Consider the following 120,437-nt stretch of genomic DNA (forward strand, 5'->3'; position numbering starts at 1 on the left):
AAAATAAAATAGGATTGCATTAATTTAGTAAATACATTGCGATGACTGTTTTTGTAGTATTTGGCATGACTAAATATTTTTAAATTTCACATGAAATTAATTCTAGTAGAATCAAAGCCTATACCACTTCAGTCACGGTGACGACTATAATACGGTAATTTTAAATTTTTGTTTTATATAATATTATTTTTCAATTCAATAATACTATTAATCATTTCAATAATATTATTATTGAAAAAAAAAATCAAAACCATTATTATAAGTAAGCATCTCTCTTTCTATAAGTAATAATGGTTTTGATAAGGGGAGCTAAAGATGTATTCACGGCAGGCGCCGTTTAGCTTAGGGCCGGCCCTAATAGATACATTACAACATCGTAAAATACCCATTGAAGTTCCTGACCAAATACGATCAGAAATTTCAAAAACTTTTGCTTTAATTTACTTTTTAATTTTTAATTTATTTTAGTTTTAATTTATCTTATGGTACGCAAAGCTTTTCAGCCTTTACGAGCTGTAGGCCACTGCACACAGCAATTAACAGATAAATAAATCTTAGGGTATTTTATTTAGTCATGAATGAATGTAAATCTTGGCAGTGAAAATTTACCCACCTCCCGATATCCGATAGGCAGATAGACTCGATGTCGATGACAATGCATTCTACCAACTTTTGGTGGCAATCACGCATGCACTCTCGGAAATATATGCATTTATCTTAAAATTGATGATATCACAGCCATATCCAATAGGGATTTCACTCAGAGTCCAGTCCCTGGGGAGGAAGGTGCAATCCTCAAAGAAACTAATTATTATTTTTGTAGTGTTTAAAATAAATTTTAAAATAGATGTATCATAGTACAAAAACTTTATCAAACCTTATTGTTTTTTAATGTTTTAGAAGGCATTTAAAAAAAGATGTATCATGGTACAAATATTTGTTTTTTCCTTGTTGTTTTTTTCTAGTATGCATTTAGTGAAGGATAAATGAAAAATATCATCGTCAGAAAAGATGTTGTTGTATTTTGAGCATATTCTTCTGAGAATGGAATCAGATTGGAAAGTAGGTTAGGTACTTAATAACATAGACATTGATTTATAATAAAATATTTAGGTAGCTTAGAAAGTAATGTTTATTTAATTAATGATCTTCTAACAAATGTATTTATCAATAGACAACGACAAATTGATGATTTTAGGAGAACTTTCCATAACTGCAACCCTCTATACTTAAGGGTAAGCTTTAAAATATTCATAAAGTGCTCGTTCATAGATGGCACTAATTTAATTTAATAATTTTTACTAATTTAATTTATTTTAGGAAAACACACCTTTTGCAAGTTATGCTTCAAAATATTATGATAAATTGATTGTTTGATTCTGTACGTACGGTTTATGAATACAAATAAATAGTTTTGTCTGTAAGTGATCTCAATTCTTTCAAGAAAGCATACAAATACGATGTCGGATTTTATATATGGAGTCGTAAACAAACAATTCATCTTAGTCAATATTTTCAGTAAAAAGCTTGTAAAAATTGTTTTTTCCTAAAATAATTGAATAATTTAAAGTTTTCCCTTGATAGTTAGGTTTGCGGTTCATGATGTAGATAAGTAATTATTTTTAGATGTGTGCCATGTTAATAGAGATTTAGTAATGGAATGTTTGTGGAATCAGACTTTGGGTTTCTTGGGGGCGCAGTAACTTCTGAGCGTATAGTAGTCGCAGATATTGTGGCAGCACTCATCCACCACGCCTCGGGTCTGGCGCTGGAAGCGGAGGTGGGAGTCGTCCCTCTGCAGCAGCGAGTTGTCATCCTGGCGGGAGAGGAACAGCCACAAGAGGGGGGAATGTGGCAGCTGCTCTTGGTCATAAGCGTCTTCCTGGAGCTCGTTGTCATTCCTTTTGTCAAACTGCACGTTGTAAGACCCATCGCAGACCAGCGCCAGGGCGTCCGCCAGATACTTGCCACACAGTCTGCCACCCCGCTTCTCCTGCAAAATCTCTTGGGACTGCACCACGCAGGCAGACAAGCACACTAAAGTAGTAAGCCACAGGAAGATCATCTGGAATAAAAAATTAACTTTTAGTTATTCAGATTAGACCCATCTGCAGAAGTGTCCCTTTCCAGGAAAATTAAGAAATTCCAAATTAACGGATTTTTAAATCAGTAGAATGTAATTCAAATTGATTTTTACAAATAATTAAGTGGAACCGAGATTCGAATATCTTCCTATAGGTTCGAATCTTAGATAAACAAATTCCAATGATCAACAAAATGTTTTGATTTGAAGGGATTCATTTGGATCAACTAACTTTGAATAAATAGTGTTTGGTGATCGAAGTCTTAAAGAGAAGTGATTTCTGTTGTTGGTCAGCATCCCTTTATATAGTTGGCGTCCCACTTTAAAGAAATTATTTTTGTAATGTCTAATCAGAATATATTATATTATGGAAGACAAAGGCGTAATACCGACAAGATATAAATAGATTCGTTTTTGGATTATAATTCTCAGACAAGAGGTCGACAGAAAATATTTCTAAAAATAATCCTAATTAATGCAGATATATCAGGAAGTAGATATATGACGAGATTAACATGAAGTGCTACGAAAACAAAAGGAGAATACTAAAAAAAGCAGAAAAAATGCGATTATCGATTTATACGAGGGAAGATGGAGGATTGGTGCAGAACACTTGAAATGCCAATAGTGTAAAATGCCAATCACCCTCCGTACACCGGATATTTTCGTAATCACTCATTATTAATTTCATTATTTTATTTTCCGTTTCTTTTTATTTATCAATCTAAACCTCATTGTCTAACATTAAAATGAATTTGAACTCAAGTGATTTAAAAGATTACCTTCAAATTACAGCATAACATTAGACGATTATTAAAAAAAAAATAAATGGAGCACCATTACTACAAGAACCGAAATGACAATTGGCGGCTATTTGGCACCATTAACCCTACATCAATGCTTCAGGCTAATTTGTTCGCTTTTGGGAACATATGATCTAAAAGGAATCGTTGTATCTCTCTTACTGATGTGGTAAGATAAGTGATCTAAACGGTGTTAGACAGAGAAAATACTACGCTTTATATTCAAATCTAGATGTTAATCACAGTAGAATTAAATGTGTACCTTTATGAAACCACTTTACGAGACCGTAATTTGAGAAAAAGCTTATTTTTACGCACTTTACATACTTTGGAGTTTTATTATATTTTACAGCTAAAAAGCGTTCTCCACAGTAAAAATAAGTCGTATGAGGATTTCCTACAAATAAATAGAGTAGGTATCATGGCTTTTGACATTAAGAATTATAACATTTGATATGGAATTTTACGATTCGCTTTTTCACGGATAAGTGAAAAAACGAAAAGTTAGAAAATCAAGAGTTTTTTTTGTATACTAGGAGTACTGGGAGGTTCAAAATACCATAAAATCTATGCAAGTGCGATGTGCTACCAGTAATCTCATGGTTGATTATTTTTTAATTCTTTAAATATTCCCATGAACGGGTGCAATCATCCTGTACAAAACTTCCCGTTTCCGAGCCAAGCCTCGACACCCTGTGCTTGTGTATGATCTACGTCCAGCAGTGATGAATTACCGATACGTTCTAATACTTCCACACTTTCAGGTCCCCTGCTGTCTTTCACTTAGAATACTGCAGAAATAAACTTTTTAAATAAAGCTTAAACCATCGACATCCAAATTGATAGACTTGCCCTTACATGAAAACTGGGTATCATTTCGAAGAGCTGAAGGCGAACCACGTGACCATACTTTTGGCACCTAGAGGGTTAGGGTAGAAAAGCGCACGTTGAAATAATCAGATGCGCAGAAAAGCAAAGTTGGCCAAGTAAGGCAAAGGCTTGCAGCACTGCATTGGGGGACTTCCGTGCTCGTCGGCGTGGCGCACGGAAGGTCTGTTTACGCATTTAAAAAAAATTGTATATTTTAAATTTAAGTAATTGATTTAAACGAAACAAACGGCAAACGCACGCAATTGATAAATAAACATGGCAAATCTATGTAGTTGCGGATTCGTCATAAACGAAGTTCTGGCTTTCATTCAACAAAAGGTTGAAGTGATGGATGACATTAGTCTAACCCAAGTGTGTGATATGTTTACGGAACAAGATATCGACTACGCAAGAACTCTACTTACGAGTATTCTGGGCCAACCTTCAGGCCCCTCGACGAGGAGAATCGGTGAGGGAAAAAAGAATAGGTCAATCACTGATTTGATAAAATGCATGAGAGAAACTGACGGCAAATTTCTGCCAAAATTTGTTATTTTAGACATCAATAAACTTCCACCAGTAACGTTTGATCATATAGATGTAACTGCTTTGTTAAAAGATATAATAATGTTGAAGAACGACATGCGTAATCTAAACCTGAATGCATTGAACGATAACTTCGATGTTACAAAAATTCGACAAAACTGCAAGATTTTAAAACAACATATTCATTGAAAATAAACAGTGATGATACAACGACATCTGTTGACAATGCGACAAAGTTAAAGCCCACCTGTAGCAAACTAAATCATCAGGCGAACATCAAGCAAACGATGCCATCTACCGATAACGTCTCAAACAATGTTAAATAAAACGAGCCAACCCAAAAAAACAATGTGTGGAATAAATCTCACAGAGGGACAAGTATACTGGATAAAACCGATCCGATGACAGCAAATAAGGCGCTAAGTGTCCATCATCAGGGCAGATGTGATTACGCATCTGCCCTGATGTGTTGGCCGAAACGTTGGCTTAAGAAGAAGGTAGCGCAACACAGCATAATACCCCAAAAACAAATCACTATAATTTATTTTATTTGTTTACAGATAATTACTCCGTAACTAGAATTTAAAAAAATAGGTTATACCACCAGAACTGCAAAGCAAAAGATATGGCGATGAGCATGCAAAATTTTATTCTGCTCGAAATTTGTGAATAATTTCTCACATTTAAATTAATAGACGAGTCAATCAGGGTCAATATAGTACTTTTGGCCATGAAAATCTCAAATCATACCAAATAAAATAAATATTTTATTTTTTTACAGAAAATAATAACAGTCTGTAATATCTGTTAGTAGTTTCTCATGCCTTCCGTTGATATGCTTGTTGTAACTCTAGGTGACCACATAACTCCATCGAAGCCACAGTTAAGTTAGACTCTCAGAAGCTGGTCGAACTATACAGGGCCCGCAGATTATCAGTATTACAATGAAAGATGATCCGAGGAACTCCGATCGGGAAACACGCCAAACGCGCGCCCAACATATGTACACGGTTGACCTTTGTCACATGAGAACGGGTCGTTGGGTTCTGGAGTTCAACAGCTCGGCTGTGGAAAGATTTGCCGTCCTCTGTGTTTCCTCCCTCCTACAATAAGGGTCTCTTCAAGACCCATTCACTCTTTCCTCTCCTCAAAAAGACCCTCCATACATCATCCTCAAAGATGACATAAGCCCGGAGGTAAATTATTTTCCTTTGAGCCTCCTGTGTGGAGATAATGAAAAAAACTTTGCTTAGTCTTAGCTAGGTACCTACATAATACTTTAACGGCAGATAATTCATGATAGTGGAAGTTATTTTTATGTTTTGATAAGCGCCCTTGAGGTGATAATTTACGAAGATATGCGTCATAAAAAGTGATTTGAATAAGTTGGTGGGTGGATTAACTGGGCCGGTTAGAAATGTAATGAGATGCACAATAATTAGTAAATCAGAAGATAACTGCCCACGCAAAGCAAACAATGGGTGAGATTTTCATTGGAAAATTACATAGTCCATTATATTTTCTCTGAATAAGGTTCTGACCATAAAAGGTGGCGTAAACACTGGCAAAGGCATCACTTATCTTTTGGATTTCGAGCACTACAGTCTACACTCCATTCAAGGTAAAACACTTACCATATACCATGGGATTGAAAGGATTCCATCATTAGGAATGAGGGGGAAATTTTCTTCGTCGTCTCAGTTTTTTTGCAATGGAATACTTTTTAAAAATTATTAACTAGAAAAGTTTTTTTTCAAGTTTTGATGCAATTTTGGAACTGTTATTCAAATAAAAAATACAGTGTATGCAGCAAAAAAATCCCACAAAGGCAGAGCCTGAGCGTGGCTAATGCAGTAGTTATTATAAATTATAACATTTCTATGGTGTTTGAAGAGAAAAGTTGGTGACAAAAGAAAAGAGGAAGTTTTAAACAACATATTTAAATATGGTACCTACCAATGTTTTGGAAAGAACAAGTATTTTAATTACAAAAGTATATAAATATTATGCAATCGACAACTAAAACGAGGACATGAATGTTGCACATTGCTCAAACATACCTGCCTACCATAAGAATTGTGTGTACCTAAATAATTCGCTTTATTAGGAACATGTTGAAAACACATTTATTTGAGATATTTAAATGTAAATTGTTTGTAGTGTATTTAAATGCAGATTGTTTGTAGTGTATTCAAACGCAGATTGTTTTTAGTGTATTTTGTTTTTACTTTTATTTTATTTGTTGTAATAACTAATGAGTAAAACCTATTGATTAATTACAACATATCAATGGTAAAACCTAAATTGTAATATTTAATTATTGAAGACAATATTAGGGATTCCTAGACGAAAATTTGAAACAGAATCTTATATGGTCTTCAATAATTAAATATTTTCTTTGTGTTTTTTCATGAAGAATAAAGGTGTTAATTCTGCTTTATGGGGTGGGTAAAGGGGATGGGGTGGTTTTTAGAAATCTCACAGATTCGCAGACAGTTACCTTCCTCTTGTTTTGAAGGTCAAGTAGTGTGGAAAATTTCGTCAATCTTAGAATAAAATTGTAGATTTGCATAAAAAACAAACCCACACACCTACGAGTACAAACACTTTTCTTGTTAATAATTATGTAGCTAGACCAGCTGAAGTCAGATGTATACAGTAATTATCCTGTTATTTGAAATGTCAATTGTGCAAAATATCATCAAGAAGAATCAGAATTCCGTCGGTGGAGGGTGGCCTTTTGAAATCTCATGTAGATAGTGACTTATGTCTTGTTTTAAAGGTCAGGTGTTCTAAATTTCACCATGAAACTGTGTAAATGTATTTATTACCATCGGCCAACAATAATACTTATTACTCATAAACAAGACTTTCAGTTTTAGGCTGTCTACATATTATAACTACCTAATATTATCATTCCAGATGAACTTCCTGTGGCTTACTACTTTAGTGTGCTTGTCTGCCTGCGTGGTGCAGTCCCAAGAGATGCAGAAGAAGACGCGGGGGCGCAGACTGTGCGGTAACTACTTGGCGGAAGAACTGTCGTGGGTCTGTGATGGGTCCTACAACGTCCAATTCGGCAAGAGAGACGGCAATGAACTTCAACAAGAACCTCATGACTTTGAACAGCTACCATCTTCCTCCCTCTTGTGGCCGTTCCTCACCCCCCAGGCTGCCAATTCGCTGCTGCAGAGGGACGACTATCCCCGCCGCTTCCGGCGCCAGACCCGCGGCGTGGTGGACGAGTGCTGCTACAAGAGCTGCGACTATTACACGCTCAGGAGTTACTGCGCCCCCAAGAAATCCAAAGTCTAATTCCACACCTTCAACCTTCAAATGAAACATATTTTTCGTTCAATAAAACTTTGTCTAAAGCCTAGGTTATTGATTCACAAATTTAATACATGAAACTACCTAAAAAATATGAAATAAACATTATTTTATAACATATTTAAACCGTTGCATTAACTAACACCTAACTTTGGAATTTTTTTGTTAGTTTACTTTGATCATTTAAAAAAATCACCTTTACCCACCTACTATGTTGATTAATATAATATAATAACATAACGAATACCACCAAAGTGAGACCCGTCTCATTTCTCTATACGATGCGGAAAATGGACACTTACACAAAATCTAAATCAAAGAAAATACCCGTTTTTATGAAGCCAACGTCAACTGTGAACGGGTGTTCCACTCGTGTCCGTTGAGTTTCGCGCTCGTGCACTGGTGCAAAGGGGATCAATGCGGCTAGCTCCTTAGTACAGGCTCCATTGTAATACCCGTAGAACTGATGCAGAATGCCCAGATTGCGTCTGTTCATTAGAGATGGCAAGCGGCCTGATAATTATTGTAAGTGGATCGATAATATAGGGACTCGAATATACCCTTAACTCAAATGATGTTGAAAAGGTGCAAAAAAGTTTATGTGATACTTTGGGACTTTACATGCGAGCGTTTGGGTACTACCATCTGACTTTCTCGTCGGAATGCTAGGACTAGATCGTCTAGACCAGGGGCTTCCAAACTTAATTATTTCATGCCTCCTTTCTAAAAAATATCTCCGCGTCCCCACTACACAGATAATTTTCGGTTGAGATCAGGTTAGAAAAACTGTTCAATAACATGAATGTTATATTTTTTGCTTATTAGTTACACAAAAAAAAACTATTTAGTAATGTAATACCTACTTAAATATATCAATTTGAAATTAATTCTAGTAGAATCATGTCAGTTTTGTACACCTACCAAAGGAAAATTTAGGTTTTTTTTATACAAATGGTGTATAAAAAATGATTCTTAATTTTATTTGTGCAATAAAAATCCACTTAAAGGCCGGGAATACATGTCCAATTTTTCTTTTTGATTGTATGATCAGACTATCGGATCGGACGAACCAAATTCACGTCCGATTCTCGTGTCTGATTTTTTGTGGTCTCAGTCGTTTTCGATCTGTTTAGCGAAACACTACAATCGTCATAAATTGTAACCGGAGGCTAAATGTCTTTATTTATTTACGAACCAAGTCCATTATTTCCATATCGTTGTTCTCCTTTAAACTTTTCCTTACATAAAATTTACCATAGACATAACTTCCCTTTTGAACTTTGATCATTATACACTATTCAAGGTGAGTTGAATAAGAGCCCTCGATAACACGATATTAGAAGATATAAAATATAATATAACATTTCTATAATACTATAATACTCGTATATTATTATTATAGGATTTCTATAAATTATTTAAATAAGGTCCATGTATATTATTTGTGGCTATTATTTGTGCAAAATCATTATCAAAGCGTATACCATTTCAGTCAAGGTAATGAACAAAATCATTTACAAAGCGTATACCATTTTAGTCACAGTAATGAACAAAATCATTTACAAAGTATATACCATTTTAGTCAAGTTGAAAACTATAATATTTCTTCCTTATTTCTACAGAGTAGATTTTTTGTTGGTGTAAAATAATAAAATTTAGCTAATTTTTAGAGCGCCGTTTTCGTGAAAAATGACTTCAAGGGCGTTGTATAAATAACTATTTCCGTCACGGTGACTACCTCAATGGAGAAGAAGACTATGATAGAGTAGTATTAAGTATTACTTTTTTGGTATATTTATTAATATTTTCATACAATTTATATTTATATAAAGTATGAAAATATATATAATTATTAAAGTATGAAAATATATATAATTTATTATGTTGATTTATAAACAAATTATATAAAGTATGAAAATATATATAATTTATTATGTTGATTTATAAACAAATTCTGGTGTGCATAATAATAATAATTTTCAAAAATCTGTTAGCGAAAAAATAAGAAAATACACAGATTTAGGAAATGAAATAAAAAGAATTTGGCATTCTCAGACTATAAAAATATTACCATTCGTTATTTCGGCTACTGGCATTATACCTAGCTCTCTAATTAAAAATTTAGGAGTATTAGATCTATCAAAAAATGTATATATAAAGATGCAAAAGTCGGTCATTTTGAATACATGTAGGATAACGAAAGATTTTTTAAATATTTATGTTGAGGGATCAGTAGGATTTATAGGCCCTGTTAGAAATTCTACCGAGCCGAACCCTCTGATATGAAAATATCTGGAGTCGGTGAATTATTTTCCCATTTGATCTCTGGTGAGTTGACGTGTTGTTCTTGTATTGTTTGTATTTATTTTGCTTATATAATGCACTTACATAATGTTGATTGACTAGATGATCATTTGTGGAAAAGTGTGTGGAAGGGTTAAGTTTTTCCTTTGGGGAAGATTTAACCCGGACAACAAAATCGGAAGTTTAAAAAAAAAAACAAAAGTAGAATTGCATTTGTTTGTGAACAATCTTTTACAATACCTACACCATTTTAGTCACGGTGACGACTAACGATTAAAAAAGAGTATATTTTATTTATTTTTTATTGTTTTTGTGTTTGATTCGTAGAACTCCATTAATTTTTTTTTAAATTTAATTAAAATCAAATTTAATAATTTAATTATTAAGTTCTGCAAAAATTTTTTGGTTTTTGTTTCGGCTTACAACAATGAACTTAAACCCTAGCTTATAAAAAAGAAAGGGCCTTAGATTAAATTTACTTGAACAATTAGAAATTAATAAAAGAACCAATGACCCTAATATAACATTAATTAATAAAGTAAGGAAAATTATTTATTCCCCGCTTCTAAGTATGTTCACAAAACCTAAACAATATAACTCATATAAATAAATTAATAACTGCTACATCATTATTAAAAAATTAAGATAACTTTAATGTGGGGAAAACAGACTTCAAAATACCCGCACAGAATATAAAATCTATTGTCACAATTATTTTATCATTAAATCGGTTTAACCGGTAATTAATAATTATAAATTTTAGGGGGTAAAATAGAATCATATGAATAAGTCGTCTAAACGTGGCTAAAACCACAGTTTGAAAATGACCTTGAAAGCCGAAACAGCTGTAACAATAAAAAAAACCAAAAAATACTTGCAAAACTTAATAATTGTATTATTAAATTTGATTTTAAGTACTTTTAAGTTTTTTAATTTTATATATACAATAACATTATTATTCAATTAATATTTAAAAAAGCTGTTTATTTATAAAGAAGTTCTGCTGTGTAATAGTAATGATAGGGTAGCTTTAATTTGTAGTAAACCATTTACAAAGCCTACCAATTCAATCACGGTGACTACTGTAAAGGTACATACATCATCTTAACATACCTAATCTAAACAAAATGATAATGGATAAACGAAAGAAAGGAAAGAAAAACAACCCAACGACAGTGAAAATGAGACAAATAAGTAATAATCTTAAGCACAGCCAGTGGCGTGCATTGCTCTATGACGAAAGCTGGGCTGTGTATAGATTTCATGTTCCGGTATAAACAATGCACGCATTATTTGAAAATATCCATTTTGTAATCATCTTCAGAAGATTGTTGTGGACAACTGAATAAATGGGCGTAGAAGTTCCTAACCAAATTCATGGATCAGAATTTTCAAAAACTTTTCCTTTAATATCCTTTTTAATTTCTTTTCGTTTTAATTTATCTTTTCCTTGTTGTTTTGTTGTAGTATGCATTTAGTAAAGGATAAATGAAAAATACCATCGTCTGAAAAGATGTTGTTGTATTTTGAGCATATTCTTCTGAGAATGGAATCAGATTGGAAAGTAGGTTGGGTACTTAATAACATAGACATTGATTTATAATAAAATATTTAGGTAGCTAAAGTAATGTTTATTTAATTAATGATCTTCTAACAAATGTATTTATCAATAGACAACGACAAATTGATGATTTTAGGAGAACTTTCCATAACTGCAACCCTCTATACTTAAGGGTAAGCTTTAAAATATTCATAAAGTGCTCGTTCGTAGATGGCACTAATTTAATTTAATAATTTTTACTAATTTAATTTATTTTAGGAAAACACACCTTTTGCAAGTTATGCTTCAAAATATTATGATGAATTGATTGTTTGATTCTGTACGTACGGTTTATGAATACAAATAAATAGTTTTGTCTGTAAGTGATCTCAATTCTTTCAAGAAAGCATACAAATACGATGTCGGATTTTATATATGGAGTCGTAAACAAACAATTCATCTTAGTCAATATTTTCAGTAAAAAGCTTGTAAAAATTGTTTTTTCCTAAAATAATTGAATAATTTAAAGTTTTCCCTTGATAGTTAGGTTTGCGGTTCATGATGTAGATAAGTAATTATTTTTAGATGTGTGCCATGTTAATAGAGATTTAGTAATGGAATGTTTGTGGAATCAGACTTTGGGTTTCTTGGGGGCGCAGTAACTTCTGAGCGTATAGTAGTCGCAGATATTGTGGCAGCACTCATCCACCACGCCTCGGGTCTGGCGCTGGAAGCGGAGGTGGGAGTCGTCCCTCTGCAGCAGCGAGTTGTCATCCTGGCGGGAGAGGAACAGCCACAAGAGGGGGGAATGTGGCAGCTGCTCTTGGTGATAAGCGTCTTCCTGGAGCTCGTTGTCATTCCTTTTGTCAAACTGCACGTTGTAAGACCCATCGCAGACCAGCGCCAGGGCGTCCGCCAGATACTTGCCACACAGTCTGCCACCCCGCTTCTCCTGCAAAATATCTTGGGACTGCACAACGCAGGCAGACAAGCACACTAAAGTAGTAAGCCACAGGAAGTTCATCTGGAATAAAAAATAAACTTTCAGTTATTCAGATTAGACCCATCAGCAGAAGTGTCCCTTTCCAGGAAAATTAAAAAATTCCAAATTAGTGGATTTTTAAACCAGTAGATACATAACTGCATTTTTATAACTGACAAATTGATTTCTACAAATAATTAAGTGGAACCGAGATTCGAATATCTTCCTATAGGTTCGAACCTTAGATAAACAAATTCCAATGATCAACAAAATGTTTTGATTTGAAGGGATTCATTTGGATCAACTAACTTTGAATAAATAGTGTTTGGTGATCGAAGTCTTAAAGAGAAGTGATTTCTGTTGTTGGTCAGCATCCCTTTATATAGTTGGCGTCCCACTTTAAAGAAATTATTTTTGTAATGTCTAATCAGAATATATTATATTATGGAAGACAAAGGCGTAATACCGACAAGATATAAATAGATTCGTTTTTGGATTATAATTCTCAGACGAGAGGTCGACCGAAAATATTTCTAAAAATAATCCTAATTAATGCAGATATATCAGGAAGTAGATATATGACGAGATTAACATGAAGTGCTACGAAAACAAAAGGAGAATACTAAAAAAAGCAGAAAAAATGCGATTATCGATTTATACGAGGGAAGATGGAGGATTGGTGCAGAACACTTGAAATGCCAATAGTGTAAAATGCCAATCTCCCTCCGTACACCGGATATTTTCGTAATCACTCATTATTAATTTCATTATTTTATTTTCCGTTTCTTTTTATTTATCAATCTAAACCTCATTGTCTAACATTAAAATGAATTTGAACTCAAATGATTTAAAAGATTACCTTCAAATTACAGCATAACATTAGACGATTATTAAAAAAAAATTAAATGGAGCACCATTACTACAAGAACCGAAATGACAATTGGCGGCTATTTTGCACCATTAACCCTACATCAATGCTTCAGGCTAATTTGTTCGCTTTTGGGAACATATGATCTAAAAGGAATCGTTGTATCTCTCTTACTGATGTGGTAATAAGTGATCTAAACGGCGTTAGACAGAGAAAATACTACGCTTTATATTCAAATCTAGATGTTAATCACAGTAGAATTAAATGTGTACCTTTATGAAACCACTTTACGAGACCGTAATTTGAGAAAAAGCTTATTTTTACGCACTTTACATACTATGGAGTTTTATTATATTTTACAGCTAAAAAGCGTTCTCCACAGTAAAAATAAGTCATATGAGGATTTCCTACAAATAAATAGAGTAGGTATCATGGCTTTTGACATTAAGAATTATAACATTTGATATGGAATTTTACGATTCGCTTTTTCACGGATAAGTGAAAAAACGAAAAGTTAGAAAATCAAGAGTTTTTTTTGTATACTAGGATTACTGGGAGGTTCAAAATACCATAAAATCTATGCAAGTGCGGTGAGCTACCAGTAATCTCATGGTTGATTATTTTTTAATTCTTTAAATATTCCCATGAACGGGTGCAATCATCCTGTACAAAACTTCCCGTTTCCGAGCGAAGCCTCGACTCCCTGTGCTTGTGTATGATCTACGTCCAGCAGTGATAAATTACCGACACGTTCTAATACTTCCACACTTTCAGGTCCCCTGCTGTCTTTCACTTAGAATACTGCACCAATAAACTTTTTAAATAAAGCTCAAACCATCGACATCCAAATTGATAGACTTGCCCTAACATGAAAACTGGGTATCATTTCGAAGAGCTGAAGGCGAACCACGTGACCATACTTTTGGCAAGTAGAGGGTTAGGGTAGAAAAGCGCACGTTGAAATAATCAGATGCGCAGAAAAGTAAAGTTGGCCAAGTAAGGCAAAAGGCTTGCAGCACTGCATTGGGGGTCTTCCGTGCTCGTCGGCGTGGCGCACGGAAGGTCTGTTTACGTATTTAAAAAAAAATGTATATTTTAAAATTAAGTAATTGATTTAAACGAAACAAACGGCAAACGCACGCAATTGATAAATAAACATGGCAAATCTATGTAGTTGCGGATTCGTCATAAACGAAGTTCTGGCTTTCATTCAACAAAAGGTTGAAGTGATGTATGACATTAGTCTAACCCAAGTGTGTGATATGTTTACCGAACAAGATATCGACTACGCAAGAACTCTACTTACGAGTATTCTGGGCCAACTTCCAGGCCCCTCGGCGGGGAGAATCTGTGAGGGAAAAAAGAAAAGGTCAATCACTGAGTTGATTAAATGCATGAGAGAAACTGACGGCAAACTTCTGCCAAAATTTGTTGTTTTAGACATTAATATACTTCCACCAGTAACGTTTGATCATATAGATGTAACTGCTTTGTTAAAAGATATAATAATGTTGAAGAACGACATGCGTAATCTAAACCTGAATGCATTGAACGATAACTTCGCAACTTGCGAAGATGTTACAAAAATTCGAAAAAACTGCAAGATTTTAAAACAACATATTCATTGAAAATACAACGACATCTGTTGACAATGCGACAAAGTTAAAGCCCACCTGTAGCAAACTAAATCATCAGGCGAACATCAAGCAAACGATGCCATCTACCGATAACGTCTCAAACAATGTTAAATCAAACGAGCCAACCCAAAAAAACAATGTGTGGAATAAATCTCACAGAGGGACAAGTATACTGGATAGACTCCAAAAGATACTTTTCAACGCATTTTGCACTTCGTTGTACACGTCAGTAATGTGGGTGGATTACATTGCATCCCAATGGCATAAGCTAAAAGTCGCTTACAATAATGCTTATCGCCAACTATTCCGCCTACCGAGATACTGCAGCGCCACGGAAATGTTCCTGGAGGGACGAGTACACTCTTTCAGAGCGCTTCTCCGCCATCACACGGGAAGCTTATGGCGCGAACTACACCAATCAAGTAACAAAATCATCACTGCCATGGTTGCCTGGATGGAGTCCCCTCTGATGGCCCTCTGGAGACGGGAGATTTGCAAATATTCTCCATAAACGGCTGTTTACACTCATTTTTGTGTTTATATTTTATCTTTTTTCACTTAAATTGCGTTTTTTAGTGCCTGTCGGGATCACCTATGTATATTATTTTAAATATGGAATGTATTACATTGCACTACCCCTGCATACATTCTGGAATAAATTCTTATTATTATTATTAAACGAACAGCCTGGAGTAGTGACGCTAAAATTGTGTGCGGTGATGGGTAAATTATAACACATTTCAGTGGGAAACACGCCAAACGCGCGCCCAACATATCGTCGCTGTGAAATCAAACCGGCATATCTGCAAAATGCTAGTTTTTCACCAGAGCGCTTTAAAGATTTCGCATATGATATTTTCCTTTTAACGTCCGTTTGGTTCACCTCAAAGCCACCTTATGAATGAATAAAATTTAGACGAATACTGCTTATTGAAGTAGTAGTTGCAAATAAATCGAAAATTGCTTATATTAAGAGAAATATGCAGATATGCCAGTATGGCTTTAAAATCAGTGTAATATTTGCTTATGTGTCAAAGTGGCTTCTTCTTTTGGAACCTGTTTTAGGTATAAAAAAAAAAGTGGGTGTGTCAAGCCTACGCAAGACAGAAGTGAAACTTCTAGTTTCAGCTGATGCTTGGCGTGGCGCAGTTCGCTGGTGTCTGAGAGAGAGGAAAGAAGAGAAGAGAGAGAACGTTCGTGAGCGGCTCCCCCACCTCAACAAGGTTTCACTTCAAAAATGCCACAGCCGAGAATCGAACCTCGCTTAACTGATTGAAAGCCAACCACGCTGAGCACCAACTGTAAGCAAAGCCGCATAAATTGATTATATTATGTAGGTTCTGAAAATATGAGAGCTTGTTATGTTTTATAATGTTACCTACATCACACCCAAAATATAATATATTTTTAAAAATAATGTACAATGTACAGAAATAGAATCCCACACAAGATCGCGTAGTGCGCTCTAGCGAACGGATATTTTATCAGAGGGAGATAGTTTTAATTTTTTTTTCTGTAAATTATTACATATTATCAAAATAAATAAATTAATTAAATAAATGTAATACAATTATCATAATATACGGATTAGATAATAATTTTAATCCAACACAATAACGCAAAGCGCGCTCTAGCGGAGTAATGTTTTATCACAGTGAGATAAGTGTTTTTATTATTTTGCAATATTATTTTCTTTTAAAAAATGTTCTGACCTACTAAAAAATAAGATATTGAATGAAAAAGGCGTTAAAAACAAAAAAATAATGTGCGATGGCCGAGAATCGAACTCGGATCAACTGCTTGGAAGGCAACTATGCTGACCATTACACCACCAACGCCAGTTGTCGGGATGAGCTAAGAAGCATTTATATGTTACTTCAAAACTTTGACTAGATCAAATGAACTTTAATCGGTGGTGGGGGTACCCGCATTTTCGTTTCGGTCATGAGTCGGTTTTACTCCGGTCCTCGAAATTGCATGACGCGCGTAAAGAAGTTTCACTTCAAAAAAGATAATGTTGTCAATGAAAAAATAATTTATTGCTTCACAATTTTTTTATAAACAATTAACATAAAACTGCTCTTCCCTTTGCTGGTAACTTCAAAGTTTCCCAGACGTTTATGGAAATCTGAATAAATTGACGGTATTATCCCGGCGGTAACTAACTTTAGAATACCATTTTTCTTCTTCTCATCAATGGTCTCTTGGAATAAGCTTGCATCAGAACAGGATTCACGCTCCCATTGCCCCGTTTATTCATTTTCTTCGCCTCCTCCCAGGCATGTGATCCGTAGGATGTTTTTTAAGTAAAAGTTGCCGTCGTCTTTAATTACTTTAAACATTCGAATGTCCAAAATGGGTAAAATTACCTGGGGGTCCTTCAGAGCTTTTATATCAAAAAGTCCTCATGAACCAGGTAAGGCTTGCCACTTTTCTTTGCCGTTTTCATGGCCATGGCGTATTGGGAAGGTAAGTATATCGGTCCGCTTCGGAGTGCTCTTCAATGGTTGAGTGAGCCGAATCCACCTTGTTTTGGGTGTGGCCCTTTACTAAATTTGTGAGTGATAGATTTTATGTCTTTTACTGTTGTAACAGCATATTTGTACATTGCCATCATAAAGTTATTTTTTGTTGTCCACAACAATTATCGTTGTAAAAGACAACGTCTATTGGAGAGTCAGCTTTGTCATTGAAATGTTGCAGTCATTTCAGCACACAGCTCCCAATCTCAATAACGCTTCTTTTTCCCTGTGTTGGTTCGCTCTTCCACGGGTTTTAGACTCGTATTCCTCACCGGAGTTTCGCATCTTTCAGTTTGCTAAAGTTTTTTTTATTAAATTTGCCTATTTTAATTTATTTTTTTAACCGGGAGAAATTTTACCCGGGTCAGACATTTTGGCATATATGCCGGTTTGTTTTAGTTGTGGCTGCTATAAACGCTTCAATAAGTCATACAATAAGTCATATCTGGGTAATAATAAAAATGTACTATTGTGAGATAATTCAGTTTTACTTACATGATGGACGCATTTCCCCCTTGAAAGTTTTGAAGCAACTGGCGTATTGCGGAATAGGTCTGTCTTCTGATAAAAAAAGTGGCGATTCCCGCGTAAATGCATACCGGCCCAACGCCATCTGACAGATTTTTATTCAACTATACGACATTCCAGTTCGACATAAAAATAGAAGGGAAAAAAAGAAATTTTTTGACACCAATAACTCAAAAGCTCCATTTTTGCACATATGCCGGTTTGATTTAACAGCGACGATATGTAAACGGTTGACCTTTGTCACATGAGAACGGCTCTTTGGGTTCTTGAGTTCAACAGCTCGGCTGTGGAAAGATTTGCCGACCTCTGTGTTTCCTCCCTCCTAGAAAAAGGGTCTCTTAAAGACCCTTGTTCACCCTCTCCTCAAAAAGACCCTCCACACAGCATCCCCAAAGATGACATAAGACCGGAGATAAATTATTTTACTCAGAGCCTCCTGTGTGGAGATAATGAAAAAAAACTTTGCTTAGTCTTAGCTAGGTACCGACATAATATTTTAAAGGCAGATAATTCATGATAATGTAAGTTATTTTTAAGTTTTGATAAGCGCCCTCGAGGTGATAATTTACGAAAATATGCGTCATAAAAAATGATTTTAATAAGTTGGTGGGAGGATTAACTGGGCCGGTTAGAAATGTAATGAGATGCACATTAATTAGTAAATCAGAAGATAACTGCCCACCCAAAGCAAACAATGGGTGAGATTTTCATTGGAAAATTACATAGTACTTTATATTTTCTCTGAATAAGGTTCTGACCATAAAAGGGGACGTTAACACTGGCAAAGGCATCACTTATCTTTTGGATTTCGAGAACTACAGTCTACACTCCATTCAAGGTAAGCTGATCTCATCAGACCCAAAGAAATATTTTAACTTTATAACCACACTTTCCATATACCATGGGATTGCAAGGATTCCATCATTAGGAATTAGGGGGAAATTTATTTCGTCGTCTCAGTTTTTTTGCAATGGAATACTTTTTAAAATTTATTAACTAGAAAAGTTTTTTTTTAAAGTTTTGATGCAATTTTTGAACTGTTATTCAAATAAAAAATACAGTGTATGCAGCAAAAATCCCACAAAGGCGGAGCCTGGGCGTGGATATTGCAGTAGTTATTATAAATTTTAACATTTCTATGGTTTAATAATAAATCATAGAATTAAGTTGTACATTTTCTACAAGATAAAATATACAAATTAAGTTACATAAAAAAAGGATGTTGGAAGAGAAAATTTGGTGACAAAAGTAAAGAGGAAGTTTTAAACTACATATACCACCTACCATGTTTTCGAAAGAAGAAATATTGTAATTATAAGAGTATATAAATATTACGCAATCGAATACTTAAACAAGGACATGAATGTTGCCAATTGCTTAAACACACCTACCTACCATAATAATGGTGAGTACCTAAATAATTTTCTTTATTAGGAACATGTGGGTAACACATTTATTTGAGATATTTATACGCAGATTGTTTGTAGTGTATTTTTATTTATTTTTTATTTGGTACAATATTTTTTACATTTCAAAGTTTTCCACTAATGTTGGCTTGCCCGTGCTGAGGCCTTGATTTTATAATATGAAAATATAATCTCATAATACATTTAAAGAGAAAATAATACATTTAAAATATAATCTTGTGTGTTTGTGAGTGATGTGTGTTTACATTGGTTTTGTGTTTTACGTGTAGGTTTTATTTTTATTTTATGCTATGAAATTTTGGTAATATTGTCTTTTTTGTTCTTTAATCCATTTTGTAATTTTGTGTGTGAATTTATTTTAATTTTCCTCAATTTTAATTTCAAGTTTAACACTGTTGAAAGCTTTTATAGCATGGTATTGGTAGTGTCTTTGTCCAAAGCTTGAATTTAAAATTAAATTTAAATTTAAACGAAGATTGTTTGTAGTGTATTTAAGGGGGGGCTAGGGTTATAATTTTTTTTGCATTTTTTTATTTTTTTTTTAAATAAATGCTATGTTAAGAATATTGTATTCAAATTTCAAGTTGATTGGAGCAAAATTGACGAAGTTACGAGTATTTTTATACCTGTCGGATTTTAATCCCTACCCGACCATACGTATAAGCCAAGCAGAGCAGGAAGATGAGAAACAAACTAAGGAAGGCAGGATTCGTCGTAGACAGGAGCAAAAAGGTGCTTTAGACATCATGGATGATAGCAACATCCTTTATGGACCTGGCATTGATGATTCAGTGTGAGGTAAGCCGATAAAAGTTGCTTATAAACGTTTAATACCAGATTTTTTAGTGTTCAAAACTTTATAGCGTTTTTCCCACAACTCACGTTTTCAAAGTCGGTGACCGTCATAACTTCAAAACTACTGCACCGATCCTTTTGAAATTTTGAAAACTATTTCTGTACATAATTTACGAGGTAACGCTGGAGAGTTTTTTTCAAATTTGTAAATAATTATTATTTTACAATAACAAATTAGCCGATTTTTTTCACTAAAAATAGCGTTTTTCACTTCAAAGTGTTCCAGAAAAGTGAAAAATTAAAATTTCGAAAAACCCTCCCAGCGTTACCTGGGAAAAACTATTATCTAACGAATGAACTTTGATTTTTTGATTTCAGATGACCCAGCACCGAGTTATGAGGGGCGCCGCCATTCTACTTTTTTTTAGACACGTCCGAATAATTGCTGCCATTGCCGTGTTTTTTAATATTTCTCCGTGAAAATTTTATACAACATTCTTAAAATGTCATACTTCACTGTCCTATTAGATTTAATAAAGAAATTTTAACTGTGTTGTCTTAAAAAATTCACAAAAAAATGCCTTTTTTCGTACGAATTAACCCTAGCCCCCCCTTAAACGTCGATTGTTTTAGTGTATTTAAACGAATATTGTTTGTGGTGTATTTAAACGCAGATTGTTTTTATTTTGTTTGTTGGAATAACTTAATGAGTAAAACCTATTGACTAATTACAACATATCAATGGTAAAACCTAAATTTGTGCTATATTTAATTATTGAAGACAATGTTAGGGATTCCTAGACGACAATTCGATACAGAATTTTATATGGTCTTCAATAATTAAATATATTGTTTGTGTTTCTTTATGAAAATCGCTAACTAAATTATTCTGCTTTATGGGGTGGGTAAAGGGGATGGGATTGTTTTTAGAAATCTCATAGATTCGTAGACAGTTATCTTCCTCTTGTTTTGAAGGTCAAGTAGTGTGGAAAATTTCGTCAATCTTAGAATAAAACTGTAGATTTGCATAAAAAACAAACCCACACACCTACGAGTACATACACTTTTCTTGTTAATAATTTTGTAGCTAGACCAGCTGAAGTCTCCGACGTTGACAGGACTTTCCGCAGATTTTTTAAATCAGATGTATACAGTAATTATCCTGTTATTTGAAGTGTCAAGTGTGCAAAATATCATCAAGAAGAATCCGAATTCCGTAGGTGGAGGGTGGCCTTTTGAAATCTCATGTAGATAGTGACCATTATTTTGTTTTGAAGGTCAGGTGTGCATAATTTCACCACGAAACTGGGTAAATGTATTTATTACCAACAATATGGCCACCAATAATACTAATTACTCATAAACAAGACTTCCAGTTTTAAGCTGTCCACATATTATAAATTATAACTACCTAATATTATGATTCCAGATGAACTTCCTGTGGCTTACTACTTTAGTGTGCTTGTCTGCCTGCGTTGTGCAGTCCCAAGCGATGCAGAAGGAGAAGCGGGGGCGCAGACTGTGCGGTAACCACCTAGCGGAAGCCTTGTCGTTGGTTTGCGATGGATCCTACAACGTCCAGTTCGGCAAGAGAGACGGCAATGAGCTTCAACAAGATGCTCATGACTTCGAACAACTACCATCTTCCTCCCTCTTGTGGCCGTTCCTCAACCCCCAGGCTGCCAATTCGCTGCTGCAGAGGGACGACTATCACCGCCGCTTCCGGCGCCAGACCCGCGGGGTGGTGGATGAGTGCTGCTACAAGAGCTGCGACTATTACACGCTCAGGAGTTACTGCGCCCCCAAGAAATCCAAAGTCTAATTCCACACCTTCAACCTTCAATAAATCATATTTTTCGTTCAATAAAACTTTGTTTAAAGCCTAGGTTAAATAGATTTACAAATTTAATACATGAGACTACCTAAAAAATATGAAATAAACATTATTTTATAACATATTTAAACCGTTGCATTAACTAACACCTAACTTTGGAATTTTTTTGTTAGTTTAATTTGATCATTTAAAAAAATCACCTTTACCCACCTACTATGTTAATATAATATAATAACATAACGAATACCACCAAAGTGAGACCCGTCTCATTTCTCTATACGATGCGGAAAATGGACACTTACACAAAATCTAAATCAAAGAAAATACCCGTTTTTATGAAGCCAACGTCAACTGGGAACGGGTGTTCCACTCGTGTCCGTCGAGTTTCGCGCACGTGCACTGGTGCACAGGGGATCAATGCGGCTAGCTCCTTAGTACAGGCTCCATTGTAATACCCGTAGAACAGATGCAGAATGCCCAGATTGCTTCTGTGTATTAGAGATGGCAAGCGGCCTGATAATTGCAAGTGGATCGATAATATAGGGACTCGAATATACCCTTAAATCAAATGATGTAGAAAAGGTGCAAAAAAGTTTATATGATACTTTGTACTAGGTACCATCTGTTGTATCCATCTGATATTCTCGCCGGAATGCTAGGACTAGATCGTCGAGACCAGGGTCTTCCAAACATAATTATTTCATTATTATTTTTTTGGTAAACTAATGTTTTTAAGACAAGATTTTTTATGCATAGCACAAAGAGTAACAATTATTTTACAAGCAATAATTACTCGCCTGAAACACTCATCCACATTGAAAAATCTCCTGATAAAAGATACATGACGCCAACGGGACTCGAACCCATCACTTTCTCATATAAAATAAAGTTGGTTGTTTTCAGGTGAAAAAAATGTAACAAGCAGTATTTGTTGAATGAAACACTAGTATATATTGAATAATTTCGCGGGTAAGAGATAAGCCGCCATAGCTCAGTGGTCAGAGCTGTCGACCGGAAATCGAAGGGACACGGGTTCGAGTCCCGTTGGCGTCATGTATCTTTTATCAGGAGATTTTTCCATGTGGATGAGTGTTTCAGGCGAATAATTATTGCTTGTAAAATAATTAATAATTATTTCACGCCTCCTTTCTAAAAAAAAATCTCCCCGTCCCCATTACACAGATAATTTTATGTTGAGATCAGGTTAGAAAAACTGTTCAATAACATTGATGTTATAATTATTGCTTATTAGTTACACAAACAAAACTACTTAGTAATGTAATACCTACTTAAATATATCGATGTGAAATTAATTCTAGTAGAATCGTGTCAGTTTTGTGCACCTATCAAAGAAAATTAACGTATTTTTATACATATGGTGTATAAAAATGTTTCTAAATTTTATTTTATATGAAAATCCACTTAAAGGCCGGGAATACACGTCCGATTTTTCATTTTGATTATATGAACAGACTATCGGATCGGACGAACCAAATTCACGTCCGATTCTCGTGTTTAGTTTTTTGTGGTCTCAGTCGTTTTCGATCCGTTTAGCGAAACACTACAATCGGCATAAATTGTAATCGGATGCTCAATGTCTTTATTTATTTACAAACTTTCTCCTGAACCAAGTCCATTATTTCCATTTTGTTGTACTCCTCTAAACTTTTCCTTACATTAAATTTACCACAGGCATAACTTCCCTTTTGAACTTTGATCATTATAGACCACAGAAATATGAATATTAATAGACGAGAAGTTAAGGGCGAGGGGTTAAATCAAGAGTTGCGGGACGCAGAGAAGAAAGCTGACTGTGATTCGTCAATAAATCAATCTGACAGTAAATAGGCATCTCGCATTATGATATCACCATTTAGTTCTTAAAAGTAAAATCTGCTTTTGAATGAATAGACATTTTTACATGGGAGCGCAAATTACTCTCAACGTTATGAACAAATTTTCACAAATTCAAAGTCAAAATTCGGCAAAAAAAAATTCTTCTATATTCAGAGTCGAATATTTTGTTTCCTTATTGAGTCAAGACACTTTTACAAATGTTCATAATTTACTTACCCCAGTAAACAGCGACAAGCACACTTGACAATGGCCACATTCGAACAATGATCTAGGGTTGTCACAACCGCTCTGTTCCTATTAATAATAAAATAATGTAATTAGCACTTTTAATTAAAATTAATTTACGCGAATTATTTCAAACATTATTTAATCACAATAATATGTAGCATTTACATTATTATTTGCTCCTTGTTTTTGTAGATACTCTCAGTATCGCCCCAACTACTTGAAATGGCTTTAGGCGTGTTCAGTGACCAGATTTACATAGCTAGGTACTTCTCACCACCACATAGCCAGGTGTGGGGTATTATTTGGGAGTATTTTGTCGATGAAGGTGCTTTTTATTTATTTTTTGTTTATAATATTTGCATAAACATTTTTTTAGGTACATTTAAGCATCATAATATGTCTGCAAAACATTAGTAAAACAGTATTATATACACCGACATAATAACAGTATTCTCAGACTATGCATAATATTATAAAAAAATATACGAGTTATACATATAAACATATACGGACAATGGAATAAATCAAAAGAAAAAGACAAAAGGGTTATAATTAAAGTATATTTGTGAGAACAGCATCCAATAAACAACTTACAGGGGTTTAAATAATGTACAAAAATTATAGCACAGTTTAAGAGAAAACAACATGTACAATAGTTATATTATCGATGCTAAATAAATAATAATAGCTGAATAAAAATGTATTTTAAAGATGAACCAACATAAAAAGAAGGTATTAATCTGTTGACTGTGATGACGCCCGTGATCGTGAGAAACATTACACGCCGAAAAATCATAGATATGAAGGTCTCCGTAGTCGAGGGGTAACGCTCTCAACTAGCAAGCGGGAGGTTTCGGGTTCGAAACCCAGCGTGCAAATAGATATGAAGGTCTCCGTAGTCGAGGGGTAACGCTCTCAACTAGCAAGCGGGAGGTTTCGGGTTCGAAACCCAGCGTGCAAATAATTTTTTTATTTGATTAATTTGAGTTATTTCACGATTTACTAATTAAAAATAATTTAAAGGATGTTTGCGGCACGTTCTAAAGTGGAAGATAATATATTCCAACGCCGTCAAAGAAGCTGCGTATATCAAATAAAAAATATTTTCTAAAGAAATATTTAGCGCAAGCGATTCTGGCCTTATTATTCATACAGTTCCTTTGTAAACACGGGTTAAAATTGCTTTAAAAAAATTCTTCGATTTTAGTTTGGAGGACTCCGGAGTCTCTAATACGATAAACGATAATTAAAACAGAACATACATTGTCTAGTGAGGCGGATAACTTACTAACATTAACTAAAAAAAATATAATTCAATAAACGCCCCGGTTGCCGGCAATTAAATTAATTAATATATATTTTTTCATATAGAATAGGTGCTGAAATTTCCAATTTTATGTCCGGGTTAAATCTTCCCCATAGGAAAAACTAAACCCTTTCACACACTTTTCCACAAATTATCATCTAGTCAATCAACATTATGCAAGTGCATTATATAAGCTAAATAAATACAAAACAATACTAGAACAACACGTCAACTCACGAGAGATCAAATGGGAAAATAATTCACCGACTCCAGATATTTTCATATCAGAGGGTTCGGCTTGGTAGAACTCTATTATTTGTTATTATTTCTAATACACCTATGTGTAAATGGTAAATTAATCTTTTACACAGATGACATGATTATTAAAAAAATGTTACCGGACAGCAAAGTGCCCATAACATTTTTTACTCCAAATGTGCTAAGGAATAGCTGGTTAAAGTTTGTCGGGTACGTGCCGATACACCCTGTATATATATAATTATTCTGCTATATATATATCATACTATTATATGTTTTATATTATTTAAAATATATAGTTAGCAACTTCTTGTATCAACCAAGAAAACTTTTCAAATTATTTATAAAGAGCAATAATTAAGTAAAAGTCAATACACTAGACAAAACAAGAATCGCATTTAATAAATCTGCCTATTTCTGACTGTCCTAAAACAGGTTAATCTCCTAGTTGGACAGCCAAAGATCACTGTAATATGTAATGTTTTTTTTTTTAATTAATAAATAAAATAAAAAATATATATTTTATCAAAGCGCAAAAGGCGAAGGCACATCCCTGATTCTTGTGCACACGGCTTTGTGTTTCGCGTCCATCGCGTGATAGTATATGTTTCTAAAACTGATACATATTATACGATGTGAATCAGCTTAAAACAAATTAAAATAATGCTTACCTATGGAATGTAATACGACAATTGGGTTTATTCTCTTTTTCACTTCTATTTTTACAAGTTTTCATAGCGCAAGCCACCATTTTGCCGTGTTATTTCGTAAAATGAACCGATGATGCCTCGACCATAGTTCGCACAAGAATGATGACGTCACGTTTTCCAAATTCACGGGAGGCCATACCCGAGCCCAGCCGGCTCCAATGGAACCGGTATGGGGAGTGGGGAATAATACGCTTTTAATCACTTAGGGCAGGTCTACTAATATTCATATTTTAATGTTATAGACTATTCAAGGTTGGTTATTCAAGGGAGTTGAATTAGAGCCCTCGATAACACGTTATTATAAGAAAATATATACCATTTCGGTCTCGGTGACGACTATAATACTCTTATATTATTATTATAGGATTTCAATAAATTATTTAAATTAGGTCAATGTATATTATAATTGTTACTATTGTTTGTGCAAAACCATTAACAAAGTGTATACCATTTCAGTCACGGTAAAGAACAAAATCATTTACAAAGCGTATACCATTTTGGTCACAGTTATGAACAAAATCAATTACAAAGTGTATACCATTTCAGTCAAGGTGTCAATTATAATATTTCTTCCTTATTATTTATAGTAGCTTTTTGTTAGTGTAAAATAATAATATTTAGCTAATTTATAGAGCGCCGTTTTCGTGAAAAATGACCTCAAGGGCGCTGTACAAATAACTATTTCAGTCACGGTGACGACCATAATAGAGAAGAAGACTATTGTAGAGTTGTTTTAAGTTTTACTTTTTTGGTATATTTACTAATATTATTATTCAATGTATAAAAAAGAAATTTTATTTATTAACAAATTCTGGGGCGCATATATCATAATAGTAGAATATGTAGCATTTGTTTGTGAACAATCTTTTACAAAGCCTACACCATTTTGGTCACGGTGACAGCTGCTGACGATTATAAAAGAGTAGTTTTAAGTTTTATTTTAGATACACATAACATTATTATTCAATTAATATTTTAAAAATACTGTTTGAAAATAGCCATTTTGTAATCATCTAATTATCGTAGCCAACTGATTAAATGATGGTGTAGAAGTTCCTGACCAAATTCATAGATCAAAATATTGAAAAAAATTTCCTTTAATTACCTTTTAAATTTTTCTTAGGGTATGCACAGCTTTTCAGCCTTTACAAGCTGTACGCCACTGCACACAGCAGAGGTATGGATTTAAATAAATCTTAGGGTATTTTATTTAGTCATCGGAATAAATTAATGAATGAATGAATGAATGAATGCAAATCTCGGCGGTGGAAATTTACTTACCTCGCGATATCCAATCGGCAGATAGACTTGATGTCGATGACAATGCATTCTACCAACTTTTGGTGGCAATCACGCATACACTCTCGGACATTTAATTTAATTTTATTTTATTAGGAACATTAACGGGTTTATAACATAACATGCATAGAGAGAGAAAAAAAATAAGTAAAAGAATTAGGTTACAACCCAATAACCAATGTTCACATCATGCAATAAAGACAAAGAAGGTTAAAAAGCAATAAACAAACAAAGAAAACAAAGAAAGGTTAAAAACAAAGAAATGTTAAAAACAAGGAAATACTAAGAGAAAATCTATATATATATATATATATATATACACGTATAAACACATACATACATATATATGCATACACATGCATATACACATATATTGTAGTGTTTAAAATATATGCATCATAGTACAAAAACGTTATTAAACCTTATTGTTTTTTAATGTTTTAGAAGACATTTAAAAATAGATGTAATCATGGTACAAAAACTTTGTTTTTTCCTTGTTGCTTTTTCCTTATTGTTTTTTCCTTTTTGATTTTTTCTAGTATGCATTTAGTAAAGGATAAATGAAAAATATCATAGTCTGAAAAGATGTTGTTGTATTTTGTGCATATTCTTCTGAGAATGGAATCAGATTGGAAAGTAGGTTGGTTACTAAATAACATAGTCATTGATTCATAATAAAATATTTAAGTAACTTAGAAAGAAACGTTTATTTAATTAATGATCGTCTAACATATGTATTTATCAATAGACAACGATACATGGATGATTTCAGGAAAACTTTCCATCACTGCAACCCTCTATACTTAAGGGTGAGCTTTAAAATATTCATAAAGTGCTCGTTCATAGATGGCACTAATTTAATTATTTTAGGAAAACACATTTTTTGCAAGTTATGCTTCAAAGTATTGAGATGAATTGATTGTTTGCTTCTGTACGATATATGAATACAAATAATTAGTTTTGTCTGTAAGTGATCGCAATTATTTCAAGAAAGACATACAAATACGATGTTGGATTTTATATATGGAGTCGTAAACAAACAATTCATCTTAATTCATATTTTATGTAAAAAGCTTACAAAAAGTGGTTTTTCCTAAAATAATTTAATGAGCGCCATTAATAATTTGATGTTTTCCCTTGATAGTTAGGTTTGCGGTTCATGTTGTAGATAAGTAATTATTTTTAGATGTGTGCCATGTTAATAGAGATTTAGTAATGGATGTTTGTGGAATCAGACTTTGGGTTTCTTGGGGGCGCAGTAACTTCTGAGCGTATAGTAGTCGCAGATATTGTGGCAGCACTCATCCACCACGCCTCGGGTCTGGCGCTGGAAGCGGCGGTGGGAGTCGTCCCTCTGCAGCAGCGAGTTGTCATCCTGGCGGGAGAGGAACAGCCACAAGAGGGGGGAATGTGGCAGCTGCTCTTGGTCATAAGCGTCTTCCTGGAGCTCGTTGTCATTCCTTTTGTCAAACTGCACGTTGTAAGACCCATCGCAGACCAGCGCCAGGGCGTCCGCCAGATACTTGCCACACAGTCTGCCACCCCGCTTCTCCTCCAAAATCTCTTGGGACTGCACAACGCAGGCAGACAAGCACACTAAAGTAGTAAGCCACAGGAAGTTCATCTGGAATAAAAAATAAACTTTCAGTTATTCAGATTAGACCCATCAGCAGAAGTGTCCCTTTCCAGGAAAATTAAAAAATTCCAAATTAGTGGATTTTTAAACCAGTAGATACATAACTGCATTTTTATAACTGACAAATTGATTTCTACAAATAATTAAGTGGAACCGGGATTCGAATATCTTCTTATAGGTTCGAATCTTGGATAAACAAATTCCAATGATCAACAAAATGTTTTGATTTGAAGGGATTCATTTGGATCAACTAACTTTGAATAAATAGTGTTTGGTGATCGAAGTCTTAAAGAGAAGTGATTTCTGTTGTTGGTCAGCATCCCTTTATATAGTTGGCGTCCCACTTTAAAGAAATTACAAATTTATGAAATTATTTTTGTAATGTCTAATCAGAATATATTATATTATGGAAGACAAAGGCGTACTACCGACAAGATATAAATAGATAAGTTTGTGGATTATAATTCCCAGACGAGAGGTCGACTGAAAATATTTCTAAATATAATCATAATTAATGCAGATTTATTAGGAAATAGCTATATGACGAGATTAACATGAAGTGAAGAACCCTTGGAATGCCAAGGATGTAAAATGCTAATCGCCCTCCGTACACCGGCTGACACTATTTTCGTAATAACTTACTTGTTTTTTGCAAAAATATGTTTTTGTAAATTGTACCGTCTTACCAGTTAATGTGTTTATAATTTCATATTATAAAAGATTTATTATCTGTCCTATGTGGCTTTCCCAGGACAGCTATTTATGTTCAGAGAAATGTTCTTGGGTTCTATTATTTACAGCTAAATATTCTTAATAATAAAAATAATTATATAAGGATTTCCTTGCAAATAAATACAGCAGGTATTATGACTTTTAAAGTTTAACTTTTGATGTGAAATTTTACGTCGCACTAATTAAACACAATTGAAAGCGACAAAACGACAAGCTAGAATAATATAATTATACGTAATTTCCTTGAAAAGCAAATAAAATATATTTTACTATGCTAAGAGCATTTTTTAAGATTCAAAATATCATAAAATTTGTGCAAGTGCGGTCAGCTACTAGGAATCCCACGATGGATTTTTTTTAAATTCTTTAAATATTCCCATGAATGGGTGCAATCATCCTGTACAAAACTTGCCGTTTACGAGCAAAGCCTCAAACCCCTGTGCTTGTGTATGATCTACGTCCAGCAGTGATGAATTACCGACACGTTCTAATACTTCCACACTTTCAGGTCCCCTGCTGTCTTTCACTTAGAATACTGCACCAATAAACTTTTTAAATAAAGCTCAAACCATCGACATCCAAATTGATAGACTTGCCCTAACATGAAAACTGGGTATCGTTTCGAAGAGCTGAAGGCAAACCACGTGACCATACTTTTGGCACCTAGAGGGTTGGAGAATGCTTTGAATAAACTATGACATTGATAATAATAGGATGTGCAGAAAAGTAAAGATTGCCAAAGGCAAAGGCTTAGAGCGCTGTCCATTGGGGGACTTTTCTGCGCAGGATCTGAATGTTCGTTCTTAAAAGAACTGCCTGGAGTAGAAAATATTACATTTTGGAAACAAGTCCGAACTTTTGTTTACCCGATTTAGTATGTTTAGTTAAGTTTTTACGCAGCCAGCAATTTGCGTTCCATTGCAAAAAGGACTAGTAATTCGTAAGCAGATTTTATTTTCGAGGACCGAATGGTATTATTACAATGCGAGTTGCATGTATTCTGCAGATTCATTTATTGAGAAATCACCGAAAGTAGAACAGTCACGCCGCCTCCCGCGCTTCTCGCACTTGGTTTGTTCCGCTTTCCCTGATTGGCTCATCTATCAATTTGAATGTGAGAAATTATATACAAATTTCGAGCTTAGTAAAATTTTGCATACTCATCGCCATATCTTTTGCTTTAGCGTTCTGGTGGTCAAATCAAAACTAGAGCAAGGCTTAACATATTATAAAAAAAGGTCCTAAACAAGAGCACTTGTACACATTATATTTAATTTTTAAACCAATACAACTACATTTTTATATAGCCTTACCATAATCAGATCTGCAACGCAACTATTTTTTAAAAATGATATTGTTTGACATGGACACCATCCAACCGTGTTCTGACAATTATTCTGTCAGATTTTCAATGACGATACTGTGTTTTTCGTTACCGCGGCAGTATTGTTTTCCGAATGTATTGTGTTTGTTTTGTTCAATTCATTGCTAAAATGTTCAGGAGTACCTAGGTGTTTTATAGGTGCGATTCTCTCAAGTCAATTCTATTGTTTCTCATTTCGCGTTATATTCTTTATGAGGTAAATTATTTTCCTAAGGGCCTCCTGTGTGCGAATTAATGAAACATAGACTTCGCTTAATCTTAGCTAGATACCTACATTATATTTTAAAGGCAGATAATTCATGATATTGGAAGTTATTTTTGTGTTTTGATAAGCGCCCTTGAGGTGACAAAAATAGCGTTATAAAAATGATTTGAATAAGTTGGTGGGTGGATTAACTGGGCCGGTTAGAAATGTAATGAGGTGCACAGTAATTAGTAAATCAAAAGATTACTGCCCACACAAAGCAAACGATGGGTGAGATTTTCATTGGAAAATTACATGGTCCTTTATATTTTCTCTGAATGAGGTTCTGACCATAAAAGGGGACGTTAACACTAGCAAAGGCATCACTTATCTTTTGGATTTCAAGCACTATAGGCTACACTCCATTCAAGGTAAGCTGATCCCATCAGACCCAAAGAAATATTTTAACTTTATACCCACACTTTCCATATACTATGGGATTGAAAGGATTACAAATTGAGTTACAATAAAAAAGGAAGTCGGAAAAGAAAAGGTGCTATCAAATTAAAAGTGGAAGTTTTAAACCAAATATCAACATTTTTTTTGGAATGAAGATGAAGTATACTAATTATAAAAGTATTTAAATATTGTGCAATCGACAAAACCAAGGGCTTGGATGTTGTACATTGCACAAAAACTCCTACCTACTTACCGTAATAATTGTTTGTACCTGAACAATTCTCTTTATTAGGAACTTATTGTGAACATTTATTTAAACGCTGATTGTTTATTACGTATATACGTATTTTGTTTTACGTAAATATTTTGTTTGTGATTCTTAATGACAGTGGTTAACTAAATGAAGTCCCGGTAATGCCCGGACTTTCCGAGGATTTTCGAAATTAGATATAGACAGTAATTATCCTCTTATTTTGTATGTCAAGTGTGCAAAATATCATCAAGAAGAATCAGAATTCTGTAGGTGTGGGAAAATCAGATGGGGGTGGTCTTTTGAAATCTCATGTAGATAGTGACCTTTATCTTGTTTTGGAGGTCACGTGTGCTGAATTTAACCAAACTCTTGATTTACAAATATAATATATCGGCTAACAATAATACTAATTACATAAACAAGACTTCAAGTTTTAGAATTTGTACATTGTAACTATACAATATTATCATTCCAGATTAACTTCCTGTGGATTACTACTTTAGTGTGCTTGTCTGCCTGCGTGGTGCAGTCCCAAGAGATGCAGAAGGAGAAGCGGGGGCGCAGACATTGCGGTAACCACCTGGCGGAAGCCCTGTCGCTGGTCTGCGATGGGTCCTACAACGTCCAGTTCGGCAAGAGAGACGGCAATGAACTTCAACAAGATGCTAATGACTTCGAACAGCTACCATCTTCCTCCCTTTTGTGGCCGTTCCTCTCCCGCCAGGCTGCCAATTCCCTGCTGCAGAGGGACGACTATCCCCGCCGCTTCCGGCGCCAGACCCACGGCGTGGTGGACGAGTGCTGTTACAAGAGCTGCGACTATTACACGCTCAGGAGTTACTGCGCCCCCAAGAAACCCAAAGTCTGATTCCAGACCCTCAACCTATAAATGAATCTAATTTTACATTAAATAAAACTGTTTCTAAAGCCTAGATTAAATAGTTTTACAAATCTAATATAAGAAACTACATAAGAAGTATGAAATAAACTTTATTTTAAAATCTATTTAAACCTTTACATTACCTAACCACATACCCAACCTAACCAATTTTTTGTTTCACTTTGATAACAATGTGAACATTCTTTATTACAAATATGATTTAAGATTTTCACGGCCAAAAGTATTTTTGTTATTTGTTTTTGGGGTGTTATGTGGTGTTGCGGTCCTTCTTTAGCCAACGTTTCGGACAACGTTACAGTGTCCATCATCATTGTCCATTGTCATTCCGGATGTGACAAGGTCTATGTATGCCAGGCAGAGCGGACTATTTCCAAAAGGATTTCAGAACACTTTCGAGCATGTAAACTCGGCCATCCTGTCAAATCGGCAATCGCCGAGCATTTAATTGAAACCGGCAATAACTTTGGATTTGTTCCTGAAGTCCTGGGACTAGACCGAAAACTCACAGAGCTCGTCTAATTACCGAAGCTATCGAAATTCACAAAAATCACATTAATATTAATAGAGACGACGGAGCTAAGCTCAATAGTTCATGGTGTCCGGTAATTGACGGCCACACCAAAGCTAAACGCAGAAAACCATTTTAATTTTTTCTGTAAAACCAGCTAGTAGAGTAGTGAGCTGGCATTTCACCACTATCAATTACACATCTGCCCTGATGATGGACACTGTAACGTTGTCCGAAACGTTGGCTAAAGGAGGAGAACACCCCAAAAACAAATAACATAAAAATACTTTATTAGTGTTCTAAAAAAAAAACTTTTTCATATCAAACTTAAATTTGTATATGTGGCTAAAATACCCAACAAATAGCAAATATCTAGTACGGGTCTGAACTATTTATTTTATTCGTGGATTAAATTACGAAATAAAGGCCATTAAATAATTAAATTTTGCATAATTTTAGAGTGAACTTTTTCGTGAGTTTAATATAATGAAAAATAAAAAAATATATTGTAATAAAACGCATTTATTTTGGCAAGAATTAGAATTTTTACACGATTGTTTTTTTTCCAGTGTGAATTGGTCGTTTATTATTGTGCACATTAAAATGCTTTTAATTTTTTTATTTTTTATTTCGTTATATTTGCACAATAGAGGAAAATTATTTTTTTAAATAACTATCATTAACTTGCAAATAATTGCCAAAGCTGCCTTAAAATATCCGTACTAGATATATGCTATTACTTTTGTTTAAAAAATATCTATTTAGTTTGGTTGGGTATTTGATCGGTTCCATGCTGTCTCAACACAGTGACTATTCAACACACCTTTAAAAAGTGATATAAAGTCATTAAAAATTATGAAAAAAATAAAAAAAATAATGTAACCTAACCTAACCTACTTAACCCAGTTAATAAAGTTTTTTTTCATCACTTTCCATGACTTTATATAACTTTTTAAAGATGTGATGAATTATCATTTTGATGATTTATCTGGTCACCATTTAATCAAAATTAAAGTTTTGTATAAAAAAGTCCATGCACCCGTTCTTCTTAAATTATATTCAGAAATTTTGATTTTAATTTATGCGATAGATGCTTATTTTATTATGTCATAAAACAAAATAAGCATCTTTTGTTATATCATAAAGCAAAATAAGCACCTATTGTAGAAATAATAATATATTTACAATATCAAACCTTTGACATAACAAAATAAGTATCTATCGCAGAAATAAAAATATGATTACAATCATAGACTAATATAATATCAAATCTTCGACATGTAAAAATAAGATTACACTATCAAATCTTTGACATAGGATATAGGGACTAACTACCATATGTATTCCTCTATGCCCAGAATACTAATGGCGGGAAACAATTATACCAAGTCAGTGGACATCTTCAATTTATCTACAAATATAAAATGTTGTTGCAATTCAGTTATGTACAATAAATTATGTATACTTCTTAATATTCATATGAAAAAGCCCCGAAGAAGGGCGTTAATTAATTAATTTAAAATAATAAAAAGTGATTTTTTTCATGTAACAACGCACAAGAGTCCCAAATGCTCCTAACCCTCTGGAGCCAGCGATACTACGTTGTGTAAATAATGGAAGGCCGGTAGGGGGAGGAGTGGGGAAAATAAATGTGGGGAAGTACATGGGTATCCAAATCTGATCACCAAACGGTGGTCATGGTGGTTTAACACCAGGGCGATACTGAGAGTATCTTCCACTCTGGAACTTGCCGCAAATATACCTACGAGGTCGTAATCATAATGAAGAAAGATGACACGAGCAAAATGCAAAGCATACATTTGGTATAATGAAGACCACCAAGGTGAGACCCGTCGGGTGCTAATTTTCCCTATTTTTTTATACGGTGTGTGTTCAATTTTGCAGGCTACCGACATCTGTAGTCTAGAAATTTGAAGTTACTACGTTTAACCAAAATGGTGTGAGTCCTTGCTTAGAAAATAGTGTCAATTTGGTCGGTATAGCAGGTTTCATTTTTACTCCTAGACATCACAATGACAAGTGTTTTATTTACATGTAGTGGGTTTTGAAGTCTTTAAAAAGGCTCGCATTATGTGTTTTTGGGTTCTTTTCTCAACAATAACTCGATAATAAACAAGCTCATAAGTCAGAGCGATCGTAGCAGTGTTATTCGCACAGTTTCTTTATAAATATTGTACCTGTTTCAATAGTTTGAAATAAATGTAAAGTGGTATCAAGAAAACCAGTTTTTATTCAAAAAGGATCATCCCCAATTTTTAACATTTGATCCTTCAACCGGATTACGATCAGGAGATTGTATAAAAAAAAACAAAGAACCAGCAGCCAAAAGGATACAAAATTGATTGAAACTGGAAATCATTAAGGAAAGTGGACCACATCGCAAATCTGAGATAAGTATTCAGTGCTTTCCTTCCTATCATCCATTTTATGTTTATTCAGGTCTCATGTAATTTAAACGAGATTAATCTTAAATAGAGTCAATATTATAAATAAAATCACTACCCACTTGAAAATAAGAATATAATATTATTGAATAGTGTTCTCAAATAGTATTGTCAAGATTGTCGTGGTATTCTTTCAAACGGGTGTTTGCTAAAATAAAATAATTGTCAACCGATATTAACAAAATATAATTAAAAATGGAAAATATGAAGTCATTAATAAACAAACGCGGCGTAATCAAAGGAAAACTAACCCGATTCGCGGATTCCTTAAATGCATTGTCGGTAAATGAAATTAAATTAAGATATGAGCGGGTGAAATCATTGTTAGATGAATTCGAAGCAGTTCAACAGAAAATTGAAATGTTACCGGATTCAGACGAAATTGAAAATTATAGTCAACGAGAAGCTTTCGAAAACCAATATTTCTCAGTTTTGGCAACGGCCAAAGGTGCGATCGAATCCGTCGATCAAAGTAAGGTGGAAATTAAACTACCCAACCTCCAATTACGGGAATTTCATGGCGATCAGAAAAATTGGGTTAATTTCGTCGAAACCTTCAAGACTTTAGTCCATAACAATAGAAATTTAAGCAACGTACAAAAATTCTTTTATTTGCAATCAACTTTAAAGGGAAACGCATTAAAGATAATTGCTAATCTAGAAATTTCTGAATTAAATTACATTTCCGCTTGGGAATTATTAAATGAACGTTATGCAAATTTAAGAACTACCGTTCATAAACACATCCAAGCTCTATTTTCATTAAAAGACATGAAACAAGAAGAGCCTGTAGCATTGAGGTATCTAATTGATGAAACAAACGTTAGTTTAAAGGCATTACAAAATATCGGGGTCAAGGTAGATCAATGGGATCCATTGGTTATTTATATAATATCAAATAAATTAGACACAGCTACCCGAAAAAATTGGGAACAATATATATTACAAGACGAATTACCGACGTTAAAGGAATTCTTAAAATGTTTATCTGCTAGAGCCCAAGTATTGGAACTGATGAACGCTTCTGAGAAAAAATTTTCTAGCTTACATAAAACACAACTAGGCAACAATAATTGCAAAAAAGATTCATCAGTATTTTTAGCGGTAAAGGCTAACAACTGCATTTATTGTAACGAGAAAGGTCACCATATTTATTATTGTAAAAAATTTCTGAAATTAAAATTACATGAGAGGATTGATGCTACGAAATCAATCCAAGCTTGTTTTAAATGTTTAAAGGTGGGTCACCAGGCACAGAGTTGCAAGGCAACCTTTTCTTGCAGGCGTTGTGGCAAAGATAATCACAACACCTTACTACACAATGAGGTACCTCTGCGGGAGGCCTCCAATATGGATGCTGATAACGAGGTTTCAGTATCGAATTTTTCTGCATCGGATAAAGCAGAAAAAATAATATTATTGTCAACTGCCAACATAGGAGTTGTGGGTAGTAACAATAAAATTTTTAAAGCCCGCATTCTGATTGATTCAGGGGCCCAATCAAATTTTATGAGAGCAGAATTTGCTAATAAATTAAATTTACCATGTGAATTGATAAACAAACCCGTTTCTGGGATCCATAATAACATCACTCACATAAAAAAGAGAATTTCAGTGGAGATGAATTCGCTTCATACTGATTATAAAAGTGAAATATCATGTCTGATTTTACAGGAGATTACAACAAATTTACCACAAGTGACAATGGCGAAAAAAGACTTCAAGTTACCACGAGGATTGGAGCTAGCTGACCCGAACTTCAATATAGCTGCACCCATCGACATCCTGTTGGGCGCGGAGAGCTTTTGGGAAATCCTAACCAACGATAGATTGAAACTTGAATCGGGACCAACACTTCAACGTACGCAACTGGGATGGATCATATCAGGACCAATCCACATGTACCCAAAGCAAAGGCCTGTATCAGATTGTTGTAATTTATCTATAAATAAAATAAGTCACCAAATAGAAAAATTTTGGAAATTGGAGGAGATTAATCCCACTAAGATTCTAAATCATGAAGAAAAGGCTTGTGAAGCCAGTTTTGCTAGTACTCATACTAGACAAGACGACGGTAGATACGTAGTAAGTTTACCGCGTCGAGCATGCATTGATCAGCTGGGAAGTTCATTGCTCACTGCTGAAAAAAGATTTAAAAATATAGAAAGAAAATTTGTGTCAAATCCCGAATTGAAGACACAATATATACAATTCATGCGTGAATATGAGGAATTAGGTCATATGGAGGTGTGTGACCAGTCAAAGGGGGATCGTGAATCCTATTTTTTACCTCATCACGCTGTAATAAAAGAATCAAGCACTACTACTAAAGTGAGGGTCGTTTTTGACGGCTCCGCCAAAACTTCAAATGGAATTTCTCTCAATGACGCCTTGATGACAGGACCTGTTATACAAAAGGACTTATACACCCAACTATTGCATTTCAGGAAACATCAAGTAGTACTGACGGCTGACATCGAGAAGATGTACCGCCAGATTAATGTGTGTGAAGCGGACCGTGACCTGCAGAAGATAGTGTGGCGCGAGTCGCCGCAGGAGGTGCTCAAGCATTACCGTCTGAAGACAGTCACATATGGTCTGGGGCCTTCCTCTTTCTTAGCCACTAGAAGTCTACGGCAAATTGGTATGGATAACAATATAAATTTTCCTAGAGCTAGTCAGGTCATAGAAAATGACTTCTATATGGATGACTTGTTAACCGGAGGAGATGACATGGAATCCTGTAGAGAGTTAAAAGAGCAATTAATCAACATCTTTTTGTCTGCGGGGATGACCTTGAGGAAATGGAGGTCCAATGTCTTGGAGTTGTCAGCCGAGTCGGGCCAAGCTAAGATTGCCGAATCAGGCAATTCTGAAAAAATTATTACTGACAATCCAAAGACTGAGAAAATATTAGGATTAATATGGAATAATGAATCTGATTATTTTTCTTATGTAATAATGAAACCATCAAGTCGAACCGAGAGTAAAAGACAGATATTATCTTGCATCGCATCAACCTTCGATCCATTAGGTCTTCTAGGACCGATTATAGTTGTAGCCAAATTGATAATGCAGAAGTTATGGCAGTCTAAAGCAGCGTGGGATGATCCATTGCCTAATGAAATATTAGCACCCTGGAGGTCCTACCTTCAAGAATTAATTCAACTAAATGTGTTGAAAATACCAAGAAAAATTATTTGCAGGCAATCTACATATCTACAACTACACGGTTTTTGCGACTCATCTGAGAAAGCTTACGGAGCCTGCGTTTACATGGTGTCGGTGGACCATGTCGGTAAGCGGCATTCACATTTAATAACGTCCAAATCAAGAGTGGCGCCATTGAAGTGTATTTCCCTGCCCAAGTTGGAGCTTTGTAGTGCTGTGCTACTGGCTAAATTAATTAAAAACGTAAAACAAGCGTTAAATATAGTGGAGATCGACACACATTATTGGTGTGACTCCATGATAACGTTGTGCTGGCTGAAAGGTCAACCTACGAGATGGGCTACTTTCGTTGCAAACCGAGTAGCCGAAATACAAGAACTTAGTGATCCAGATCTATGGAGACATGTATCATCAGCCGACAATGCAGCAGATATACTTTCAAGAGGAACCACTACAGATAAATTGATAAATTCTGCAATATGGTGGAATGGACCAAGTTGGTTGACCGAGGGAGTCAACGCTTGGCCTATATCAAATATTTCGTGTTCAAACCCTCCTGAACTCAAAGGCAAAAATATTCTATTATCCACAGATATTCAAGAATGGGAGATATTTGAAAAATTCTCATCATTTATTAAATTGAAAAGAGTTACTGCGTATGTATTGCGATTTGTCAATAACTGCAGAAGTGTTAAGGGTAAAATTTCAGACAATTTAAGTGTGGCTGAATTGGAATCAGGCTTGAAATGTCTATTAAGATCAGCTCAAATACACGCCTTTCAAAAGGAATTGAAAGAATTAAAAAACCATGGCATCGTCAACAAGAAAAGTAATTTAAAATCTCTTAATCCCTTCTTACATGATGGTCTAATATATGTAGGCGGTAGGTTGAATTTGGCTACACATTTATCTTACCAACAAAAACACCCAGTTATCTTGCCGGCTAAACATAAGCTAACTGAATTGATAATACGTCACTACCATTATGTAAACCTACACGCAGGACCTCAAGCTTTGTTAGCTGAAATACGATTAAAATTTTGGCCCATCTTTGGTAAAAATACTATTAAAAAGATATTACATAAATGTGTTGTATGTTTTAGATGTCGTCCCCGAACCGGTCATCAAATCATGGGAAATTTGCCACCCGAAAGAATTACGCCGAGTCGTCCTTTCGCTATCACCGGAATAGATTACGCCGGACCAATTCTAATTAAAAGTGGGACGCTGAGGAAGGCTTCCCTCGCAAAATCGTATTTATGTATCTTTATTTGCTTCTCAACCAAGGCTGTTCACTTGGAATTAGTTTCGGATTTATCTAGCAATGCTTTTTTGAACAGTTTAAAAAGGTTTATATCCCGTAGGGGACAACCTGAAAAGATCTTTTCCGACAATGCTAGTAATTTTAAAGGAGCTAGCAGCAGACTCAAAGAGCTGTACACCAGCTTGAGGGAAAACAACGACAATATTCAAAATTATTTAGTGAACAGAGGTATTGAGTGGAAGTTCATAACCCCTCGAGCCCCTAATCAGGGAGGTTTGTGGGAAGCAGCAGTAAAATCAGCAAAATTCCATTTATATAGAATCACTAACAATTCTTCATTAACATTTGAACTCTTATATACCTTAATTTGTCAGATTGAGGCCTGTTTGAACTCCCGTCCATTAACTTCCTTATCCGACGACATCCATGATTACCAACCTCTTACCCCAAACCATTTCCTTATAGGCACTGAATCCTGTATCATTCCTGAGAGAGACGTCCGGGCGATACCGGACAACAGACTAACTCAATATCAGAGGATCAGTTCGCTAATTCAATCTTTTTGGTCTAGATGGAAGCAAGATTACCTGATGGAACTACAAAAGAGAACTAAATGGCAGACCAGCACTCAACGGGCACTGCAAAAAGACGATCTGGTGATTTTAAAGGAAGATCATTTACCTCCACCTTTATGGAAAATGGCCCGAATTCTGCATACACACCCTGGAGCGGATGGAGTAGTACGAGTTGTTACCCTAAAAACACCTCAAGGAGTCTTTGTGAGGCCCATCACAAAGATATGTCTGATGCCCCTGGATTCAGACACTAAACCTGTAATTGACGTCCCGGACCTTACCAAGGATTGATTATGTACATTACACTATGATGCTTATCTTCTCGACTCCACCTTGGATGGATCAAGCAGAAGACCTGAGAAGAAAGAAAAAAAAAAAAAGAACAATAATTGTGTTATGTTCAGTGTAAACTATATTATTTGTGTTATTGAACTATTTAAATATGTAAAAATTAGTATGCAGACGTGTGTAATTTAGTCATTTTTGAATTTTTTTTGGTTATTTAATAGGATTAATAATTTTCTAGTTATCTTTAGTTTATTAATAGAGTAATTCAACAGCATTTATACAGTTAAATTTATAAGTTTACCAGCAGGGCATAAAAAAAAGGGGGTTTTATTTTGTTAATTTCTGCTATTTTGAATTATTTTGTTAGTATTTTTGTGGTATATTTAGATTAAGAATTTTTAGTTTATTCTGTTTGGTTTATAGTTTATTTTTAAATAGATTATCATTCAAAAATTTAGTGCAATTTTTGAATCCCGCCCCCTGGCAATATGTTCAATTTTGCAGGCTACCGACATCTGTAGTCTAGAAATTTGAAGTTACTACGTTTAACCAAAATGGTGTGAGTCCTTGCTTAGAAAATAGTGTCAATTTGGTCGGTATAGCAGGTTTCATTTTTACTCCTAGACATCACAATGACAAGTGTTTTATTTACATGTAGTGGGTTTTGAAGTCTTTAAAAAGGCTCGCATTATGTGTTTTTGGGTTCTTTTCTCAACAATAACTCGATAATAAACAAGCTCATAAGTCAGAGCGATCGTAGCAGTGTTATTCGCACAGTTTCTTTATAAATATTGTACCTGTTTCAATAGTTTGAAATAAATGTAAAGTGGTATCAAGAAAACCAGTTTTTATTCAAAAAGGATCATCCCCAATTTTTAACAGTGTGGACATATGGATACTTATACAAAAACTAATAGAAGAAACGACCCGTTCTCGTGAAGCCAACTTCAACTGTGAACCGGTGCTACGCTCGTGTCCGTCGAGTTTCGCGCACGTGCACTGGTGCACCGGGGATCAACGCTACTAGCACTGTGATTTAGAGGTGGCAATCGGTCTGTTAAAAACGGATTGTCTCTCTCCTTTGCAAAGAATCAAGCAGGTTTATTTTGAGGCTACAGACGTATATTTATTCTTTATTTTTTGCGTGGGTTCTTTTTTATAAGGCGAGGTACGATTCCAAATTATGTTTCTGAAAAATACAGCGTGTTAAGGGACATACTTTAATCAGTGATTCCTGACCGAAGATATTATCTTTGTTCCTGACATTATTTGGAGTAAGAAATGTAAAAGAAATTTTGGTGTCCAACGAGTTTTTGTCAAGAATTTTTCAACTGACTGTTATGTTGGTGCAATGCGAAGTAATGAAAAATCATGTGTTTTTGGTTTGAAAAATTGATCTTGTTGAAAATTGAAATTGATGAACTTATAAATAGTCGAGCATTTTTTGAAAAGTCTTTTTATAAGCTCAGAAAAAAAAAGTATCAGGCTATGAAAAATAATTGAATTTTAGGAAATTAATGTGGCAAATTTAGTCAAAATGATCGAAAAACATTTTAATATTTGTGCCTGAACTTCACAAAATAAAATAATACCTGCAATTTCACGTTGTTATTTTTAATGAAATAAAACGGGTAGCATTCAACAAATTTTGATTTGCAGATTTAACCTTACCGCGGCGTCTGCATAACGACATGTTATAAAAGGCGTTTTATATCAGTTAACGCCCCGCTCCAGTGGCAAACGGACTCTGTGACGCTTATTGACCTCCAACTGACCTCCAACTCTTCCAACGCTCTAATTAAAACTACCCATAAATAAACCTGAAACTGACCGAATTCGGTCTACGCATAAATAAACCACCCAGGTCTACGCGTTCAAATAGTGGAACAAGTTTCGACGACATATTAGTACGCACTAGCGCCTCTATTTGCAGCTCTATGCAATGTAGGTCTTTTTGTTTTTGTAAGTTAACATATTATTTGTATTTTTGTTGGATGTATTTCTTACGTAAGCGTATCTAAAATTTATTATTTATACTTTCTTCTTAACCGATGTATACCTTATATTGAGGATTCCATGTTGTGGAAGCATATTCCAATTTTAATACATCTTGATACATATTGGACAGAATAAAATATAATATTGAGTTGTAAGTGGTAAGCATCAACTTCTGAAGCCTGTAGCAGATGTTATTTCACTTGAAATTCAATGAAGATCTGTAATTAAATATTTTGATATTGATGTCAAATTATTACCGGAAATTATGTTTGTGCTGTTGAAGGGTAGGTCTCCAGGGCCAACTCTGTGCAGGCCCAGTTAGATCTGTCGAGACTGATAATATTTCAAACAGCAGCCTTGTGGTTTTTACCAGCGCCAAGCGCTGTTCGATTTAGGGCCGGCCCTGCAGATTTAGGTAGGTAGGTAATGAAGAGGTTTAAGAATTTATAATATATAATTTTATTCCTTAAATTTGAGGTAGATCCTTATAACAATCATGACGCATTTAATCTTTAGACACAATTTAAAAAAATATTGTTTGAGAGTCGTTTCGAGTGCAGGATTTAAGTATTTCAGAATTATGCCTTCTTAGCACAGTAGCTCCTCAGCGTATAGTAGTCACAGCTCTTGTAGCAGCACTCGTCCACCACGCCGTGGGTCTGGCGCCGGAACCGGTGGTGGAAGTCGTCCCTCTGCAGCAGAGAGTTGGCAGCCTGGCGGGACAGGAAGGGCCACGCGACGGGAGAAGATGGCAGTTGCAGCTGCTGGTAGTCGTAGCCTTCTTCCTGCAGATCATCGAAGCCCCCGTCCCTCTTGCCGAACTGTATGTTGTAGGCCCCCTGGCACACAAGAGCCAGGGCGTCCGCCAGGTGGTTGCCACACAGCCTGCGCCCCCGCTTCTCCTTCTGCATCTCTTGGGACTGCACCACGCAGGCAGACAAGCACACTAAAGTAGTTAGCCACAGGAAGTTCATCTGAAATTAAATCAAGATATTTTTAAGATGACTACAGCCATGTGAAATGGTCGTAAGAGCTTTATGCCATCAAACAACGAGTTGTCAGAAAACAAAATTTGCATCTCTAATTGAACTCTTATTGCAAATTTAATTTAGCATGTGTCTATATCTACAATAAGCCCACTGAAATATAAAAGTTTTTTTTCTAAATTGTCTCAAAAAAAGCGTTATGTTGGTTTGGAAAGGAATTAACTTGAAAAAACTTTAAGTGAAAATAAATTTAAAGTATTTTTGGTACACAACAATTGACCTGAATCTGACGCTGCCTCTCACTCTCCTGTCGTACTGTTATCAATATGAATAATGTTTCTTTAAATAAATTTAAAATAAATCAAATTTAATAATGTTATAATAATTATTAAGTTCTGCAAGTATTTCTGTTATTTTTGCAGTTTGTTAATTTGACAACTGTTTCGGCTTTTGAGGCCATGAATTCACTTTAGTGAATCAAACGCAAATCATCTTGAGTAATGAGGCCCAATTCCACCTCGGTGGCTTCGTCAACAAGCAAAATTGTCGCATCTAGGGCTTGGAAAACCCAAGAGTTATTTTGAAAAGCCTCTCTATCCTCAACGTGTGACTGTTTGGTGCGGTTTATGGTTCGGCGGAGTCATTGGACCTTACTTTTTTGAAAATGAGGCTGGAGCAACAGTTACGGTGAATGGATTGCGATATCGAGAGATGATTAATGATTTTGTATGGCCGGAATTGGATGGTATTGATCTGGACAACGTTTACTTTCAACAAAACGGCGCTACGTGCAACAAAAGCAACGAAACCATTGATCTTTTACGATTGTATATCAAAATAACAACTCTTATTGGAAAATCCTGTATTACTAAATTCATGTAATCTAGGTAAGAGTGTTTGAAATGCTCAGTCCTGGTATTGTTACATTTAAACAGGATTTTGGAACAAATAGCTCTCGTAGGTATATGAAAATCAATGAGAAAATGAAATTCAATTATACTACCATTTACAATTTCGAACATTAATATTAAGATATGTATTATTTAACATAAATATTAAGAAATAAAATTTTAAACAAAAACGTGAAAATGTTCATAAAATTCAATTCTATAATCGTAAAAGTAATATTCTTTAGTAGGGTCTGACTGGACCAGCTCACCTTGACTGAAGTGTGGTGGACGATATCTCAAAGAAAAGTGATGCCTTTTTAAGTCTGGCCTGCCTTTTTATGGTCGGAACCCGAGTTCGGAAAAAATATTTGGCATTGAATATCTCACCCAGTGTCTCCGGTCGATTGGCAATAATTTCCTGTTCAACTAATCATTTTACATCTCATTAGATTTATTACTAGCCCAGTAATTCCACCCACCCGCTTGTAATAATAATATTTTTAAGGCGCCATTTTCATAAACTGTATAATTATACCCCAAACATATTTATTAACACCTTACTTTTGCTTTCTTAGTTATTTTATATATTCTGATTAAATTCGGACGGACTATAAAAGAGGAGGCTTACCTTCCACATACATCAGTTGTCTTTTAGACTTCGATCCACAAACAAACACTACTTGAGGTAAGTAAAATTGACCGATTAGAATTTTTTGATAATCATCCGCATAAGATTAGTCTCTGTGGTTGATCGTATCGCTTTAGTGATCCTCGGTTTCACCCTACCGCTATAAACGCAGAAAATTTTCTGATGCTCTATTCCTATACAAAATCCTGAACAATCTTGTTGGTTCATCATATCTGCTAGAAAAGATTTCATTTAGTTGCCCTGAACACAACACCAGATCGAACGACTTATTTAGAACACCACACTGTAAAGCGAAATATGCTAGGACGTATCTGTAAAACTCACAATGCCTTACGAGATGTAGACATTTTCAACTGTAACTTGAAAAAATATAAAATGCAACTTACTAAACTGATAACTTAATTTTTTTTTGTGATATTATAATCCTATCATCTTAGTTTATTTTATTGTTTTTATTATAATCATGCGAAAGCTGTATTATTACTAACTGTCTTTATTTTTTTATTATAATCATGCGAAAGCTGTATTACTACTAACTATCTTTAATTTTTTATTAGAATCATGCGAAAGCTGTATTACTACTAACTGTCTTTATTTTTTTATTATAATCATGCGAAAGCTGTATTACTACTAACTGTCTTTTATTTTTTATTATAATCATGCGAAAGCTGTATTACTACTAACTGTCTTTATTTTTTTATTATAATCATGCGAAAGCTGTATCACTACTAACTATCTTTAATTTTTTATTAGAATCATGCGAAAGCTGTATTACTACTAACTGTCTTTAATTTTTTATTATAATCATGCGAAAGCTGTATTACTACTAACTGTCATTAATTTTTTATTATAATCATGCGAAAGCTGTATTACTACTAACTGTCTTTAATTTTTTTATTATAATCATGCGAAAGCTGTATTACTACTAACTGTCTTTAATTTTTTTATTATAATCATGCGAAAGCTGTATTATTACTAACTGTCTTTATTTTTTTATTATAATCATGCGAAAGCTGTATTACTACTAACTATCTTTAATTTTTTATTAGAATCATGCGAAAGCTGTATTACTACTAACTGTCTTTATTTTTTTATTATAATCATGCGAAAGCTGTATTACTACTAACTGTCTTTTATTTTTTATTATAATCATGCGAAAGCTGTATTACTACTAACTGTCTTTATTTTTTTATTATAATCATGCGAAAGCTGTATCACTACTAACTATCTTTAATTTTTTATTAGAATCATGCGAAAGCTGTATTACTACTAACTGTCTTTAATTTTTTATTATAATCATGCGAAAGCTGTATTACTACTAACTGTCATTAATTTTTTATTATAATCATGCGAAAGCTGTATTACTACTAACTGTCTTTAATTTTTTTATTATAATCATGCGAAAGCTGTATTACTACTAACTGTCTTTAATTTTTTTATTATAATCATGCGAAAGCTGTATTACTACTAACTGTCTTTAATTTTTTAATAAGATTTTGAAAGTTCTTATAATGTTTTTTTTAAATATTTTTTTGTCATTTATAAATATATTGTATAGGTGCAAATATTGAATCAACGACTAGAATTATTGGAACATTATTGGTCTATTATTGAAAATAATTGCTGTTTATGCAAAATATATAAAAAAAAAAAAATCCTTGGCTATAAATCCGGAGATCGTAGGTTTAAATTTTAATAGATTAATTTTTATTATTTAACAATTTATTGATAAGAAATAATACAATTAAGGGTTACGGCACATTCCAGAGTGGTAGATACGTAGATGAAAGACCAACATTCATAATCGAAACGTTGCTTGACATGGTTTTATTAGATCTGAATATTCCCAACCTTCTTCTCCTCCATCTCCTTCCTCACTCCACTTCCTTCCCTTACCCGATCGGGGATGCCATACTCTCACTTGCTCCTCACGTTTCGAAACATTTGATAATCTTTCGCGATTTTTTTTAATGAATACTAAATTTTCGTGTCTGTTATCAATTATTTGGAATCAAATATTGTGCAATAATTATTTAACAACTAGCAGTTAAAAACGCTGTAACGTTTTTTCGCTGTAACGCCCTGCGGGCGGCACTTAGTTGGGCTTCGCCCAGTTTAAGTGATACTAACAACAGTTACATTAAATAGGTAGATATTAGGTCATTCACAGAGAGAGGGTGAGTATATATTGTTAAAACACGAAACAGGAAGGAGTTTAGGCATAATAAGGATGACACTTGTCAGGGTAAAATTTTAAATTTCCGGAATAATTGCCTAAATGGGTAAAGGTAAATTAATAAAGGTAAATATTCGGAATCGCTGGACATGGAAAATACAAAATATTTTTATTTATTTTTCGGAATAACTTTATTGAGTAAAACCTCAAATTGTAATATTAAAATATTGAAGACAGTATAAGTGATTTCTAAACAAAAATCTGAAACAGTAAAATCAGAAAAGGAAACGGTCACATCTGGGACTCGAACCCAGGACCCTTGTCTTTCCGGGACAGTGCTCTACCAACTGAGCTAATGGGACCCTATTCCCCTCGGTCACTTTTAACTGTATCATACTTCAAATAAGAACTACTAACATTGTCTTCATTTTTTCACCGCACATTTTTACTGGCAACTATCTTTATGTATGATCGCAAGATTCAACCCAAAATAAATGCAACCTAGACAGCGTCTTTTGAGATAAACCTATCTTATTTTTTATTTTTAATGTGGGACATCTTTTGACTTTTCTGCAAGTCTAGAATGAATATTTATTTTTCGGAATAATTTTATCTAGTAAAACCTCAAATGGTAATATTTAAATATTGAAGACAATATAAGTGATTTCTAAACAAAAATCTGAAACAGAAAAATCAGAAAAGGAAACGGTCACATCTGGGACTCGAACCCAGGACCCTTGTCTTTCCGGGACAGTGATCTACCAACTGATCTAATGGGACCCTATTCCCCTCGGTCACTTTTAACTGTATCATACTTCGAATAAGAACTACTAACATTGTCTTCATTTTTTCACCGCAAATTTTTATTGGCAACTATCTTTATGTATGATCGCAAGATTCAACCCGAACTAAATGCAATCCAGACAGCGTCTTTTGAGATAAACCTATGTAATTTTTAATTTTTTATGTGCGACATCTTTTGACTTTTCTGCAAGTCTAGAATGAATATTTATTTTTCGGAATAACTTTATTGAGTAAAACCTAAAATTGTAATATTTAAATATTGAAGACAATATAAGTGATTTCCAAACGAAAATCTGAAAGAGAAAAATTATAAAAGGAAACGGTCACATCTGGGACTCGAACCCAGGACCCTTGTCTTTCCGGGACAGTGCTCTACCAACTGAGCTAATGGGACCCTATTCTCCTCGGTCACTTTTAACTGTATCATACTTCGAATAAGAACTACTAACATTGTCTTTATTTTTTCACCGCACATTTTTACTGGCAACTATCTTTATGTATGATCGCAAGATTCAACCCGAACTAAATGCAATCCAGACAGCGTCTTTTTAGATAAACCTGTCTTATTTTTTTATTTTTAATGTGCGACATCTTTTGACTTTTCTGCATGTTTAGAATGAATATTTATTTTTCCGAATAACTTTATTGAGTAAAACATCAAATTGTAATATTTAAATATTGAAGACAATATTAGTGATTTCTAAACCAAAATTTGAAACAGAAAAATTAGAAAAGGAAACGGTCACATCTGGAACTCGAATCCTAGACCCTTGTCTTTCCGGGACAGTGCTCTACCAACTGAGCTAATGGGACCCTATTCCCCTCGGTCACTTTTAACTGTATCATACTTCGAATAAGAACTACTAACATTGTCTTTATTTTTTCACCGCACATTTTTACTGGCAACTATCTTTATGTATGATCGCAAGATTCAACCCGAACTAAATGCAATCCAGACAGCGTCTTTTAAGATAAACCTATCTTTTTTATTTTTAATGTGCGACATCTTTTGACTTTTCTGCATGTTTAGAATGAATATTTATTTTTCCGAATAACTTTATTGAGTAAAACCTCAAATTGTAATATTTAAATATTGAAGACAATATTAGTGATTTCTAAACCAAAATTTGAAACAGAAAAATTAGAAAAGGAAACGGTCACATCTGGAACTCGAATCCTGGACCCTTGTCTTTCCGGGACAGTGCTCTACCAACTGAGCTAATGGGACCCTATTCCCCTCGGTCACTTTAAGCTATATCATACTTCGAATAAGAACTACTAACATTGTCTTTATTTTTTCACCGCACATTTTTATTGGCAACTATCTTTATGTATGATCGCAAGATTCAACCCGAACTAAATGCAATCCAGACAGCGTCTTTTAAGATAAACCTATCTTTTTTATTTTTAATGTGCGACATCTTTTGACTTTTCTGCATGTTTAGAATGAATATTTATTTTTCGGAATAACTTTATTGAGTAAAACCTCAAATTTTAATATTTAAATATTGAAGACAATATTAGTGATTTCTAAACGAAAATTTGAAACAGAAAAATTAGAAAAGGAAACGGTCACATCTGGAACTCGAATCCTGGACCCTTGTCTTTCCGGGACAGTGCTCTACCAACTGAGCTAATGGGACCCTATTCCCCTCGGTCACTTTAAGCTATATCATACTTCGAATAAGAACTACTAACATTGTCTTTATTTTTTCACCGCACATTTTTACTGGCAACTATCTTTATGTATGATCGCAAGATTCAACCCGAACTAAATGCAATCCAGACAGCGTCTTTTGAGATAAACCTATCTTATTTTTTATTTTTAATGTGCGACATCTTTTGACTTTTCTGCAAGTCTAGAATGAATATTTATTTTTCAGAATAACTTTATTGAGTAAAACCTAAAATTGTAATATTTAAATATTGAAGACAATATAAGTGATTTCCAAACGAAAATCTGAAAGAGAAAAATTATAAAAGGAAACGGTCACATCTGGGACTCGAACCCAGGACCCTTGTCTTTCCGGGACAGTGCTCTACCAACTGAGCTAATGGGACCCTATTCTCCTCGGTCACTTTTAACTGTATCATACTTCGAATAAGAACTACTAACATTGTCTTTATTTTTTCACCGCACATTTTTACTGGCAACTATCTTTATGTATGATCGCAAGATTCAACCCGAACTAAATGCAATCCAGACAGCTTCTTTTTATATTAACCTATCTTATTTTTTATTTTTAATGTGCGACATCTTTTGACTTTTCTTCAAGTCTAGAATGAATATTTATTTTTCGGAATAATTTTATCTAGTAAAAACTCAAATTGTAATATTTAAATATTGAAGACAATATTAGTGGTTTCTAAACGAAAATCTTAAACAGAGAAATCAGAAAAGGAATCGGTCACATCTGGGACTCGAACCCAGGACCCTTGTCTTTCCGGGACATTGCTCTACCAACTGAGCTAATGGGACCCTATTCCCCTCGGTCACTTTTAAATGTATCATATTTCGAATAAGAACTATTAACATTGTCTTCATTTTTTCATCGCACATTTTTATTGGTTTCGTTTTCTGATTTTTTTGTTCCAGATTTTCGTTTAGAATTCACTTATATTGCCTTCAATATTTTAAATATTTTTAAATAAAACCTTCTGATTTACCTTAATTACTATAAAAGGAATTTCGATTCCTTATTCGCTGTTCGCAGCATTTGGGAAATTTTTAATTTTAGCTTTTTAATTTTTATTTACGTAAAATTAAAATTCGTTTTCGTTGTATGGGTTGACAGCCGGAATAATTTCTGTTGATGACGTTTTTTTTGTCGGTATTCCTGATATGAGCGGCTAGAGACAATTGAACAACGTAAATTAAAAAAATATAATGTAAACAATATTCCGGTAAAATAGTGTCTGCTTAAAAAGCATAAATTATTTGAAATTAATAAAATACTTCGTTTTTACCGCTTTTATTGTTTATAAATACCAACATGTTTTATGAGCAACGCTCACTTCTTCAGGGTTTTAATAATGAATTATTTATAAGTATTTTATTAATTTAAATAAAAATGGTGCCACAAAATAAGTTTGCTGTGTTAGAAGAAGTAAATTATTATTAAATAAATTATTTATTTTTTACTTTTTTTTTAATTCTTCCGATTTTATTGTCCGGGTTAAATCTTCCCCATAGGAAAAACTAAACCCTTCCACTCACTTTTCCACAAATGATCAGTTAGTCAATCAACACTATGCAAGTGCATTATATAAGCAAAATAAATACAAAACAATACAAGAACAACACGTCAACTCACCAGAGATCAAATAGGAAAATAATTCACCTACTCCAGATATTTTCATATCAGAGGGTTCGGCTCGGTAGAACTCCTTATAGGGCCTATAAATCCTACTGATCCCTCAACATGAATATTTAAAAAAATCTTTCGTTATCCTACATGTATTCAAAATGACCGACTTTTGCATCTTTATATATAAATTTTTTGATAGATCTAATAAGCCTAAATTTTTAATGAGAGAGCTAGGTATAATGCCAGTAGCCGAAATAACGAACGGTAATATTTTAATAGTCTGAGAATGCCAAATTCTTTTAATCTCATTTCCTAAATCTGTGTATTTTCTTATTTTTTCAATGATATAAGTTATTTTTTTAATTTTGTCATGTAAAACTATATCGGGTCTATTATGACTAATCGTTTGGTCTGTTAATATAGTTTTATCATAATATATTTTATAAAATTCGTTTTCGAGAAATGAATTTGGTTCGTATTTATAATATGGTATTATATTACGACCATCAATCAAGTTATGTTTTATTACCAACCTTTGGTGAATTATTTTTAAAACTTGATTGTGCCTAAATGTATACTCCGACGGTGCTAATATAGAACATTATTATTAATATTAACATTATTATCATTATTATTTTATTTAACCTAACCCATACTAACCTAACCTAACCTATATCCTATCCTTACCTATAATAATCCAATCTGGCCTAACCTAACCTCACCTATAATAATCCAACCTAACCTAACCTATATCCTAACCTTAACCTAAATCCTAACCTAATAATCCAAACTAACCAATCCCAACCTAACCTAACCTAACCTAATCTAACCTTTATAATTTTAAGATATTAAAACTTCCAATTTCCAATTTCCAATGAACTTTAGCATAAAAAACTTCTGTGGCTTGACTTCAGTTAACTTTTATATTTATATATATCATTGTATATTATGTAAAAGCTGTTTGTTTCTTACAAAATAAATAAATAATAAACAATAATACAACCTAACCTATAGCAACCCAACCTTACCTTACCTATAATAACCCAAACTAACCTTACCTAACCTAACATAACGTGACTTATCCTAACCTTACCTACATACTAACTTAACCTATACTAACCCAACCTAACCTATCCTAAACTAACCTATCATAACCCATGATAACCCAACTTAACCTATAATAACCTTTTTTTAAATATTTCTTTATTTATAGAACAAACATAAATACCATTATTTTATTTTTCGAGCTGGGCTAAAATAGTACCTACTTAGTATTTGCACAGAGTAAATGGTAAAAATTCTAGCCACTCATATCAGTAATACCAACAAAAGAAAATGTCATCAATCAATAATAATTATTTCGGCTGCTATCCCATACAACGAAAGCGAATTTTCATTTTACCTAACTAAAAATTAAAATGCTAAAATTAAAAATTTCCCAAATGTCTTCAGATTCCTTTTATATTTATTAACTTGTCCAGCGATTCCGAATAATTACCATATATATATACCATTTTTGTTAAATTTTTTTTGGGGTGTCATGGCGTGTTGCGCTAACTCCTTCTTTAGCCAACGTTTCGGACAGAATTGCAGTGTCCATCATCAGGACAGATGTGTTATAATGATGCCATCTGCCCTGATGATGGACACTGCAATGCTGTCCGAATAATTGGCTAAAGAAGGAGTTAGCGCAACACGGCATAACACTCCAAAAACAAATAACAAAAATACTTTTGGCCGTGAGAATCTGGAATCATAAATAAATACCATTATATAAATATATATACCTGGCAAAATGATTGTTTTATTATACATATAAGTGCATGTCAGATATGAGATTTGTTGGCTAATTTTACAATGAACGAAGCGTTTCTACCCTCCGATTGTGTTTCGTGTTATTTTATTGGGTTGGTAGTGCCTATACTATATTTCTGTCAAAATAGTGCGAATTTATTATTTACGTAAATAATATTAAATATTAATATTTTTCAAAAACGTACATGCAAAGAGTTGTTGTTTTGTCATTAAGTTGAATCAAATGTTTGTTTTATTTGTAAATGCGTATTGAAACAGTAGTTTTACGTAAATAATTACCGTTGTAATTGTACGTATTTGTAAATCGCTCTTATGCGCTCTGTCGGCCAATAGGGAAACTACTCCAGCGGCCGGTAAAGGAGGGATTGACATTTTAAGGAAACATAGAATGAGATTGATATATTTATGCTTAGAATGTTTGATTCTTGACAGACGTCAAATATATAAAACGTAATTGTGAATAATTTTTACTGTAAAGTAATTAATCCAATGGATTTAACTTTCTTAAACATATTTTATTCGATATTATCCAAAAATTATATGAGCAGAAACGATGCTTTTGAAGAAATCTGGCGATCCCATTTTAGCATGAAATTGGGTCTTTTCAAGTTAGCGGAATTTACCCGAAACAAACGATTTAAATTCGACCAATCAGAGGGCCCAGACCTTCCAGACGCAATAGTAATAATAATATTATTATAGATATAATTTCGGTCGTGTATCTACATCAGTTACATTTAAAAAAAAGTAAAATTTAAAATATGTTAATTCTAATTCTTCATTTTGTAATGTTTGTGTAATTTGGCTTCCATATTATTGATTGGGGTTCGATTCCCAGCCAATTTAATCAATTTAAATAAAAATTTGTATGCATATTTTTATTATTTAAAAAAATACATATTTTTCACGGGTCTGCGCGAGATCTAGCAGGTATTGGTCTGGGCCACTTATATCATATTTTAAGACAAACCGTCTCGTTTACAAACTTGACATTGCTGTTCATTACAATACAATCTCTGCCAGTTTTTGTTTACTAGTTTAAAGAAGCCGCTTGATGTATTTAAAAACATTTTAAGATATTGATGTTACGGTTTTTTTTGGAATACCATCCAATTTACAACTAACTAAATAACTAACTAACCACCAAGCCGTTTCCCCGCAGGGGTAGGCAGATAGAACGGACCGCCAAACAACTCGGTCTTGGCACACACTCCTTGCCTAATTCACATTATTTTTTTATTATTTTTTTATAGTGAATACCTCACAAGAGCCAGAACTGCTCCCGTCTGGAGCCAGTGAGACTATGGCATCCCCAATTGGGGGATGTTGTGAGGCTGAAGGTAAGTGGGGAAAGGAAAGAGGAAGGTGGGGAAGTACCTGGCTATTCAGATCTAGTCACTAAACACGGCTAAAGCCATTTGGAGCAACGTTTCAATTCTGAATGGTGGTCTTACACCAGGGCGATACTGGTAGTATCTTCCACTCTGGAACGTGCCGCAAATATACTATATATTATTTTAATTAATTAATTGTGAAATAACACAAATTAATCAAATAAAATTTATTTGCGCACGCCGGGTTCGAACCCGCGACCTTCGGAATGGCAGTCCAATGCGTTACCACTGGACTATGCCGGCCGTCGAAACCAATACATCGTCTCATACATACTCTTCTATTGTTCTGACTCTTGACATGTCCCGACTCAAGTATCTGATTCACTTGGTCGTGCCATGTCTTCCTCGGGCGTCCCCGACTTCTGCTACCATTCACATTTGCATCGTATTTTGTCCTTACACTCCTTTCTTCACTCATTAGCTCTACATGCCCAAACCATCTAAGCGTCCGTTTCTTGATCTCACTTGTGATGATTTGAACTTTCCCAAGTTTTCACACCCGGAAAGAAAATCCCTACCCGGGAAAAAACGAAAATTATTAACACAATAAGAAATACAGAGGAAAACAGAATACCGGCGACACCTAGCGAATATTATTGGACTAACTACAGGAAACTTTAATTAGAAAAGAGGCTTTATTATGGGAGTGGCGATCCTATTTTAGCGGCCAATCGGAGATAGAATTACAAGAACAAAGGAATGATTTATTATCGAAATTGTCTCACGCGTACAATCAGGGTCTTTATACGGAGATGTAAACAGATGGATTCTTTGTTCCGAAAAGGCATCGAGAACGCCCGGTTATGAACTCCATAAATGAAGTGAAAGGTCCAAAAAGTCAGTTTAGGGAAATAAATGGCAATATCTGATGACAAATATATAAAAATATAATAAATGAACGGATACCAATGTCAAAATAAATAACCTTAACCACTGGAAAGGTCGGGAGAGTGAGGAAACTATATGAATTTGGATTGAAACGAACATTCTGCGAAACCGGGAGACATGAATTGTCTAGTGTTGGACGGGGACCCTGAATTACTACAGAAGACTAGAAAAAAAGGGAATAAAAGAAAAAAATAATTTATGTAGCGATTTTAATTTATGTAATTCCTGAAACATGAACAAAGGGAATAGCGATGAGAAGATATAAAATTTTACGACATAAACATGACACGGTTTTTGGTAATTAAGTGACCAATTAATGCTCAATTATTTAACATAGGAAAGATACGTCTGTTTAGATTATCGATAATACATTAAAATTAATTACAGACACCAAAATACAATAATATATCGGAGTACATGTGAGATCGATAAACAAATAAGGTAATAAACTATATTTTAATTGCTTATTACGGGAGAAGGAGACAAAAATTGGGAGTTTTTTTTATTTTTTTTTTTTATATTTACTCCACACAGGAGGCCCTGAAGAAAATAATTTCCCTCAGGGCCTATGTCATCTTTGGGGATGCTGTGTGGAGGGTCTTTTTGTGGAGAGGAAGGAGTGAACATGGGTCTTGAAGAGTCCCATGTTGTAGGAGGGAGGAAACACAGAGGCCGGCAGTTCGTTCCACAGCCGAGCTGTTGAACTTAAGAACGAATCGTAGAAGCGACCCGTTCTCATGTGACAAGTGTCAACTGTGTACAAATGTTGGGCGCGCGTTTGGCGTGTATCCCGACTACGCACCGGTGCCGAAGGGATCAATGACGCTAGTTCTTCAGAGCATCTTCCATTGTAATACCGATAGAACAAGGACAGCATACCTACCTGACGCCTGTGCTCTAAAGATTGCAGTCCGTTTGTTAAGATTGGGGAATCTATCAAACGGACCGCCCGTTTCTGCACAGAGTCAAGGGTTTTTTTCAGGTATTTTGGGGCTCCAGACCAGAGATGGCTGCCAAATTCGACAGTAGGGCGCACTTGCGATTTGTACAGGGTGAGCAGTTGTGTACTATTAAAGTATCTGCGGGCCCTGTACAGTACGCCCAGCTTCTGAGAGGCCAACTTTACTCTAGCTTCGATGGAGCCCCCGTACCTGAGCTGGTCACTTATAGTTACACCAAGCATATCAATGGAAGGCCTGTTCGGAAGATTGCTTCCGTTGAAGGAGACTAGATTATCATTTGGATCCCTTTTAGACGTAATCAGACAGGATTGGGTCTTTGAAACATTAAATTCGACGAGATTATTTTTACCCCAGGAGGAAATACTCTCGAGATAACCGTCCATTCTCTGCTTCAAAGCCCTCCGAGCCGTTGGAGTTTGTGTGCCCTTTGGGGGCTTGTCAAACAAAAAGCTATCATGAACTGTACTGTCATCCGCGTAACAATGAATCGGTGCACATGTCAAAAGGTCATTGATGTGCAACAAAAACAAAGTCGGAGACAGAACCGATCCCTGTGGGACGCCAGCATTTATGGAGTGCGAGGAAGAGGTGAAACCGTCAGCAACCGCCTGAATCGACCTATCCCTTAAAAAGTCAGCAATCCACGTACACAGGGATGCGGGAAGTCCGTAAGAATGCAATTTGTTGACAAGTCCTCGGTGCCAGACCCGGTCAAAGGCCTTGGATATGTCTAGTGCGACCGTTTGGGTCTCACCGTGACGTTCCAGGCACCGCCCCCAAACATGCGTCACATACGCGAGAAGATCACCGCACGAGCGGTTCCGCCGGAATCCGTATTGACGGTCGTTGATAATTTTGTTCTTCTCGAGGTATGTGAGCAGTTTGTCGTTGATCACACGTTCCATCACTTTGGACAGAACTGATGTGATCGCTATGGGGCGGTAGTTGGCCGGGTTGGAGCGGTCACCTTTCTTGGGAATAGGGTGAATTACCGCTTTTTTCCAACCAGAGGGCACAGTGCCACACTTCAGGGACATTTTGAAGAGCTTTGTCAAAACTGGAACTATTTCCGCAGCACACCTCTGCAATACCAGGGCAGGTATTCCATCAGGTCCACTAGCTTTGTTAACATCGAGCCCCCGTATGACGTGGAGTACATCCCGATGCCGGATCCTCAGCTTTTTCATATAGAAGCCGCAGTGAGGAACCGACGGCGGAACAGCACCCCCGTCGTCGAGGGTCGAGTTTTCCGCAAACATTTTCCCTAAAAGGTTTGCCTTTTCGGTGGCGGTGTTTGCTAGTGAGCCGTCAGGTCTGGTAAGAGGTGGCAAACTGGGTTTGCAAAAATTTCGACCTATTGAGCCCGCAAGCGACCAGAATGCTCTGCTGCCATGCGGGCAGGCAGCCAGCTTTTTGCTGATCTGCAGGTCGTGTTCGAATTTTGACCTATTGATGATTCTCTTGCATTCCTTTGCCGATTTGTTGTATGCTGATCTGCTTTCGGGCGTTCGAGATGTGTTGTAGGCTCGGTAAGCCGCGTTTTTTCGTCGAACTGCTTCGGAGCATTGTCGACTGAACCACGGCTTTGAGCCCACACCAGTTTCTTTAGTAGTCGATTGTATGAAGCCATCCATCGCCGATTTGATGACTTCACCAATCTCCTGGGCACATCTTGAAGGGTCCGAAGTCCGAAAACAAACAGCTGACCACGGAAAAGCATTGAAATGGGCCCGCATACCGAACCAATCTGCTGACCTATAGTGCCACACTTTTCTCCTCAGCCTCTCATTGGTTGGTCTGAGGCTAACGGGGATTGATGTCGTCACTAGGCAGTGGTCAGATGATCCCAGAGGCGCTGTGACGTCAATCTTATAACCGTGTGGCACAGTAGTTAAGAATAGGTCTAACAGATTGGAGCGGTGAGTCTGGACATCAGGAACCCTTGTAGGCTCCTGAACCAATTGCTCTAATCCGTAGCAAATGGCAAAGGATTCCGCCTGTCGGCCAGCCGAGTCCGTTGGGCCTGAGAACTTCAACCATGGTTCGTTATGAACGTTGAAGTCCCCCAGAACAACAAACTCGGCCGAAGGGTAGCGGGGCAAGAGATCATCAATAGTATCGCTCAAATGTTTGAAGAGCTCGGAAGTGTCTGATTCGCTATGGTTCGGTGAGCGGTATAGACATGCGTAGAATCTTGCCGTACTGGCAAGATTGACGCGCACCCACATTACGTCGAATCTGGAGTTTTCCAGACTCAATAGTCGCACACAGTTGACGTCAGCTCGACTATAGAGGCAGACTCCTCCTTTCAGTCGGAATTTGCTTGCGAGGGTAAAGCCCGGGCAGTCCAGATAGGAGGAGTCTGGCGGCTCGGCTATCTGAGTTTCGGATAGGAAAAGAAGGTTGGGACGTTGGGACAAAAGATGGTGATGGACGGAATTTAAATTTGTGTGCAGGCCGCGAATGTTGGCAAAATTTACCAACAGTTTTGGCCCGCACCGGGGACGCCTGCTACTCGCCGCTGTAAAGATGTTATGTTTGTTTTTATGTATATTCATGATTTTAATTTTTTTTTTTTTGTTTTTTTTTTGTTTTTAAGGGTATGAAGTGAAAGGAAGGTCTGGAATGGAAAGGTGTGAGGGGTGGGTAGGAATATGGGGTTCAGGCTGTCCAGGAGTGATGAGCGTTTGGTTCCAGCCCACCCACTGCGGTGCTAGGCGATAGGCTGGGAGAGTCCGGCTGGAGAGGGCATCCAATGCGCCCCAAACGCTGCTGCTGGGTCCCCTCCGGTCACGAACCGGCACAACAGCAGTGGCGGGGTTTTTACACTCGCTGATGGGGCAGCCCACCCTTAGTCGTGAGCCTGAGGGTCGGGCCCCTGTACTATCGAGCGGCCCGGACAGCGGTAACCGGTTGTAAAGGGTCTCCCTCAACCAGCATCTCCCAACCGGCCCGCCACGCAGAAGGTGGGCCGACGCACCCGCCACCAAGACCTGGGCAAACCTTAACCCATGAACCCGGGCACCCCTGCTAAGTCACCAAACGTAGCGAACCACTTGGGGTGACCTGTGGCAGAGGTGTTGGTCATCCAATAAATGGTTCCCAGGGCGGCGGTACCCATTCCCGCCTACCAAATTGACAGACCATAAAGGTGAGAAAAACACTGCCCTTTTACAGAGTCAGATTAGAAAATGAGGCCGGGAAAGGTGCTTGAAAGGTGGAGAAAAACTTCAGAAAATTTTGAATGAACGAATAAGAAGAAAATAACGCGATAAGAAAACTGAGAGAAATGATATTGGAACACACAGGATATTGAATTTTAACAATGAGTACATAAATTTCGCATAAGGGTATAAATGAAAACATTTGAGCTCTGTTTTCCGAGTGAAATTTAAATAGAAAGCTTGGTCTTGGAAAAAAGAACGCATACAGACTGACAGATTGACTAGAACTGGAATATACACGAGAATAACAGTATTATGAAATTGATTTCTGATAGATACAACAAAAATACTGTATTGGGAAGGTTTTTTTTTTATTGTACGACAGACAGGTAAGTCCAATTATGGTACAATTTTATTAAAACTAACAATACATGTACATATTTTTTTTAAAACATGGTATAGTGATATAAAAAACTCATCTATATCCGTTGGTAGGGCATTTAGCAATGTCAGACCTCTTGTCATGCTATGTTGGGCAATGACATCTGTCCGACCCTGCGGTATACAGAATAGGTCGTGGTTACGATTTCGACAGTATTTATCAGGAACGAATAAGCCACAGCATGACAGGAGATATGGGCAATCGATAAAGTGTTTTAGTAACTTTATTTCAAATACCATGAGTCCGGCACTACGCCTAGTCTCCAGGCTTTGGTAATTTGTCTCCTTTAGCAGTTCCACGTGATGCATGAATTTCGGATATATTCCGTATGATCGCATGTAAACATACCTTAAGAATTTTTTTTTGAATTTGTTCAATCATATTTATGTATTTAAGTTGATGAGGTATCCAGACAGTACTGGCGTACTCCAGCTTCCTTCTGACCACTCCGTTGATAACATCATATGAGCATGGAAACGAATTATAAGAAACATAATAACCAGAGGAAGGAAGGAAATGAAGGTAAACACTAAAAAATATGATTGGATTAAGGGAATCCAGTGCGAACATAAACTTACCTGCTAAGACAAGAACAATAGTGATTGAAATATGAAACACAATCCCGAAAAGAACAAAAATTAGTGGGAAAATTCTTTAAGAAATAAAGAAATAGATAAGAGACGTTGAATATGAAATGTGCATAGGGAATACTGTGATTGACTGGTAATATTCCCCGAGAACAAACGAAATTAAATACAGCTAGAAAAACACATTTAACCTTACGACGAACTCTATGAAAATAATTAGAGGATACTGATCCAGCCCTGCTCCTACAAAAAACAAGGAGAGGTGATTCGAAGGCGTTGTCGAAATATGACTTTGTCATACGAATTAGTGACAAGATTTAAATATCCGGAACTAATGGGAGATATGTTCAAATTTACGAGTTGATTAGAGATCTAATTGTGTGAGAGATGAAATTGACTTAAGTCATTTTGGTATTGAAGACAGTATAAATACAAGTTCAGAGCGTCATTTCGAGGATAGTTTGTCGGAAGTTTTGGGAGTTTGGAAGTAGGAAAGGTGCATACGTCGGTTCAGGTAATTAATCAAGTCTCTGGACTTAGGAAATTTTGTGAATTTTCTACAAGTGTTAAATTCAGTGATAGAAGAAATCTCTTTGAAAAATCCCAGCAGTGTAATTTTAATAAGTCAGTCTTAATTTAATTAACCAGTGAAAATAAACTAGAGTTTAAATTCAGTGGTTTTCTATAAAAGTGAAAAGTGTAAATGAATGGTGAATTATTTAAATTCAATTTAAGTGTTTTATCGAAATTCTAAAGTGAACGTGATTGCGAATTGATACTTAAAAATAGATTATAATTTAGTATCAATTTTGTTTAAAAATATTAATAGTAAATACTTACAGTTTAAAAGGAAAAATTTAAACAGTGGATTTGATTAAATTTAATATCTTTGTGGTTTTATGGCTCAGTTAAAGTAATTGCGAAATAATTCAGCGAGTACTTTAACAAGTTAATATAGTAAAAATAGTAGAAATTAAAAATAAAGAATTCATCGGATACTTTAAAGGTTAAAAAGCTAAAAATAAAATAAATATTATCTTTTTGTCTTAAAATAATGGTTCGGGAAACATAACAATAATCATTCTCTTTTGTTTCAAAGTAAAAGAAGTAATAATAATACGACTAGTTTAAATTTTGTCTAAATAATAATATTAAATAATTTATCTTTGTTTGCGATATCTTCCGGAAAATAATAATTTCAGTCCTTACGTCAACCAATATTTACGAAAATTAAATCAATACCTTAAAAAATTGAGAAAAAAGGTAGCCCGAATAAATTTAATTAGACTACATTCTAAACGGCAAGTAGGTAGAATTTGGAACTTTGATCGCAAATTTCGTTGTTTTACCCGAATGGATTATTTGCTCGAAAGATCAAAGTAGGTGAGTTTTAAAACCAAAATAGTAAATTTCAGAAATCATAAGAGACAGCGTTCCTGAAAACCGAGGAGGGAGAGATGAACAAGCGAAATCTTATAATATTTTATATAACAGGTTATGAAACCGGTCCAGTCTCTGGTTGCGAAAATTTCAGCAAACTAGATCTACCCCAAGAATTAGGTACATATGATACCTATTACATGGTATCACTTTCCACCACTTCACATATAAAGATGTATATATCACGAATACTTATTATCTCCCCGTGCCAAACGCAAATACCTACTTCAAATACCTATTATCACTTTCGTGTCAAACACAAATATATACAAAAATATCCCTTTCGAAATTAGGTAAACCTTATTTACCTATATGTACTATGACAATTCAAAACAATAACGAACGATTGGCCTTTTTAAACTATCAGCTGTTAGTAGATATTACGTCCCTGATAACAGATAAATAACCCACAAAGAATTCATAAGACCTAACTAGGTCAAGGTCCCTTTTAAATAAACAAACTGCATTCCAGCTGTTATGAACTCAATAGTAAAAAAAACATCGGGTCCTGTAAGGGCAGGTTTCTAAAAGCACGTTCTTCATACCAAATCACAATAGGCATACTCATGTGTGTTTTATACACTTGCTAGAAATCAAAATAATATCAACAAGAAAACATTCCAAATACCTAACTACGTACGTCAGAGATGAATAATTCACTCATACGCCTATTTCAAATCTTCATGAGGGTGGCGACCTCAATAAAAACATTCGCCGAAACAATCTTCCCTAACCATTTACACCTACCTGAGGGGTTAGGTATCGAAACCTCCCTACCCACTACACGAGGAGCTAGTGACCTCATTAAAAAAAACTAGAAACCAAATGAATTTACACACAGTCCTATCCCTACCTTTGGTCATGAACGCCTAGAATTCGTAGTCATAGTATGTGAAGATGTCACGGGCCGTAAGCACACAACTGAACGTCCTGGGAATAGTGTCATCGCATATCGTGATATCGTCTACCTAGAGGAAAGTGCAAATTCGCGAGTGTCGAAGTTGCAATATTCTCTAGAGGTGATATGTGTATGGGAAAAGCGGCTTATACAAAGACATATCACACTTCGCGAGTAGAGCCATGACAAGAGATGAAATGGTCATTCCTCTTCTAGATTCAGTCGAGTAGCTTGTAATCCTGGAGATGAAGGAAGTTGGGGTTATTTTGGAATTAGTATGAGACCTAGTTTGTCTTTCCTTCGGCGTGAGAAGGGATGTCATCGGAGCACGGTCATCCGTCGAAGTGGGTGTAAACCGGCCTTTGAACTATCCAGGACACGTGGAGATTGATGGCTTTGTTCGTATTACTATCCACCAGAATTAACTTGGTGAAGGAGGAGCCAACTCAGTTTGAACCAATTTTCCTTCCATTTTCCTTTACATTTCCCGTTTACCGATCAATAAAATTTAGTGTTTACTAACAACTATATAAATCTTTATGTTAAATGGAGGTTGCAGACAGGACTTCGATTGAAAATTGTTACCATTACTAATATTTGAATGTATGTCAAATTTAATATTGCTTTATTTTGTGTTTATAATAGGTTATGTACAAACCGTTCATTACTACGGCAAAGGAAATAGTTAGAATTCATGTCTAGAATCGGAATTAAAACAGAATAGAAAGATTAGTTAAATTTAGATTTGGTTTAAATGTTTTGAGTCTTTCGATAGCCGAGTTCCATTCACTCTACCTTCTAAAAGAACATGAGTTACCACACCAACGAATACATTAAACTTTCCAAATCTTAAAACATAAAATCACTCAACGTTAGATGAAAGATTATTTTTTTTATTATTATTTTTTTATTATTATTATTATTATTATTTTTTTTATTTTTTTTATTTAAGTACATAAAACAGGCATGGTGCCCAAGAATTTACATACATGGATGTTTAAATACATAATAATAACAGAAATAGTAACAAAATGAATAAGCTAAATATGCAGAAGTAAATAACAAATAAGAATGGGTAAAAGGTAAATACAAATATGTTCATAAACGATTTGTTATTGTCACACCTGTACTCGTGAGACACTGATTAGGTAAGTACAATGTTGCTTCTCATTAAATAAAGGGTTTCATCACAATATCAGCTTAATATGATTAAAGGTAATACATTTTTTTTGAAGTGTTTAAATTGGTCATTAAAAATGTCTATTTCATTATTAGAGCCATGTTTAATGTTATAATTTCTTAATGTTCGCGGTACAGGGGAAAAATATCCTGTATTTGTGTGGTAGGCTTTAATATAGAAAATGTCGTTCATCCTCCTTGTTGATTAATTTGGGATAAATATTTGGTGTATCAACTGATGCATGTATAATTTTGTGTAGGAGCAGTACGTCAGAAAGTACTAAATTGTACGATAAAGCCACGAAGATCTTGTTTACTATGTGAAAAAATCATAAGGAGTTAGAACCTCCTTGCATTTAAAAAAAAGGTTAGGAGCTTTAAACCCACGAAGAGTAATTCTTCGGTCAGGACAGCCAGTCTACCCTCTAAAAAGGGTTTCATTACAATTGATTTAACGTGACTAGGAGATAGAAGATAGAAATAAATATATGACAAAAGGCATTCCATCACATACTCATTACGCTTACATCAGCCTTGCACTCTTTACGGATATCCACATTCATCACACGATCATACATGGTTTTATCACACGTACGCCTCAGGAATCTCATTTCAACAGCATTCAATCTACTTTCATCCTTTCTTTGCCAGTTCCATGCCTCACTTCCATACATCAGGGTAGGTACCAGCACTCCATTGTGGACTGCTAACTTTGCTTCTTTGGACATTTTTTTGTTAGCGCCAACTGGGTTCAGTCCTCCATTAATGGAGTTACCTGCATTTACTCTTCTTTCAATATCTCTGTCAGCCTTCCCATCTCTCGTAAACATGCTTGCTAAATACACAAACTCAACCACCTGCTCCAAGTATTCCTCATTCACAGCTATATTGCACACTGTTTTCGTACTCTCTCTCTTTCAAACACCATTACTTTAGACTTACTTACATTCATCATTAACTCATTCTTCACGTATACTTCGTTCATCCTAGACACGAGAGACTGCAGATCATCCATACTATTAGCAATCAGCACCGCATCATTAGCATACAACAGGCAAAATACTTTCAGATTACTCAAATTCGCGCCCAATCCCACCTTTTTCAATTCTTGAATACAATTATCCATGTATAGATTGAATAACCACGGTGACATTACGCAGCCTTGTTTAACTCCTTTTGTGATATCAAACCACCTCGTAAAACCACCGTTCACCCTAACATATGCAACGCTTCCCTCATATAGAGACGCAATTGCCTGAGTCAGATTCGTATTTACTCCATACTTGGACAACACCTTCCATAGATTTTTCCTGTCGACTCGGTCGTATGCTTTTTGTAGATCTACAAAGGCACAGAAAAGTTTCTGGTTTTTTGCCAGAAACTTCTCGATGAGCATACGCAATGAGAAGATCTGGTACTTGCACCCCTTTCCACTCATAAAAGCACCTTGCACATCCCATATTTTATCCTTCGTTTCCTTTCTTACCCTTTCAATCAAAATTCTACCATACAGCTTGCCAACTGAACCAACGGATTAGAGCAATTGGTTCAGGAGCCTACAAGGGTAACTGATGTCCAGACTTACCGCTTCAATCTGTTAGACCTATTCTTGGATCGGATCGGTATTTGTCTAGTCTCATTGGGATCACAGAAGGTAGGAACGCTGAGACGATAGACGTGGCCTCTACTCTCAACACACTTTTGGGCAAGTTAGTTCCTGTAGAATCAGTAATTGGGGAAAGTGACCACCATAAACAGGTAAGACACCTGGCACGGCTTCCACCTAGAGACCACGCCCAAGAGGATAGAGTCATTCCAGTCACTAGAGCAGAAATTGATTCAATAATTAAGGGTTTGGGTCCTAGGAAGGCACCAGGGCATGACAGACTCAACGGTGTGATAGCGAAGCAAGTCTGGATCCACGCTAGGGAGGAACTCTTCCAAGTGATGGAAACGTGTTTGAGAAGAGGAGTTTTCCCTTCTGAATGGAAGAGAGGCGTGCTCAGGGTCATACCTAAGGGGAACGGCAAGCCACTAACTGATGTCAAGGCCTATCGGCCCATTACCTTACTTCCAGTGCTTGGCAAGATCCTGGAAAAACTTATCCGGCATAGACTACGACAATCACTCTCCCCGTCCAGCGATCTTCAATTTGGCTTCGTCCCCGGTAGATCCACCGTGCACGCCATGTCGTTTGCGCTTGATTGGGTGAAGGTTTGTACTAAGAGGTATGTAGTTGCAATCTTCCTCGATATCACTGGTGCCTTCGACTACGCGTGGTGGGACATGATACGCATCAAGGTTAAAAATAGGAACTGCCCAAAACTTTTATTTAAATCGGTGGACAATTACTTATCGGGCCGCACCATCATTATATCTCATGGCGACACCGTTATTGAACGCGAAGTCGATATGGGGTGCCCTCAAGGCTCCAACCTAGCTCCTGAATTTTGGAATATAACCTTCGATGACTCCTCTAGGTTACCCTTGCCTGAAGGATGTATCATGATCGACTATGCGGACGATAAAATGTTTTTTGTCTCTGGGGACAGTAGAAGAGAAGTTGAACGTAAGGCTGGTGAAGGTTTGGACACCCTCCTTAAATGGGGGGAGAGGAATAAAATGACCTTCGCTCCCCAGAAGACAATGGGTCTCCTGATGAAGGGTTCTTTCAGTAAGGAAAGAAACCCTACCATCCGTATGGGAGACACTAATATCAAATTTGTGGATAACGTCAAATACTTAGGTGTCACTCTAGATCGATCGTCCTCCTTTCTGGTTCATGTCAAAGATGTATCTAGCAGGGCTCAGGCGCTTTTCCTGAAGCTAAGAAGAATCTCCACGGCTGAGTGGGGACTTCGCAGACCGGCTCTGCACGCTCTCTACAGGGGGGTATATGTTGCGCAAGTTTCATATGCTGCCTCTGTTTGGGAGCACCGCCTGGATAACTGCTTAATACTTCTAGCTCTCAATAGGGGTCAACGCACTCCCCTGCTGGCACTATCTGGGGCATATCGAACCGTCGCCTCGGACGCTTTGCCAATTTTGGCTGGTGTACTACCAATTGATCTAGAGATTAGGGAAGTGTTAGCGAAGCAGCGATTAATCCGAGGATCCCCGGCAAACCACCTTGGTGTCGTTCTGACACCGGGTGGACCAGGAACTCTCCCAGGACTGCTCCGAACGATGAGAGACCTGTCGCTCAAAGAGTGGCAGGTCCGTTGGGATAGGTCGAACAAGGGAAGATGGACCTTCTCCTTCTTCCCTTCAGTTAAACTCAGAATGGAAGGGGCCTTCCTCAAACTGGACCATCACGTTACGCAGCTCCTTTCAGGACATGGGGAATTCAGGGGAAGGCTTCACAGCCTTGCCCTGTCCACCCACCCCAATTGCGCTTGTGGCAATAATTACCAGTCGGCCGAGCACATTCTGTGGCACTGTGAGATTTTGAAGGATGCCAGAGACGAAATGATAGAAGGTCTGAATGTCCCCATTAGACCGGTGTGGAACACCGATCTTGTTTCTAACAGTGTGAATTTCGAATGTTTGAGGAAGTTTACTAGGATCTTAGTTTAGTACTTGTAAGCGCTTGCATACCGCTTCATAACACCGTATGCGGGGACATTGAAGGCCTAGCTTCATTTATATAAATTGTAGAGCCGTTTATTCAAAAAAATTAGATTCATGCGAGAGCTCCGAAGGGGTGACCATAAGTCACCTATACCGGGGTGGGACAGGGTGGGTGTACCTTCAAAGACCTATTCTTAACTACTGTACCACACGGTTATAAGATTGACGTCACAGCGCCTCTGGGATCATCCGACCACTGCCTAGTGACGACATCAATCCCCGTTAGCCTCAGACCAACCAATGAGAGGCTGAGGAGAAAAGTGTGGCATTATAGGTCAGCAGATTGGTTCGGTATGCGGGCCCATTTCAACGCTTTTCCGTGGTCAGCTGTTTGTTTTCGGACTTCGGACCCTTCAAGATGTGCCCAGGAGATTGGTGAAGTCATCAAATCGGCGATGGATGGCTTCATACAATCGACTACTAAAGAAACATCAAAATACGTAAGCTCGGTATTGACGGAAAACTTTTAGAATGGTTTGCTAGCTATCTAACTGATAGAGTTTTACTTGTAAAAATCAATTCGTTCATTTCCAATCAATTTATAGCTACCAGTGGTGTACCACAGGGGTCTCATTTAGGCCCAATATTATTTTTACTGTTTAAAGATGATATTGTAAATATATTTCATGAAGATATTAATGCATTACTTTTCGCAAATGATTTACAAATATTTAAAATAATCAAAAGCGCTGAAGATTGTATCTGTCTACAAAATAATTTGAACGGGTTAATTAATTGGTGTTCTCTTAACAAACTTCATCTGAACATAAATAAGTGTTATTCAATAATATTTTACAGAATAAATCAACCAATTATTCATTCATATAAACTCAATAACTCAATCCTTACCTCTGTCGAAGAAATTAATGACCTGTGGATAACTTTCGACTCTAAATTAAACTTTATATCGCATATAAATAATATTAATAATAAGGAATGAAAATGCTAGGCTTCATTCTTCGAAATTCCAGAGGTTTCAAAAATATTTCAACATTAAAAATTTTGTATACATCCCTGGTTCGTAGTCAAGTCGAATATAACTCCTCGATCTGGTCCCCCCACTACAAATTACATTCAGATTCAAATGAAAAAATTCAATATAAATTCCTAAGACACATTAATTTTAAACTCGGTATTCCCATTGAAAATATAAATTATAATTACTTGATGAAAAATCTAAATTTATTAAAACTCTCAGATCGAAGAATTATATCCGACTTAATATTTATGTTCAAAATTGTAAATGGTAGTATAGACAGTCCTGATTTAATTAACCTCATTGAATTTCATATACCCACGAGAGCTACTCGTTCTAAAATTTTGTTTAAATGCAATAATATCAGGACTGAGTATTCCAAATACTCGCTTGTACCTAGGTTGCATGAAGTTAGTAATAGATACGCAGATGTGGCAGATCTATTTAACTGCACACAAGGTAGGTACAAGAGGGCTATGCTATCAAATCTTTTCAATCAATATTAATTCAAACTAATTCTACCTTATTTGCACTATAGAAACTTATGTACTTGTATCTCTTGTTTACTTACTTACTTACTCTCTAATTTCATTTCACAATCAAATGCCACATATATTTGTAATTCTTTTTTTTTTTTAATATTTCTATATTTTTAACTGTGAGATGTTATCATTGTTTATGGTATATTTATACCGTTGATATTAAATAAAAAAATAAAAAAAGGTGACCGCTCCAACCCGGCCAACTACCGCCCCATAGCGATCACATCAGTTCTGTCCAAAGTGATGGAACGTGTGATCAACGACAAACTGCTCACATACCTCGAGAAGAACAAAATTATCAACGACCGTCAATACGGATTCCGGCGGAACCGCTCGTGCGGTGATCTTCTCGCGTATGTGATGCATGTTTGGGGGCGGTGCCTAGAACGTCACGGTGAGACCCAAACGGTCGCACTAGACATATCCAAGGCCTTTGACCGGGTCTGGCACCGAGGACTTGTCAACAAATTGCCTTCTTACGGACTTCCCGCATCCCTGTGTACGTGGATTGCTGACTTTTTAAGGGATAGGTCGATTCAGGCGGTTGCTGATGGTTTCACCTCTTCCTCGTACTCCATAAATGCTGGCGTCCCACAGGGATCGGTTCTGTCTCCGACTTTGTTTTTGTTGCACTTCAATGAGCTTTTGACATGTGCACCGATTCATTGCTACGCGGATGACAGTACAGTTCATGATAGCTTTTTGTTTGACAAGCCCCCAAAGAGCACACAAACTCCAACGGCTCGGAGGGCTTTGAAGCAGAGAATGGACGGTTATCTCGAGAGTATTTCCTACTGGGGTAAAAATAATCTCGTCAAATTTAATGTTTCAAAGACCCAATCCTGTCTGATTACGTCTAAAAGGGATCCAAATGATAACCTAGTCTCCTTCAACGGAAGCAATCTTCCGAACAGGCCTTCCATTGATATGCTTGGTATAACTATAAGTGACCAGCTCAGGTACGGGGGCTCCATCGAAGCCAGAGTAAAGTTGGCCTCTCAGAAGCTGGGCGTACTGTACAGGGCCCGCAGATACTTTAATAATACACAACTGCTGACCCTGTAAAAATCGCAAGTGCACCCTACTGTCGAATTTGGCAGCCATCTCTGGTCAAAAATAAAATTAAAATGATCACTGCCCTTCTCAAATCTAAAGGCGTGTAACCTTCCTTTAAACATTGGTTAAAAAGATTGCACAACCATGTGAGAATTATACGGCTACATCCTTTAATATATTCAGCAGAAATATTGTCGAAATCGACAGCCTTCATACACTTAATTAATCTTTCTATCTCATTCATGCTAATTTCGGTAACATTCAGTCCATCATCATTCATATCTGATTCGCCGCTAGAATCACAGTCATTCACTTCGCTTTCAAAGACTTCTTCGAAATACTTCATCCATCTCTCTTTTGTTTTTTTCTCATTCGTCAACAATTAACAATATGTCATATAATTTCGTTTTTATTCTAGATGCACTTCCTGTGGCTTACTACTTTAGTATGCCTTTTTGCCTGTGTGGTACAGGCCCAAGAGATACAGGAGAAAGAGAAGCGGGGGCGCAGGTTGTGCGGCAACAACCTGGCGGACGCCCTGGCTCTTGTGTGTCAGGGGTCCTACAATGTACAGTTCGGCAAGAGGGATGGGGGCGGCGATGATCTGCAGGAAGAAGGCTACGACTACGAGCAGCTGCAACTGCCATCTTCTCCCGTCACGTGGCCCTTCCTGTCCCGCCAGGCTGCCAACTCGCTGCTGCAGAGGGACGACTTCCACTACCGGTTCCGGCGCCAGACCCACGGCGTGGTGGACGAGTGCTGCTACAAGAGCTGTGACTACTATACGCTCAGGAGTTACTGCTCCAAGAAGGCATAATTCTGATTCCTCAAACTCTGCCAACAATTATTGGAATTCAATTACTTTTATTTTAATAAAACTATGTCTTAAGCCTAGGTTAAATATTATGCTAATGCTTTATACCAAATAGAGTAAAATACATAAAGTATGAAATAAACTGTAATTTATAAACTATTCAAACCCCTTCATTAACTACCTACCTCCCTGAACCTAAGCTTTTCGGGCAAGTAATAAAATTAAATACTAGTAATTTTTTATCACTCTAAACTTGTTTTTATTTTTTTTGTCACATTCAACGGCATTTATTATTTTTGGAACATGTTTCTCAATTTTTAAATCAAAGATCGGTGAAGGGGCTCTCTTTCGGCCTGGTTTGGCTTTAGCTTTCAAGTTAAAACCACTAAAATTGCGAAAATTGTCAAAACTTCAAAAATTTAGGAAATTTTGAAAAGCCTTATCTCAAACACTATTAAGTTCATAGATTTTTTTAATGAAAAATTAGTTTACTGTAATAAATTTACCTTTTTTTTCATTTGAGCACTTCTATTTATCCACGAAACATTCACAGCGCCTTTGTGGTGATTTTTCACAAAAACGGCGCTATACAAGTTATCCAATTATTAATATTTATTTATAATTTCACGCCCGCCTGGGCTTTTACATTTTATTATTTTACAAAGAAGATCTAAATAAAAACAAAAAAAAAAACAAAAAAAAAAACAATATCAACGCAAAATCAAAACAAAAAATCCAAATGAAAATATAAGACAAAATAAAACACAACCTCTAAAACAAAAACAATGTCAAAAACGAAATAAAGTGGAAACTAGACACTCCACCATGCAAGATGGAAAAATATAAAACTAGGAAAATTACAAAACATTGGTAAGATAAACAGAGCTACGTAGTTTCTATAGTTAAATTATATTAAATTTCTTTCTGAAATTATTATTCGAAATAAGATTAATTATGTTCGACGTATTCACTCTTTATTCTGTGGTAGTATTGAAGAAAATAATTTATGAATACCTACATGCTTGAAGACGTTAACCTGGGAATTTCTTATCTTTTAAGAAAAGGAAGGAGAGGAAGATCTGGGAAGGAAAAATATAAAAGAGGTGGGTAGGAATCTGGCAGTCAGTGTTTCCAGAAAAGACGGACTTTTGAATTCATCTCTCGATAGGTCGAGATTCCTGCTGGAGAGGTTAAAAGATCTCCCTCAACCAGTCTCTCCAGTCCGGCTCACAACTCAGTAGGTCAGCAGACGAGCTAGACAATCCTCACCTCAAAGTTATAGTGAACCACTTGGGGCGACCAATGGATGGTTCCTGGGGCGGCGGTACCCAAATTAAATTATTATGATTAATGTGACCACATAAGAGTCCCAACTGCTCCCAACCGGATGGTGTCAGCGGGACTATGAAATTCCCAATTAGGGTATGTTGTGAGTTTTAGGGTAGGGGGGGGGGGAAAGGAGATGAGTAGAGGAAGTACCTGACTATTCAAATCTTGTCACCAAACACAGCTAAAGCAATTTTAAGCAACTTTTCAATGCAGAATGGTTGTCTTTCACCAAAGCGATACTGAGAATATCTTCCACTCTGGAAAGTGCCGCAAATATACCATATCTATATTATTTATAATAGATTAATTATTGTGATTAATTACTACAAAGGCCATTAAAACGTTAATTAATATTAAGTATTGTGTTGGGAAGTAAGAGCTTCGTAGATGCACGCACAGATGGCAGTGCATAGAGCTTGCGTGGAAGTCCGGAAGATGGAGCCAGTGGCCAGTAGTCGCCAGGGCCAGTGGTAAGGCTCTCAGAGAAACTTACTGTTTCAGATTCCAATTAGCCAGCTTAGGTTATAAATCCCTGATTAATCTAAAAGAACCACTAATTTATTAACTCCTTCCAAAACGAGTTGGAGACCTGTTTGTACGAACACAACATATTGTAAGGTATAAACAATGCGACGATTGATTTCATATTATTGACAAAAATAATTGTGTTTTAGTTTTTACACACTAACGGACTTATTAAAAAACGTGACGAAAATGTGGTAGAGTTACCTACCTCCCTAATATAGATGGGCGGCGAGCGGCCACTATAATTGGCCAATTGTACTACCTTAGGTAAAGACTTAATACACTGGCTATGATTTAAAAGACTACATATTTTACTGCAACCGAAAATCATAGTTACTACATTATATGATCTATTCAGACTTAAACTGACGAAAAATAACACATTTAAATATATAAAATTACATGAATATAATAGTGAGTGTAAATTTGGGAGGGTACCGCCTGGAGAGGCAGTAGACTTAAAATTAGTTTGAAATAAAAAATTAAAATAGTGGACAGAAGAGACATCTCTGGTCAATTTTTGTATAGATTTTGCTCTGCAATCAGATGGATTCATCCGAATTATATCATTTGACAAAAGAGGGCACCACTCTGTTTGGTGGATTTAAGACAAAAGGATTAATATATTTTAGTCACAATAAAGTGACCACTTTAGAATTACAATGTGTTAATTCTTTATTATTCAAAATTCCACTCTCTTGAGAGCTGGTGGTGACAGATTATAGCTTCATAGTGCGAAAGCAAATATTATTGTGTCGATCACTAGTCCGCTGCCGAATTTGAAGATTGAGGAGCTAAACTCAACGGGAGTGATATTTCTGGTGAGTCTTCTGTTTTTATGTATTTTGGTGGCTGGATTATAAGTTGTTACTTCTCCTGCAGAGTGAATTTAATAATCAACCAATTTTTTTCGTAGGGATTTAAATTCCCTGATGGTCTGTGTTACTACAGCCAGATCATCACCACCGCCCTATCGGGAACCATTTAAGGTATAACTAACACCTCTGCCACAGGTCACCACAAGCGTTTCGCTACGTTTAGTGACTCAGTTTAGTGTTCAGAGTGAGCCTGCCCACCAGCTGCCTGGCGTGCCAGATCTGGAGAAGATGGTTTGGGAGACCCATTGACCTCTCTTTAGTGGTCTTTCTTGACCCATCACCTTGCGGCGCAGCGGTATCAATAGATTCTGTGACCGTGTATGTCATCAAAATGACATTTCAACACACCTCCAAAAAATGATATGTAGTCATGAAAAGTGATGAAACAAAAACTAGAATAAATAGGTTACATAGGTAACTAAAGTAGAAATGAGAAATGAGGTTTTTTCCTACTTCATTTCTCCGCAAAGGTGGCCAGAGATGTTCGAATGCCACCCTACTAATTACTTTATAGCTCGTGTTCCTTGCTTCATTCACGATCATTCATACAATTCTGTCATTTCGATACTTAAAGCTTACCTATAGGTGGCACTACCTAATATAGGGTTTTCCAATAAGAGGTGTTATTTTGAATAGCCCGCTATTTCGGTAGATGTTACTTTTGAAGCTGTCAGTTTTTGAAATTTGACAAGTAGAAACTACGCCATTAATAAAAATGGAACGATACACGCTTCATCAACGCATTGAAATTATTAAAATTCACTATTATTAATTATTAGAATTCCATCGAAAAATCATCTTGAGTGACGAGGCCCATTTCCACCTCGGTGGCTTCATCAACAAGCAAAATTGTCGCATCTGGGACTCGGAAAACCCAAGAGTTATTGTTGAAAAGCCTCTCTATCCTCAACGTGTGACTGTTTGGTGCGGTTTATGGTCCGGCGAAGTCATTGGACCTTACTTTTTTGAAAATGAGGCTGGAGCAACAGTTACGGTGAATGGATTGCGCTATCGAGAGATGAATAATGATGTTTTATGGCCAAAATTGGATGATATTGATCTGGACAACGTTTACTTTCAACAAGACGGCGCTACGTGCCACACAAGCAACGAAACCATTGATCTTTTACGGGAAAAGTTTCTTTGAAAACCCTGTTCTTAATTTTCTTGATCAACTATAGTCTTCTTCTCAATCGTTGGGTCACCCGGACTGTCTCTTCCACCTACTATTATGCGTTATGATGTCACTTAAAATTATTGGTAATCGGGTTAAAAACGGGATTGCAGACTGTTTCCTGACAAACTTTTAGTAAAGTACTAATAAATAATATATAATACTTGTGCCTTGATAACATGTATTATAATAACGAAGAATGAATATATTAGGATTTTCACAAATACATGTTCCAACGTCGTGATAATATATTCGTCATTTATTAAAAGTTTATCAGGAAAACTATTAATTCATTTGTCAAGGTCTGTATTTTCATTTTTAACCGGATTATGATTAATTTGAAGAGATTCTTCATAAATTTGCAATACTCATTTTTCTCACTCTTCTTTGTACATTTCCTCAAAGTACACTAGGTACACTTATCCTAGTCATGATTCAGAAAAAAACTTAATTAGTAGGTACCTACTTAAGAGATTTATTTATTGTGTTGAATTTTCATTTTGATGAAATATCATGGAACCGATAGATTAAAACGTCCGTCACTTCTGAACACACTGATCCCAACATTCCTACCCATCCCTCATACCTTTTAACTTACCAGAACTTCCTCTCCTATCCTTAAATAAAACCTCTAAACAGCATATCCACATAGGCCCTGAGATAAAATAATTTTCCTCAGTGACTCCTGTATGGGGTTAATGTAAAACAAAACAACAAACGTTGACCATTTTATGAACAAAACCACCATTTATGAAAATATTACAAGAAGATATATAAATAGCTGTCACCCACGGTTTCCATAGCGCACAGAATCTCATAGCGCACATGCGTGAACTCATTACTACTCGTAAATGCAAACATATTGTTGTCGGATCTAAATCTTCTTATTACCAAGATAAATGTACGACGAACGTTTTAAGAATGCGCGAATTTTGTCATTTATTTAAAAAAATATTATTAAATATATATTTAAATGTATTTGTAACTTTGATGTAATATTAATTTTCTTATAATTAAATTATACATAAGTAAATTAAATCCTCAGCACGGGAGATCCCAGTGAGGATATCATTATATCTATTTGTTACACAAAAAAAGATAATAAAACACTTATTTTTTTTTTTTTCTTTTTTAACTTCCGATTTAGTTGTCCGGGTTAAATCTTCCCCAAAGGAAAAACTTAACCCTTCCACTCACTTTTCCACAAATGATCATCTAGTCAATCAACATTATGTAAGTGCATTATATTAGCAAAATAAATACAAAACAATACAAGAACAACACGTCAATTCACCAGAGATCAAATGGGAAAATAATTAACCGACTCCAGATATTTTCATATCAGAGGGTTCGGCTCGGTAGAACTTCTAACAGGGCCTATAAATCCTACTGATCCCTCAACATAAATATTTAAAAAATCTTTTGTTATCCTACATGTATTCAAAATGACCGACTTTTGCATCTTTATATATAATTTTTTTGATAGATCTAATACGCCTAAATTTTTAATTAGAGAGCTAGGTATAATGCCAGTAGCCGAAATAACGAATGGTAATATTTTTATAGTCTGAGAATGCCAAATTCTTTTTATTTCATTTCCTAAATCTGTGTATTTTCTTATTTTTTCACTAACAGATTTTTGAATATTACAAGAATTTGGAATAGCGACATCAATGATATAAGTTATTTTTTTAATTTTGTCATGCAAAACTATATCGGGTCTATTATGACTAATCGCTCGGTCTGTTAGTATAGTTTTATCATAATATATTTTATAAAATTCGTTTTCTAAAAATGAATTTGGTTCGTATTCATAATATGGTACTACATTACGGCAGTCAATCAAGTTATGTTTAATTACCAAATTTTGGTGAATTATTTTTAAAACTTGATTGTGCCTAAATGTATACTCGGACGGTGCTAGTATAGAACATCCCGATATAATATGTTCTATAGTTTCCGGAAAAACCAAACATTTTCTACACAAATCATCAATTTGATTTGTATATTTGATTATATGCTTTCTATAATTTTTAGTATTAATGACTCTATCCTGAATGGCAAGCATAAATCCTTCTATTTCTGCGCTCAACTCTCCAATACTCAACCATTTGTTTGACGAAATTTTGTCAACATACGTTTGGTTGAGATAATTGAAGTGTTTTGCGTGTAAAATTTTATTTGACCAGGAATCTAATAATTCCTGGTTGGGATTTATAAAAATGTTAGCATTCTCATCGTATAAATTTAAAGGTGTAATATTTCTATCTGCCTTGCAAATTATTTTGTGCATTTCTGAGCTATGAGCTTTCCTATGGAAAAAAGTTCTTAGCATTTCTACCTGATTATGTTTCAAAGAAGTTATTTTGACTATACCTCTACCTCCTAAATTTCTAGGTAAATTAACTCGTTCTATAGCTGAATTTGAATGATGGCAATTAAACTTTGTTAGCGTAGTTCTAATTAATCTTTCTAAGTTATCTAAATCGGTATTAGACCATTTAATTATGGCAAATGAGTACGTTAATAGAGGTATTGCCCAAGTATTTATTGCTTTTACTAAATTTTTAGCAGATAGATTGCATTTTAAAATTTTCCTGATCCTAGTTTGAAATTAAATCCTAATATCATTTTTAATACTAGTATGGTCTAATCTATTTGATTGTGGGTATCCTAAATACTTATAAACCTCATCCCTTTTCATACTAGTAATTTGGAAATTTCTAAATATACTCTCGTCCCCATCTACAATTTTGCCTTTCTCTATATGGATCGTTCTACATTTATCTAAACCAAAAGTCATTTTGATATCATCTGAAAAGTTTTTAACTACCTCGATCATTTTCTCTAAATTTTGTTCAGAATTCGAAAATAATTTTATGTCATCCATATATAATAAATGCGAAATTGTACTACTCTCCCTTGTATTACCCAAACTTGCTTTTAATTAACATTTTAGATAGAGGATTCAATGCTAAACAAAACCAAAGAGGACTCAATGAGTCTCCTTGAAAAATTCCTCTTTTAATTGAAATTCCCGGTATTACTATTTTCTTACCTTTTAAATTGATAAGTAAATTGGTATTCCAAAAGGACATAATATTTTCCAAAAAGCTGATAATAATGGGGTTAATTTTATATATATTTAATACTTTGATCAGCCACGAGTGCGGGACACTATCGAAAGCCTTTTGGTAGTCTATATAGCAAGTATGTAAATTACGTTTTCGAGTTTGAATCTGTCTTAGAATTACAGAATCAATAACTAATTGTTCTTTACATCCCATATGTTTTCTGCGACAACCTTTTTGTTGTTCAGATAAAATATTTTTTTCATCTAAATGAGTATATATTAAATCTGTCAAGCAAGAGGTTAATATTTTGTATATTGTCGGTAAACATGTAATGGGTCTGTACTGAGAAGGATTATTAATATTTTCGCTTTTGGGCAACATATAAGTAATGCCCTTAGTTAGAAAATTTGGAAAATTTTGTGGTTGACTGACAAATTTTGAAAGATTTTTTGCCAAAAGAGGATGTAAAGTAGTTAGACGTTTGTACCAAAAATTATGTATCCAATCGCAACCCGTGGCTTTCCAATTATGAGTATTTTTAATAATTTTGGTTAACAATTCAACCGATATATTAGAAAAACTCATTTGTTCAATGCCTGAAAAATTGAGTTCTTCATTTTCTATCCAGGGACTTGACTCGTTATGTTTTATATCTTTACTCCAAATTTTAGTCCAAAAATCGCGCATATCTGATTCAGATGGCAACGGAATATTATTATTCGTAATAATATTTTGTTTATCGTCAAGTTTGGAATAAAATATTTTTTCATTTTTATGGAATAATCTGTTATTATTTTTTTTATTATACGTATAATTATATCTTTTTAATCTATTAGCTTTTACGCCTAATTTTTGTTTTAATAAATCCAATAAATCATTGATTATATTTTCATTATTATGACTATCTATATTATAACCAAATTTTCTCCCAATTTCATCTACATGTCTCAAAATTTTCCTACTTCTATTCCCATTTTTATATTCTATTACTCTAGCTATGTTACTTCTTAAAAATACTACATCATTTTCTAATCTGATCTGCCGTTCTGGTTTACTATGACTATATGATCTATCATCAGAGGATGATAATTTGATTCCTAACTTATTACAAACAGTAATAGCAGTAGCATATACTATTGTATGAAGATCTAAAAAACTAATTTCGTCAAATATGATTTTTGGTAAAATTATGTTATTTAATTCAAAAATTAATTTAGATAATTTCTTTGACGTATGTAATTTTGGTAATTTTGGTCTAACTGCTGGCTCTACATCTATATATCTGTTTATATTATTATGAAGTAAGTTAGCTAATTCTACTACATTATCATCAACACAGTTTAAATTTGCAATGTTGATTTCCCTAAGATTATAAATAACGTCTAAGTTATTTGAATCTACTGTAATATCATTGGACATTTCGACTAGAATAGCATCCAAACTATCTACATTCAATGCATCTGATATGACATTACTTGTGTCAATTTGTTCTAAATTATTTACCATTTGCAATCTATCTGCTACTTCTCTTTTAATCTGTTCTAATGTGACTACAGGAATTAAATTATTTTTGAAAATTGCTCGCTTTTGGTCTGCTAATCTTTGTTCGTTTACCTGGGCAATCGGATAATTTTGTGAGAAAAGTGAATGTAATTTTTTCCTATATAACAACATATCTGTTTCTAGTTTGGTTACATAAAAAATATGAACGAACAATGAACATATTGAATTATTTTTTTATGCTTCCGATTTTGTTGTCCGGGTTAAATCTTCCCATAGGAAAAACTAAACCCTTCCACTCACTTTTCCACAAATGATCAGCTAGTCAATCAACACTATGCAAGTGCATTATATAAGTAAAATAAATACAAAACAATACAAGAACAACAACACGTCAACTCACCAGAGATCAAATGGGAAAAAAAATTCACCGACTCCAGATATTTTCATATCAGAGGGTTCGGCTCGGTAGTACTTCTAACAGGGCCTATAAATCCTACTGATCCCTCAACATAAATATTTAAAAAATCTTTCGTTATCCTACATGTATTCAAAATGACCGACTTTTGCATCTTTATATATAAATTTTTTGATAGATCTAATACGCCTAAATTTTTAATTAGAGAGCTAGGTATAATGCCAGTAGCCGAAATAACGAATGGTAATATTTTTATAGTCTGAGAATGCCAAATTCTTTTTATTTCATTTCCTAAATCTGTGTATTTTCTTATTTTTTCACTAACAGATTTTTGAATATTTCAGGAATTTGGAATAGCGACATCAATGATATAAGTTATTTTTTTTAATTTTGTCATGTAAAACTATATCGGGTCTATTATGACTAATCGCTCGGTCTGTTAGTATAGTTTTATCATAATATATTTTATAAAATTCGTTTTCTAAAAATGAATTTGGTTCGTATTCATAATATGGTACTACATTACGGCAGTCAATCAAGTTATGTTTAATTACCAAATTTTGGTGAATTATTTTTAAAACTTGATTGTGCCTAAATGTATACTCGGATGGTGCTAATATAGAACATCCCGATATAATATGTTCTATAGTTTCCGGAAAAGCCAAACATTTTCTACACAAATCATCAATTTGATTTGTATATTTGATTATATGCTTTCTATAATTTTTAGTATTAATGACTCTATCCTGAATGGCAAGCATAAATCCTTCTATTTCTGCGCTCAACTCTCCAATACTCAACCATTTGTTTGACGAAATTTTGTCAACATACGTTTGGTTGAGATAATTGAAGTGTTTTGCGTGTAAAATTTTATTTGACCAGGAATCTAATAATTCCTGGTTGGGATTTATAAAAATGTTGGCATTCTCATCGTATAAATTTAAAGGTGTAATATTTCTATCTGCCTTGCAAATTATTTTGTGCATTTCTGAGCTATGAGCTTTCCTATGGAAAAAGTTCTTAGCATTTCTACCTGATTATGTTTCAAAGAAGTTATTTTGACTATACCTCTACCTCCTAAATTTCTAGGTAAATTAACTCGTTCTATAGCTGAATTTGGATGATGGCAATTAAACTTTGTTAGCGTAGTTCTAATTAATCTTTCTAAGTTATCTAAATCTGTATTAGACCATTTAATTATGCCAAATGAGTACGTTAATAGAGGTATTGCCCAAGTATTTATTGCTTTTACTAAATTTTTAGCAGATAGATTGCATTTTAAAATTTTCCTGATCCTAGTTTGAAATTTAATCCTAATATCATTTTTAATACTACTATGGTCTAATCTATTTGATTGTGGGTATCCTAAATACTTATAAACCTCATCCCTTTTCATACTAGTAATTTGGAAATTTCTAAATATACTCTCGTCCCCATCTACAATTTTGCCTTTCTCTATATGGATCGTTCTACATTTATCTAAACCAAATGTCATTTTGATATCATCTGAAAAGTTTTTAACTACCTCGATCATTTTCTCTAAATTTTGTTCAGAATTCGAAAATAATTTTATGTCATCCATATATAATAAATGCGAAATTGTACTACTCTCCCTTGTATTACCCTTAACTTTTATTCCAAACTTGCTTTTAATTAACATTTTAGATAGAGGATTCAATGCTAAACAAAACCAAAGAGGACTCAATGAGTCTCCTTGAAAAATTCCTCTTTTAATTGAAATGCCCGGTATTACTATTTTCTTACCTTTTAAATTGATAAGTAAATTGGTATTCCAAAAGGACATAATATTTTCCAGAAAGCTAATAATAATGGGGTTAATTTTATATATATTTAATACTTTGATCAGCCACGAGTGCGGGACACTATCGAAAGCCTTTTGGTAGTCTATATAGCAAGTATGTAAATTACGTTTTCGAGTTTGAATCTGTTTTAGAATTACAGAATCAATAACTAATTGTTCTTTACATCCCATATGTTTTCTGCGACAACCTTTTTGTTGTTCAGATAAAATATTTTTTTCATCTAAATGAGTATATATTAAATCTGTCAAGCAAGAGGTTAATATTTTGTATATTGTCGGTAAACATGTAATGGGTCTGTACTGAGAGGGATTATTAATATTTTCGCTTTTGGGCAACATATAAGTAATGCCCTTAGTTAGAAAATTTGGAAAATTTTGTGGTTGACTGACAAATTTTGAAAGATTTTTTGCCAAAAGAGGATGTAAAGTAGTTAGACGTTTCTACCAAAAATTATGTATCCAATCGCAACCCGTGGCTTTCCAATTATGAGTATTTTTAATAATTTTGGTTAACAATTCAACAGATATATTAGAAAAACTCATTTGTTCAATGCCTGAAAAATTGAGTTCTTCATTTTCTATCCAGGGACTTGACTCGTTATGTTTTATATCTTTACTCCAAATTTTAGTCCAAAAATCGCGCATATCTGATTCAGATGGCAACGGAATATTATTATTCGAAATAATATTTTGTTTATCGTCAAGTTTGGAATAAAATATTTTTTCATTTTTATGGAATAATCTGTTATTATTTTTTTTATTATACGTATAATTATATCTTTTTAATCTACTAGCTTTTACGCCTAATTTTTGTTTTAATAAATCCAATAAATCATTGATTATATTTTCATTATTATGACTATCTATATTATAACCAAATTTTCTCCCAATTTCATCTACATGTCTCAAAATTTTCCTACTTCTATTCCCATTTTTATATTCTATTACTCTAGCTATGTTACTTCTTAAAAATACTACATCATTTTCTAATCTGATCTGCCATTCTGGTTTACTATGACTATATGATCTATCATCAGAGGATGATAATTTGATTCCTAACTTATTACAAACAGTAATAGCAGTAGCATATACTATTGTATGAAGATCTAAAAAACTAATTTCGTCAAATATGATTTTTGGTAAAATTATGTTATTTAATTCAAAAATTAATTTAGATAATTTCTTTGACGTATGTAATTTTGGTAATTTTGGTCTAATTATTATTATTATTTTTTTTTTTTTTAAATTTCCGATTTAGTTGTCCGGGTTAAGTCTTCCCCAAAGGAAAAACTTAACCCTTCCACTCACTTTTCCACAAATGATCATCTAGTCAATCAACATTATGTAAGTGCATTATATAAGCAAAATAAATACAAAACAATACAAGAACAACACGTCAAATCACCAGAGATCAAATGGGAAAATAATTCACCGTCTCCAGATATTTTCATATCAGAGGGTTCGGCTCGGTAGAACTTCTAACAGGGCCTATAAATCCTACTGATCCCTCAACATAAATATTTAAAAAATCTTTTGTTATCCTACATGTATTCAAAATGACCGACTTTTGCATCTTTATATATAATTTTTTTGATAGATCTAATACGCCTAAATTTTTAATTAGAGAGCTAGGTATAATGCCAGTAGCCGAAATAACGAATGGTAATATTTTTATAGTCTGAGAATGCCAAATTCTTTTTATTTCATTTCCTAAATCTGTGTATTTTCTTATTTTTTCACTAACAGATTTTTGAATATTACAGGAATTTGGAATAGCGACATCAATGATATAAGTTATTTTTTTAATTTTGTCATGTAAAACTATATCGGGTCTATTATGACTAATCGCTCGGTCTGTTAGTATAGTTTTATCATAATATATTTTATAAAATTCGTTTTCTAAAAATGAATTTGGTTCGTATTCATAATATGGTACTACATTACGGCAGTCAATCAAGTTATGTTTAATTACCAAATTTTGGTGAATTATTTTTAAAACTTGATTGTGCCTAAATGTATACTCGGACGGTGCTAATATAGAACATCCCGATATAATATGTTCTATAGTTTCCGGAAAAGCCAAACATTTTCTACACAAATCATCAATTTGATTTGTATCTTTGATTATATGCTTTCTATAATTTTTAGTATTAATGACTCTATCCTGAATGGCAATCATAAATCCTTCTATTTCTGCGCTCAACTCTCCAATACTCAACCATTTGTTTGACGAAATTTTGTCAACATACGTTTGGTTGAGATAATTGAAGTGTTTTGCGTGTAAAATTTTATTTGACCAGGAATCTAATAATTCCTGGTTGGGATTTATAAAAATGTTGGCATTCTCATCGTATAAATTTAAAGGTGTAATATTTCTATCTGCCTTGCAAATTATTTTGTGCATTTCTGAGCTATGAGCTTTCCTATGGAAAAAGTTCTTAGCATTTCTACCTGATTATGTTTCAAAGAAGTTATTTTGACTATACCTCTACCTCCTAAATTTCTAGGTAAATTAACTCGTTCTATAGCTGAATTTGGATGATGGCAATTAAACTTTGTTAGCGTAGTTCTAATTAATCTTTCTAAGTTATCTAAATCTGTATTAGACCATTTAATTATGCCAAATGAGTACGTTAATAGAGGTATTGCCCAAGTATTTATTGCTTTTACTAAATTTTTAGCAGATAGATTGCATTTTAAAATTTTCCTGATCCTAGTTTGAAATTTAATCCTAATATCATTTTTAATACTACTATGGTCTAATCTATTTGATTGTGGGTATCCTAAATACTTATAAACCTCATCCCTTTTCATACTAGTAATTTGGAAATTTCTAAATATACTCTCGTCCCCATCTACAATTTTGCCTTTCTCTATATGGATCGTTCTACATTTATCTAAACCAAAAGTCATTTTGATATCATCTGAAAAGTTTTTAACTACCTCGATCATTTTCTCTAAATTTTGTTCAGAATTCGAAAATAATTTTATGTCATCCATATATAATAAATGCGAAATTGTACTACTCTCCCTTGTATTACCCTTAACTTTTATTCCAAACTTGCTTTTAATTAAAATTTTAGATAGAGGATTCAATGCTAAACAAAACCAAAGAGGACTCAATGAGTCTCCTTGAAAAATTCCTCTTTTAATTGAAATGCCCGGTATTACTATTTTCTTACCTTTTAAATTGATAAGTAAATTGGTATTCCAAAAGGACATAATATTTTCCAGAAAGCTAATAATAATGGGGTTAATTTTATATATATTTAATACTTTGATCAGCCACGAGTGCGGGACACTATCGAAAGCCTTTTGGTAGTCTATATAGCAAGTATGTAAATTACGTTTTCGAGTTTGAATCTGTTTTAGAATTACAGAATCAATAACTAATTGTTCTTTACATCCCATATGTTTTCTGCGACAACCTTTTTGTTGTTCAGATAAAATATTTTTTTCATCTAAATGAGTATATATTAAATCTGTCAAGCAAGAGGTTAATATTTTGTATATTGTCGGTAAACATGTAATGGGTCTGTACTGAGAGGGATTATTAATATTTTCGCTTTTGGGCAACATATAAGTAATGCCCTTAGTTAGAAAATTTGGAAAATTTTGTGGTTGACTGACAAATTTTGAAAGATTTTTTGCCAAAAGAGGATGTAAAGTAGTTAGACGTTTGTACCAAAAATTATGTATCCAATCGCAACCCGTGGCTTTCCAATTATGAGTATTTTTAATAATTTTGGTTAACAATTCAACAGATATATTAGAAAAAATCATTTGTTCAATGCCTGAAAAATTGAGTTCTTCATTTTCTATCCAGGGACTTGACTCGTTATGTTTTATATCTTTACTCCAAATTTTAGTCCAAAAATCGCGCATATCTGATTCAGATGGCAACGGAATATTATTATTCGAAATAATATTTTGTTTATCGTCAAGTTTGGAATAAAATATTTTTTCATTTTTATGGAATAATCTGTTATTATTTTTTTTATTATACGTATAATTATATCTTTTTAATCTACTAGCTTTTACGCCTAATTTTTGTTTTAATAAATCCAATAAATCATTGATTATATTTTCATTATTATGACTATCTATATTATAACCAAATTTTCTCCCAATTTCATCTACATGTCTCAAAATTTTCCTACTTCTATTCCCATTTTTATATTCTATTACTCTAGCTATGTTACTTCTTAAAAATACTACATCATTTTCTAATCTGATCTGCCATTCTGGTTTACTATGACTATATGATCTATCATCAGAGGATGATAATTTGATTCCTAACTTATTACAAACAGTAATAGCAGTAGCATATACTATTGTATGAAGATCTAAAAATCTAATTTCGTCAAATATGATTTTTGGTAAAATTATGTTATTTAATTCAAAAATTAATTTAGATAATTTCTTTGACGTATGTAATTTTGGTAATTTTGGTCTAACTGTTGGCTCTACATCTATATATCTTTTTATATTATTATGAAGTAAGTTAGCTAATTCTACTACATTATCATCAACAAAGTTTAAATTTGCAATGTTGATTTCCCTAAGATTATAAATAACGTCTAAGTTATTTGAATCTACTGTAATATCATTGGACATTTCTACTAGAATATTATCCAAATTATCTACATTCAATGCATCTGATATGACAGTACTTGTGTTAATTTGTTCTAAATTATTTACCATTTGCAATCTATCTGCTACTTCTCTTTTAATCTGTTCTAATGTGACTACAGAAATTAAATTATTTTTGAAAATTGCTCGCTTTTGGTCTGCTAATCTTTGTTCGTTTACCTGGGCAATCGGATAATTTTGTGAGAAAAGTGAATGTAATTTTTTCCTATATAACAACATATCTGTTTCTAGTTTGGTTACATAAAAATATGAACGAACAATGAACATATTGACATCGTTCGTCCATTTCATACGTTGTCTAGGAATACCTGCTTTTGTTTTTTGGGGTCTTAGACTATCCATGTTCATCTGTATAGATGACATAATAATCCCCTGTTCATCTACGTTGGTTGCAAATGACATTGTTGTCATTTGGCAAAACAACTAGGAGATGATTGTATCGTTACTGCTACATTCCAGTAACCAAATCAACAAATAATTTTCAATATGACCAAATTAAATATTCTAATCAAACTACCTTTCGACATAACAAATCTATAATTTCCAATTCAACTACCTTTCAACATTACAAATCTATGAAATATTATGTTCCAGAAAAAACGATAACATAAAAATATACCTTTAAAATTTATTTTTTTCAAATGAATGTCAAATATTGTTGTTTACCTTGGTTACTGGGGTCCTAAAATAATAAAAAAATTTTAAATCGTATTTATTTACCTAAATATCCTATGGCTTACTGGCAGTTTATTTATTGCGTTATCTGATATACTCTTCTTTAAATATTTATATGTTTTGGGATCAAAGCTAATTCTTTTCTATATGATATTACAAAAAATAATCAGAGAGCAAATGCAAAGCATATGCCTCAACTAGCGTTGCTAAGCAATTATTTATTATTATTTTTTTTTTTTTTTTTAAACTTCCGATTTAGTTGTCCGGGTTAAGTCTTCCCCAAAGGAAAAACTTAACCCTTCCACTCACTTTTCCACAAATGATCAGCTAGTCAATCAACACTATGTAAGTGCATTATATAAGTAAAATAAATACAAAACAATACAAGAACAACAACACGTCAAATCACCAGATATCAAATGGGAAAAAAAATTCACCGTCTCCAGATATTTTCATATCAGAGGGTTCGGCTCGGTAGAACTTCTAACAGGGCCTATAAATCCTACTGATCCCTCAACATAAATATTTAAAAAATCTTTTGTTATCCTACATGTATTCAAAATGACCGACTTTTGCATCTTTATATATAAATTTTTTGATAGATCTAATACGCCTAAATTTTTAATTAGAGAGCTAGGTATAATGCCAGTAGCCGAAATAACGAATGGTAATATTTTTATAGTCTGAGAATGCCAAATTATTTTTATTTCATTTCCTAAATCTGTGTATTTTCTTATTTTTTCACTAACAGATTTTTGAATATTACAGGAATTTGGAATAGCGACATCAATGATATAAGTTATTTTTTTAATTTTGTCATGTAAAACTATATCGGGTCTATTATGACTAATCGCTCGGTCTGTTAGTATAGTTTTATCATAATATATTTTATAAAATTCGTTTTCTAAAAATGAATTTGGTTCGTATTCATAATATGGTACTACATTACGGCAGTCAATCAAGTTATGTTTAATTACCAAATTTTGGTGAATTATTTTTAAAACTTGATTGTGCCTAAATGTATACTCGGACGGTGCTAATATAGAACATCCCGATATAATATGTTCTATAGTTTCCGGAAAAGCCAAACATTTTCTACACAAATCATCAATTTGATTTGTATCTTTGATTATATGCTTTCTATAATTTTTAGTATTAATGACTCTATCCTGAATTGCAAGCATAAATCCTTCTATTTCTGCGCTCAACTCTCCAATACTCAACCATTTGTTTGACTTAATTTTGTCAACATACGTTTTATTATTATTATTAAACCCAATTTTTTATTATATATTTATAAATAATACTTTCGAAATTCACTAACCAATAAAATAAAATTAGCCCACTGGCCGGGTACTCATTTACCAAAAAGAAATATTTTTTCAAGATCTTCAAAATTTCAAACCATCGATACATCTGTTGAATGATGAAATGTATAGGTTGGTAAAGAATGAATAGGTTTAAATGGGTTATGAAATATAGTTTATTCCGTACATTTTTTTTGGTAGTTTCTTCTACGTAATATATAACATATTTAATATAAGGTTTTTAGAGACAATTCTTTAAATTGAAATGGAAGCCGTTTCGAAGATAGAAGTGAGACGTATAAGAATTATGCTTTCTCAGCGCAGTAGCTTCTGAGAGTGTAGTAGTCGCAGATCTTATGGCAACACTCGTCCACCACGCCGTGGGTATAGCGCCGGGAGCGGTGGAGGAAGTCGTCCGTCTGCAGCAGCGAGTTGGCAGCCTGGCGGGACAGGAAGGGCCACGCGACGGGGTAAGATGGCAGCTGCAGCTGCTCGTAGTCGTAGCCTTCTTCCTGCAGATCATCGTCGCCCCCATCCCTCTTGGGGAACTGTGGGTTGTAGGCCCCCCGGCACACAAGAGCCAGGGCCTCCCGGAGGTGTTGGCCGCACAGCACGCGCCCCCGCTTCTCCTTCTCCTGTATCTCTTGGGCCTGGATCACACAGGCAGAGAGGCACACTAAAGTAGTAAGCCACAGGACGTTCATCTAGAATAAAATTCAAATTACAAATTACCCCTTACTCCATTTCCAAGAAATACCGGTATCATCAATATCTTGAAATGTTTTAAGCACATCAAGCGGCTTCTTTAATCAGTGAACACAAACTGGTACGGACTGTATTGTAATGAACCGTCAAGTTTTATGAGACTATCTGTCTTAAATTATGATGTAACTGGAAAAATGAAGAAATTTTTATTTTTAAATAATGAAAATAAAATTGAATGGCCAGGAATCGAACCCCAATCAACTGCTTAAAAGTTAACTATGCTTAACATTCCGCCGCTACTACAAGATAATAACACTAATTAAAATATAAGAAATAATGTTTTTTGTATTCGTAACAGTTATTATATAGTGAAAGTAAAATTATGTCACTGAGGCAGTTATACATCTCTGTAATTTTTTCAACCAAATTGATACTGCTAAAAGATCACAAGTGTGTATCAGCCGGTGGAAACCAGAAAACCCTTTAGACAAAGTAGTTTTTCTTATAAAACTCCATTGGTTTATAATATGCTCGGTAAAAATATAAGAAAAAAACTATTTAGGTTCGTTAAATCTTTTCAAGAAAATGTTCAAAAATTCCATACTAGCTGAGAGTGATGATTTTGGATTACCCATCGTAGTTTCTGTCATAAATCACTTCAGAAAGTCCATATTTGATATAATCCATCTATATATGTATTATGTAATTTACTTATTTGATTAAATATAATTGTAAAGCTGCTCAATTTGACACAGGAATTCCTAGTGAAATGAGCAGCGGAAGAAAAACAAAATGAAATATAATAAAATTTACTTCCGTAGGCCGGGATTTAAGCCTGCGACCTCCGGACTCGTAGCCAAGGATTGTAACAAGACCGTCAAATTCCGATGATTATCAAAAGACATTGTGATTTGCAAGGATTCTTATCGAATCAATATTACTCACCTCTGGTAGAGTTGTTTGGTGATCGAAGTCTAAAAGACAAGTGATGTCTGTGTTAGGTAAGCCTCCTCTTTTATAGTCCGTCCGACTTTAAAGAAATCATTTTTCTATTATAAATCAGATTATATGAAATAATTACGGAAAGCAAAAGTAAGGTGTCAATAAATATGTTTGGGGTATAATTATGCAGATTATGAAAATGGCGCCATAAAAATTATTATTATTACAAGCGGGTGGGTGGAATTACTGGGCTGGTAATAAATCTAATGAAATGTAAAGTGATTAGTTAAACATGAAATTAGTGCCAAATGACTGGAGATGGGTGAGATCTTCAATGCCAAATATTTTCTCCGTACTCGGTCTCCAGCCATAAAAAGGAACGTTAGACTGAAAAAGGTATCACTTTTCTTTGTGATTTCGACCACCACACCAGTCAAGGTGAGCTTGTCTATTTAGTTCCTAATAAAACGATTACTTCGGAGATTGTAAAATTGAATTTTACATCTGTATATTTTTATTTATTGTTAATTGTAAATTGTAGTATAGACAGTCCTGATCTAATTAACCCCATTGAATTTCATATACCTAAGAGAGCTACTCGTTCCAAATCCTGTTTAAATGTAACAGTACCGGGACTGAGCATTTCAAACACTCGTACCTAGATTACAACAAGTTAGTAAAAGGTACTCAGAAGTGGCGCCTGTATTTTTTATTCCTATTTATTTTTTGCATCTCACTGTACATAAATGATGTTTTTTATTTTTATAAAAATCAACCTCATTAGGACTAAGCCTGTATCGAGGTTGACAATTTACATTTGAGTGAAGCAAACATAGAGTAATCACAAACATAAAGCAATACTACATACTAACAAATAATAATATTTCAAAAAGAAAGAAAAAATATTTATTAAATATAATGATAAAACTATACTAACAGACCGAGCGATTAGTCATAATAGACCCGATATAGTTTTACATGACAAAATTAAAAAAATAACTTATATCATTGATGTTGCTATTCCAAATTCCTGTAATATTCAAAAATCTGTTAGTGAAAAAATAAGAAAATACACAGATTTAGGAAATGAAATAAAAAGAATTTGGCATTCTCAGACTATAAAAATATTACCATTCGTTATTTCGGCTACTGGCATTATACCTAGCTCTCTAATTAAAAATTTAGGCGTATTAGATCTATCAAAAAAATTATATATAAAGATGCAAAAGTCGGTCATTTTGAATACATGTAGGATAACAAAAGATTTTTTAAATATTTATGTTGAGGGATCAGTAGGATTTATAGGCCCTGTTAGAAGTTCTACCGAGCCGAACCCTCTGATATGAAAATATCTGGAGACGGTGAATTTTTTTTCCCATTTGATATCTGGTGATTTGACGTGTTGTTGTTCTTGTATTGTTTTGTATTTATTTTACTTATATAATGCACTTACATAGTGTTGATTGACTAGCTGATCATTTGTGGAAAAGTGAGTGGAAGGGTTAAGTTTTTCCTTTGGGGAAGACTTAACCCGGACAACTAAATCGGAAGTTTAAAAAAAAAAAAAAAATAATCCTCTGTTTTGGTATATTTATTTGTACGGTTGATATTAAATATATATTATGATAAATCCTCTCCATTTCACTCTAGTTTGGATTTGCATACAAATATCTTGATTAAATTGCAGATGAACTTCCTGTGGCTCACTACTTTAGTGTGCCTGTCTGTCTGTTTGGTGAAGTCCCAAGAGATGGAGAAGGAGAAGCGGGGGCGCAGGCTGTGCGGCAACCACCTGGCGGACGCCTTGGCTCTTGTGTGCCAGGGAGCCTACAACGTACAGTTCGGCAAGAGGGGCGGGGGCGGCGATGATCTGCAGGAAGAAGGCTACGACTACGAGCAGCTTCCACTGCTATCTTCCCGCCAGGCTGCGAACTCCCTGCTGCAGAGGGACGACTTCCACTACCGGTTCCGGCGCCAGACCCACGGCGTGGTGGACGAGTGCTGCTACAAGAGCTGTGACTACTATACCCTCAAGAGCTACTGCGCTAAGAAGACATAATTCTGATTCCTCATACTCTGCCAACAACTATTGGAACTCTCTTTTATTTTAGTAAAACTGTTTCTATAAAATAAACAACAATGCACTGAATAAAGAAGAATTTCAATAATGATTAATTATAGAAGAAAAATAGAGTAGACTACATAAACTATGAAATAAACTGTATTTTATAAACTATTTAAACCTTTTCATAAATTACCTACCACCCTAAACCTACCCTTTTCAGGCAAGTATTAAATTGTTTTCAAGGCGAGCGTTATTTTTTACTGTTCTAGAAGGCAATATTAGCTGAATATCAATTGGTAAAGAAGAAAATAAAAACAAAAAGTTATGTCCTCACGTATATTTTAAACTGCTTGAAACTAATCCACTGTGAAAACAAGTGTTTGCAAGTTGTTTGTTTTGTTACAATAAAAAATGTTTCAATGGAAATAATGTTTTATTCCACTACCGAAGTTGATGGTTATAAGTTTGCGAATGTCTTCTCAACATAATAGAAAAGGACAGTACTTATGATTTATTGAAACATCATTGATTATCAAGTTAAAATTATGAAATGTAGTGTAACCTTGTGCAATGTATTATATACTTAATATTATTACATGAATGAGCTAAAGAAGCTTCATCGCCAAGTATATAACTTAATTATTTATTTAAGCAACAGGGAACTCATATTAATATATAAACAGTTTTGAAGTGAAACTTCTTTAGGCGCGTAATGGATTTTCGATGGACGGAGTAAAACCGAGTCAGGATCGACACGAAAATGCGGGTACCCCCACCACCGCTCACCGTTCACTGTCCCTCTCTCACCATATGCGCTTGTTGAGGTGGGGGAGCCGCTCACGAACGTTCTCTCTCTTCTCTTCTTTCCTCTCTCTCAGACACCAGCGAACTGCGCCACGCCAAGCATCAGCTGCTTGGTTAGTATACTGCGTCGTGAGTGTAATACGAGTGAAATACGTAATTGATTGTGGTTCATACGGTTTAACAAAAGAAGTTTCACTTCTGTCTTGCGTAGGCTTGACACACCCACTTTTTTTATTTTCATTAAGTCTAAGTAATATAATAACTATCCCGAGTCAGTGGACATCTGCAATTTATCACTTAGGGAATACAACATATTGTTACTGAGGCAGATTAGTTATGTATAAAAAATACTGTATAATTATTTATTTTTTTCATCTTTATTAATTTCCATTACATGGGTGATATTTTGTGCCTGTTTATAACATAAATACAAATAACAACACAGTATTACGTTCAAGAAAAACCAAAAACAATAATGTTTCGGAGAATTTGAACAATTCATCAAATTTCAAAGTTCATATTCAAGTTCTGTGAAAGATTTTTTGAAGTTCTGTTTTTATTTCAGTTTTTTCAAGCAACTAGCCTATAATGATATAATAACAGAACTTGAATAGGACTTTCACAGAACCCGAAAACGAACGTTGAAATTTGATGAATTATTCAAATTCTCCGAAACAACCCAGTATCGTAACATTGAAAATTCATACTCAATTCACTATAAATTGGTTTTAATAAAATCTTTTATATTAGATCTGTTGAGGTTGATGATCCAAGACTTGGTATCTGATTTATATAAAGTAAGTTGAGTTCTGTCAGTGTTAATGGCCAGTGGAAGATTATTGTATAGCTTGTTGAGTTCTGTCTAATGACCAGTGGAAGAGCATTGTATAGCTTGTTGAGTTCTGTCTAATGACCAGTGGAAGAGCATTGTATAGCTTGTTGAGTTCTGTCTAATGGCTATTGGAAAAGCATTGTATGGCTTTGTTGCAAAGTATTTCAATTTTTTTTGGCCAAAAGTTGTTATGATCTTTGGTTCTAGAATCAGTTTAGACAGTGTAAAAAGCAGTTCTGTGTTTGAAGACATAGTTTTGGCATAAAGTTGCATAATGTCCAAAACACAAATTCTCGTAAGAATTTCATACAAACTGCTGGTTATCGGTAGTTTAAGAATAATCTTTATAATTAGTTTCGGAGCTTTACAAATCGGATCAATAGCGGCAGAGTTTGCTTCTCCCCAGGCTATAATACCGTACTCGATTAAAGATTGACATAGTTCATAGTAAATTGTTTTGAGTTGATTCAAGTAAGTGGCGAATATGACTTAGGAGGTATATTGATTTTCTATGTTTGTTTGCTGTAGTGATAATATGTTCTTTCCACTTTAAATCACGGTCATACATAGTACCCAAGTATTTGATTTTAATCACCCGTTCTAAGTAAGGACAATCACATACATTTGTATTTGTCAGGTGGAAACATTGATGTACATATTTAGATGAGACATGAAGCGAAAAATAGATTTCCCTTTATTACCTCCAACTCTCCCAACTCTCTAACTAAAACTACCGGATCTGGTCTACACGCACCGCGTATTGCGTTATAATAGTGGAAAAAGTTTTGACGAGATATAAGTATGCCGTAGTGCCTCTAATTGTAGCTCTATAGTTGGCACACATATTTTAATTTGATTTTCTGAGATGCTTCAGGAAGAATTAATGCTAAACTCAATATATTTGGTTCACATTAATTGTCAGTGTATTGTTATCTAACCATCTTTTAACAACAAGTTTATCATTCCAGTTACTTGATTTGAAGAGGAGAATCGTATCATCAGCGAAACTTACAATTTTGGCATCTGTAAGCAGATTGCACAATTCATTTATATAAATTAAGAATAAAGTCGGAACCGTAACGCTTCCTTGAGGCACGCCGAAACTAATTGGCAAATGATTGCTGAGACAGTTATCGATTTTTACACTTTGTTTGAAGTTTCACATACTATTTATTTGAATGTTTGGTAGTTTTTGTAAAAGTTTGGAATGTGAAATAGTATCAAATGCTTAGCATAGGTCCAAGAATATTGAAAAGCACTTTGATCCCTTGTCTAAGTTTTCAACTAAAAAATCTGTAACTATTGCGATGGCTTCAAATTAGTGGTGGATCGTGACTTTTGAGTGTGGTAGAGTGCTGTGTTTTAAAATTTTGACGTTATTGATGTTGCAACTTTAGTACACTCAAAAGTCATCAAAAGTCGCCAATGCTTCGGAGGTGCCTTTAATTTTCCTGAAGCCAAATTGACTGTGGTATAGTATTTTATTATTTTCAAGGTATTTGGCTAGTTGATTGTAAATAGCCTTTTCAAAGACTTTAGACAGTGAATTTAGTAATACATTGTTCTGACTTGACGTGTTTTGTTCACTCAGAATATTTATTTCTATAACCATATCTACCGGTGGCCTAAAAAAGAAGCAAGAAGAGCCAAGATGAAGGAAAAAGACGAAGCACGAAGAGGGGAGTGGGAGCGGGGATAAAAAGAGACTAAAATCCAAAACGGAAGAAAAACCAAGAAGAAAAGAGCCAAAAAGAGATTAGAAGAGATAACAAGATCAAAAGAGCTAAGAAGGAGCTAGAGACGGGAGAGAAGATGCTGGAAGACACAAAATTATGCAAGAAGAGTCAAGAAAAAAATGAAGAGCCGAAAAGAGCTAAGATGAGCTATGAAGGGGCGAGAAGATGCAAGAAGATCAAAAAAATTCAAGGTGAGCCGAGAAGAGCAAAGACGAGTCAAGAAGAAATAAAAAGAGACAAGAGCGAAATACAACCAAGAAGAGGCAAAAAGATACAAGAAGAGTCAAGAAGAGTCAAGAAGAGTCAAGAAGAGTCAAGAAGAGTCAAGAAGAACCATGAAGAGCCAAGAAGAGCCATAAAGAGGCAAGAAGAAGGAAACAGATTAAAAAAACGCACAATCAATTCCTTTACTCCTGCCCATCCTAAATTCCAATATTGGCTTATTAGGTTGCCATGTAAACCGGTCGATTGAACTCAACATCCTTTCTCTCCTCAGAGCACGTATTCTAAGTCCTAACAAATCAGTGCTCCCTGGTGTACCGGTCTCACCGGTACATGAGTGCTCCTGGCAGGGGTGGTACAACCAAATCGAATCGTAATTGGACGGTGGTTAGTTATGTCCAATCTAGAGCCTCTTTTGTGTATTGGAATTATGATTTCGTGTTTAAATTTATCAGGGAATCGGCCTTTTGGGATGCTTAGGTCAATAAGCTTTGTTAGGGGCTACCCTAGTTATTATTCATATGTAAAATAACGTAAAAAAGTCTTTGATAAATAAATAAAGAAAAATATGATCCTCGAAATTCAACAAATAAATCTATTTTCGGCATACTCATTTATCAAAATACGTTTTTTTTCAAGATCTTCAAACCATCGATAACCTGTTAAAATATTCAAACTATTATATTTTAAAACATCTGTTGAAGGGTAGGTACGTGTGTAGTTTGATAATAAATGAAGAGGTTTAAATAGATTATAAAATATAGTTTATTTCGTAAATTTTAGATTTTTTTTTGTTTCTTCTATGAAATACATAACATATTTAATGTAAGGTTTTAGAGACAGTTTTTTTCAATTTATGTGACTAAAAAGGAATTAGGCCTTCTTCTTAGCGCAGTAACTCCTAAGCGTGTAGAAGTCGCAGCTTTTGTAGTAACACTCATCCACCACGCCGTGGGTCTGGCGCCGGGAGCGGTGGGGGAAGTCGTACCTCTGCAGCAGCGAGTTGGTAGTCTGGGGGGAGAGGAAGGGCCAAGCGATGGGGGTAGACGGCAGTAGCAGTTGCTCATAATCGTAGCCTTCTTCCTGCAGTTCATTGCCGTCCCCGTCCCTCTTGCTGAACTGTATGTTGTAGGCCCCCTGGCACACAAGAGCCAGGGCGTCCGCCAGGTGGTTGCCACACAGCCTGCGTCCTCGCTTCTCCTTCTCTTGTATCTCTTGGGCCTGCACCACACAGGCAGAAAGGCACACTAAAGGTAGTAAGCCACAGGAAGTTCATCTGCAATTGAATCAAGACATCATAAAAAATGTGAGTAATTTCTGAGCTGTAGCGAGAATTATGATGATATCCACTATGCTCAAAGTCACCCCCCCCCCCCAGTTCAAAAGTCGCCATTATTGATAATTAAAATGTAACGCCTTTTCCCCTTAATTATATATAAATTTTAAAAACCGTTTTTGTGGTATGTGTTTTGGCCAGATAATTTCCCACAAATAATTTCCCATGGAGTCTGTAGTCAACCTTAAGAGTATTGTGGGAGTAGTTTTATTGAAACATTTACCGAAATTTATTTTTTATTGAAACATTTTATTGAAAAATTTTATTGAAACATTTTATTGAAGCATTTACCGAACCATTTTTATTGAAACATTTACCCACGGAAACCGATGAACCGTTCCACAGCCGATCTGTTGAACTCGTCGTGCGAACAGTCGTGCATGTGATATAAAATGTCAACAGGGTACAAATGTTAGGCGCGCCTTTTCCGACGATTCACCGGTGATGAAGGGAATCAATGACGCTAGTTCCTTTGAGCATCTTCCATTGAAACACCGGTAAAATAAACATTACCTCTTGACGCCAGTGATACAAAGATTATGTAAAGATATCAAACGGACGCCCGTTTCTGCCCAGAAGTATGGTTAAGCATTTTAGTGTAGAGGTAGCTGCTAAATTCAAAAGTACAGTGTTAGAAGCTATGTACCGATGCTGAAGGGATCAATGACGCTAGTTCCTTATAGCATCTTCCATTGAAAAACCGACACAGATCATGATAAAATTAAATTCTGAAATCTTTGAAGCAACCTTGTAGGTTCTATTTTATAGCTCAGCGGTCGGGGAACCGGGGTAAATTACCCCAAATGGGGTAAAAATGTTTTTTCAGGGTAATAAGAAAATTTTTCTAGTTTGATTTTGGAAGACTGAAAATATTACGTTTTGATGACATCAAGGATACAGTTATAAAACATCTTACCAAACGCAGAGAGCGGTTCTCTGACTCAATTGAGAGAAAAGCCAATCTATCGTCTTTTTGGATGCCAAAAGCTACGAAGGCTTTCAAAATTGCACATAAGGAGGCGGTAAAAAAGTTGCTGCCATTTGCAACAACCTATCTTTGTGAGCAAGGCTTTAATGAACATAAAAACGAAAAACAGAAATCGATTAAACGCCGAAGACTGTATTCAAATTGCTCTTACAACAAAAGTCCCAATTTTGAAGTAATTGTAACAAACATGAAGCAACATCATTTCTCCAAAAACAGAAAGGGAAACCTGAAAATCTCAATTTTTGTTTGATCTAATTTGAGAATTCTATTTTGTTTGTCTATTACATTTTTTTATTTTTTTTTATTTTTTTTTTATTATTTTAATATACATCATTTGGGTTACATTTACATACATATTTTGCAAAATATAATATTAAGGTTCATATATGGTCATGTATACCTTATCAGAAAAGAGGAGCTCTTGTGCCTGATAAGGGAGCCACGATTCTTACTTAGATTCATAATTCATAATGAGATATAATAATTTTTTTTTTTTTTAAACTTCCGATTTAGTTGTCCGGGTTAAGTCCTCCCCAAAGGAAAAACTTAACCCTTCCACTCACTTTTCCACAAATAATCAGCTAGTCAATCAACACTATGTAAGTGCATTATATAAGTAAAATAAATACAAAACAATACAAGAACAACAACACGTCAAATCACCAGATATCAAATGGGAAAAAAAATTCACCGTCTCCAGATATTTTCATATCAGAGGGTTCGGCTCGGTAGAACTTCTAACAGGGCCTATAAATCCTACTGATCCCTCAACATAAATATTTAAAAAATCTTTTGTTATCCTACATGTATTCAAAATGACCGACTTTTGCATCTTTATATATAAATTTTTTGATAGATCTAATACGCCTAAATTTTTAATTAGAGATCTAGGTATAATGCCAGTAGCCGAAATAACGAATGGTAATATTTTTATAGTCTGAGAATGCCAAATTCTTTTTATTTCATTTCCTAAATCTGTGTATTTTCTTATTTTTTCACTAACAGATTTTTGAATATTACAGGAATTTGGAATAGCGACATCAATGATATAAGTTATTTTTTTTAATTTTGTCATGTAAAACTATATCGGGTCTATTATGACTAATCGCTCGGTCTGTTAGTATAGTTTTATCATAATATATTTTATAAAATTCGTTTTCTAAAAATGAATTTGGTTCGTATTCATAATATGGTACTACATTACGGCAGTCAATCAAGTTATGTTTAATTACCAAATTTTGGTGAATTATTTTTAAAACTTGATTGTGCCTAAATGTATACTCGGACGGTGCTAATATAGAACATCCCGATATAATATGTTCTATAGTTTCCGGAAAAGCCAAACATTTTCTACACAAATCATCAATTTGATTTGTATCTTTGATTATATGCTTTCTATAATTTTTAGTATTAATGACTCTATCCTGAATTGCAAGCATAAATCCTTCTATTTCTGCGCTCAACTCTCCAATACTCAACCATTTGTTTGACTTAATTTTGTCAACATACGTTTGGTTGAGATAATTGAAGTGTTTTGCGTGTAAAATTTTATTTGATAATAATAATATATATATATATTTTTATTTTTGTTTAATATAAGTTTTTTTGGAAAAAAAGTTTGATTTTATTTATTTGTTCTTGTTGGTTCGTAATACAGCGCAATTCGGAAGGGATATATATATATATATACTTACTATTTTCATGTAACTTATTTTCCGTGTAAATTAATTCAATAAATAATGTTTATTTAATTTGACATTGATTGTATTCTTTTCAAAACGGGGGGAAGGGGTAATATCGACTTACGCAAAAATATTTTGGGGTAATGGTTAAAAAAGTTCCCCGACCGCTGTTATAGCTGGATCAGCTCACCTTGAGTTGAGTGTGGCGATTGAAATCCAAAAGAGAAGTGATGCCTTTTCCAGTCCAGCTTTCCCTTTTTTGGTTGAAACAAATTCAAGAGACAATATTTGAAAATATCAACTAGTGGTTGTGAGGCATTAATTTATGATTTACTAATCAGTTTACTTCACATTAGATTTCTTAACAGCCCGTTAATTCCACCCACCCATTGATTATCATAATAATTTTAGCGAAAAATACATTATTATATGAATATATACCCAAATATATCCATGCGAATTATGTTTAGATTTTACACAAGAAAAAATATTTCTTACATGCCGCCGACTATAAAAGGGGATGCTGACCTACGACAGATATCACTTCTCTTTCAGACTTCGATCAATAAACACTATTCAAGGTGAGCTGATAATATAAGAACATGGTTCGATGATAACTCCTCAGAAGGACAGTTCAACACACATTTAAAAGGTGATATAAAGTCATTATAAGTGATGAAACAAAAACTAAGTCAAATAGTTACACATGTAACCTATTTAACTAGTTTTTGTTTCATCACTTTTCATAACTTTGTAACATTTTTTAAATGTGTGTTACGGCGTATTTATGTATTTTGCTTGGAGCGAGTCCAAACACAAATAGCATACACCAGCTTACTTCTTATAATGCCATCAAACGCGGCTATTATTCCACCTGCGTCAATAAACTGTTTTCCTTAGATATTCAGATCGCAATAGATGTCACCTGATTTTTTTAAAAATTATATGTAATTGGTCTTATTCTAGATGAACTTCCTATGGCTTAGTACTTTAGTATGCCTGTCTGCCATCGTGGTGCAGTCCCAAGAGATAATGCAGGGGATGGAGAAACGGGGGCGCAGGCTGTGCGGCAACCACCTGGCGGAAACCCTGTCGCTCGTGTGTCAGGGGGCCTACAACGTGCAGTTCGGCAAGAGAGACGGGGACGGCAATGATCTGCAGGATGAAGGCTACGACTACCAGCAGCTGCCATCTTCCTCCCTCTTACTGCCCTTCCTCTCCCAACAGGCTTCCAACTCGTTGCTGCAGAGGGACGAATTCCACCACCGCTTCCGGCGCCATACCCGCGGCGTGGTGGACGAGTGCTGCCACCAGATCTGTGACTACAATACGCTCTTGAGCTACTGCGCTAAGAAGAAGACATAATTCTAAAATCCTCTGCACTCGAAACGACTCTAAAATAAATATTAACGCACTGTTTTTAAAACCTATATTAAATAATATTTTATATCCGTAAATATTATATCTTATATAAGAAACTATTATTCATTGAAAAGTAAATAAAAAATAATGTTATTAGTTCGTTATTTAATTTATTTATGAACATACAGTTTTTTTCTTCATGACCTAAAATGAAAAAATAACCGATGCACCGACATTACATAGAATTCTTGTTTACTTTACGAAACAAGCTGAAACGGACTCATAAAACTCATCATATCTCCTTTTGAATCACTGCAATATATATAATTTTAACAGTGTGCGAAAGTGGCAACACAAGGCTTTGTATTTGCATTTAAAAGTTAGCCATAAATATTAACAAATAATAATAAAATATTCCAAAAAGTTTCGAAAGATTTGTCAAAGTTTGTGACTTTTTTATTAATTATTTTTATACGAAAAGAAAAAAGAATAATGACCATAACCTTAATAATACGTTTATGTAACTAAAAATGTATTTTTTAAATTTAGTACAAAGTGGTATTTTTACAGTTTACAAGAAACAAACAATCGGTAAGCGACAAAACAATCGTAAAAGATTTTTGAAATCCTGTGTCATCGTCTTTAATCTTACTCACAAATGATTTTACGGTAGTCAAGTGTCTGGTTTTTACACTTACACTCTTGGTCCTATTCATTCATGATCCATAATTTCAGAAAGCAGTCAATTAGTTTTCAATTTCAGTATTGTAAAATGGGTAACGTTTCTCTATTGACAGTGAAATTATTGAAAATGTTACTGATTTGAAATACTTATTCCTTACTTATTATTGTAAAATGGGTAACGTTTCTCTATTGACAGTGAAATTATTGAAAATGTTACTGATTTGAAATACTTATTCCAAAATAACTTCAACAACATGCTGAGTATACACAAAAGAAAATAAATTGGGAAGAAGATCTCTTCTTTGGGATGAATGTGTCAATTTTTTTTAAAGAAAACTACAATCACTGTATACAACTCCATTATTGTCACATTTGAACTACTGCTCACCGATTCTTTCCTTGATAGAATCAAAAAAAAAAACAAAATAAGTTGCAAATTTTCCAAAATAAGGTAGTGGGAATGGAAGGCGGAATAGTTTTTAAAAAGTCACTAAATTGTAGAGGAACTAAATTGGCCTACAGTAATACAGATGCTGACCTTGATCGTGATGATATTTATGCAAACAATAATAAACAACGTATTATCAAAATACTTTTCTAACAAAATTATACGAAAGACGTGCAATTAATCAGACTACCGAAAAGGGACAAAGCGATTATGTAAACATTCAATATTAATGTCTGCACCAATTGGCAGATTCAAGATGTAGGAACCACATAAAGTAAGAGAAAATATAGTAAATAATTTATAATTAATTAGTAATTTGTAAACTTTAGTACTTATTTGTAAAAATGAAATTAATGTATAATGAATAAGAAATTCAACTTTGAAACTTAAAAAAAACGTTGGTTCAAACTATTGATAGTTGATATTGATAGTAGTCAGTTGGTAATAGGATTATTGTGTAGAAGTTTTTCAAAAATAATATTTCTGTTCATTACAGAGATCGATGCTAATAAAGTTGCTCATATCTTGCTTGCTTTTGCTTTTATCAAAAGCGTTTCAGTTCAATCTATGTATGGTTTTGTTAATTTGTTCTGAATACAGAATAACGAAACAACTCTTCTGAAAATACCTAGTGTTCTGAAACCAGCAGTATAATCGGGAAACTGGAGAACCTACATCACATTAAATTTTTTTAAATCTTTTCGATTTTTTTCCTTTTTTTCGGTTGAAAAACTTTTGGAGTCATCAGGTCTACGCTTCGACGCATTATAAAACACAGTAAACAGGTGCGTAACTCCGCAGCAATCAATTTTGTTTCAATTTTGACTTAAAAACATCCAACTTCCGATTCGATTTACAAGAATATTTGTGTTTTTAAGTAAACAGGACGGACGAGGAAGTGGGAGACAAGTTTTGGCGTTGTAGTGGATGGGGGAGGAAAGGGATGTGGGAATGTTAAAAAACAATAAATTATCAATTTAAAGATAAAATAAGGTAGAATTAATTTAATCATAATGATTTTGTGCTATTATTATTATATTTTGTAATCAGAGATTGAGTTGCTCTCTTTGAAATTTTTGTGCAAGATTTTTTGTTTTTGTCATTGTTTTGCAAGTGTTTTAAGTCATTATTAAACCATTTAGGAATTTTTGATGTCTTGATTTGAGTTGAGGGTACGTGTTTTTTGATAGCCGTGTTGATGATGGAGTAAAAAGATTCTAGATTTGTGTTATTGTCTAAAAAAGACCAGTCTGCACTTTCTAAGTATTTTATTATCAGTGGATAATCTGCTTTTGCAAAGTGATATGAATATAATGATAACCTGTTAAAATATGAAAATATTTTCAAATGTCTGTTAAAGGGTAGGTACGTGTATAGTTTGGTAATGAATGAAGAGGTTTAAATATGTCATAAAATATAGTTTATTCCGTAAATTTAAGATTTTTGGTTGTTTCTTCTATGAAATACACATAAGGACTTCTATGAAATGAAAATATTTAATGTAAGGTTTTAGAGACGATTTTTTTCGATTTAAATTATTGCCATTTCGACGGTAGAATGTGACGATAAAGGTGGCAGTAGCTTCTAAGCGTTTAGATGTCGCAGCTCTTGTAGCAACACTCGTCTACCACGCCGTAGGTCTGGCGCCGGGAGCGGTGGGGGAAGTCGTCCCTCTGCAGCAGCGAGTTGGCAGTCTGGGGGCAAAGGAAGGGCCACGCGACGGGGGAAGTTGGCAGTTGCAGCTGCTCGTAGTCGTAGTCTTCTTCCTGCAGATCATCGCCGTCCCCATTCCTCTTGCTGAACTGTATGTTGTGGGCCCCCTGGCACACAATAGCCAGGACGTCCGCCAGGTGGTTGCCACACAGCCTGAGTCTTCGCTTCTCCTTCTCTTGTATCTCTTGGGCCTGCACCACGCAGGCAGAAAGGCACACTAAAGTAGTAAGCCCCAGGTAATTCATCTGCAATTAATTCAAGGCATCATATGTAATGTGAGTAATTTCTGAGCTATAGCGAGAATTATGATGATATCCACTATGGTCAAAGTCACCCCCCACCAGTTCAAAAGTCACCAAATATTTATTTATTTAAAAAAAACAAACGTCAAAACATGTGCCATTAACATAGGTATAAAGTGTAAGAAAATATAAAAATGCAAAAGTTAAGAGAAAAAAATGTCAAAATGACGTATTATTAAAATATTAAAAAAATATTTTGTATTGATGCCAATCTGTACAAACCCATTAAAACCCGTTATTATCAAATTAAAGGTGACTTAAGTAGCGTAACTACCTGTTTGTTGTCAGAATCGACACTTAATTTTTATGGTTCAAGAAGATTTAATTAAAAAAATTGTAAGAAAATCAATAATCTCTTAAGTGAGAACTTTAGTAAGGGACATATAAATGTAACACTATCAGATAATAAACAAGGCAGTCAAAATACCTGGATCAAAAACAAGAAATACCAAAGGGTTCATAAAGGTTGTCATATCAAACAACTATCAGTTCGTTTCAGTGCCGGCAACCCGGGAGTTTATTTAAGGTTGGTTCTGTACAGATGTTTTTTTTTTCATTACTCTCCTCACTAGACAAAGTCTGTTCTGAGGCTGGTAATTAACATTTTATATATAAACCAAATGTTTAGTAAAAAATAGTAAAATAAAAATAATAAGAAAAAATAGAAGTAAAAAAATGAGTAATATAAAAATAAGTGTAGTTCTATATGTGTTGAAGAATTATGTATAAAAATATGAAACGAGTATTTCATATTATAATTAATTGTAAAATTTTGTAATTTTGTTAAAATTTGTGTGCAGTATGGTTTGTAAAATCCATTAGATGTTTAGAATATTTCTAATATCTGTTCTTTGTTTTACCATCAACCAGTTTACAAATCTTTTGAACACCCAATTCAAATTATTTGGTAAGACATAAGTTTTAGTTTGGGTTAGGAACATGTTGAATATGTGAGGAGCCAGGTAAGATTCATGTCTTTTTGCGAAATTTGATTTGATATACGGTACTTGTAATTGTTTGTGTGTAATTGCTCTCGTGTTTTGCGAGTGAGTTATGTGATGTGGTAATTTTTTTATGCAGTTTTTGTAGATGATCTTCTTTATGAACAGTTTATCTATGTCTAATAAGTTATTTTCAATCATTAGCTGTTCTGTCGGATGTTGATAAGGCTTTATAAAACTTAATTCGAATTATTGATTTATGATTAATTTTAAGGGATTTGAGATGAGTGTCTGCTGCTACCCCTACTATACTGCTGTCCATACTATACTCACTATACTTTGTATATGCTTGAATTAAGAGTTTGCATCGACTATGTTGGTTTCATTTATGCATAACATATTATAATATGTAATGCCAAAAATATTTTATAATATACAAATAAAATTGAATCAAATCAGAAAATAAATCATGATATACATTTCTTACAAATCGCACAATCGATAATTGATTGTTGCAACTGTGTTTTTCAAAATTTGATTCGTTGAGAGTACGTAAACAGTTTGTAGATATTATTATATAAAATCGTGAACAACATTACCTTACTGAATGTTCTGAATTATTAAAAGGGATTGAAAATACCAAGATAATTAATATTAAGATAGTTAAAATGTACCTAAAACCTTTTCCCTTAATTATATATAAAATTTAAAAACAGTTTTTGTGGCATGTGTTTTGGCCTTATCCATATTATCGGTATTATAAGTTAAATAATACAGACGATTTTCTTCACAAATAATTTCCTATGGAGCCTATAGTTAACTTTGGGTGTGTTGTGCGGGTGATTTTTTAAAACTTTTAAGACTTTACCGAAACCCACAGAAAGCGATAAACCGTTCCACAGCCGAGTTGTTCAACTCAAGAACGAGTCGTAAATGTGATATAAAATGTTAACAATGTACAAATGTTAGGCGCGCCTTTGCCGACTATGCACCTGTGATGAAGGGATCAATGACACTAGTTCCTTGGAGCATCTTCCAATGAAACACCGGTAAAATAAACATTCTCTCCTGACGCCAGTTCTACAAACGGACGCGCTTTTCTGCCCAGAGGTAAGGTTAAGCATTCTAGTGTAGAGGTTGCTGCTAATTTCAAAAGTAAGTACCTAAGTCAAGATTTGTACAGTGTTAGAAGCTATCTACCGATGCCGAAGGGATCAATGACGCTGGTTCCTTATAGCATCTTCCATTGAAAAACCGACACAGATCATGATAAAATTAAATTCTAAAATCTTTGAAGCAACTGTGTAGGTTCTATATTATAACTGGATCAGCTCACATTGAGTTGAGTGTGTCGATCGAAATCCAAAAGAGAAGTGATGCCTTTTCCCGTCCAGCTTTCCCTTTTATGGTTGAAACAAATTCAAGAGACAATATTTGCCATTGAAAATCTCACATGGTGGTTGTGAGTCATTAATTTATGATTTACTAATCAGTTTACTTCACATTAGATTTCTTAACAGCCCGTTAATTCCACCCACCCATTGATTATCATAATAATTTTAGCGAAAAATACATTATTATATGAATATATACCCAAATATATCCATGCGAATTATGTTTAGATTTTACACAAGAAAAAATATTTCTTACATGCCGCCGACTATAAAAGGGGATGCTGACCTACGACAGATATCACTTCTCTTTCAGACTTCGATCAATAAACACTATTCAAGGTGAGCTGATAATATAAGAACATGGTTCGATGATAACTCCTCAGAAGGACAGTTCAACACACATTTAAAAGGTGATATAAAGTCATTATAAGTGATGAAACAAAAACTAAGTCAAATAGTTACACATGTAACCTATTTAACTAGTTTTTGTTTCATCACTTTTCATAACTTTGTAACATTTTTTAAATGTGTGTTACGGCGTATTTATGTATTTTGCTTGGAGCGAGTCCAAACACAAATAGCATACACCAGCTTACTTCTTATAATGCCATCAAACGCGGCTATTATTCCACCTGCGTCAATAAACTGTTTTCCTTAGATATTCAGATCGCAATAGATGTCACCTGATTTTTTTAAAAATTATTTGTAATTGGTCTTATTCTAGATGAACTTCATATGGCTTAGTACTTTAGTATGCCTGTCTGCCATCGTGGTGCAGTCCCAAGAGATAATGCAGGGGATGGAGAAACGGGGGCGCAGGCTGTGCGGCAACCACCTGGCGGAAACCCTGTCGCTCGTGTGTCAGGGGGCCTACAACGTGCAGTTCGGCAAGAGAGACGGGGACGGCAATGATCTGCAGGATGAAGGCTACGACTACCAGCAGCTGCCATCTTCCTCCCTCTTACTGCCCTTCCTCTCCCAACAGGCTTCCAACTCGTTGCTGCAGAGGGACGAATTCCACCACCGCTTCCGGCGCCATACCCGCGGCGTGGTGGACGAGTGCTGCCACCAGATCTGTGACTACAATACGCTCTTGAGCTACTGCGCTAAGAAGAAGACATAATTCTAAAATCCTCTGCACTCGAAACGACTCTAAAATAAATATTAACGCGCTGTTTTTAAAACCTATATTAAATAATATTTTATATCCGTCAATATTATATCTTATATAAGAAACTATTATTATTCATTGAAAAGTAAATAAAAAATAATGTTATTAATTCGTTATTTAATTTATTTATGAACATACAGTTTTTTTCTTCATGACCTAAAATGAAACAAAAAATAACCGATGCACCGACATTACATAGAATTCTTGTGTACTTTACGAAACAATCCGAAACGGACTCATAAAAGTCATTATATCTCCATTTGAATTACTGCAATATGTATAATTTCAACAGTTTTCGAAAGTGGCAAACACCACGCTTTGTATTTGCATTTAAAAGTTAGCAATGAATATTTTCAAATAATTATAATATATTCCAAAAAGTTGCGAAAGATTTGTCAAACTTTGTGACTTTTTAATTAATTATTTTTATGCGCAACGGAAAATGAATAGTGACCATAACCTTAATAATACGTTTATGTAACTAAAAATGTATTTTTTAAATTTAGTACAAAGTGGTATTATTACAGTTTACAAGAAACAAACAATCGGTAAGCGACAAAACAATCGTAAAAGATTTTTGAAATCATAAATTTTCATATTTTTAATTACATATGTCCGTTTGAATTATTATAATATTGTAATCTCTTTTCATACTTCAATCAGGTCGGTTATAAGACAGTACCTACCATATTATTGTAGCAATTCTATATCAACGTCCTAATATCACACTCCTATGCGACGGATTTAACAGCTAGGAAACAAATACTACGATGTTGTTGATATATTTAGTACATCAATTTCAATATATAAGCATACCCTATTGAAGTTTTTTTCTACTTGAAGTAGTGGAATATTTCAATAAAGGTATTTAATTTGGTTTGATTAACACATAATAATTTTGTCAACTGAAATAGAAAAAAATATTTTGGATTTTTTATGTTTTGTTTCAGCATGCAGGCTGTGTAGATCAAGTTCAGTGATATTTTGACTTTATATTTATTTTTCTGCAAATTGTTTTTTCCTGCACCATTTTCGTGTATAATTTCGTAAATATTTTTATATATATGTATGTAAAAGCCTTAATAGGCGTGAAATAAATAAACAAATAAATAATTTGAAATCTGACAGATGTTTCAAAGTAACTTAAGTAGACAAAATCTCGAAAGATCCCAGAGGTTAACTAACATTAAACCATATTAATAATTATTTAACGCAGGTCCTTTGTCATTGTCTTTTATCTTACTCACAAATAATATTGTGGTAGTCAGGTTTTTACACTTACGTTCTTGGTCCTAATCATTCATGGTCCATAATTTCAGAAAGCAGTCAATTTGTTTTAAATTTCAGTATTCTAAAATGGGTAACGTTTCTCAATTTATAGTGAAATTATTGAAAATTTTACTGTTTGAAATATTTATTCCAAACTAACTTCAACAACACAAAAGAAAATAAATTGGGAAGAAGATCTCTTCTTTGGGATGAATGTGTCAATTTTTTTTAAAGAAAACTGCCATCACTGTATACAACTCCATTATTGCTACATTATTTCCAGTACAAAACTATGTTTCAAGTGGGATTGAGATCTAAGATGTCAGACAGGCATAAGTGAGTGAGAGCGCGTGCTAAATGGTTTAGAACTAAAAGGTACTATGTCAACGGCATCTTTATATTCCATTCAAATTTGTATGGAAGGCATTTCTAGTTTTCTTCTTTATTCTATGAGTTAGTAAATGGCTTAGAACTAAAAGATACTATGTCAACGGCATCTTTATATTCCATTCAAATTTGTATGGAAGGCGTTTCTAGTTTTCTTCTTTATTCTATGAGTTAGTAAATGGTTAGAACTAAAAGATACTATGTCAACGGCATCTTTATATTCCATTCAAATTTGTATGGAAGGCATTTCTAGTTTTCTTCTTTATTCTATGAGTTAGTAAATGGCTTAGAACTAAAAGATACTATGTCAACGGCATCTTTATATTCCATTCAAATTTGTATGGAAGGCATTTCTAGTTTTCTTATTTATTCTATGAGTTAGTAAATGGTTTAGAACTAAAAGATACTGTTGTGTATAAAGCTTCGGGCTTTCAGACACAGATGGCAGTGCTCTTAGTTTTAGCCTCCGACGACAGAGGGCGTCTCAGCTTTAGGTTAGGTTTGATTGGAATCCCACTGGGAGACCGAATCTAGCGAGTACCGATAAAGGTTGACCAACGCGGTAATATTGTACACGCGATATTCTAAATAAACCAGTTAATAACAAGTAACCTATTTATTACTGAAAGAGGTATCTTCCATCCAAGGAGTGTTGGGAGTCTGTGGCAAGAAGTCCACGGCTGTATATCCTGAAGGAGAGAACATCACAGCTGGCGCAGTCGAAGGATAACTGGAGAATTTATTTTTTTTTGTCACACGGCAGCAGAATTTTGTCAACCAGGAACGTGAGGGCTAAGTCACGTGGTGACTTCCAATTGTGTTTTCCTTCGTGGAGAAGGGAGACAAGATTGGTTATCCAGGGCCGTGGAGGCCTAGGATCGACGATTTCTGTTCTAGGAATTAAGAGGCAATTTACCAGAGGACCATTTTAACAAAGGAAAATAATCCATTGCCAAGGCGAGCGGTGGAGCTAATTTGGAACAATAAAACATTGCCAGGACGTGCGGTGTTTGCAGCATTTATCTATTGCCAAGGCGAGCGGTGGATAATAACAACTTTTGAAGGAATTTCTGAAAGACTGGCGGCGGAAAGAAGAGTTCCTGAGTTAAGTAGTTGTTTTTTTTGTTGGAGGTTATTGTTCCGGGTTTTGTTTTTTTTTCTTGTGTGTTTTTATTGTGGTCTGTGCTTCGTGTAGATATGGAATCGGGAAAAATTCCGAGTTTTAATCATCTCGAGGGAGATTGGTTCGTGTTTAAGCTTCGTCTAGAATAGTTTTTCGTTATAAATGATGAGATTAACGCGGATAAAAAAAGGGCGTTTCTGTTAAATCTTTTGGAGCCGGATACACTCTCTTTGTTGATAAATTTGTGTTTTCCACTTAGAGTTACGGACGTATCGTTTGAAAAATTATGGGCACTTCTTGAAAAACATTGCAATAAAAAGCGTTCAGTATTCAAAGAACGCGAAGTATTTTTTTCAGCAAGACAAGAGGCGCGCGAATCCATTAAAGATTTTGGGGTTAGATTACGGTCTTTGTCAACTTATTGTGAATTTGAAGCTAGGTTGGAGAAAAATTTAGTAGATATGTTTGCCATTGGATTATTACCGGGTCGCATTAAAGACAAGATTTAATTGGAAGGGCTGAAATTGTCACTTAGCGAACTAGAGGAAATAGCTAATAGTATGTCAGTTTTAGACGTTCCAAATAATTCAGTTAAATCAGAGGTTAACATCATCAGTAAGAATACTAGCAATAGGCATTTTTCTAAGGGCAATAAACAAAAATTTGCCGCGAGTTCATCTGTAAACAAACCGACGTATACAGTACCATCGGGTGCGAAAACCCAGTGCGGAATTTGCAAGAAAACGGGTCATTGTACTAATTCATGCAAATTTCGCAATGCGAGATGCTACAAATGCAATGAAGTAGGTCATCTGCAAAAATATTGTGTGAATAATAACTTTTCAAATAGTGTAAATCCAATTGTTGAGGATTTTTGTTGTATTAATCATGTGATAGCTTCAATAAAACCGTTCACAGCAGACATTATAATTAACGACAAGCATTTTAGAGCGATGGTCGATTCGGGATCTTCGTTAAGTGTAATGCAGGAAGAAATCTTTAAGCTTCATTTTGGTTCATTAAAATTATTGGCGGATAACCGTATCATTACTGGGTACGCAGAGAATCCTTTGAAAGTTATTGGCAAAGTTATTTTTGACGTGAAGTTCAAAAATAAAAACAATAATGTTACATTTATAATTGTTGCGGGAGGTTCAGATCTAATTGTAGGTAGAGATTTCATGGATATTTTTGGGTTAGAAATCGCTTCAGTACAAAATACAATTAATTCGGAAGACGATCTAGGTTCCGATTTCATAGGCTATATAGAAAAGTGTGAACACTTAGATGTAAAGCGTATAGTCGCAGCGACAGGCTCAGACCCAGAAATTCAAGGAATTTTAGGGCATCTTCGTAGAGGGTGGCCCAAGTGGGTAAATCGCGACAGTTTTTTATGGAAATTCTGGATTAAAAGGAATGAATTATCTATTGAAAATGATTGTTTGTTTTGGCAATATAGAATTATAATTCCAAGTTCGCTTCAGAGTATAGTTTTAGATTTGTTACACAGATCGCATTTGGGCATTGTAAAAATGAAGGGATTAGCCAAAGGTTATTTTTGGTGGCCGTCAATGAACAAGGACTTAGAGAAAATCGTTCAAAGTTGCAAAGATTGTGCAGCAGTTAGGCCGTTACCACCTAAGAGTCATTTATCAGTCTGGCCTAATTCAGGATCAGCATGGAAGAGGCTGCATCTGGATTATTGTGGGCCAATTTCGGGGAAAATGTTTTTAGTTATTTGCGACGCTTTCTCAAAATGGGTAGATTGCGTGGAAATACCGAAAGCAGACTCAAGTCATACGATTAATGAGTTGAAGAGAATTTTTTCAAATTTTGGGTACCCGGACTGTATTGTAACTGATAATGGAACCGTTTTTACTAGTCAGGAGTTCAAAGATTTCTTAGAGTATAATAATATTGAGTTTTTAACAACGCCAGTGCGTCATCCCCAAAGCAATGGGCAGGCTGAAAACTCGGTAAAAACAGTGAAGATTTTTTAAAGAAAATTCTTGTTAATAACGTACTTAAGTCAAATTATAAAGATAGATTATATGAATTTTTAAGTGATTATAGGAATATTCCACATTCCACAACTGAAATTGAACCCTCAGTGCTAATGTTTGGTAGGAGATTAAAATCAACCTTTAGTAGCCTTTTACCTAAAAGTTTTGAAGAAAACGTAGCAACCTCGACAGAGAATTTAGCGAATGCGAATATTAATAAAGGTCAGGTAAATCAGTTTAGGAATTTCGGTGGGGTTGTTTGTAGAAGTTTTCAGATAGGTCAGAAGTGTTTAGCGAGAGACTTCAGACAAGTGAATAAATGTTCTTGGGCAAAAGGAATTGTTGAAAAAAGACTTGGAAAAAAACTGTATATTATTAAAATTGTGGGGACACAGATGTCGTGGAAAAGGCATATTGATCAACTGAGAGGATGTCCGCAGCACAGGGAGGAAGAAGCAGAGAGTGAACCTTTCGCGTCTGATATGACGAAATGCTGGGCAGATGAGGTTGACACGTCACTCCTTTTGAGAGATTTTAACCGGTGTTCTCTTGATTTCAGGTCTCCAGGGAGAAACGGAAGCCCACCACAAAATGAACCAGCACCATGGGCGGGACGACTTCGTCCCAGACGTCTTTGAAATGACCTCCAGGGAAAGAATCAGCTACTTATAGAGTCAACATATTTTTGGAGTAGAGTCAGTGCTTAATGAATTATTTAATTTTGTGTGTAATGATATATTTTCAAATATTTAGTTCTTGATTTTAATAATATTGATTTTAGTGACATCTGTTTGCGATTGTATAGATTCGTGATTTTAAAAATAATACTGTAACAATGAAATATCGTAGACAGGTTTCTAGTTTAGCAGGGGGAAGATGTTGTGTATAAAGCTTCGGGCTTTCAGACACAGATGGCAGTGCTCTTAGTTTTAGCCTCCGACGACAGAGGGCGTCTCAGCTTTAGGTTAGGTTTGATTGGAATCCCACTGGGAGACCGAATCTAGCGAGTACCGATAAAGGTTGACCAACGCGGTAATATTGTACACGCGATATTCTAAATAAACCAGTTAATAACAAGTAACCTATTTATTACTGAAAGAGGTATCTTCCATCCAAGGAGTGTTGGGAGTCTGTGGCAAGAAGTCCACGGCTGTATATCCTGAAGGAGAGAACATCACAGATACTATGTCAACGGCATCTTTATATTCCATTCAAATTTGTATGGAAGGCATTTCTAGTTTTCTTCTTTATTCTATGAGTTAGTAAATGGTTTAGAACTAAAAGATACTATGTCAACGACATCTTTATATTCCATTCAAATTTGTATGGAAGGCATTTCTAGTTTTCTTCTTTATTCTATGAGTTAGTAAATGGTTTAGAACTAAAAGATACTATGTCAACGGCATCTTTATATTCCATTCAAATTTGTATGGAAGGCATTTCTAGTTTTCTTCTTTATTCTATGAGTTAGTAAATGGTTTAGAACTAAAAGATACTATGTCAACGGCATCTTTATATTCCATTCAAATTTGTATGGAAGGCATTTCTAGTTTTCTTCTTTATTCTATGAGTTAGTAAATGGTTTAGAACTAAAAGATACTATGTCAACGGCATCTTTATATTCCATTCAAATTTGTATGGAAGGCATTTCTAGTTTTCTTCTTTATTCTATGAGTTAGTAGATTCAACATTTTCAGTTTCCCGCTTATATCACTGTTTCCGGACACCGGTGTAAACTCTAACGGTCTTACTAATAAAAAATCACTTCACAGCCGCTAAACTGTGTTTTTGTTACACATTGTACAAAGACCGTTAATTTTCTTTTTCGAATTATTACTAATAGAAAATGACAGATGCGCAAGCTTTACTTTTACGCATGCGCGCCATGAACGTCAGTTTCTCCGCAAATTAGTTTTTTTTTATTTTTTTTTTTTTATTGATACATTATTTTACAGTATTTCATATCCTAATTCAGTAATGTTGGCCTCACTGGGTTATTTACCCGTGCTGAGGCCCCCATTTTAAAATATACGAATTTATACATTTAAACAAAAAACAACATTAAAATAAAGATAAATTTAAACTAAAAATAAAGATTAGAAATTAAAATTTAATTTTCACACTAAAATAAAAATATTAAAAGAGAATGGAAATCGGCATTTATAATGATTTATGTATTTGTGCGTGTTGCGTGTTTTATATATTTTTTGTGTTGTGTGTATATGTTTTATTCTTTTATGTTATAGAATTTTGGAAATATTGTCTGGTTTGTCATTTGTGATTAAAATCATGTGTTTGTTAATAATTTCTATTCTAATGATCAATTCACTATTATATTAGTATAATTTAATAAATTTACTATTATTTGTGTTATTTTTCGTACTAAATTAAAAATGTCATATTGTGAATATAGAAAAAGCGAAGTTTTTTCATTTCTGACTTATTATTTTTTAATTATCTTTTACCGCGTTAATTTAATAAAACTTCCATGAAAGTGGCAAATGGCAAATGTTATTTAAATAATTCACGGTGGTAGTCGAAAGCTGTGAAAGAGTTTGGACTAGTAGGATGAACTGCCAACATTACAAAAAAAATGTTCCAGATTATACCACCTACACATTGTTCTAAGAAGCGTTCTTTATAAAGTACAACCTATTGGATATTGATTTTATGTCCGGGTTAAATCTTCCCCATGGGAAAAACTAAACCCTTCCACACGCTATTCCACAAATTATCATCTAGTCTACCATGGTATTTGAATTAAAGTTACTAAAAAACCTTATCGATTGCCCATATCTCCTGTCATGCTGTGGATTATTCGTTCCTGATAAATACTGTCGAAATCGTAGCCACGACCTATTCTGTATACCGCAGGGTCGGACAGATGTCATTGCCCGACATAGCATGACAAGAGGTATGACCTTACTAAATGCCCTACCAGCGGATATAGATGTGTTTAATATCACTATACCATGTTTTAAAAAATATATGTACATGTATTGTTAGTTTTAATAAAATTGTACCATAATTGGACTTACCTGTCTGTCGTACAATAATAATAAAAAAAAAAAAAAAAAAAAAAAATGTTGTTTAAATCAATCAATTTAAAAAAATCATCGTTTATACTGTGACAAATTGGATCCAAATGTCAGATTTTTTTGGTTATTCTCTGGGAATCGTTATTAAAAATTTAATTGCACATAATTATAGTAAAATAATTATAAAATCCTAATAAAAACGGTTAAATTCTTAGTATATTCCTAATATATCGGAACACGTGTTCATGCACCTGCATATACCCTGATAATATCTCGATTTCAAAATTCGTGTTTTACTGAAAGTTTATTAGGAAACCTATCAATTCATTCGTTAAAGACGTGCATTACGAATAATTTGAAGAGATTCAGAAAACTTACCTTTCTTTTTCTTTTCATGTTGGTTTTTGCATTTTAATCTTGGCAGGTATACTTTTTTTCTCTCTTCTTTGTTGTAGTTGATTAATTTTGTTCCCATTTTATTATTTTTTATATTCTATTGTTGCCATAGTGCCAAAAGCATAAGTTGATTCGCAAATACCATTCATGTGGTGAGAATAAAAATATTATTATTTCAATTATTATTGTGTTCATTTGAAATAAGGACGCACATAAGTAAATACAGAAATATATTTTATTTTATTACTTTTTATGTCTGATTATTTTTTTAATACCGCACATGAGTCCCAACTGCTCCAAATCGTCTGGAGCTAGTGAGACTAAGTCATCCCCAATTGGGACATGTTGTGAGGCTAAACGTAGTAGTGATGAGAGGAGATGGGAAGAGGAAGGTGGGGAGTACCTGGCTTTTCTAATTTAGCATTATAATTTTTATTTTTTATTTTTATTTATTTATTCGAGACACAAACAGGATATTTGTAAAAATATTAATTATGGATTACAAAATAAAAAAAGTACAAATATAAATATCCCTAGACTAATGTGTCTGCAGCAATCACATTTGCACATTCACATAAGCAAACATGTAAAACAATGACAGTATTTATATACAAAACTTAAAACTTAATTACAAAGATTGAAGCACATAATAAGTAGAAAAATTTAAACAGTTTACATAAAAAAAATTCTAAACCACTAAACAATTTTTTTATTTATTTATTTTTCTTTTTTTTAAGTACAGAAATCGTGGAGATATTTCTTGAAACAAGTTATATTATTTGCAAAAATATCTATGACAGTGTGTGTTTCAGCAAGATCATTGTATGATCGAGACATTCTTGATATAGGATTAAAATATCCAGTGTTATTGGCAAAAATTTCGGTCCAAAATATGTTCATATTTCTAGTATATTTGGGCCTGGCGTAAAAAAAAATTCTAACTACGTGGTGAATAATCATGTGTCACAACAGGTTGAAGTATTAAAAAGTAAAAATAACTTTTAAGGGATGGAAAACAATTTGTAATAAAAAGACTTTGTAGATTTCAAAGTGAAGGTTATTTAATAAATAGTTACATACATCAAACTTCACATTTCAGGCACATAAATTCAGTATAGTACTTTTGATAATCTTTAGCTCGCATAAATATCTTATCGTAGAATGTTACTCATTCGTATAGATACGCCTGTATCCAATTAACTAGCGCACTACGGAATAAGTGAAAGCTCTAAAAATTTAAAATGAATGTCATAAATACTTTACTTAAATATATATTATAATCACTGACCCACACTTCAATGTCTTCAAAATCGTAAAAAATACAATTTATTTTAGAATGAAAGGTTTTGCTAACGAGGTGGGTTTGGTATCTTGAACATCGTCACATTTTGCTTTCATTTTGTCTTATCCAATAGAAATATGTCGTGTGCAACGAAATAATGATGTCGCTGGAGGGGTATGTATGCAATTTATGTTTGCGAATCTTTTCAGCTAAAAGGTATGTAGGTCCGTACACCATTCCACACCGTGAAAAAATGTTTTTTTATAAAAAAGCATTTATAATTGCAAAAAAAAATTGAACACTGTCTAATGTAATCGTTGCATAAAATGGAAACAAACACACTAGGTTGACGTACGCTACGTAAGCAATGCATTACGATATCTGGACTAATTACAATCCATACGTTAGCTATGGAAATAGATGCTTTAAAAACACACTTGTCACACGCAGACGAAACCCACGCTTCCATCGTGTAAGATGTACATCTATGGGTGGTATTATCTATAAATCAATTGTTATGTTTGGTATATCCACGGTTGTTTGTTTTGACAGTTCTCTCCAAATTTGCTCAAAATTGTTTTGTGATTAAAATGGGGTTTATAGATATCGTACAACTTATGATGACAAATTCTCAGGCGACAAAACAACAAGAGCTAGATCACTTTTTCCGTGTCTGTGTAAGACAGCAAAAAAACTTCTGAAAATAGATCAGATACGATAAAAATTAATCTTCATTCAGCGGTAAATAAAGCCGAGATCAAGCAGCTGGAAGATCATCAGTATCGCTATGATGATAGTTACACTGTTGATATTGAATAAAAATATTCTAAAATATAATTCTTTTCAAAATTACACCCATATAATGAATAAAAATTGTACCTTAGACAAACTGCCAGTCTTTCTCTGGTACCAATTGACTTTCGAAGTTGTGTATTTACTTTTCTTACGTCACATTCAACAATGTTGTGAAGCTCGTCAAATTTAAATCATGCGGAAGTACACGAAGTATCGTTCCTCATCAGATTCTAGTTCATTTACCATAGCATGGAACTGTCCGAACATTTGTCTTTGTTTATTTATTTCGTGAGCCCAAATTGTTCTTTTCACTTTTATTTTATTTTTATTGTTGTGACAATATTAATTTAAAAATAAGAAACGAAATGAATCGGCTTCAAATTTGCGCTCTGAATAGCAAGACTTTAAAAAGCTACGAATTGCATCTCAAACATACCTCGAAAACGTCAAATCAACTGGCGCGCCGCGTACTTAAGAACCAGAGACCACCTGTCACGTAGTCACACGCGTTGTATACGTGGAGCAAGTGTGCACGTTGGGAACGTAGTAATGCGTATATCGCGTACGTCGACCCAGTGTGTTTTTACCTTTACTTTTGCGAGTACCACATGCATTCAGATAACCAAATGGCCACCCCTATATGTATTTCTAATCTTAAATAGAACAACTGACCGAGTGCGAAGAAATAATAATTGTAAGGGTGTATTATCGCTTTTTAAACCGTACAAAAATTATAAATTTATGATATTTATTATAAATTAGTATTTTTAATTTATTTGGCCACCAAGTTTTTCACGAATAAATCACCCCCCAAAATTTCACGAATTGAGCGCGTAGCACGGTATGTAATAATAATAGTAATAATTAAAGTAAAAAATGGCAGCCTCTCCCATAATGCAACAAATTCAAAAAGATTAATAATTAGTCGTCAATGCATTATAAAATAGTTTAAATTGAAGTGCGAGCCTTGTCTAGGATTGAGTAGCTTGGCTCATGGATTGATTGGGTGTAGAGCTTATGTCTTCTTGTTGGCGCAGTAGCTCTTCAGCGTGCGTACGCTACAGCTCTTGTAACAACACTCGTCCACAACGCCACGGCTATCGCGTCTGAAGCGGCGGTGGTAGTCGTCCCTCTGCAGCAGCGAGTTTGCAGCCTGGCGGGACAGGAAGGGCCACGCGGGCTCTGAGAACAAAGTCTGTTCGTAGTCGTAACCGTCTTCCTGCAGCTCGTTGGATCCGAGCCCATCCCGCTTGCCGAACTGCACGTTGTAGGCACCCTCGCAGACCAGTGCCAGCATGTCAGCCAGCTGGGTGCCAC

The 120,437-nt window shown here is 34.5% G+C and overlaps 16 protein-coding genes across 20 annotated transcripts in view; 8 read left to right on the top strand and 8 right to left on the bottom strand.

Moving 5' to 3' along the window:
- Positions 1-1,672: 1,672 nt before the first annotated feature.
- Positions 1,673-5,473, bottom strand: LOC149423876 (bombyxin F-1-like). Its single transcript, XM_089631909.1, has 3 exons — positions 5,460-5,473; positions 4,933-4,954; positions 1,673-2,065 (listed from the first exon to the last, which is right to left on the bottom strand). Exons 1-3 carry the CDS (start codon positions 5,471-5,473, stop codon positions 1,673-1,675), a joined length of 429 nt encoding a protein of 142 aa, XP_089488035.1.
- A 1,751-nt stretch (positions 5,474-7,224) lies between these two features.
- On the top strand, positions 7,225-7,617 carry LOC149423877 (bombyxin B-2 homolog). The gene has a single exon (XM_089631910.1). It carries the CDS (start codon positions 7,225-7,227, stop codon positions 7,615-7,617), a length of 393 nt encoding a protein of 130 aa, XP_089488036.1.
- A 4,490-nt stretch (positions 7,618-12,107) lies between these two features.
- LOC149423878 (bombyxin F-1-like) lies at positions 12,108-17,223 on the bottom strand. The gene is made up of 2 exons (XM_089631911.1): positions 17,140-17,223; positions 12,108-12,500 (listed from the first exon to the last, which is right to left on the bottom strand). The coding sequence occupies exons 1-2, from the start codon at positions 17,221-17,223 to the stop codon at positions 12,108-12,110; spliced, it is 477 nt and encodes a 158-aa protein (XP_089488037.1).
- A 147-nt stretch (positions 17,224-17,370) lies between these two features.
- On the top strand, positions 17,371-22,057 carry LOC149423879 (bombyxin F-1-like). The gene is made up of 2 exons (XM_089631913.1): positions 17,371-17,379; positions 21,665-22,057. Exons 1-2 carry the CDS (start codon positions 17,371-17,373, stop codon positions 22,055-22,057), a joined length of 402 nt encoding a protein of 133 aa, XP_089488039.1.
- A 6,901-nt stretch (positions 22,058-28,958) lies between these two features.
- Positions 28,959-29,351, bottom strand: LOC149423880 (bombyxin F-1-like). Its single transcript, XM_089631914.1, has one exon. It carries the CDS (start codon positions 29,349-29,351, stop codon positions 28,959-28,961), a length of 393 nt encoding a protein of 130 aa, XP_089488040.1.
- Positions 29,352-30,697: 1,346 nt separating this feature from the next.
- On the top strand, positions 30,698-33,243 carry LOC149423881 (bombyxin F-1-like). The gene is made up of 2 exons (XM_089631915.1): positions 30,698-30,730; positions 32,851-33,243. The coding sequence occupies exons 1-2, from the start codon at positions 30,698-30,700 to the stop codon at positions 33,241-33,243; spliced, it is 426 nt and encodes a 141-aa protein (XP_089488041.1).
- A 4,330-nt stretch (positions 33,244-37,573) lies between these two features.
- On the top strand, positions 37,574-42,345 carry LOC149423882 (uncharacterized). Of its 5 annotated transcripts, none has more exons than XM_089631845.1 (2): positions 37,574-38,893; positions 40,524-42,345. In XM_089631845.1, the coding sequence occupies exons 1-2, from the start codon at positions 37,600-37,602 to the stop codon at positions 40,610-40,612; spliced, it is 1,383 nt and encodes a 460-aa protein (XP_089487971.1). In that variant the 5' UTR covers positions 37,574-37,599; the 3' UTR covers positions 40,613-42,345. The 5 variants fall into 5 exon arrangements, 2 of the variants coding, with proteins under 2 accessions (XP_089487971.1, XP_089487972.1); XM_089631846.1 differs by having other exon boundaries at positions 37,577-38,893; positions 41,256-42,345; XR_016302209.1 differs by having other exon boundaries at positions 38,097-40,681; positions 41,256-42,345.
- A 1,778-nt stretch (positions 42,346-44,123) lies between these two features.
- Positions 44,124-44,519, bottom strand: LOC149423883 (LIRP-like). Its single transcript, XM_089631916.1, has one exon. The coding sequence runs from the start codon at positions 44,517-44,519 to the stop codon at positions 44,124-44,126; it is 396 nt and encodes a 131-aa protein (XP_089488042.1).
- Positions 44,520-46,081: 1,562 nt separating this feature from the next.
- On the top strand, positions 46,082-72,287 carry LOC149423884 (LIRP-like). Its single transcript, XM_089632167.1, has 2 exons — positions 46,082-46,106; positions 71,750-72,287. The coding sequence occupies exon 2, from the start codon at positions 71,750-71,752 to the stop codon at positions 72,146-72,148; it is 399 nt and encodes a 132-aa protein (XP_089488293.1). The 5' UTR covers positions 46,082-46,106; the 3' UTR covers positions 72,149-72,287.
- Positions 72,288-89,805: 17,518 nt separating this feature from the next.
- LOC149423885 (LIRP-like) lies at positions 89,806-90,204 on the bottom strand. Its single transcript, XM_089631917.1, has one exon. It carries the CDS (start codon positions 90,202-90,204, stop codon positions 89,806-89,808), a length of 399 nt encoding a protein of 132 aa, XP_089488043.1.
- A 2,630-nt stretch (positions 90,205-92,834) lies between these two features.
- On the top strand, positions 92,835-93,206 carry LOC149423886 (bombyxin B-5-like). Its single transcript, XM_089631918.1, has one exon. It carries the CDS (start codon positions 92,835-92,837, stop codon positions 93,204-93,206), a length of 372 nt encoding a protein of 123 aa, XP_089488044.1.
- A 4,473-nt stretch (positions 93,207-97,679) lies between these two features.
- Positions 97,680-98,524, bottom strand: LOC149423887 (insulin-like peptide 5). Its single transcript, XM_089631919.1, has 2 exons — positions 98,464-98,524; positions 97,680-98,053 (listed from the first exon to the last, which is right to left on the bottom strand). The coding sequence occupies exons 1-2, from the start codon at positions 98,522-98,524 to the stop codon at positions 97,680-97,682; spliced, it is 435 nt and encodes a 144-aa protein (XP_089488045.1).
- A 3,254-nt stretch (positions 98,525-101,778) lies between these two features.
- Positions 101,779-102,177, top strand: LOC149423888 (bombyxin F-1-like). The gene has a single exon (XM_089631921.1). The coding sequence runs from the start codon at positions 101,779-101,781 to the stop codon at positions 102,175-102,177; it is 399 nt and encodes a 132-aa protein (XP_089488047.1).
- A 2,721-nt stretch (positions 102,178-104,898) lies between these two features.
- Positions 104,899-105,264, bottom strand: LOC149423889 (LIRP-like). The gene has a single exon (XM_089631922.1). The coding sequence runs from the start codon at positions 105,262-105,264 to the stop codon at positions 104,899-104,901; it is 366 nt and encodes a 121-aa protein (XP_089488048.1).
- A 3,116-nt stretch (positions 105,265-108,380) lies between these two features.
- On the top strand, positions 108,381-108,779 carry LOC149423890 (bombyxin F-1-like). Its single transcript, XM_089631923.1, has one exon. The coding sequence runs from the start codon at positions 108,381-108,383 to the stop codon at positions 108,777-108,779; it is 399 nt and encodes a 132-aa protein (XP_089488049.1).
- Positions 108,780-120,135: 11,356 nt separating this feature from the next.
- LOC149423891 (insulin-like peptide 5) overlaps positions 120,136-120,437 on the bottom strand; it is a 396-nt gene continuing 94 nt past the window's right edge. The window contains exon 1 of the mRNA XM_089631924.1: positions 120,136-120,437. This exon is cut by the window's right edge and continues 94 nt beyond it. Coding sequence (XP_089488050.1) covers positions 120,136-120,437 — 302 coding nt within the window.

This window comes from Hesperophylax consimilis, chromosome 5, assembly GCF_061612785.1.
Source record: "Hesperophylax consimilis isolate HC1 chromosome 5, BYU_Hcon_1.0, whole genome shotgun sequence".
Classification (NCBI taxonomy): Eukaryota; Metazoa; Arthropoda; class Insecta; order Trichoptera; family Limnephilidae; genus Hesperophylax; species Hesperophylax consimilis.

Excerpts from the sequence above, each read along its gene's own strand:
- LOC149423876 (XM_089631909.1), bottom strand. Across the intron at positions 2,066-4,932 it reads TAAAATTTTGCATGCTCATC|ATGATCTTCCTGTGGCTTAC; the intron begins GCCATATCTTTT and ends TTTTTATTCCAG.
- LOC149423877 (XM_089631910.1), top strand. The coding sequence starts at position 7,225 with ATGAACTTCCTGTGGCTTACTACTTTAGTGTGCTTGTCTGCCTGCGTG.
- LOC149423878 (XM_089631911.1), bottom strand. The coding sequence starts at position 17,223 with ATGAATAAACGGGGCAATGGGAGCGTGAATCCTGTTCTGATGCAAGCT. Across the intron at positions 12,501-17,139 it reads TGATGAGAAGAAGAAAAATG|ATGAACTTCCTGTGGCTTAC; the intron begins GTATTCTAAAGT and ends TTTTTATTCCAG.
- LOC149423880 (XM_089631914.1), bottom strand. The coding sequence starts at position 29,351 with ATGAACTTCCTGTGGCTTACTACTTTAGTGTGCTTGTCTGCCTGCGTT.
- LOC149423881 (XM_089631915.1), top strand. The coding sequence starts at position 30,698 with ATGAAAACTGGGTATCGTTTCGAAGAGCTGAAG. Across the intron at positions 30,731-32,850 it reads ATCGTTTCGAAGAGCTGAAG|ATTAACTTCCTGTGGATTAC; the intron begins GCAAACCACGTG and ends TTATCATTCCAG.
- LOC149423882 (XM_089631845.1), top strand. The coding sequence starts at position 37,600 with ATGGATGCTGATAACGAGGTTTCAGTATCGAATTTTTCTGCATCGGAT. Across the intron at positions 38,894-40,523 it reads TAGAAGTCTACGGCAAATTG|ATGTCGTCCCCGAACCGGTC; the intron begins GTATGGATAACA and ends TGTATGTTTTAG.
- LOC149423883 (XM_089631916.1), bottom strand. The coding sequence starts at position 44,519 with ATGAACTTCCTGTGGCTAACTACTTTAGTGTGCTTGTCTGCCTGCGTG.
- LOC149423884 (XM_089632167.1), top strand. The coding sequence starts at position 71,750 with ATGCACTTCCTGTGGCTTACTACTTTAGTATGCCTTTTTGCCTGTGTG.
- LOC149423885 (XM_089631917.1), bottom strand. The coding sequence starts at position 90,204 with ATGAACGTCCTGTGGCTTACTACTTTAGTGTGCCTCTCTGCCTGTGTG.
- LOC149423886 (XM_089631918.1), top strand. The coding sequence starts at position 92,835 with ATGAACTTCCTGTGGCTCACTACTTTAGTGTGCCTGTCTGTCTGTTTG.
- LOC149423887 (XM_089631919.1), bottom strand. The coding sequence starts at position 98,524 with ATGCACGACTGTTCGCACGACGAGTTCAACAGATCGGCTGTGGAACGG. Across the intron at positions 98,054-98,463 it reads GGAACGGTTCATCGGTTTCC|TGTGCCTTTCTGCCTGTGTG; the intron begins GTGGGTAAATGT and ends TACTACCTTTAG.
- LOC149423888 (XM_089631921.1), top strand. The coding sequence starts at position 101,779 with ATGAACTTCCTATGGCTTAGTACTTTAGTATGCCTGTCTGCCATCGTG.
- LOC149423889 (XM_089631922.1), bottom strand. The coding sequence starts at position 105,264 with ATGAATTACCTGGGGCTTACTACTTTAGTGTGCCTTTCTGCCTGCGTG.
- LOC149423890 (XM_089631923.1), top strand. The coding sequence starts at position 108,381 with ATGAACTTCATATGGCTTAGTACTTTAGTATGCCTGTCTGCCATCGTG.